Raw genomic sequence first — 144179 nt, 5'->3', positions numbered from 1 at the left:
GACTGTTCATCCTCATCAACACCCGTGCTATTGTTCCTGAGACTGTTCAACTACATCAATACCAGGACTCTTGTTCCTGAGACTGTTCATCCGCATCAACACCAGGACTATTGTTCCTGAGACTGTTCATCCACATCAACACCCGGGCTATTTTCCCTGAGACTGTTCATCCTCATCAACACCAGGGCGATTTTTCCTCAGACTGTTCATCTACATCAATACCAGTGCTATTGTTATTGAGAGTGTTCATCCACATCAACACAAGTGCTATTGTTCCCGAGACTGTTCATCCACATCAACACCAGTGCTATTTTTCCTGAGACCGTTCATTCACATCAGCACCAGCGTTATTGTTACTGAGAGCGTTCATCCACATCAACACCAGTGCTATTTTTCCTGAGGCTGTTTATCCACATCAACACCAGTGCTATTGTTCCTGAGACTGTTCATTCACTTCAAAACCAGGATTATTTTTCTTGACACTGTTCATCTACATCAATACCAGGGCTTTTGTTCCTGAGACTGTTCATCCACATCAACACCAGGACTATTGTTCCTGAGACTGTTAATACACATCAACACCAGGACTATAGTTCCTGAGACTGTTCATCCACATCAACACCCGGGCTATTGTTCCTGAGACTGTTCATCCTCAACAACACCAGGGCGACTGTACCTAAGACTGTTCATCGACATCAATACCTGTGCCATTGTTCCTGATACTGTTCATTCTCATCAACACCAGGGCTGTTGGTCCACAGACTGTTCATCCTCATCAAAACCAGGGCTATTGTTCCTGAGACTGTTCATCCACACCAACACCAGGACTATTGTTCCTGAGAGATCATCTGCTTCAACACCAGGGCTACTGTTCCTGCGACTGTTCTTCCGCATCAACACCAGGACTATTGTTCCTGAGACTTTTCATCCACATCAACACCAGGGCTATTGTTCCTGAGACTGTTCATCCACATCAACACCAGGGCTATTGTTCCTGAGACTGCTCATCGACATCAACAGCAGGGCTATTGTCCCTGTGACTGTTCATCCACATCAACACCAGGGCTATTGTCCCTGTGACTGTTCATCCACATCAACACCAGGGCTATTGTCCCTGTGACTGTTCATCCACATCAACACCAGGGCTATTGTTCCTGAGACTTTTCATCCGCATCAACACCAGGGCTATTGACACTGAGACAGTTCAACCGTATCAACCCGAGGACTATTTTTCCTGATACTGTTCATCCACATCAACACCCGGGCTATTGTCCCTGAGACTGTTCATCCTCATCAACACCAGGGCTATTGTTCCTGAGACTGTTCAACTTCATCAACAACAGGACTCTTGTTCCTGAGACAGTTCATCCACATCAACACAAGGGCTATTGTCCGTGAGACTGTTCATCCGCATCAACACCAGGACTATTGTTCCTGAGACTGCTCATTCACATCAACACCAGGGTTATTGATCCTTAGACTGTTCATCCTCATCAACACCAGGACTATTGTTCCTGAGACTGATCATTCACATCAACATCAGGCTTTTTGTTCCTGAGACTGTTCATCCACAGCAACATCAGGGAATTGTTCCTGAGAGAGATCATCCACATCAACACCAGAACTGTTGTTCCTGCGACTGTTCATCCGCATCAACACCAGGGCTATTGTTCCTGAGACTTTTCATCCGCATCCTCAACAGGGCTTTTGTTCCTGAGACTTTTCATGCGCATCAACACCAGGGCTATTGTTCCTGAGACTGTTCATCCGCATCAACACCAGGGCTATTGTTCCTGAGACTGTTCATCCGCATCCTCAACAGGGCTTTTGTTCCTGAGACTTTTCATGCGCATCAACACCAGGGCTATTGTTCCTGAGACTGTTCATAAACATCAACACTGGTGCTATTTTCCCTGAGACTGTTCATCCACATAAACACCATAACTATTGTTCCTGAGACTGTTCATCCACATCAACACCCGGGCTATTGTCCCTGAGACTGTTCATCCTCATCAACACCCGTGCTATTGTTCCTGAGACTGTTCAACTACATCAATACCAGGACTCTTGTTCCTGAGACTGTTCATCCGCATCAACACCAGGACTATTGTTCCTGAGACTGTTCATCCACATCAACACCCGGGCTATTGTCCCTGAGACTGTTCATCCTCATCAACACCAGGGCGATTTTTCCTCAGACTGTTCATCTACATCAATACCAGTGCTATTGTTCCTGAGACCGTTCATTCACATCAGCACCAGCGTTATTGTTACTGAGAGTGTTCATCCACATCAACACCAGTGCTATTTTTCCTGAGACTGTTTATCCACATCAACACCAGTGCTATTGTTCCTGAGACTGTTCATTCACTTCAAAACCAGGATTATTTTTCTTGACACTGTTCATCTACATCAATACCAGGGCTTTTGTTCCTGAGACTGTTCATCCACATCACCACCAGGGCTATTGTCCCTGAGACTGTTAATAGAACATAGAACATGACAGCGCAGTGCAGGCCCTTCAGCCCTCGATGTTGCGCCGACCTGTGAAACCATCTGACCTACACTATTCCATTTTCATCCATATGTCTATCCAATGACCATTTTAATGCCCTTAAAGTTGACGAGTCTACTACTGTTGCAGGCAGGGCATTCCACGCCCCTACTACTCTCTGTGTCAAGAAACTACCTCTGGCATCTGTCCTATATCTATCACCCCTCAACTTAAAGCTATGTCCCCTCGTGTTTGCCATCACCATCCGAGGAAAAAGGCTCTCACTATCCACCCTGTCCAGCCCTCTGATTACCTTATATGTCTCTATTAAGTCACCTCTTCTCCTCCTTCTCTCTAACGAAAACAACCTCAAGTCCCTCAGACTTTCCTCGTGAGACCTTCCCTCCATACCAGGCACCATCCTAGCAAATCTCCTCTGCACCTTTTCCAAAGCTTCCACATGCTTCCTATAATGCGCTGACCAGAACTGCACACAATACTCCAGGTGCGTCCGCACCAGAGTTCTGTGCAGCTGCAGCATGACCTCGTGGCTCCTAAACTCGATCCCCCTACTAATAAAAGCTAACACACCATATGCCTTCTTAACAGCTCTATTAACCTGGGTGGCAACTTTCAGGGATTTATGTACCTGGACACCAAGATCTCTCTGTTCATCTGCACTACCAAGAATCTTCCCATTCGCCCAGTATTCTGCAATCCTGTTACTCCTTCCGAAGTGAATCACCTCACACTTTTCCGCATTAAACTCCATTTGCCATCTCTCAGCGCAGCTCTGCAGCCTATCTCTGTCCCTCTGTAACCTGCAACATCCTTTGGCACTATCCACAACTCCACCAACCTTCGTGTCATCCGCAAATTTACTAACCCACCCTTCTACACACTCATCCAGGTCATTTATAAAAATGACAAACAGCAGTGGCCCCAAAACAGATCCTTGCGGTACACCACTGGAAACTATACTCCAGGATGAACATTTACCATCAACCACCACCCTCTGTCTTCTTTCAGCTCGACAAGTTCTGATCCAAAGCACTAATTCACCTTCAATCCCATTCTTCTGTATTTTCTGCAATCGCCTACCGTGGGGAACTTTATAAAACGCTTTACTGAAATCCATATAGACCACGTCCACGGCTTTACCCTCATCCACCTGTTTGGTCACATTGTCAAAAAACTCAATAAGGTTTGTGAGGCACGACCTGCCCTTCACAAAACCGTGCTGACTATCTCTAATGAACTTATTCTTTTCAAGATGATTATAAATCCTATCTCTTATAACCTTTTCCAACATTTTACCCACAACCGACGGAAGGCTCACAGGTCTATAATTACCAGGGCTGTCTCTACTCCCCTTCTTGAACCAGGGGACAACATTTGCTATCCTCCAGTCTTCCGGCACTATTCCTGTCGACAATGACGACATAAAAATCAAGGACAAAGGCTCTGTAATCTCCTCCCTGGCTTCCCAGAGAATCCTAGGATAAATCCCATCTGGCCCAGGGGACTTATCTATTTTCACACTTTCCAAAATTGCTAACACCTCCTCCATGTGAACCTCAATCCCATCTAGCCTAGTCGTCTGTATCTCAGTATTCTCCTCGACAACATTTTCTTTCTCCACTGTAAATACTGACGAAAAATATTCATTTAACACTTCCCCTATCTCCTCCGATTCCACACACAACTTCCCAATCCTATCCTTGATTGGCCCTAACCTATCTCTAGTCATTCCTTTATTCCTGATATACCTATAGAAAGCCTTAGGGTTTTCTTTGATCCTATCCGCCAATGACTTTTTTTTTTAGAGATACAGCACTGAAACAGGCCCTCCGGCCCACCGAGTCTGTACCGACAATCAACCACCCACTTATACTAATCCTACCCTAATTCCATATTCCGACCACATCCCCACCTGTTCCTATATTTCCCTACCACCTGCCCACACAAGGGGCAATTTATAATGGCCAATTAACCTGTCACCCTGCAAGTCTTTGGCATGTGGGAGGAAACCAGAGCACCTGGAGGAAACCCACACAGACACAGGGAGAACTTACAAACTCCACACAGGCAGTACCCAGATTTGAACCCGGGTCGCTGGAGCTGTGAGGCTACGGTGCTAACCACTGCGCCACTGTGCCGCCCTTCTCGTGTCCTCTCCTTGCTCTTCTTATCTCTCCCTTTAGATCCTTCCTGGCTAGCTTGTAACTCTCAAGCGCCCGAACTGAGCCTTCACGTCTCATCCGAACATAAGCCTTCTTCTTCCTCTTGACAAGCTCTTCAACTTCTTTTGTAAACCACGGCTCCCTCGCTCGACAACTTCCTCCCTGCCTGACAGGTACATACTTATCAAGGACACGCAGTAGCTGCTCCTTGAATAAGCTCCACATTTCGATTGTGCCCATCCCCTGCAGTTTCCTTCCCCATTCTACGCATCCTAAATCTTGCCTAATCGCATCATAATTTCCTTTCCCCCAGCTATAATTCTTGACCTGCTGTATATGCCTGTCCCTGCCCATCGCTAAGGTAAACCTAACCGAATTGTGATCACTATCACCAAAGTGCTCACCAACATCCAAATCTAACACCTGGCCGGGTTTATTATCCAGTACTAAATCCAATGTGGCATCGCCCCTGGTTGGCCTGTCTACATACTGTGTCAGAAAACCCTCCTGCACACACTGGACGAAAACAGACCCATCTAAAGTAATCGAACTATAGTATTTCCAGTCAATATTTGGAAAGATAAAGTCCCCCATAACCACTACTCTGTTACTCTCGCTCCTGTCGAGAATCATCTTCGCTATCCTTTCCTCTACATCTCTGGAACTATTCGGAGGTCGACAGAAAACTCCCAACAGGGTGACCTCTCCTCTCCTGTTTCTAACCTCGGCCCAGACTACCTCAGTAGACGAGTCCTCAAACGTCCTTTCTGCCGCTGTGATACTTTCCTTGATTAACAATGCTACACCCCACCCACCCCCCTCTTTTACCCTCTTCTCTGTTCTCAGTGAAACACCTAAATCCCGGAACCCGCAACATCCATTCCTGTCCCTGCTCTACCCATGTCTCTGAAATGGCCACAACATCGAGATCCCAGGGACCAATGCATGCTGCAAGCTCACCCACCTTATTCCGGATGTTCCAGGCGTTGGAGTAGACACATTTTAAACCAAGCTCTTGCTTGCCAGTGCCCTCTTGTGTCCTTATAACCTTATCTCTGCCCTCACTACTCTCAACATCCTGCACACTGGAACTACAATTGAGGTTCCCATCCCCCTGCTGAATTAGTTTAAACCCCCCACGAAGAGCACTAGCAAATCTCCCCCCAGGATATTGGTACCCCTCTGGTTCAGGTGAAGACCATCCTGTTTGTAGAGGTCCCATCTACCCCAGAAAGAGCCCCAATTATCCAGGAAACCAAAACCCTCCCTCCTACACCATCCCTGCAGCCACGTGTTCAACTCCTCTCTCTCCCTATTCCTCACTTCGCTAGCACGTGGCACGGGCAACAACCCAGAGATAACAATTCTGATTGTGCTCGCTCTAAGCTTCCACCCTAGCTCCCTGAAGTTCTGCCTTAAGTCCCCATCTGTCTTCCTACCTATGTCGTTGGCGCCTATGTGTACCACGACTTGGGGCTGCACCCCCTCCCCCTTGAGGATCCCAAAAACACGATCCGAGAAATCACGTACCCTGGCACCTGGGAGGCAACACACCAACCGTGAGTCTCTCTCGTTCCCAAAAAACCTCCTATCTGTTCCCCTAAGTATGGAGTCCCCAATGACTAATGCTCTGCTCCTCTTACCCCTTCCCTTCTGAGAAACAGAGACAGACTCTGCGCCAGAGACCTGTATCCCATTGCCTACCCCTGGCAAGTCGTCTCCCACAACAGTATCCAAAACGGTACACCTGTTGTTGAGGGAAACGGCCACAGGGGATCCCTGCACTGCCTGCTGGTTCCCTCTCCTTATCTTCATCCGCATCAACACAAGGACTATTGTTCCTGAGACTCTTCATCCACATCAACACCCGGGCTATTTTTCCTGAGACTGTTCATTCACATCAACACCAGTGCTATTGTTCCTGAGACTGTTCATTCACATCAACACCAGGGTTATTGTTCCTGAGACTGTTCATCTACATCAATACAAGGGCTATTGTTCATGAGACTGTTCATCCACATGAACACCAGTGCTATTGTTCCTGAGACTGTTCATTCACAACAACACCAGGGTTATTGTTCCTGAGACTGTTCATATACATCAATACCAGGGCTGTTGTTCCTGAGACTGTTCATCCACATCAAAACCAGGGCTATTGTTCCTGAGACTGTTCATCCACATCAACACCAGTGCTATTGTTCCTGAGACTGTTCATCCACAACAACACCAGGACTATTGTTCTGCAGACAGTTCATCCACAGCAACACCACAGCTATTGTTCCTGAGAGATCATCCACATCAACACCAGGGCTATTGTTCCTGAGACTGTTCATCCACATCAACATCAGGGCTATTGTTCCACAGACTGTTCATCCTCCTCAACACCAGGGCTATTGTTCCTGTGACTGTTCATCCACAGCAACACCAGGGCTATTGTTCCGCAGACTGTTCATCCACACCTACACCAGGACTATTGTTCCACAGATTGTGCATCCTCATCAACACCAGGGCTATTGTTCCTGTGACTGATCATCCACAGCAACACCACGGCTATTGTTCCTGAGAGATCATCCACATCAACACCACGGCGATTATTCCTGCGACTGTTCATCCGCATCAACACCAGGTCTATTGTTCCTGAGACGTTTCATCCGCATCAACACCAGGGATATTGTTCCAGAGACCGTTCATCCACATCAAAACCAGGGCTATTGACCCTGAGACGTTTCATCCGCATCAACACCAGGACTGTTGTTCCTGATACTGTTCATCCACATCAACACCAGTGCTACTGTTCCTGAGACTGTTGAACGACATCAATCCCTGGGCTATTGTTCCTGAGACAGTTCATCTTCATCAACACCCGGACTCTTGTTCCTGAGACTGTTCATCCACATCAAAACCAGGGCTATTGTCCCTGAGACTGTTCATCCGCATCAACACCAGGACTATTGTTCCTGAGACTGTTCATCCACATCACACACGGGCTTTTGTTCCTGAGACTGTTCATCCACATCAACACCAGTGCTATTGTTCCTGAGACTGTTCATTCACATCAACACCAGGGTTACTGTTCCTGAGACTGTTCATCCTCATCAACACCAGAACTGTTGTTCCTGAGACTCTTCATTTACATCAATACCAGAGCTATTGTTCCTGAGACTGTTCATCCACATCAACACCAGGGCAATTGTTCCTGAGAATTTTCATCCGCATCAACACCAGGTCTATTGTTCCTGAGACGTTTCATCCGCATCAACACCAGGGCTATTGTTCCAGAGACCGTTCATCCACATCAACACCAGGGCTATTGACCCTGAGACGTTTCATCCGCATCAACACCAGGACTGTTGTTCCTGATACTGTTCATCCACATCAACACCAGTGCTACTGTTCCTGAGACTGTTCAACGACATCAATCGCTGGGCTATTGTTCCTGAGACAGTTCATCTTCATCAACACCCGGACACTTGTTCCTGAGACTGTTCATCCACATCAACACCAGGGCTATTGTCCCTGAGACTGTTCATCCGCATCAACACCAGGACTATTGTTCCTGAGACTGTTCATCCGCATCAACACCAGGACTTTTGTTCCTGAGACTGTTCATCCACATCAACACCAGTGCTATTGTTCCTGAGACTGTTCATTCACATCAACACCAGGGTGACTGTTCCTGAGACTGTTCATCCTCATCAACACCAGAACTGTTGTTCCTGAGACTCTTCATTTACATCAATACCAGAGCTATTGTTCCTGAGACAGTTCATCCACATGAACACCAAAGCTATTGTTCCTGAGACTGTTCATTCACATCAACATCAGGCTTTTTGTTTCTGAGACTGTTCATTCACAGCAACGCCAGGCAATTGTTCCTGAGAGAGCTCATCCACATCAACACCTGGGCTATTGTTCCTGCGGCTGTTCATCCGCATCAACACCAGGACTATTTTTCCTGAGACTGCTCATCCACATCAACACCAGGGCTATTGTTCCTGAGACTTTCGTCCGCATCAACACCAGGGCTATTGTTCCTGAGACTGTTCATCCGCATCAACACCAGGGCTATTGTTCCTGAGACTGTTCATCCGCATCATAACCAGAGCTATTGTTCCTGAGACTGTTCATCCACATCAACACCAGGGCTATTGTTCCTGAGACTTTTCATCCGCATCCTCAACAGTGCTTTTGATCCTGAGACTTTCGTCCGCATCAACACCAGGGCTATTGTTCCTGAGACTGTTCATCCGCATCAACACCAGGGCTATTGTTCCTGAGACTTTTCATTCGAATCAACACCAGGGCTATTGTCCCTGAGACTGTTCATCCACATCAACACCCGTTCTATTGTTCCTGAGACTGTTCAACTACATCAATACCAGGGCTATTGTTCCTGAGACTGTTCATCCTCATCAACACCAGGACTCTTCTTCCTGAGACTGTTCATCCACATCAACACCAGGGCTATTTTCCCTGAGACTGTTCATCCACATCAACACCAGGGCTATTTTCCCTGATACTGTTCATCCAAGTCAACACCCGGGCTATTGTCCCCGAGACTGTTCATCCTCATCAGCAACAGGGCTACTGTTCCAGAGACTGTTCATCCGCATCAACACCAGGACTATTGTTCCTGAGACTGTTCATCCCGATCAACACCTGGGCTATTGTCCCTGAGACTGTTCATCCTCATCAACACCAGGGCGATTTTTCCTCAGACTGTTCATCCTCATCAAAACCAGGGCTATTTTTCCAGAGACTGTTGATTCACATCAACACCAGGGCTATTTTTCCACATACAGTTCATCCACATCAACACCAGGACTCTTGTTCCTGTGATTGTTCATCCACATCAACACCAGGGCTATTGTCCCTGAGACTGTTCATTAGCATCAACACCAGGACTATTGTTCCTGAGACTCTTCATCTACGTCAATACCAGGGCTATTGTTCCTGAGACTGTTCATCCACATGAACACCAAAGCTATTGTTCCTGAGACTGTTCATTCACATCAACATCAGGCTTTTTGTTCCTGAGACTGTTCATTCACAGCAACACCAGGGAATTGTTCCTGAGAGAGCTCATCCACATCAACACCTTTGCTATTGTTCCTGTGGCAGTTCATCCGCATCAGCACCAGGACTATTGTTCCTGAGACTGTTCATCCACATCAACACAAGGGCTATTGTTCCTGAGACTTTCATCCGCATCAACACCTGGGCTATTGTCCCTGAGACTGTTCATCCTCATCAACACCAGGGCGATTTTTCCTCAGACTGTTCATCCGCATCAACACCAGGACTATTGTTCCTGAGACTGTTCATCCACAGCAACACCGGGGCTATTTTTCCACATACAGTTCATCCACATCAACACCAGGACTCTTGTTCCTGAGACTGTTCATCCACATCAACACCAGGGCTATTGTCCCGGAGACTGTTCATCCGCATCAACACCAGGACTATTGTTCCTGAGACTTTTTATTAACAGCAACACCCGGGCTTTTGTTCCTGAGACTGTTCATCCACATCAACACCAGGGCTGTTGTTCCTGAGACTGTTCATTCACATCAACACCAGGGTTACTGTTCCTGAGACTGTTCATCCTCATCAACACCAGGACTATTGTTCCTGAGACTCTTCATCTACGTCAATACCAGGACTATTGTTCCAGGGAGAGTTAATCCACATCAACACCAGTGCTATTGTTGCTAAGATCATTCATCAACATCAACACCAGGGCTATTTTTCCACATACAGTTCATCAACATCAACACCAGGGCTATTTTTCCACATACAGTTCATCCACATCAACAATAGGGCTATTGTTCTTGACACTGTTCATCCACATCAACACCGGGGCTATTGTTCCTGACACTGTTCATCTAAATCAACACCCGGGCTTTTGTTCCTGAGACTGTTCATCCACATCGACACCAGGGCTGTTGTTCCTGAGACTGTTCATCCACATCAACACCAATGCTATTGTTGCTAAGATCATTCATCAACATCAACATCAGGACAATTGTTCCAGAGACTGTTCATCCACATCAGCACCAGGGCTATTGTTCCACATACGGTTCATCCACATCAAGACCAGGGCTATTGTTCCAAATACTGTTCATCCACATCAACACCAGGGCAAATGTTCCTGAGATTGTTCATCTGCATCAATACCAGGGCTATCGTTCCTGCGACTGTTCATCCACATCAACACCAGGGCTATTGTTCCTGAGACTGGTCCTCCACATCAACAACAGGGCTATTGTTCCTGACACTGTTCATCTACATCAACACCAGGGCTATTTTTCAACATACAGTTCATCCACATCAACACCAGGGCTATTGTTCCACAGACTGTCATTCACATCAACACCAGGTCTATTGTTCCACATACAGTTCATCCACATCAACAACAGGGCTATTCTTCCTGAGGCAGTTCATCCACAACAACACAAGGACTATTGTTCGTGAGACTGTTCATCCACATGAACACCAAAGCTATTGTTCCTGAGACTGTTCATTCACATCAACATCAGGCTTTTTGTTTCTGAGACTGTTCATTCACAGCAACGCCAGGCAATTGTTCCTGAGAGAGCTCATCCACATCAACACCTGGGCTATTGTTCCTGCGGCTGTTCATCCGCATCAACACCAGGACTATTTTTCCTGAGACTGCTCATCCACATCAACCCCAGGGCTATTGTTCCTGAGACTTTCGTCCGCATCAACACCAGGGCTATTGTTCCTGAGACTGTTCATCCGCAACAACACCAGGGCTATTGTTCCTGAGACTGTTCACCCGCATCATAACCAGAGCTATTGTTCCTGAGACTGTTCATCCACATCAACACCAGGGCTATTGTTCCTGAGACTTTTCATCCGCATCCTCAACAGTGCTTTTGATCCTGAGACTTTCGTCCGCATCAACACCAGGGCTATTGTTCCTGAGACTGTTCATCCGCATCAACACCAGGGCTATTGTTCCTGAGACTTTTCATTCGAATCAACACCAGGGCTATTGTCCCTGAGACTGTTCATCCACATCAACACCCGTTCTATTGTTCCTGAGACTGTTCAACTACATCAATACCAGGGCTATTGTTCCTGAGACTGTTCATCCTCATCAACACCAGGACTCTTCTTCCTGAGACTGTTCATCCACATCAACACCAGGGCTATTTTCCCTGAGACTGTTCATCCACATCAACACCAGGGCTATTTTCCCTGATACTGTTCATCCAAGTCAACACCCGGGCTATTGTCCCCGAGACTGTTCATCCTCATCAGCAACAGGGCTACTGTTCCAGAGACTGTTCATCCGCATCAACACCAGGACTATTGTTCCTGAGACTGTTCATCCCGATCAACACCTGGGCTATTGTCCCTGAGACTGTTCATCCTCATCAACACCAGGGCGATTTTTCCTCAGACTGTTCATCCTCATCAAAACCAGGGCTATTTTTCCAGAGACTGTTGATTCACATCAACACCAGGGCTATTTTTCCACATACAGTTCATCCACATCAACACCAGGACTCTTGTTCCTGTGATTGTTCATCCACATCAACACCAGGGCTATTGTCCCTGAGACTGTTCATTAGCATCAACACCAGGACTATTGTTCCTGAGACTCTTCATCTACGTCAATACCAGGGCTATTGTTCCTGAGACTGTTCATCCACATGAACACCAAAGCTATTGTTCCTGAGACTGTTCATTCACATCAACATCAGGCTTTTTGTTCCTGAGACTGTTCATTCACAGCAACACCAGGGAATTGTTCCTGAGAGAGCTCATCCACATCAACACCTTTGCTATTGTTCCTGTGGCAGTTCATCCGCATCAGCACCAGGACTATTGTTCCTGAGACTGTTCATCCACATCAACACAAGGGCTATTGTTCCTGAGACTTTCATCCGCATCAACACCTGGGCTATTGTCCCTGAGACTGTTCATCCTCATCAACACCAGGGCGATTTTTCCTCAGACTGTTCATCCGCATCAACACCAGGACTATTGTTCCTGAGACTGTTCATCCACAGCAACACCGGGGCTATTTTTCCACATGCAGTTCATCCACATCAACACCAGGACTCTTGTTCCTGAGACTGTTCATCCACATCAACACCAGGGCTATTGTCCCGGAGACTGTTCATCCGCATCAACACCAGGACTATTGTTCCTGAGACTTTTTATTAACAGCAACACCCGGGCTTTTGTTCCTGAGACTGTTCATCCACATCAACACCAGGGCTGTTGTTCCTGAGACTGTTCATTCACATCAACACCAGGGTTACTGTTCCTGAGACTGTTCATCCTCATCAACACCAGGACTATTGTTCCTGAGACTCTTCATCTACGTCAATACCAGGACTATTGTTCCAGGGAGAGTTAATCCACATCAACACCAGTGCTATTGTTGCTAAGATCATTCATCAACATCAACACCAGGGCTATTTTTCCACATACAGTTCATCAACATCAACACCAGGGCTATTTTTCCACATACAGTTCATCCACATCAACAATAGGGCTATTGTTCTTGACACTGTTCATCCACATCAACACCGGGGCTATTGTTCCTGACACTGTTCATCTAAATCAACACCCGGGCTTTTGTTCCTGAGACTGTTCATCCACATCGACACCAGGGCTGTTGTTCCTGAGACTGTTCATCCACATCAACACCAATGCTATTGTTGCTAAGATCATTCATCAACATCAACATCAGGACAATTGTTCCAGAGACTGTTCATCCACATCAGCACCAGGGCTATTGTTCCACATACGGTTCATCCACATCAAGACCAGGGCTATTGTTCCAAATACTGTTCATCCACATCAACACCAGGGCAAATGTTCCTGAGATTGTTCATCTGCATCAATACCAGGGCTATCGTTCCTGCGACTGTTCATCCACATCAACACCAGGGCTATTGTTCCTGAGACTGGTCCTCCACATCAACAACAGGGCTATTGTTCCTGACACTGTTCATCTACATCAACACCAGGGCTATTTTTCAACATACAGTTCATCCACATCAACACCAGGGCTATTGTTCCACAGACTGTCATTCACATCAACACCAGGTCTATTGTTCCACATACAGTTCATCCACATCAACACCAGGGCTATTGTTCCTGAGGCAGTTCATCCACAACAACACAAGGACTATTGTTCGTGAGACTGTTCATCCTCATCAAACACCAGGGCTATTGACCCTGAGACGTTTCATCCGCATCAAAACCAGGACTTTTGTTCCTGATACTGTTCATCCACATCAACACCAGTGCTACTCTTCGTGAGACTGTTCATCCTCATCAAACACCAGGGCTATTGTTCCTGAGACAGTTCATCCTCATCAACACCTGGACTATTGTTCCTGAGTCTGTTCATTCACAGCAACACCCGGGCTTTTGTTCCTGAGTCTGTTCATCCACATCAACATCAGGCTTTTTGTTCCTGAGACTGTTCATTCGCAGCAACACCAGGGAATTGTTCCTGAGAGAGCTCATCCACATCAACACCTGGGCTACTGTTCCTGCGGCAGTTCATCCGCATCAACACCAGGACTATTGTTCCTGAGACTGTTCATCCACATCAACACAAGGGCTATTGTTCCTGAGACTTTCATCCGCATCAACACCAGGGCTATTGTTCCTGAGACTATTCATCCTCAACAACACCAGGGATATTGTTCCTGAGACTGTCCATACACATAAACACCAGGGCATTTGTTCTTGTTACTGTTCATCCACATCAACACCAAGGCTATTGTTCCTGAGACTTTTCATTCGAATCAACACCCGTGCTATTGTTCCTGAGACTGTTCATCCACATCAACACCCGTGCTATTGTCCCTGAGACTGTTCATCCTCATCAGCAACAGGGCTATTGTTCCTGAGACTGTTCATCCGCATCAACACAAGGACTATTGTTCCTGAGACTGTTCATCCACATCAACACCCGGGCTATTGTCCCTGAGACTGTTGATCCTCATCAACACCAGGTCGATTTTTCCTCAGACTGTTCATCCACATCAAAACCAGGATTATTGTTCCTGACACTGTTCATCTACATCAATACCACGGTTATTGTTCCTGAGACTGTTCATTCACATCAAAACCAGGGTTATTTTTCCATAGACTGTGCATCCTCATCACCACAAGGACTATTGTTCCTGAGAATGTTCATCCACGTCATCACCAGCGCTATTGCTCCTGAGACTGTTCACCCACATCAACACCAGGGCTAATGTTCCTGAGACTGTTCATTCAGATCGACACCAGTGCCAATTTTCCAGAGACTGTTCATCCAATTCAACACCGGGGCTATTGTTCCACAGACTGTATATTCTCATCAAAACCAGGGCTATTGTTCCTGAGACTGTTCATTCACATCAACACCAGGACTATTGTTCCAGGGAGAGTTAATCCACATCAACACCAGGGATATTGTTCCTGAGGCTGTTCATCCATAACAACACAAGGGCTATTGTTCCTGAGACTGTTCACCCACATCAACACCAGTGCTATTGTTGCTAAGATCGTTCATCAATATCAACACAAGGGCTATTTTTCCACATACAGTTCATCCACATCAACACCAGGGCTATTGTTCCACGTCCTGTTCATTCACATCAACACCAGGTCTATTGTCCCACATGCAGTTCATCCACATCAACACCAGGGCTATTGTTCCTGAGATTGTTCATCTGCATCAATACCAGGGCTATCGTTCCTGCGACTGTTCACCCACATCATCACCAGGGCTATTGTTCCTGAGACTGTTCCTCCACATCAACAACAGGGCTATTGTTCTTGACACTGTTCATCCACATCAACACCGGGGCTATTGTTCCTGACACTGTTCATCTAAATCAACACCAGTGCTATTGTTCCTGACACTGTTCATCCACATAAACACCAAGGCTAATGTTCCACATACTGTTCATCCACATCAACACCAGGACTAGTATTCCAGGGACAGTTCAACCACATCAACACCTGGGCTATTGTTCCACACACTGTTCATCCTCATCAAAACCAGGGCTATTGTTCCAGAGACTGTTGATTCACATCAACACCAGGGCTATTGTTCCAGAGACTGTTGATTCACATCAACACCAGGGCTATTGTTCCAGAGACTGTTCATTCACATTAACACCAGGGCTATTGTTCCTGAGACTGTTCATCTACATCAACACCAAGGCTAGTATTCCAGAGACTGTTCATCCAGTTCAACACCGGGGCTATTGTTCCACAGACTGTATATCCTCATCAAAACCAGGGCTATTGTTCCTGAGACTGTTCATTCACATCAACACCAGGACTATTGTTACAGGCAGAGTTAATCCACATCAACACCAGGGCTATTTTTCCTGAGGCTGTTCATCCATAACAACACAAGGGCTATTGTTCCTGAGACTGTTCACCCACATCAACACCAGTGCTATTGTTACTAAGATCATACATCAACATCAACACCAGGGCTATTTTTCCACATACAGTTCATCCACATCAACACCAGGGCTATTGTTCCACATACTGTTCATTCACATCAACACCGGGGCTATTGTTCCTGACACTGTTCATCTAAATCAACACCAGTGCTATTGTTCCTGAGACTGTTCATCCACATAAACACCAAGGCTAATGTTCCACATACTGTTCATCCACATCAACACCAGGACTAGTATTCCAGGGACAGTTCAACCAGATCAACACCTGGGCTATTGTTCCACACACTGTTCATCCTCATCAAAACCATGGCTATTGTTCCAGAGACTGTTGATTCACATCAACACCAGGGCTATTGTTCCAGAGACTGTTCATTCACATTAACACCAGGGCTATTGTTCCTGAAACTGTTCATCTACATCAACCCCAAGCCTAGTATTCCAGCGACTGTTTATCCAGTTCAACACCGGGGCTATTGTTCCACAGACTGTATATCCTCATCAAAACCAGGGCTATTGTTCCTGAGACTGTTCATTCACATCAACACCAGGACTATTGTTCCAGGGAGAGTTAATCCACATCAACACCAGTGCTATTGTTGCTAAGATCATTCATCAACATCAACACCAGGGCTATTTTTCCATATACAGTTCATCAACATCAACACCAGGGCTATTTTTCCACATACAGTTCATCCACATCAACAACAGGGCTATTGTTCTTGACACTGTTCATCCACATCAACACCGGGGCTATTGTTCCTGACACTGTTCATCTAAATCAACACCAGTGCTATTGTTCCTGACACTGTTCATCCACATAAACACCAAGGCTAATGTTCCACATACTGTTCATCCACATCAACACCAGGACTAGTATTCCAGGGACAGTTCAACCACATCAACACCTGGGCTATTGTTCCACACAGTGTTCATCCTCATCAAAACCAGGGCTATTCTTCCAGAGACTGTTCATTCACATTAACACCAGGGCTATTGTTCCTGAGACTGTTCATACATCAACACCAAGACTAGTATTCCAGAGACTGTTCATCCAGTTCAACACCGGGGCTATTGTTCCACAGACTGTATATCCTCATCAAAACCAGGGCTATTGTTCCTGAGACTGTTCATTCACATCAACACCAGGACTATTGTTCCAGGGAGAGTTAATCCACATCAACACCAGGGCTATTGTTCCTGAGGCTGTTCATCCATAACAACACAAGGGCTATTGTTCCTGAGACTGTTCACCCACATCAACACCAGTGCTATTGTTGCTAAGATCATTCATCAACATCAACATCAGGGCTATTTTTCCACATACAGCTCATCCACATCAACACCAGGGCTATTGTTCCACATACTGTTCATTCACATCAACACCAGGTCTATTGTCCCACATGCAGTTCATCCACATGAACACCAGGGCCTTTGTTCCTGAGATTGTTCATCTGCATCAATACCAGGGCTATTGTTCCTGAGACTGTTCATCCTCAACAACACCAGGGATATTGTTCCTGAGACTGTCCATCCATATAAACACCAGGGCATTTGTTCTTGTTACTGTTCATCCACATCAACACCAAGGCTATTGTTCCTGAGACTTTTCGTTCGAATCAACACCAGGGCTATTGTTCCCGAGACTGTTCATCCACATCAACACCCGTGCTATTGTTCCTGAGACTGTTCATCCACATCAACACCCGTGCTATTGTCCCTGAGACTGTTCATCCTCATCAGCAACAGGGCTATTGTTCCTGAGACTGTTCATCCGCATCAACACCAGGACTATTGTTCCTGAGACTGTTCATCCACATCAACACCCGGGCTATTGTCCCTGAGACTGTTGATCCTCATCAACACCAGGTCGATTTTTCCTCAGACTGTTCATCCACATCAAAACCAGGATTATTGTTCCTGACACTGTTCATCCACATCAACACCAGTGCTATTGTTCCTGAGACTGTTCACCCACATCAACACCAGTGCTATTGTTGATAATTTCATTCATCAACATCAACACCAGGGCTATTTTTCCACATGCAGTTCATCAACATCAACACCAGGGCTATTTTGCCACATACAGTTCATCCAGATCAACAACAGGGCTATTGTTCCTGACACTGTTCATCCACATCAACACCGGGGCTCTTGTTCCTGACACTGTTCATCCACATCAACAACAGGGCTATTGTTCCTGAAACTGTTCATCCACATCAACACCAGGACTATTGTTCCAGAGACTGTTCATCCACATAAACACCAGGGCTAATGTGCCACAGAATGTTCAACCACATCAACACCAGGACTATTTTTCCTGAGACTGTTCATCCACATCAACACCAGGGCTATTGTTCCTGAGGCTGATCATCCACATCAACACCAGGGCTATTGTTCCTGAGACTGTTCATCTACATCAACACCAAGACTAGTATTCCAGAGACTGTTCATCCAGTTCAACACCGGGGCTATTGTTCCACAGACTGTATATCCTCATCAAAACCAGGACTATTGTTCCTGAGACTGTTCATTCACATCAACACCAGGACTATTGTTCCAGGGAGAGTTAATCCACATCAACACCAGGGCTATTGTTCCTGAGGCTGTTCATCCATAACAACACAAGGGCTGTTGTTCCTGAGACTGTTCACCCACATCAACACCAGTGCTATTGTTGCTAAGATCCTTCATCAACATCAGGGCTATTTTTCCACAGACAGTTCATCCACATCAACACCAGGATTATTGTTCCTGACACTGTTCATCTACATCAATACCAGGGTTATTGTTCCTGAGACTGTTCATTCACATCAAAACCAGGGTTATTTTTCCATAGACTGTGCATCCTCATCACCACCAGGACTATTGTTCCTGAGACTGTTCATCCACGTCATCACCAGCGCTATTGCTCCTGAGACTGTTCACCCACATCAACACCAGGGCTAATGTTCCTGAGACTGTTCATTCAGATCGACACCAGTGCCAATTTTCCAGAGACTGTTCATCCAATTCAACACCGGGGCTATTGTTCCACAGACTGTATATTCTCATCAAAACCAGGGCTATTGTTCCTGAGACTGTTCATTCACATCAACACCAGGACTATTGTTCCAGGGAGAGTTAATCCACATCAACACCAGGGCTATTGTTCCTGAGGCTGTTCATCCATAACAACACAAGGGCTATTGTTCCTGAGACTGTTCACCCACATCAACACCAGTGCTATTGTTGCTAAGATCGTTCATCAACATCAACACAAGGGCTATTTTTCCACATACAGTTCATCCACATCAACACCAGGGCTATTGTTCCACGTCCTGTTCATTCACATCAACACCAGGTCTATTGTCCCACATGCAGTTCATCCACATCAACACCAGGGCTATTGTTCCTGAGATTGTTCATCTGCATCAATACCAGGGCTATCGTTCCTGCGACTGTTCACCCACATCATCACCAGGGCTATTGTTCCTGAGACTGTTCCTCCACATCAACAACAGGGCTATTGTTCTTGACACTGTTCATCCACATCAACACCGGGGCTATTGTTCCTGACACTATTCATCTAAATCAACACCAGTGCTATTGTTCCTGAGACTGTTCATCCACATAAACACCAAGGCCAATGTTCCACATACTGTTCATCCACATCAACACCAGGACTAGTATTCCAGGGACAGTTCAACCACATCAACACCTGGGCTATTGTTCCACACACTGTTCATCCTCATCAAAACCAGGGCTATTGTTCCAGAGATTGTTGATTCACATCAACACCAGGGCTATTGTTCCAGGGAGAGTTAATCCACATCAACACCAGGGCTATTGTTCCTGAGGCTGTTCATCCATAACAACACAAGGGCTGTTGTTCCTGTGACTGTTCACCCACATCAACACCAGTGCTATTGTTGCTAAGATCCTTCATCAACATCAGGGCTATTTTTCCACAGACAGTTCATCCACATCAACACCAGGATTATTGTTCCTGACACTGTTCATCTACATCAATACCAGGGTTATTGTTCCTGAGACTGTTCATTCACATCAAAACCAGGGTTATTTTTCCATAGACTGTGCATCCTCATCACCACCAGGACTATTGTTCCTGAGACTGTTCATCCACGTCATCACCAGCGCTATTGCTCCTGAGACTGTTCACCCACATCAACACCAGGGCTAATGTTCCTGAGACTGTTCATTCAGATCGACACCAGTGCCAATTTTCCAGAGACTGTTCATCCAATTCAACACCGGGGCTATTGTTCCACAGACTGTATATTCTCATCAAAACCAGGGCTATTGTTCCTGAGACTGTTCATTCACATCAACACCAGGACTATTGTTCCAGAGAGAGTTAATCCACATCAACACCAGGGCTATTGTTCCTGAGGCTGTTCATCCATAACAACACAAGGGCTATTGTTCCTGAGACTGTTCACCCACATCAACACCAGTGCTATTGTTGCTAAGATCGTTCATCAACATCAACACAAGGGCTATTTTTCCACATACAGTTCATCCACATCAACACCAGGGCTATTGTTCCACGTCCTGTTCATTCACATCAACACCAGGTCTATTGTCCCACATGCAGTTCACAAACATCATCACCAGGGCTATTGTTCCTGAGACTGTTCCTCCACATCAACAACAGGGCTATTGTTCTTGACACTGTTCATCCACATCAACACCGGGGCTATTGTTCCTGACACTGTTCATCTAAATCAACACCAGTGCTATTGTTCCTGACACTGTTCATCCACATAAACACCAAGGCTAATGTTCCACATACTGTTCATCCACATCAACACCAGGACTAGTATTCCAGGGACAGTTCAACCACATCAACACCTGGGCTATTGTTCCACACACTGTTCATCCTCATCAAAACCAGGGCTATTGTTCCAGAGACTGTTCATTCACATTAACACCAGGGCTATTGTTCCTGAGACTGTTCATCTACATCAACACCAAGACTAGTATTCCAGAGACTGTTCATCCAGTTCAACACCGGGGCTATTGTTCCACAGACTGTATATCCTCATCAAAACCAGGGCTATTGTTCCTGAGACTGTTCATTCACATCAACACCAGGACTATTGTTACAGGCAGAGTTAATCCACATCAACACCAGGGCTATTGTTCCTGAGGCTGTTCATCCATAACAACACAAGGGCTATTGTTCCTGAGACTGTTCACCCACATCAACACCAGTGCTATTGTTACTAAGATCATACATCAACATCAACACCAGGGCTATTTTTCCACATACAGTTCATCCACATCAACACCAGGGCTATTGTTCCACATACTGTTCATTCACATCAACACCGGGGCTATTGTTCCTGACACTGTTCATCTAAATCAACACCAGTGCTATTGTTCCTGACACTGTTCATCCACATAAACACCAAGGCTAATGTTCCACATACTGTTCATCCACATCAACACCAGGACTAGTATTCCAGGGACAGTTCAACCACATCAACACCTGGGCTATTGTTCCACACACTGTTCATCCTCATCAAAACCATGGCTATTGTTCCAGAGACTGTTGATTCACATCAACACCAGGGCTATTGTTCCAGAGACTGTTCATCCACATCAACACCCGGGCTATTGTCCCTGAGACTGTTGATCCTCATCAACACCAGGTCGATTTTTCCTCAGACTGTTCATCCACATCAAAACCAGGATTATTGTTCCTGACACTGTTCATCCACATCAACACCAGTACTATTGTTCCTGAGACTGTTCACCCACATCAACACCAGTGCTATTGTTGATAAGATCATTCATCAACATCAACACCAGGGCTATTTTTCCACATACAGTTCATCAACATCAACACCAGGGCTATTTTGCCACATACAGTTCATCCAGATCAACAACAGGGCTATTGTTCCTGACACTGTTCATCCACATCAACACCGGGGCTCTTGTTCCTGACACTGTTCATCCACATCAACAACAGGGCTATTGTTCCTGAAACTGTTCATCCACATCAACACCAGGACTATTGTTCCAGAGACTGTTCATCCACATAAACACCAGGGCTAATGTGCCACAGAATGTTCAACCACATCAACACCAGGACTATTTTTCCTGAGACTGTTCATCCACATCAACACCAGGGCTATTGTTCCTGAGGCTGATCATCCACATCAACACCAGGGCTATTGTTCCTGAGACTGTTCATCTACATCAACACCAAGACTAGTATTCCAGAGACTGTTCATCCAGTTCAACACCGGGGCTATTGTTCCACAGACTGTATATCCTCATCAAAACCAGGACTATTGTTCCTGAGACTGTTCATTCACATCAACACCAAGACTATTGTTCCAGGGAGAGTTAATCCACATCAACACCAGGGCTATTGTTCCTGAGGCTGTTCATCCATAACAACACAAGGGCTATTGTTCCTGAGACTGTTCACCCACATCAACACCAGTGCTATTGTTGCTAAGATCATTCATCAACATCAACATCAGGGCTATTTTTCCACATACAGTTCATCCACATCAACACCAGGGCTATTGTTCCACATACTGTTCATTCACATCAACACCAGGTCTATTGTCCCACATGCAGTTCATCCACATGAACACCAGGGCCTTTGTTCCTGAGATTGTTCATCTGCATCAATACCAGGGCTATTGTTCCTGAGACTGTTCATCCACATAAACACCAGGGCTAATGTGCCACAGAATGTTCAACCACATCAACACCAGGACTATTTTTCCTGAGACTGTTCATCCACATCAACACCAGGGCTATTGTTCCTGAGGCTGATCATCCACATCAACACCAGGGCTATTGTTCCTGAGACTGTTCATCTACATCAACACCAAGACTAGTATTCCAGAGACTGTTCATCCAGTTCAACACCGGGGCTATTGTTCCACAGACTGTATATCCTCATCAAAACCAGGACTATTGTTCCTGAGACTGTTCATTCACATCAACACCAGGACTATTGTTCCAGGGAGAGTTAATCCACATCAACACCAGGGCTATTGTTCCTGAGGCTGTTCATCCATAACAACACAAGGGCTGTTGTTCCTGAGACTGTTCACCCACATCAACACCAGTGCTATTGTTGCTAAGATCCTTCATCAACATCAGGGCTATTTTTCCACAGACAGTTCATCCACATCAACACCAGGATTATTGTTCCTGACACTGTTCATCTACATCAATACCAGGGTTATTGTTCCTGAGACTGTTCATTCACATCAAAACCAGGGTTATTTTTCCATAGACTGTGCATCCTCATCACCACCAGGACTATTGTTCCTGAGACTGTTCATCCACGTCATCACCAGCGCTATTGCTCCTGAGACTGTTCACCCACATCAACACCAGGGCTAATGTTCCTGAGACTGTTCATTCAGATCGACACCAGTGCCAATTTTCCAGAGACTGTTCATCCAATTCAACACCGGGGCTATTGTTCCACAGACTGTATATTCTCATCAAAACCAGGGCTATTGTTCCTGAGACTGTTCATTCACATCAACACCAGGACTATTGTTCCAGGGAGAGTTAATCCACATCAACACCAGGGCTATTGTTCCTGAGGCTGTTCATCCATAACAACACAAGGGCTATTGTTCCTGAGACTGTTCACCCACATCAACACCAGTGCTATTGTTGCTAAGATCGTTCATCAACATCAACACAAGGGCTATTTTTCCACATACAGTTCATCCACATCAACACCAGGGCTATTGTTCCACGTCCTGTTCATTCACATCAACACCAGGTCTATTGTCCCACATGCAGTTCATCCACATCAACACCAGGGCTATTGTTCCTGAGATTGTTCATCTGCATCAATACCAGGGCTATCGTTCCTGCGACTGTTCACCCACATCATCACCAGGGCTATTGTTCCTGAGACTGTTCCTCCACATCAACACCCGTGCTATTGTTCCTGAGACTGTTCATCCACATCAACACCCGTGCTATTGTCCCTGAGACTGTTCATCCTCATCAGCAACAGGGCTATTGTTCCTGAGACTGTTCATCCGCATCAACACCAGGACTATTGTTCCTGAGACTGTTCATCCACATCAACACCCGGGCTATTGTCCCTCATCAACACCAGGTCGATTTTTCCTCAGACTGTTCATCCTCATCAGCAACAGGGCTATTGTTCCTGAGACTGTTCATCCACATCAACACCAGTGCTATTGTTCCTGAGACTGTTCACCCACATCAACACCAGTGCTATTGTTGATAAGATCATTCATCAACATCAACACCAGTGCTATTGTTCCACATACAGTTCATCAACATCAACACCAGGGCTATTTTGCCACATACAGTTCATCCAGATCAACAACAGGGCTATTGTTCCTGACACTGTTCATCCACATCAACACCGGGGCTCTTGTTCCTGACACTGTTCATCCACATCAACAACAGGGCTATTGTTCCTGAAACTGTTCATCCACATCAACACCAGGACTATTGTTCCAGAGACTGTTCATCCACATAAACACCAGGGCTAATGTGCCACAGAATGTTCAACCACATCAACACCAGGACTATTTTTCCTGAGACTGTTCATCCACATCAACACCAGGGCTATTGTTCCTGAGGCTGATCATCCACATCAACACCAGGGCTATTGTTCCTGAGACTGTTCATCTACATCAACACCAAGACTAGTATTCCAGAGACTGTTCATCCAGTTCAACACCGGGGCTATTGTTCCACAGACTGTATATCCTCATCAAAACCAGGACTATTGTTCCTGAGACTGTTCATTCACATCAACACCAGGACTATTGTTCCAGGGAGAGTTAATCCACATCAACATCAGGGCTATTGTTCCTGAGGCTGTTCATCCATAACAACACAAGGGCTGTTGTTCCTGAGACTGTTCACCCACATCAACACCAGTGCTATTGTTGCTAAGATCCTTCGTCAACATCAGGGCTATTTTTCCACAGACAGTTCATCCACATCAACACCAGGATTATTGTTCCTGACACTGTTCATCTACATCAATACCAGGGTTATTGTTCCTGAGACTGTTCATTCACATCAAAACCAGGGTTATTTTTCCATAGACTGTGCATCCTCATCACCACCAGGACTATTGTTCCTGAGACTGTTCATCCACGTCATCACCAGCGCTATTGCTCCTGAGACTGTTCACCCACATCAACACCAGGGCTAATGTTCCTGAGACTGTTCATTCAGATCGACACCAGTGCCAATTTTCCAGAGACTGTTCATCCAATTCAACACCGGGGCTATTGTTCCACAGACTGTATATTCTCATCAAAACCAGGGCTATTGTTCCTGAGACTGTTCATTCACATCAACACCAGGACTATTGTTCCAGGGAGAGTTAATCCACATCAACACCAGGGCTATTGTTCCTGAGGCTGTTCATCCATAACAACACAAGGGCTATTGTTCCTGAGACTGTTCACCCACATCAACACCAGTGCTATTGTTGCTAAGATCGTTCATCAACATCAACACAAGGGCTATTTTTCCACATACAGTTCATCCACATCAACACCAGGGCTATTGTTCCACGTCCTGTTCATTCACATCAACACCAGGTCTATTGTCCCACATGCAGTTCATCCACATCAACACCAGGGCTATTGTTCCTGAGATTGTTCATCTGCATCAATACCAGGGCTATCGTTCCTGCGACTGTTCACCCACATCATCACCAGGGCTATTGTTCCTGAGACTGTTCCTCCACATCAACAACAGGGCTATTGTTCTTGACACTGTTCATCCACATCAACACCGGGGCTATTGTTCCTGACACTGTTCATCTAAATCAACACCAGTGCTATTGTTCCTGACACTGTTCATCCACATAAACACCAAGGCTAATGTTCCACATACTGTTCATCCACATCAACACCAGGACTAGTATTCCAGGGACAGTTCAACCACATCAACACCTGGGCTATTGTTCCACACACTGTTCATCCTCATCAAAACCAGGGCTATTGTTCCAGAGACTGTTCATTCACATTAACACCAGGGCTATTGTTCCTGAGACTGTTCATCTACATCAACACCAAGACTAGTATTCCAGAGACTGTTCATCCAGTTCAACACCGGGGCTATTGTTCCACAGACTGTATATCCTCATCAAAACCAGGGCTATTGTTCCTGAGACTGTTCATTCACATCAACACCAGGACTATTGTTACAGGCAGAGTTAATCCACATCAACACCAGGGCTATTGTTCCTGAGGCTGTTCATCCATAACAACACAAGGGCTATTGTTCCTGAGACTGTTCACCCACATCAACACCAGTGCTATTGTTACTAAGATCATACATCAACATCAACACCAGGGCTATTTTTCCACATACAGTTCATCCACATCAACACCAGGGCTATTTTTCCACATACAGTTCATCCACATCAACACCAGGGCTATTGTTCCACATACTGTTCATTCACATCAACACCGGGGCTATTGTTCCTGACACTGTTCATCTAAATCAACACCAGTGCTATTGTTCCTGAGACTGTTCATCCACATAAACACCAAGGCTAATGTTCCACATACTGTTCATCCACATCAACACCAGGACTAGTATTCCAGGGACAGTTCAACCACATCAACACCTGGGCTATTGTTCCACACACTGTTCATCCTCATCAAAACCATGGCTATTGTTCCAGAGACTGTTGATTCACATCAACACCAGGGCTATTGTTCCAGAGACTGTTCATTCACATTAACACCAGGGCTATTGTTCCTGAAACTGTTCATCTACATCAACCCCAAGCCTAGTATTCCAGCGACTGTTTATCCAGTTCAACACCGGGGCTATTGTTCCACAGACTGTATATCCTCATCAAAACCAGGGCTATTGTTCCTGAGACTGTTCATTCACATCAACACCAGGACTATTGTTCCAGGGAGAGTTAATCCACATCAACACCAGTGCTATTGTTGCTAAGATCATTCATCAACATCAACACCAGGGCTATTTTTCCATATACAGTTCATCAACATCAACACCAGGGCTATTTTTCCACAGACAGTTCATCCACATCAACAACAGGGCGATTGTTCTTGACACTGTTCATCCACATCAACACCGGGGCTATTGTTCCTGACACTGTTCATCTAAATCAACACCAGTGCTATTGTTCCTGAGACTGTTCATCCACATAAACACCAAGGCTAATGTTCCACATACTGTTCATCCACATCAACACCAGGACTAGTATTCCAGGGACAGTTCAACCACATCAACACCTGGGCTATTGTTCCACACAGTGTTCATCCTCATCAAAACCAGGGCTATTCTTCCAGAGACTGTTGATTCGCATCAACACCAAGGCTATTGTTCCAGAGACTGTTCATTCACATTAACACCAGGGCTATTGTTCCTGAGACTGTTCATACATCAACACCAAGACTAGTATTCCAGAGACTGTTCATCCAGTTCAACACCGGGGCTATTGTTCCACAGACTGTATATCCACATCAACACCAGGGCTATTGTTCCTGAGGCTGTTCATCCATAACAACACAAGGGCTATTGTTCCTGAGACTGTTCACCCACATCAACACCAGTGCTATTGTTACTAAGATCATACATCAACATCAACACCAGGGCTATTTTTCCACATACAGTTCATCCACATCAACACCAGGGCTATTGTTCCACATACTGTTCATTCACATCAACACCGGGGCTATTGTTCCTGACACTGTTCATCTAAATCAACACCAGTGCTATTGTTCCTGAGACTGTTCATCCACATAAACACCAAGGCTAATGTTCCACATACTGTTCATCCACATCAACACCAGGACTAGTATTCCAGGGACAGTTCAACCACATCAACACCTGGGCTATTGTTCCACACACTGTTCATCCTCATCAAAACCATGGCTATTGTTCCAGAGACTGTTGATTCACATCAACACCAGGGCTATTGTTCCAGAGACTGTTCATTCACATTAACACCAGGGCTATTGTTCCTGAAACTGTTCATCTACATCAACCCCAAGCCTAGTATTCCAGCGACTGTTTATCCAGTTCAACACCGGGGCTATTGTTCCACAGACTGTATATCCTCATCAAAACCAGGGCTATTGTTCCTGAGACTGTTCATTCACATCAACACCAGGACTATTGTTCCAGGGAGAGTTAATCCACATCAACACCAGTGCTATTGTTGCTAAGATCATTCATCAACATCAACACCAGGGCTATTTTTCCATATACAGTTCATCAACATCAACACCAGGGCTATTTTTCCACATACAGTTCATCCACATCAACACCGGGGCTATTGTTCCTGACACTGTTCATCTAAATCAACACCAGTGCTATTGTTCCTGAGACTGTTCATCCACATAAACACCAAGGCTAATGTTCCACATACTGTTCATCCACATCAACACCAGGACTAGTATTCCAGGGACAGTTCAACCACATCAACACCTGGGCTATTGTTCCACACAGTGTTCATCCTCATCAAAACCAGGGCTATTCTTCCAGAGACTGTTGATTCGCATCAACACCAAGGCTATTGTTCCAGAGACTGTTCATTCACATTAACACCAGGGCTATTGTTCCTGAGACTGTTCATACATCAACACCAAGACTAGTATTCCAGAGACTGTTCATCCAGTTCAACACCGGGGCTATTGTTCCACAGACTGTATATCCTCATCAAAACCAGGGCTATTGTTCCTGAGACTGTTCATTCACATCAACACCAGGACTATTGTTCCAGGGAGAGTTAATCCACATCAACACCAGGGCTATTGTTCCTGAGGCTGTTCATCCATAACAACACAAGGGCTATTGTTCCTGAGACTGTTCACCCACATCAACACCAGTGCTATTGTTGCTAAGATCATTCATCAACATCAACATCAGGGCTATTTTTCCACATACAGTTCATCCACATCAACACCAGGGCTATTGTTCCACATACTGTTCATTCACATCAACACCAGGTCTATTGTCCCACATGCAGTTCATCCACATGAACACCAGGGCCTTTGTTCCTGAGATTGTTCATCTGCATCAATACCAGGGCTATTGTTCCTGAGACTGTTCATCCTCAACAACACCAGGGATATTGTTCCTGAGACTGTCCATCCACATAAACACCAGGGCATTTGTTCTTGTTACTGTTCATCCACATCAACACCCGTGCTATTGTTCCTGAGACTGTTCATCCACATCAACACCCGTGCTATTGTCCCTGAGACTGTTCATCCTCATCAGCAACAGGGCTATTGTTCCTGAGACTGTTCATCCGCATCAACACCAGGACTATTGTTCCTGAGACTGTTCATCCACATCAACACCCGGGCTATTGTCCCTGAGACTGTTGATCCTCATCAACACCAGGTCGATTTTTCCTCAGACTGTTCATCCACATCAAAACCAGGATTATTGTTCCTGACACTGTTCATCCACATCAACACCAGTGCTATTGTTCCTGAGACTGTTCACCCACATCAACACCAGGGCTATTGTTCCTGAGACTGTTCCTCCACATCAACAACAGGGCTATTGTTCTTGACACTGTTCATCCACATCAACACCGGGGCTATTGTTCCTGACACTGTTCATCTAAATCAACACCAGTGCTATTGTTCCTGAGACTGTTCATCCACATAAACACCAGGGCCAATGTTCCACATACTGTTCATCCACATCAACACCAGGACTAGTATTCCAGGGACAGTTCAACCACATCAACACCTGGGCTATTGTTCCACACACTGTTCATCCTCATCAAAACCAGGGCTATTGTTCCAGAGATTGTTGATTCACATCAACACCAGGGCTATTGTTCCAGGGAGAGTTAATCCACATCAACACCAGGGCTATTGTTCCTGAGGCTGTTCATCCATAACAACACAAGGGCTGTTGTTCCTGAGACTGTTCACCCACATCAACACCAGTGCTATTGTTGCTAAGATCCTTCATCAACATCAGGGCTATTTTTCCACAGACAGTTCATCCACATCAACACCAGGATTATTGTTCCTGACACTGTTCATCTACATCAATACCAGGGTTATTGTTCCTGAGACTGTTCATTCACATCAAAACCAGGGTTATTTTTCCATAGACTGTGCATCCTCATCACCACCAGGACTATTGTTCCTGAGACTGTTCATCCACGTCATCACCAGCGCTATTGCTCCTGAGACTGTTCACCACATCAACACCAGGGCTAATGTTCCTGAGACTGTTCATTCAGATCGACACCAGTGCCAATTTTCCAGAGACTGTTCATCCAATTCAACACCGGGGCTATTGTTCCACAGACTGTATATTCTCATCAAAACCAGGGCTATTGTTCCTGAGACTGTTCATTCACATCAACACCAGGACTATTGTTCCAGGGAGAGTTAATCCACATCAACACCAGGGCTATTGTTCCTGAGGCTGTTCATCCATAACAACACAAGGGCTATTGTTCCTGAGACTGTTCACCCACATCAACACCAGCGCTATTGTTGCTAAGATCGTTCATCAACATCAACACAAGGGCTATTTTTCCACATACAGTTCATCCACATCAACACCAGGGCTATTGTTCCACGTCCTGTTCATTCACATCAACACCAGGTCTATTGTCCCACATGCAGTTCATCCACATCAACACCAGGGCTATTGTTCCTGAGATTGTTCATCTGCATCAATACCAGGGCTATCGTTCCTGCGACTGTTCACCCACATCATCACCAGGGCTATTGTTCCTGAGACTGTTCCTCCACATCAACAACAGGGCTATTGTTCTTGACACTGTTCATCCACATCAACACCGGGGCTATTGTTCCTGACACTGTTCATCTAAATCAACACCAGCGCTATTGCTCCTGAGACTGTTCACCCACATCAACACCAGGGCTAATGTTCCTGAGACTGTTCATTCAGATCGACACCAGTGCCAATTTTCCAGAGACTGTTCATCCAATTCAACACCGGGGCTATTGTTCCACAGACTGTATATTCTCATCAAAACCAGGGCTATTGTTCCTGAGACTGTTCATTCACATCAACACCAGGACTATTGTTCCAGAGAGAGTTAATCCACATCAACACCAGGGCTATTGTTCCTGAGGCTGTTCATCCATAACAACACAAGGGCTATTGTTCCTGAGACTGTTCACCCACATCAACACCAGTGCTATTGTTGCTAAGATCGTTCATCAACATCAACACAAGGGCTATTTGTCCACATACAGTTCATCCACATCAACACCAGGGCTATTGTTCCACGTCCTGTTCATTCACATCAACACCAGGTCTATTGTCCCACATGCAGTTCACCCACATCATCACCAGGGCTATTGTTCCTGAGACTGTTCCTCCACATCAACAACAGGGCTATTGTTCTTGACACTGTTCATCCACATCAACACCGGGGCTATTGTTCCTGACACTGTTCATCTAAATCAACACCAGTGCTATTGTTCCTGACACTGTTCATCCACATAAACACCAAGGCTAATGTTCCACATACTGTTCATCCACATCAACACCAGGACTAGTATTCCAGGGACAGTTCAACCACATCAACACCTGGGCTATTGTTCCACACACTGTTCATCCTCATCAAAACCAGGGCTATTGTTCCAGAGACTGTTCATTCACATTAACACCAGGGCTATTGTTCCTGAGACTGTTCATCTACATCAACACCAAGACTAGTATTCCAGAGACTGTTCATCCAGTTCAACACCGGGGCTATTGTTCCACAGACTGTATATCCTCATCAAAACCAGGGCTATTGTTCCTGAGACTGTTCATTCACATCAACACCAGGACTATTGTTACAGGCAGAGTTAATCCACATCAACACCAGGGCTATTGTTCCTGAGGCTGTTCATCCATAACAACACAAGGGCTATTGTTCCTGAGACTGTTCACCCACATCAACACCAGTGCTATTGTTACTAAGATCATACATCAACATCAACACCAGGGCTATTTTTCCACATACAGTTCATCCACATCAACACCAGGGCTATTTTTCCACATACAGTTCATCCACATCAACACCAGGGCTATTGTTCCACATACTGTTCATTCACATCAACACCGGGGCTATTGTTCCTGACACTGTTCATCTAAATCAACACCAGTGCTATTGTTCCTGAGACTGTTCATCCACATAAACACCAAGGCTAATGTTCCACATACTGTTCATCCACATCAACACCAGGACTAGTATTCCAGGGACAGTTCAACCACATCAACACCTGGGCTATTGTTCCACACACTGTTCATCCTCATCAAAACCATGGCTATTGTTCCAGAGACTGTTGATTCACATCAACACCAGGGCTATTGTTCCAGAGACTGTTCATTCACATTAACACCAGGGCTATTGTTCCTGAAACTGTTCATCTACATCAACCCCAAGCCTAGTATTCCAGCGACTGTTTATCCAGTTCAACACCGGGGCTATTGTTCCACAGACTGTATATCCTCATCAAAACCAGGGCTATTGTTCCTGAGACTGTTCATTCACATCAACACCAGGACTATTGTTCCAGGGAGAGTTAATCCACATCAACACCAGTGCTATTGTTGCTAAGATCATTCATCAACATCAACACCAGGGCTATTTTTCCATATACAGTTCATCAACATCAACACCAGGGCTATTTTTCCACATACAGTTCATCCACATCAACAACAGGGCGATTGTTCTTGACACTGTTCATCCACATCAACACCGGGGCTATTGTTCCTGACACTGTTCATCTAAATCAACACCAGTGCTATTGTTCCTGAGACTGTTCATCCACATAAACACCAAGGCTAATGTTCCACATACTGTTCATCCACATCAACACCAGGACTAGTATTCCAGGGACAGTTCAACCACATCAACACCTGGGCTATTGTTCCACACAGTGTTCATCCTCATCAAAACCAGGGCTATTCTTCCAGAGACTGTTGATTCGCATCAACACCAAGGCTATTGTTCCAGAGACTGTTCATTCACATTAACACCAGGGCTATTGTTCCTGAGACTGTTCATACATCAACACCAAGACTAGTATTCCAGAGACTGTTCATCCAGTTCAACACCGGGGCTATTGTTCCACAGACTGTATATCCACATCAACACCAGGGCTATTGTTCCTGAGGCTGTTCATCCATAACAACACAAGGGCTATTGTTCCTGAGACTGTTCACCCACATCAACACCAGTGCTATTGTTACTAAGATCATACATCAACATCAACACCAGGGCTATTTTTCCACATACAGTTCATCCACATCAACACCAGGGCTATTGTTCCACATACTGTTCATTCACATCAACACCGGGGCTATTGTTCCTGACACTGTTCATCTAAATCAACACCAGTGCTATTGTTCCTGAGACTGTTCATCCACATAAACACCAAGGCTAATGTTCCACATACTGTTCATCCACATCAACACCAGGACTAGTATTCCAGGGACAGTTCAACCACATCAACACCTGGGCTATTGTTCCACACACTGTTCATCCTCATCAAAACCATGGCTATTGTTCCAGAGACTGTTGATTCACATCAACACCAGGGCTATTGTTCCAGAGACTGTTCATTCACATTAACACCAGGGCTATTGTTCCTGAAACTGTTCATCTACATCAACCCCAAGCCTAGTATTCCAGCGACTGTTTATCCAGTTCAACACCGGGGCTATTGTTCCACAGACTGTATATCCTCATCAAAACCAGGGCTATTGTTCCTGAGACTGTTCATTCACATCAACACCAGGACTATTGTTCCAGGGAGAGTTAATCCACATCAACACCAGTGCTATTGTTGCTAAGATCATTCATCAACATCAACACCAGGGCTATTTTTCCATATACAGTTCATCAACATCAACACCAGGGCTATTTTTCCACATACAGTTCATCCACATCAACAACAGGGCGATTGTTCTTGACACTGTTCATCCACATCAACACCGGGGCTATTGTTCCACACAGTGTTCATCCTCATCAAAACCAGGGCTATTCTTCCAGAGACTGTTGATTCGCATCAACACCAAGGCTATTGTTCCAGAGACTGTTCATTCACATTAACACCAGGGCTATTGTTCCTGAGACTGTTCATACATCAACACCAAGACTAGTATTCCAGAGACTGTTCATCCAGTTCAACACCGGGGCTATTGTTCCACAGACTGTATATCCTCATCAAAACCAGGGCTATTGTTCCTGAGACTGTTCATTCACATCAACACCAGGACTATTGTTCCAGGGAGAGTTAATCCACATCAACACCAGGGCTATTGTTCCTGAGGCTGTTCATCCATAACAACACAAGGGCTATTGTTCCTGAGACTGTTCACCCACATCAACACCAGTGCTATTGTTGCTAAGATCATTCATCAACATCAACATCAGGGCTATTTTTCCACATACAGTTCATCCACATCAACACCAGGGCTATTGTTCCACATACTGTTCATTCACATCAACACCAGGTCTATTGTCCCACATGCAGTTCATCCACATGAACACCAGGGCCTTTGTTCCTGAGATTGTTCATCTGCATCAATACCAGGGCTATTGTTCCTGAGACTGTTCATCCTCAACAACACTAGGGATATTGTTCCTGAGACTGTCCATCCACATAAACACCAGGGCATTTGTTCTTGTTACTGTTCATCCACATCAACACCCGTGCTATTGTTCCTGAGACTGTTCATCCACATCAACACCCGTGCTATTGTCCCTGAGACTGTTGATCCTCATCAACACCAGGTCGATTTTTCCTCAGACTGTTCATCCACATCAAAACCAGGATTATTGTTCCTGACACTGTTCATCCACATCAACACCAGTGCTATTGTTCCTGAGACTGTTCACCCACATCAACACCAGTGCTATTGTTGATAAGATCATTCATCAACATCAACACCAGGGCTATTTTTCCACATACAGTTCATCAACATCAACACCAGGGCTATTTTGCCACATACAGTTCATCCAGATCAACAACAGGGCTATTGTTCCTGACACTGTTCATCCACATCAACACCGGGGCTCTTGTTCCTGACACTGTTCATCCACATCAACAACAGGGCTATTGTTCCTGAAACTGTTCATCCACATCAACACCAGGACTATTGTTCCAGAGACTGTTCATCCACATAAACACCAGGGCTAATGTGCCACAGAATGTTCAACCACATCAACACCAGGACTATTTTTCCTGAGACTGTTCATCCACATCAACACCAGGGCTATTGTTCCTGAGGCTGATCATCCACATCAACACCAGGGCTATTGTTCCTGAGACTGTTCATCTACATCAACACCAAGACTAGTATTCCAGAGACTGTTCATCCAGTTCAACACCCGGGCTATTGTTCCACAGACTGTATATCCTCATCAAAACCAGGACTATTGTTCCTGAGACTGTTCATTCACATCAACACCAAGACTATTGTTCCAGGGAGAGTTAATCCACATCAACACCAGGGCTATTGTTCCTGAGGCTGTTCATCCATAACAACACAAGGGCTATTGTTCCTGAGACTGTTCACCCACATCAACACCAGTGCTATTGTTGCTAAGATCATTCATCAACATCAACATCAGGGCTATTTTTCCACATACAGTTCATCCACATCAACACCAGGGCTATTGTTCCACATACTGTTCATTCACATCAACACCAGGTCTATTGTCCCACATGCAGTTCATCCACATGAACACCAGGGCCTTTGTTCCTGAGATTGTTCATCTGCATCAATACCAGGGCTATTGTTCCTGAGACTGTTCATCCACATAAACACCAGGGCTAATGTGCCACAGAATGTTCAACCACATCAACACCAGGACTATTTTTCCTGAGACTGTTCATCCACATCAACACCAGGGCTATTGTTCCTGAGGCTGATCATCCACATCAACACCAGGGCTATTGTTCCTGAGACTGTTCATCTACATCAACACCAAGACTAGTATTCCAGAGACTGTTCATCCAGTTCAACACCGGGGCTATTGTTCCACAGACTGTATATCCTCATCAAAACCAGGACTATTGTTCCTGAGACTGTTCATTCACATCAACACCAGGACTATTGTTCCAGGGAGAGTTAATCCACATCAACACCAGGGCTATTGTTCCTGAGGCTGTTCATCCATAACAACACAAGGGCTGTTGTTCCTGAGACTGTTCACCCACATCAACACCAGTGCTATTGTTGCTAAGATCCTTCATCAACATCAGGGCTATTTTTCCACAGACAGTTCATCCACATCAACACCAGGATTATTGTTCCTGACACTGTTCATCTACATCAATACCAGGGTTATTGTTCCTGAGACTGTTCATTCACATCAAAACCAGGGTTATTTTTCCATAGACTGTGCATCCTCATCACCACCAGGACTATTGTTCCTGAGACTGTTCATCCACGTCATCACCAGCGCTATTGCTCCTGAGACTGTTCACCCACATCAACACCAGGGCTAATGTTCCTGAGACTGTTCATTCAGATCGACACCAGTGCCAATTTTCCAGAGACTGTTCATCCAATTCAACACCGGGGCTATTGTTCCACAGACTGTATATTCTCATCAAAACCAGGGCTATTGTTCCTGAGACTGTTCATTCACATCAACACCAGGACTATTGTTCCAGGGAGAGTTAATCCACATCAACACCAGGGCTATTGTTCCTGAGGCTGTTCATCCATAACAACACAAGGGCTATTGTTCCTGAGACTGTTCACCCACATCAACACCAGTGCTATTGTTGCTAAGATCGTTCATCAACATCAACACAAGGGCTATTTTTCCACATACAGTTCATCCACATCAACACCAGGGCTATTGTTCCACGTCCTGTTCATTCACATCAACACCAGGTCTATTGTCCCACATGCAGTTCATCCACATCAACACCAGGGCTATTGTTCCTGAGATTGTTCATCTGCATCAATACCAGGGCTATCGTTCCTGCGACTGTTCACCCACATCATCACCAGGGCTATTGTTCCTGAGACTGTTCCTCCACATCAACAACAGGGCTATTGTTCTTGACACTGTTCATCCACATCAACACCGGGGCTATTGTTCCTGACACTGTTCATCTAAATCAACACCAGTGCTATTGTTCCTGAGACTGTTCATCCACATAAACACCAGGGCCAATGTTCCACATACTGTTCATCCACATCAACACCAGGACTAGTATTCCAGGGACAGTTCAACCACATCAACACCTGGGCTATTGTTCCACACACTGTTCATCCTCATCAAAACCAGGGCTATTGTTCCAGAGATTGTTGATTCACATCAACACCAGGGCTATTGTTCCAGGGAGAGTTAATCCACATCAACACCAGGGCTATTGTTCCTGAGGCTGTTCATCCATAACAACACAAGGGCTGTTGTTCCTGAGACTGTTCACCCACATCAACACCAGTGCTATTGTTGCTAAGATCCTTCATCAACATCAGGGCTATTTTTCCACAGACAGTTCATCCACATCAACACCAGGATTATTGTTCCTGACACTGTTCATCTACATCAATACCAGGGTTATTGTTCCTGAGACTGTTCATTCACATCAAAACCAGGGTTATTTTTCCATAGACTGTGCATCCTCATCACCACCAGGACTATTGTTCCTGAGACTGTTCATCCACGTCATCACCAGCGCTATTGCTCCTGAGACTGTTCACCCACATCAACACCAGGGCTAATGTTCCTGAGACTGTTCATTCAGATCGACACCAGTGCCAATTTTCCAGAGACTGTTCATCCAATTCAACACCGGGGCTATTGTTCCACAGACTGTATATTCTCATCAAAACCAGGGCTATTGTTCCTGAGACTGTTCATTCACATCAACACCAGGACTATTGTTCCAGAGAGAGTTAATCCACATCAACACCAGGGCTATTGTTCCTGAGGCTGTTCATCCATAACAACACAAGGGCTATTGTTCCTGAGACTGTTCACCCACATCAACACCAGTGCTATTGTTGCTAAGATCGTTCATCAACATCAACACAAGGGCTATTTTTCCACATACAGTTCATCCACATCAACACCAGGGCTATTGTTCCACGTCCTGTTCATTCACATCAACACCAGGTCTATTGTCCCACATGCAGTTCATCCACATCAACACCAGGGCTATTGTTCCTGAGATTGTTCATCTGCATCAATACCAGGGCTATCGTTCCTGCGACTGTTCACCCACATCATCACCAGGGCTATTGTTCCTGAGACTGTTCCTCCACATCAACAACAGGGCTATTGTTCTTGACACTGTTCATCCACATCAACACCTGGGCTATTGTTCCTGACACTGTTCATCTAAATCAACACCAGTGCTATTGTTCCTGACACTGTTCATCCACATAAACACCAAGGCTAATGTTCCACATACTGTTCATCCACATCAACACCAGGACTAGTATTCCAGGGACAGTTCAACCACATCAACACCTGGGCTATTGTTCCACACACTGTTCATCCTCATCAAAACCAGGGCTATTGTTCCAGAGACTGTTGATTCACATCAACACCAGGGCTATTGTTCCAGAGACTGTTGATTCACATCAACACCAGGGCTATTGTTCCAGAGACTGTTCATTCACATTAACACCAGGGCTATTGTTCCTGAGACTGTTCATCTACATCAAAACCAAGACTAGTATTCCAGAGACTGTTCATCCAGTTCAACACCGGGGCTATTGTTCCACAGACTGTATATCCTCATCAAAACCAGGGCTATTGTTCCTGAGACTGTTCATTCACATCAACACCAGGACTATTGTTACAGGCAGAGTTAATCCACATCAACACCAGGGCTATTGTTCCTGAGGCTGTTCATCCATAACAACACAAGGGCTATTGTTCCTGAGACTGTTCACCCACATCAACACCAGTGCTATTGTTACTAAGATCATTCATCAACATCAACACCAGGGCTATTTTTCCACATACAGTTCATCCACATCAACACCAGGGCTTTTGTTCCACATACTGTTCATTCACATCAACACCGGGGCTATTGTTCCTGACACTGTTCATCTAAATCAACACCAGTGCTATTGTTCCTGAGACTGTTCATCCACATAAACACCAAGGCTAATGTTCCACATACTGTTCATCCACATCAACACCAGGACTAGTATTCCAGGGACAGTTCAACCACATCAACACCTGGGCTATTGTTCCACACACTGTTCATCCTCATCAAAACCATGGCTATTGTTCCAGAGACTGTTGATTCACATCAACACCAGGGCTATTGTTCCAGAGACTGTTCATTCACATTAACACCAGGGCTATTGTTCCTGAAACTGTTCATCTACATCAACCCCAAGCCTAGTATTCCATCGACTGTTTATCCAGTTCAACACCGGGGCTATTGTTCCACAGACTGTATATCCTCATCAAAACCAGGGCTATTGTTCCTGAGACTGTTCATTCACATCAACACCAGGACTATTGTTCCAGGGAGAGTTAATCCACATCAACACCAGTGCTATTGTTGCTAAGATCATTCATCAACATCAACACCAGGGCTATTTTTCCATATACAGTTCATCAACATCAACACCAGGGCTATTTTTCCACATACAGTTCATCCACATCAACAACAGGGCTATTGTTCTTGACACTGTTCATCCACATCAACACCAGGGCTATTGTTCCACATACAGTTCATCCACATCAACACCGGGGCTATTGTTCCTGACACTGTTCATCTAAATCAACACCAGTGCTATTGTTCCTGAGACTGTTCATCCACATAAACACCAAGGCTAATGTTCCACATACTGTTCATCCACATCAACACCAGGACTAGTATTCCAGGGACAGTTCAACCACATCAACACCTGGGCTATTGTTCCACACAGTGTTCATCCTCATCAAAACCAGGGCTATTCTTCCAGAGACTGTTGATTCGCATCAACACCAAGGCTATTGTTCCAGAGACTGTTCATTCACATTAACACCAGGGCTATTGTTCCTGAGACTGTTCATACATCAACACCAAGACTAGTATTCCAGAGACTGTTCATCCAGTTCAACACCGGGGCTATTGTTCCACAGACTGTATATCCTCATCAAAACCAGGGCTATTGTTCCTGAGACTGTTCATTCACATCAACACCAGGACTATTGTTCCAGGGAGAGTTAATCCACATCAACACCAGGGCTATTGTTCCTGAGGCTGTTCATCCATAACAACACAAGGGCTATTGTTCCTGAGACTGTTCACCCACATCAACACCAGTGCTATTGTTGCTAAGATCATTCATCAACATCAACATCAGGGCTATTTTTCCACATACAGTTCATCCACATCAACACCAGGGCTATTGTTCCACATACTGTTCATTCACATCAACACCAGGTCTATTGTCCCACATGCAGTTCATCCACATGAACACCAGGGCCTTTGTTCCTGAGATTGTTCATCTGCATCAATACCAGGGCTATTGTTCCTGAGACTGTTCATCCTCAACAACACCAGGGATATTGTTCCTGAGACTGTCCATCCACATAAACACCAGGGCATTTGTTCTTGTTACTGTTCATCCACATCAACTCCCGTGCTATTGTTCCTGAGACTGTTCATCCACATCAACACCCGTGCTATTGTCCCTGAGACTGTTCATCCTCATCAGCAACAGGGCTATTGTTCCTGAGACTGTTCATCCGCATCAACACCAGGACTATTGTTCCTGAGACTGTTCATCCACATCAACACCCGGGCTATTGTCCCTGAGACTGTTGATCCTCATCAACACCAGGTCGATTTTTCCTCAGACTGTTCATCCACATCAAAACCAGGATTATTGTTCCTGACACTGTTCATCCACATCAACACCAGTGCTATTGTTCCTGAGACTGTTCACCCACATCAACACCAGTGCTATTGTTGATAAGATCATTCATCAACATCAACACCAGGGCTATTTTTCCACATACAGTTCATCAACATCAACACCAGGGCTATTTTGCCACATACAGTTCATCCAGATCAACAACAGGGCTATTGTTCCTGACACTGTTCATCCACATCAACACCGGGGCTCTTGTTCCTGACACTGTTCATCTACATCAACAACAGGGCTATTGTTCCTGAAACTGTTCATCCACATCAACACCAGGACTATTGTTCCAGAGACTGTTCATCCACATAAACACCAGGGCTAATGTGCCACAGAATGTTCAACCACATCAACACCAGGACTATTTTTCCTGAGACTGTTCATCCACATCAACACCAGGGCTATTGTTCCTGAGGCTGATCATCCACATCAACACCAGGGCTATTGTTCCTGAGACTGTTCATCTACATCAACACCAAGACTAGTATTCCAGAGACTGTTCATCCAGTTCAACACCGGGGCTATTGTTCCACAGACTGTATATCCTCATCAAAACCAGGACTATTGTTCCTGAGACTGTTCATTCACATCAACACCAGGACTATTGTTCCAGGGAGAGTTAATCCACATCAACACCAGGGCTATTGTTCCTGAGGCTGTTCATCCATAACAACACAAGGGCTGTTGTTCCTGAGACTGTTCACCCACATCAACACCAGTGCTATTGTTGCTAAGATCCTTCATCAACATCAGGGCTATTTTTCCACAGACAGTTCATCCACATCAACACCAGGATTATTGTTCCTGACACTGTTCATCTACATCAATACCAGGGTTATTGTTCCTGAGACTGTTCATTCACATCAAAACCAGGGTTATTTTTCCATAGACTGTGCATCCTCATCACCACCAGGACTATTGTTCCTGAGACTGTTCATCCACGTCATCACCAGCGCTATTGCTCCTGAGACTGTTCACCCACATCAACACCAGGGCTAATGTTCCTGAGACTGTTCATTCAGATCGACACCAGTGCCAATTTTCCAGAGACTGTTCATCCAATTCAACACCGGGGCTATTGTTCCACAGACTGTATATTCTCATCAAAACCAGGGCTATTGTTCCTGAGACTGTTCATTCACATCAACACCAGGACTATTGTTCCAGGGAGAGTTAATCCACATCAACACCAGGGCTATTGTTCCTGAGGCTGTTCATCCATAACAACACAAGGGCTATTGTTCCTGAGACTGTTCACCCACATCAACACCAGTGCTATTGTTGCTAAGATCGTTCATCAACATCAACACAAGGGCTATTTTTCCACATACAGTTCATCCACATCAACACCAGGTCTATTGTCCCACATGCAGTTCATCCACATCAACACCAGGGCTATTGTTCCTGAGATTGTTCATCTGCATCAATACCAGGGCTATCGTTCCTGCGACTGTTCACCCACATCATCACCAGGGCTATTGTTCCTGAGACTGTTCCTCCACATCAACAACAGGGCTATTGTTCTTGACACTGTTCATCCACATCAACACCGGGGCTATTGTTCCTGACACTGTTCATCTAAATCAACACCAGTGCTATTGTTCCTGAGACTGTTCATCCACATAAACACCAAGGCCAATGTTCCACATACTGTTCATCCACATCAACACCAGGACTAGTATTCCAGGGACAGTTCAACCACATCAACACCTGGGCTATTGTTCCACACACTGTTCATCCTCATCAAAACCAGGGCTATTGTTCCAGAGATTGTTGATTCACATCAACACCAGGGCTATTGTTCCACATACAGTTCATCAACATCAACACCAGGGCTATTTTGCCACATACAGTTCATCCAGATCAACAACAGGGCTATTGTTCCTGACACTGTTCATCCACATCAACACCGGGGCTCTTGTTCCTGACACTGTTCATCCACATCAACAACAGGGCTATTGTTCCTGAAACTGTTCATCCACATCAACACCAGGACTATTGTTCCAGAGACTGTTCATCCACATAAACACCAGGGCTAATGTGCCACAGAATGTTCAACCACATCAACACCAGGACTATTTTTCCTGAGACTGTTCATCCACATCAACACCAGGGCTATTGTTCCTGAGGCTGATCATCCACATCAACACCAGGGCTATTGTTCCTGAGACTGTTCATCTACATCAACACCAAGACTAGTATTCCAGAGACTGTTCATCCAGTTCAACACCGGGGCTATTGTTCCACAGACTGTATATCCTCATCAAAACCAGGACTATTGTTCCTGAGACTGTTCATTCACATCAACACCAGGACTATTGTTCCAGGGAGAGTTAATCCACATCAACACCAGGGCTATTGTTCCTGAGGCTGTTCATCCATAACAACACAAGGGCTGTTGTTCCTGAGACTGTTCACCCACATCAACACCAGTGCTATTGTTGCTAAGATCCTTCATCAACATCAGGGCTATTTTTCCACAGACAGTTCATCCACATCAACACCAGGATTATTGTTCCTGACACTGTTCATCTACATCAATACCAGGGTTATTGTTCCTGAGACTGTTCATTCACATCAAAACCAGGGTTATTTTTCCATAGACTGTGCATCCTCATCACCACCAGGACTATTGTTCCTGAGACTGTTCATCCACGTCATCACCAGCGCTATTGCTCCTGAGACTGTTCACCCACATCAACACCAGGGCTAATGTTCCTGAGACTGTTCATTCAGATCGACACCAGTGCCAATTTTCCAGAGACTGTTCATCCAATTCAACACCGGGGCTATTGTTCCACAGACTGTATATTCTCATCAAAACCAGGGCTATTGTTCCTGAGACTGTTCATTCACATCAACATCAGGACTATTGTTCCAGGGAGAGTTAATCCACATCAACACCAGGGCTATTGTTCCTGAGGCTGTTCATCCATAACAACACAAGGGCTATTGTTCCTGAGACTGTTCACCCACATCAACACCAGTGCTATTGTTGCTAAGATCGTTCATCAACATCAACACAAGGGCTATTTTTCCACATACAGTTCATCCACATCAACACCAGGTCTATTGTCCCACATGCAGTTCATCCACATCAACACCAGGGCTATTGTTCCTGAGATTGTTCATCTGCATCAATACCAGGGCTATCGTTCCTGCGACTGTTCACCCACATCATCACCAGGGCTATTGTTCCTGAGACTGTTCCTCCACATCAACAACAGGGCTATTGTTCTTGACACTGTTCATCCACATCAACACCGGGGCTATTGTTCCTGACACTGTTCATCTAAATCAACACCAGTGCTATTGTTCCTGAGACTGTTCATCCACATAAACACCAAGGCCAATGTTCCACATACTGTTCATCCACATCAACACCAGGACTAGTATTCCAGGGACAGTTCAACCACATCAACACCTGGGCTATTGTTCCACACACTGTTCATCCTCATCAAAACCAGGGCTATTGTTCCAGAGATTGTTGATTCACATCAACACCAGGGCTATTGTTCCAGGGAGAGTTTATCCACATCAACACCAGGGCTATTGTTCCTGAGGCTGTTCATCCATAACAACACAAGGGCTGTTGTTCCTGAGACTGTTCACCCACATCAACACCAGTGCTATTGTTGCTAAGATCCTTCATCAACATCAGGGCTATTTTTCCACAGACAGTTCATCCACATCAACACCAGGATTATTGTTCCTGACACTGTTCATCTACATCAATGCCAGGGTTATTGTTCCTGAGACTGTTCATTCACATCAAAACCAGGGTTATTTTTCCATAGACTGTGCATCCTCATCACCACCAGGACTATTGTTCCTGAGACTGTTCATCCACGTCATCACCAGCGCTATTGCTCCTGAGACTGTTCACCCACATCAACACCAGGGCTAATGTTCCTGAGACTGTTCATTCAGATCGACACCAGTGCCAATTTTCCAGAGACTGTTCATCCAATTCAACACCGGGGCTATTGTTCCACAGACTGTATATTCTCATCAAAACCAGGGCTATTGTTCCTGAGACTGTTCATTCACATCAACACCAGGACTATTGTTCCAGAGAGAGTTAATCCACATCAACACCAGGGCTATTGTTCCTGAGGCTGTTCATCCATAACAACACAATGGCTATTGTTCCTGAGACTGTTCACCCACATCAACACCAGTGCTATTGTTGCTAAGATCGTTCATCAACATCAACACAAGGGCTATTTTTCCACATACAGTTCATCCACATCAACACCAGGGCTATTGTTCCACGTCCTGTTCATTCACATCAACACCAGGTCTATTGTCCCACATGCAGTTCATCCACATCAACACCAGGGCTATTGTTCCTGAGATTGTTCATCTGCATCAATACCAGGGCTATCGTTCCTGCGACTGTTCACCCACATCATCACCAGGGCTATTGTTCCTGAGACTGTTCCTCCACATCAACAACAGGGCTATTGTTCTTGACACTGTTCATCCACATCAACACCGGGGCTATTGTTCCTGACACTGTTCATCTAAATCAACACCAGTGCTATTGTTCCTGAGACTGTTCATCCACATAAACACCAAGGCCAATGTTCCACATACTGTTCATCCACATCAACACCAGGACTAGTATTCCAGGGACAGTTCAACCACATCAACACCTGGGCTATTGTTCCACACACTGTTCATCCTCATCAAAACCAGGGCTATTGTTCCAGAGATTGTTGATTCACATCAACACCAGGGCTATTGTTCCAGAGACTGTTGATTCACATCAACACCAGGGCTATTGTTCCAGAGACTGTTCATTCACATTAACACCAGGGCTATTGTTTCTGAGACTGTTCATCTACATCAACACCAAGACTAGTATTCCAGAGACTGTTCATCCAGTTCAACACCGGGGCTATTGTTCCACAGACTGTATATCCTCATCTAAACCAAGGCTATTGTTCCTGAGACTGTTCATTCACATCAACACCAGGACTATTGTTACAGTCAGAGTTAATCCACATCAAGACCAGGGCTATTGTTCCTGAGGCTGTTCATCCATAACAACACAAGGGCTATTGTTCCTGAGACTGTTCACACACATCAACACCAGTGCTATTGTTACTAAGATCATACAACAACATCAACACCAGGGCTATTTTTCCACATACAGTTCATCCACATCAACACCAGGGCTATTGTTCCACATACTGTTCATTCACATCAACACCGGGGCTATTGTTCCTGACACTGTTCATCTAAATCAACACCAGTGCTATTGTTCCTGAGACTGTTCATCCACATAAACACCAAGGCTAATGTTCCACACACTGTTCATCCACATCAACACCAGGACCAGTATTCCAGGGACAGTTCAACCACATCAACAACTGGGCTATTGTTCCACACACTGTTCATCCTCATCAAAACCAGGGCTATTGTTCCAGAGACTGTTGATTCACATCAACACCAGGGCTATTGTTCCAGAGACTGTTCATTCACATTAACACCAGGGCTATTGTTCCTGAGACTGTTCATGTACATCAACACCAAGACTATTATTCCAGCGACTGTTCATCCAGTTCAACACCGGGGCTATTGTTCCACAGACTGTATATCCTCATCAAAACCAGGGCTATTGTTCCTGAGACTGTTCATTCACATCAACACCAGGACTATTGTTCCAGGGAGAGTTAATCCACATCAACACAAGGGCTATTGTTCCTGAGGCTGTTCATCCATAACAACACAAGGGCTATTGTTCCTGAGACTGTTCACCCACATCAACACCAGTGCTATTGTTGCTAAGATCATTCATCAACTTCAACACCAGGGCTATTTTTCCACATACAGTTCATCCACATCAACAACAGGGCTATTGTTCCTGACACTGTTCATCCACATCAACACCGTGGCTCTTGTTCCTGACACTGTTCATCCACATCAACAACAGGGCTATTGTTCCTGAAACTGTTCATCCACATCAACACCAGGACTATTGTTCCAGAGACTGTTCATCCACATAAACACCAGGGCTAATGTGCCACAGAATGTTCAACCACATCAACACCAGGACTATTTTTCCTGAGACTGTTCATCCACATCAACACCTGGGCTATTGTTCCTGAGGCTGATCATCCACATCAACACCAGGGCTATTGTTCCTGAGACTGTTCATCTACATCAACACCAAGACTAGTATTACAGAGACTGTTCATCCAGTTCAACTCCGGGGCTATTGTTCCACAGACTGTATATCCTCATCAAAACCAGGGCTATTGTTCCTGAGACTGTTCATTCACATCAACACCAGGACTATATTTCCAGGGAGAGTTAATCCACATCAACACCAGGGCTATTGTTCCTGAGGCTGTTCATCCATAACAACACAAGGGCTATTGTTCCTGAGACTGTTCACCCACATCAACACCAGTGCTATTGTTGCTAAGATCATTCATCAACATCAACATCAGGGCTATTTTTCCACATACAATTCATCCAATTCAACACCAGGGCTATTGTTCCACATACTGTTCATTCACATCAACACCAGGTCAATTGTCCCACATGCAGTTCATCCACATGAACACCAGGGCTTTTGTTCCTGAGATTGTTCATCTGCATCAATACCAGGGCTATCGTTCCTGCGACTTTTCACCCACATCAACACCAGGGCTATTGTTCCTGAGACTGTTCCTCCACATCAACAACAGGGCTATTGTTCTTGACACTGTTCATCCACATCAACACCGGGGCTATTGTTCCTCACACTGTTCATCTAAATCAACACCAGTGCTATTGTTCCTGAGACTGTTCATCCAAATAAACACCAAGGCTAATGTTCCACATACTGTTCATCCACATCAACAACAGTGAAATTGTTCCAGAAACTGTTCATCCACATCAACACCAGGACTATTGTTCCTGAGACTGTTCATCCACATAAACACTGGGGCTAATGTTCCACATACTGTTCATCCACATCAAAACCTGTGCTATTGTTGCTGAGACTGTTCATCTACATCAACACCAGGGCTATTGTTCCTGAGGTTGATCATCCACATCAACACCAGTGCCGTTGTTCCTGAGACTGTTCATCCAAATAAACAAGAGATCTATTTAACCTGATACTTTTCATCCGCATCAACACAAGGGCTATTGATCTGCACACTGTTCTTCCTCATCAAAACCAGGGCAATTTTTCCAGAGACTGTTGATTCACATCAACACCAGGGCTATTGTTCCTGAGGTTGATCATCCACATCAACACCAGTGCCGTTGTTCCTGAGACTGTTCATCCAAATAAACAAGAGATCTATTTAACCTGATACGTTTCATCCGCATCAACACAAGGGCTATTGATCTACACACTGTTCATCCTCATTAAAACCAGGGCAATTTTTCCTGAGACTGTTGATTCACATCAACACCAGGTCTATTGTTCCTGAGACTGTTCATCTACTTCAACAACAAGACTAGTATTCCAGATACTGTTCGTCCAGATCAACAACAGTGCTATTGTTCCACAGACCGTTCATCCTCATCAAAACCAGGGCTATTGTTCCTGAGACTGTTCATTCACAACAACTCCAGGACGATTATTCAAGAGAGAGTTCATCCACATCAACACCAGTGCTATTGTTCCTGAGGCTGTTCATCCACAACAACACCAGGGCTATTGACCCTGAGACGTTTCATCCGCATCAACACCACGACTTTTGTTCCTGATACTGCTCATCCACATCAACACCAGTACTACTGTTCCTGAGACTGTTCAACGACATCAATACCTGGGCTATTGTTCCTGAGACAGTTCATCCTCATCAACACCAGGACTCTTGTTCCTGAGACTGTTCATCCGCATCAACACCAGGACTATTATTCCTGAGACTGTTCATTCACAGCAACACCCGGGCTTTTGTTCCTGAGACTGTTCATCCACATCAACACCAATGCTGTTGTTCCTGAGACTGCTCATTCACATCAACACCAGGGTTACTGTTCCTTAGACTTTTCATCCTCATCAACAGCAGGACTATTGTTCCTGAGACTCTTCATCTACATCAATACAAGGGCTATTGTTCCTGAGACTGTTCATCCACACGAACACCAAAGCAATTGTTCCTGAGACAGTTCATTCACATCAACATCAGGCTATTTGTTCCTGAGACTGTTCATTCACAGCAAGACCAGGGAATTGTACCTGAGAGAGCTCATCCACATCAACACCTAGGCTATTGTTCCTGCGGCTGTTCATCCGCATCAACACCAGGACTATTGTTCCTGAGACTGTTCATCCACATCAACACCAGGGCTATTGTTCCTGAGACTTTTCATCCGCATCCTCAACAGTGCTTTTATTCCTGAGACTTTCATCCGCATCAACACCAGGGCGATTGTTCCTGAGATTGTTCATCCGCATCAACACCAGGGCTATTGTTCCTGAGACTGTTCATCCACATCAACACCAGGGCTATTGTTCCTGAGTCTGTTCATCCACATCAACACCAGGGCTTTTGTTCCTGAGTCTGTTCATCCACATCAACACCAGGACTATTGTTCCTGAGACTGTTCATCCACATCAACACCAGGGCTATTGTTCCTGAGACTGTTCATCCACATCAACACCAAGGCTATTGTTCCTGTGACTTTTCATTCGAATCAACACCAGGGCTAATGTTCCCGAGACTGTTCATCCACATCAACACCAGGGCTATTGTCCCTGATACTGTTCATCCACATCAACACCCGGGCTATTGTCCCTGAGACTGTTCATCCTCATCAGCAACAGGGCTATTGTTCCACATACTGTTCATCCGCATCAACACCAGGACTATTGTTCCTGAGACTGTTCATCCACATCAACACCCGGGCTATTGTCCCTGAGACTGTTCATCCTCATCAACACCAGGGCGATTTTTCCTTAGACTGTTCATCTATATCAATACCAGTGCTATTGTTCCTGAGACTGTTGATTCACATCAAAACCAGTATTATTGTTCCTGACACTGTTCATCTACATCAATACCACGGTTATTGTTCCTGAGACTGTTCATTCACATCAAAACCAGGGTTATTTTTCCATAGACTGTGCATCCTCATCACCACCAGGAATATTGTTCCTGAGACTGTTCATCCACCTCATCACCAGCGCTATTGCTCCTGAGACTGTTCACCCATATCAACACCAGGGCTAATGTTCCTGAGACTGTTCATTCAGATCGACACCAGTCCCAATTTTCCAGAGACTGTTCAGCCACATCAACACCAGGGCGATTGTTCCTGACACAGTTCATCCACATCAACACCAGGACTAGTATTCCAGGGGCAGATCATCCACATCAACACCTGGGCTATTGTTCCACACACTGTTCAACCTCATCAAAACCAGGGCTATTGTTCCAGAGACTGCTGATTCACATCAACACCAGGGCTATTGTTCCTGAGTCTGTTCATTCACATTAACACCAGGGCTATTGTTCCTGAGACTGTTCATACATCAAAACCAAGACTAGTATTCCAGAGACTGTTCATCCAGTTCAACACCGGGGCTATTGTTCCACAGACTGTACATCCTCATCAAAACCAGGGCTTTTGTTCCTGAGACTGTTCATTCACATCAACACAAGGACTATTGTTCCAGGGAGAGTTAATCCACATCAACACCAGGGCTATTGTTCCTGAGACTGTTCCTCCACATCAACAACAGGGCTATTGTTCCTGACAATTTTCATCCACATCAACACCGGGGCTATTGTTCCTGAGACTGTTCATCCAAATAAACAAGAGATCTAATGCACCTGAGACTTTTCATCAGCATCAACACAAGGGCTATTGTTCCACACAGTGTTCATCCTCATCAAAACCAGGGCTATTTTTCCAGAGACTGTTGATTCACATCAACACCAGGGCTATTGATCCTGAGACTGTTCATCTAATTCAACACCAAGACTAGTATTCCAGAGACTGTTCATCCAGATCAACACCAGAGCGATTGTTCCACAGACTGTTCATCCTCATCAAAACCAGGGCTATTGTTCCTGAGACTGTTCATTCACTGCAACTCCAGGACGATTATTCAAGAAAGAGTTCATTCACATCAACACCAGTGCTATTGTTACTGAGATCATTCATCGACATCAACACCAGGACAATTGTTCCAGAGACTTTTCATCCACATCAACAGCAGGGCTATTTTTTCACAAACTTTTCATCCACAACTACACCAAGGCTATTGTTCCACATACTGTTCATTCACATCAACACCAGGCCTATTGTTCCTGAGACTGTTCATCCACATCAACACCAGGGCTATTTTTCCACATGCAGTTCATCCACATCAACACCAGGGCTATTGTTCCTGAGATTGTTCATCTGCATCAATACCAGGGTTCTTGTTCCTGAGACTGTTCATCCACATCAACAACAGGGCTATTGTTCCTGAGACTATTCATCCGCATCAACAACAGGGCTATTGTTCCTGAAACTGTTCATCCACATCAACACCAGGACTATTGTTCCAGAGACTGTTCACCACATAAACACCAGGGCTAATGTGCCACAGACTGTTCAACCACATCAACACCAGGACTATTTTTCCTGAGACTGTTCATCCACGTCAACACCTGGGCTATTGTTCCTGAGGCTGATCATCCACATCAACACCAGTGCCATTGTTCCTGAGACTGTTCATCCACATCAACACCAGTTCTATTGTTCCTGTGACTGTTCATCCAAATAAACAAGAGATCTATTGTTCCTGAGACTTTTCATCCACACCAACACCAGGGCTATTGTTCCTGAGACTGTTCATCCACATCAACACCAGGACTATTGTTCCAGAGACTGTTCATCCAAAGCATCACCAGGGCTATTGTTCCAGAGACTGTTCATCCACATCATCACCAGGGCTATTGTTCCACTGACTGCTCATCATCATCAAAACAAGGGCTATTTTTGCACAGACGTTTCATCATCAACACCAGGTTTATTGTTCTTGAGACTGTTCATTCACGTCAGCACCAGGGCCGTTGTTCCTGAGACACTTCATCTACATCAATACCAGGGCTATTGTTCGTGAGCCTGTTCATCCACATGAAAACCAGTGCTATTGTTCCTGAGACTGTTCATTCACATCAACATCAGGCTTTTTGTTCCTGACACTGTTCATCCACAGCAACACCAGGACTATTGTTCCTGAGACTGTTCATCCACATCAACACCAGGGCTATTGTTCCTGAGACTTTTCATCCGCATCCTCAACAGTGCTTTTGTTCCTGAGACATTCATCCGCATCAACACCAGGGATATTGTTCCTGAGACTGTTCAGCCGCATCAACACCAGGGCTTTGTTCCTGAGACTGTTCATCCACATCAACACCAGGGCTATTGTCCCTGAGACTGTTCATCCACATCAACACCAAGGCTATTGTTCCTGAGACTTTTCATCCGAATCAACACCAAGGCTATTGTTCCTGTGACTTTTGAGCCGCATCAACACCAGGACTATTGTTCCTGAGACTGTTCATCCACATCAACACCCGGACTATTGTCCGTGAGACTGTTCATCCTCATCAGCAACAGGGCTATTGTTCCTGAGACAGTTTATCCGCATCAGTACCAGGACTATTGTTCCTGAGACAGTTCATCCACATCAATACCCGGGCTATTGTCCCTGAGACTGTTCATCCTCATCAGCAACAGGGCTATTGTTCCTGAGACAGTTTATCCGCATCAGTACCAGGACTATTGTTCCTGAGACTGTTCATCCATATCAATACCCGGGCTATTGTCCCTGAGACTGTTCATCCTCATCAACACCAGGGCGATTTTTCCTCAGACTGTTCATCCACATTAACACCAGCGCTATTGTTCCTGAGACTGTTCATCCACATCAACACCAGCGCTATTGTTCCTGAGACTGTTCATCCTCATCAACACCAGGGCGATTTTTCCTCAGACTGTTCATCCACATCAACACCAGGTCTATTGTTCCTCAGACTGTTCATCCACATCAACACCAGGGCTATTGTTCCTGAGAGTTTTCATCCACATCAACACCAGTGCTATTGTTCCTGAGACTGTTCATTCACATCAACACCAGGGTTATTTTTCCAGTGACTGTGCATCCTCATCAACACCAGGACTATTGTTCCTGAGACTGTTCATTCACAGCAACACCCGGGCTTTTGTTCCTGAGACTGTTCATCCACATCAACACCAGTGCTGTTGTTCCTGAGACTGTTCATTCACATCAACACCAGGGTTACTTTTCCTGAGACTTTTCATCCTCATCAACACCAGGACTATTGTTCCTGAGACTCTTCATCTACATCAATACCAGGGCTATTGTTCCTGAGACTGTTCATCCACATGAACACCAAAGCAATTTTTCCTGAGACAGTTCATTCACATCAACATCAGGCTTTTTGTTCCTGAGACTGTTCATTCACAGCAACACCAGGTAATTGTCCCTGAGAGAGCTCATCCACATCAACACCTGGGCTATTGTTCCTGCGGCTGTTCATCCACATCAACACCAGGGCTATTGTTCCTGCGGCTGTTCATCCACATCAACACCAAGGCTATTGTTCCTGTGACTTTTAATTCGAATCAACACCAGGGCTAATGTTCCCGAGACTGTTCATCAACATCAACACCAGGGCTATTGTCCCTGATACTGTTCATCCACATCAACACCCGGGCTATTGTCCCTGAGACTGTTCATCCTCATCAGCAACAGGGCTATTGTTCCTAAGACTGTTCATCCGAATCAACACCAGGACTATTGTTCCTGAGACTGTTCATCCACATCAACACCCGGGCTATTGTCCCTGAGACTGTTCATCCTCATCAACACGAGGGCGATTTATCCTCAGACTGTTCATCTATATCAATACCAGTGCTATTGTTCCTGAGACTGTTCATTCAAATCAGCACCTGGGTTATTGTTTCTGAGAGTGTTCATCCACATCAACACCAGCGCTATTGTTCCTGAGACTGTTCATTCACATCAACACCAGTGCTATTGTTCCTGAGACTGTTGATTCACATCAAAACCAGTATTATTGTTCCTGACACTGTTCATCTACATCAATACCAGGGTTATTGTTCCTGAGACTGTTCTTTCACATCAAAACCAGGGTTATTTTTCCATAGACTGTGCATCCTCATCACCACAAGGACTATTGTTCCTGAGACTGTTCATTCACGTTATCACCAGCGCTATTGCTCCTGAGACTGTTCACCCATATCAACACCAGGGCTAATGTTCCTGAGACTGTTCATTCAGATCGACACCAGTCCCAATTTTCCAGAGACTGTTCAGCCACATCAACACCAGGGCTATTGTTCCTGACACTGTTCATCCACATCAACACCAGGACTAGTATTCCAGGGGCAGATCATCCACATCAACACCTGGGCTATTGTTCCACACACTGTTCAACCTCATCAAAACCAGGGCTATTGTTCCAGAGACTGTTGATTCACATCAACACCAGGGCTATTGTTCCTGAGTCTGTTCATTCACATTAACACCAGGGCTATTGTTCCTGAGACTGTTCATCTACAGCAACACCAAGACTAGTATTCCAGAGACTGTTCATCCAGTTCAACACCGGGGATATTGTTCCACAGACTGTACATCCTCATCAAAACCAGGGCTTTTGTTCCTGAGACTATTCATTCACATCAACACCAGGACTATTGTTCCAGGGAGAGTTAATCCACATCAACACCAGGGCTATTGTTCCTGAGGATGTTCATCCACAACAACACAAGGGCTATTGTTCCTGACACTGTTCATCAACATCAACACCAGTGCTATTGTTGCTAAGAGCATTCATCAACATCAACATCAGGACAATTGTTCCAGAGACTGTTCATCCACAACAACACCGGGGCTATTGTTCCACATACTGTTCATCCACTTCAAAACCAGGGCTATTGTTCCAAATACTGTTCATCCACATCATCACCAGGGCTAATGTTCCTGAGACTGTTCATCCACATCAACACCAGGGCTATTTTTCCACATACATTTAATCCACATCAACACCAGGGCTATCGTTCCTGAGACTGTTCATCCACATCAACACCAGGGCTATTGTTCCTGAGACTGTTCCTCCACATCAACAACAGGGCTATTGTTCCTGACAATTTTCATCCACATCAACACCGGGGCTATTGTTCCTGACACTGTTCATCTACATCAACACCAGGGCTATTGTTCCTGAGACTGTTCATCCACATAAACATCAGGGCTAATGTTCCACATACTGTTCATCCACATCAACAACAGGGCTATTGTTCCAGAAACTGTTCATCCGCATCAACACCAGGACTATTGTTCCAGAGACTGTTCATCCACATAAACACTCGGGCTAATGTTCCACATACTGTTCATCCACATCAACACCTGTGCTATTGTTGCTGAGACTGTTCATCCACATCAACACCAGTGCCGTTGTTCCTGAGATTGTTCATCCAAATAAACAAGAGATCTAATGCACCTGAGACTTTTCATCCGCATCAACACAAGGGCTATTGTTCCACACAGTGTTCATCCTCATCAAAACCAGGGCTATTTTTCCAGAGACTGTTGATTCACATCAACACCAGGGCTATTGATCCTGAGACTGTTCATCTAATTCAACACCAAGACTAGTATTCCAGAGACTGTTCATCCAGATCAACACCAGTGCGATTGTTCCACAGACTGTTCATCCTCATCAAAACCAGGGCTATTGTTCCTGAGACTGTTCATTCACTGCAACTCCAGGACGATTATTCAAGAAAGAGTTCATTCACATCAACACCAGTGCTATTGTTACTGAGATCATTCATCGACATCAACACCAGGACAATTGTTCCAGAGACTTTTCATCCACATCAACACCAGGGCTATTTTTTCACAAACTTTTCATCCACAACTACACCAAGGCTATTGTTCCACATACTGTTCATTCACATCAACATCAGGCCTATTGTTCCTGAGACTGTTCATCCACAACTACACCAAGGCTATTGTTCCACATACTGTTCATTCACATCAACATCAGGCCTATTGTTCCTGAGACTGTTCATCCTCATCAGCAACAGGGCTATTGTTCCTGAGACGGTTTATCCGCATCAGTACCAGGACTATTGTTCCTGAGACTGTTCATCCACATCAATACCCGGGCTATTGTCCCTGAGACTGTTCATCCTCATCAACACCAGGGCGATTTTTCCTCAGACTGTTCATCCACATCAACACCAGCGCTATTGTTCCTGAGACTGTTCATCCACATCAACACCAGGATTATTGTTCCTGAGACTGTTCATCCACATCAACACCAGTGCTATTGTTCCTGAGAATGTTCATTCACATCAAAACCAGGATTATTGTTCCTGACACTGTTCATCTACATCCATACCAGGGCTATTGTTCCTGAGAGTTTTCATCCACATTAGCACCAGTGCTATTGTTCCTGAGACTGTTCATCCACATCAACACCAGTGCTATTGTTCCTGAGACTGTTCATTCACATCAACAACAGGGTTATTTTTCCAGTGACTGTGCATCCTCATCAACACCAGGACTATTGTTCCTGAGACTGTTCATTCACAGCAACACCCGGGCTTTTGGTCCTGAGACTGTTCATCCACATCAACACCAGTGCTGTTGTTCCTGAGACTGTTCATTCACATCAACACCAGGGTTACTGTTCCTGAGACTTTTCATCCTCATCAACACCAGGACTATTGTTCCTGAGACTCTTCATCTACATCAATACCAGGGCTATTGTTCCTGAGACTGTTCATCCACATGAACACCAAAGCAATTTTTCCTGAGACAGTTCATTCACATCAACATCAGGCTTTTTGTTCCTGAGACTGTTCATTCACAGCAACACCAGGTAATTGTCCTTGAGAGAGCTCATCCACATCAACACCTGGGCTATTGTTCCTGCGGCTGTTCATCCACATCAACACCAGGGCTATTGTTCCTGAGACTGTTCATCCACATCAGCACCAAGGCTATTGTTCCTGTGACTTTTAATTCGAATCAACACCAGGGCTAATGTTCCCGAGACTGTTCATCCACATCAACACCAGGGCTATTGTCCCTGAGACTGTTCATCCTCATCAGCAACAGGGCTATTGTTCCTAAGGCTGTTCATCCGCATCAACACCAGGACTATTGTTCCTGAGACTGTTCATCCACATCAACACCCGGGCTATTGTCCCTGAGACTGTTCATCCTCATCAACACGAGGGCGATTTTTCCTCAGACTGTTCATCTATATCAATACCAGTGCTATTGTTCCTGAGACTGTTCATTCAAACCAACACCAGGGTTATTGTTTCTGAGAGTGTTCATCCACATCAACACCAGCGCTATTGTTCCTGAGACTGTTGATTCACATCAAAACCAGTATTATTGTTCCTGACACTGTTCATCTACATCAATACCAGGGTTATTGTTCCTGAGACTGTTCATTCACATCAAAACCAGGGTTATTTTTCCATAGACTGTGCATCCTCATCACCACAAGGACTATTGTTCCTGAGACTGTTCATTCACGTTATCACCAGCGCTATTGCTCCTGAGACTGTTCACCCATATCAACACCAGGGCTAATGTTCCTGAGACTGTTCATTCAGATCGACCCCAGTCCCAATTTTCCAGAGACTGTTCAGCCACATCAACACCAGGGCTATTGTTCCTGACACTGTTCATCCACATCAACACCAGGACTAGTATTCCAGGGGCAGATCATCCACATCAACACCTGGGCTATTGTTCCACACACTGTTCAACCTCATCAAAACCAGGGCTATTGTTCCAGAGACTGTTGATTCACATCAACACCAGGGCTATTGTTCCTGAGTCTGTTCATTCACATCAACACCAGGGCTATTGTTCCTGAGACTGTTCATCTACAGCAACACCAAGACTAGTATTCCAGAGACTGTTCATCCAGTTCAACACCGGGGCTATTGTTCCACAGACTGTACATCCTCATCAAAACCAGGGCTTTTGTTCCTGAGACTGTTCATTCACATCAACACCAGGACTATTGTTCCAGGGAGAGTTAATCCACATCAACACCAGGGCAATTGTTCCTGAGGATGTTCATCCACAACAACACAAGGGCTAGTGTTCCTGACACTGTTCATTAACATCAACACCAGTGCTATTGTTGCTAAGAGCATTCATCAACATCAACATCAGGACAATTGTTCCAGAGACTGTTCATCCACAACAACACCGGGGCTATTGTTCCACATAATGTTCATCCACTTCAAGACCAGGGCTATTGTTCCAAATACTGTTCATCCACATCATCACCAGGGCTAATGTTCCTGAGACTGTTCATCCACATAAACATCTGGGCTAATGTTCCACATACTGTTCATCCACATCAACAACAGGGCTATTGTTCCAGAAACTGTTCATCCGCATCAACACCAGGACTATTGTTCCAGAGACTGTTCATCCACATAAACACTAGGGCTAATGTTCCACATACTGTTCATCCACATCAACACCTGTGCTATTGTTGCTGAGACTGTTCATCCACATCAACACCAGTGCCGTTGTTCCTGAGATTGTTCATCCAAATAAACAAGAGATCTAATGCACCTGAGACTTTTCATCCGCATCAACACAAGGGCTATTGTTCCACACACTGTTCATCCTCATCAAAACCAGGGCTATTTTTCCAGAGACTGTTGATTCACATCAACACCAGGGCTATTGATCCTGAGACTGTTCATCTAATTCAACACCAAGACTAGTATTCCAGAGACTGTTCATCCAGATCAACACCAGTGCGATTGTTCCACAGACTATTCATCCTCATCAAAACCAGGGCTATTGTTCCTGAGACTGTTCATTCACGACAACTCCAGGACGATTATTCAAGAAAGAGTTCATTCACATCAACACCAGTACTATTGTTACTGAGATCATTCATCGACATCAACACCAGGACAATTGTTCCAGAGACTTTTCATCCACAACAACACCAAGGCTATTGTTCCACATACTGATCATTCACATCAACACCAGGCCTATTGTTCCTGAGACTGTTCATCCACATCAACACCAGGGCTATTTTTCCACATGCAGTTCATCCACATCAACACCAGGGCTATTGTTCCTGAGATTGTTCATCTGCATCAATACCAGGGTTCTTGTTCCTGAGACTGTTCATCCACATCAACAACAGGGCTATTGTTCCTGACACTGTTCATCCACATCAACACCGGGGCTATTGTTCCTGACACTGTTCATCCACATAAACACCAGGGCTAATGTGCCACAGAATGTTCAACCACATCAACACCAGGACTATTTTTCCTGAGACTGTTCATCCACGTCAACACCTGGGCTATTGTTCCTGAGGTTGATCATCCACATCAACACCAGTGCCATTGTTCCTGAGACTGTTCATCCACATCAACACCAGTTCTATTGTTCCTGTGACTGTTCATCCAAATAAACAAGAGATCTATTGTTCCTGAGACTTTTCATCCACATCAACACCAGGGCTATTGTTCCTGAGACTGTTCATCCACATCAACACCAGGACTATTGTTCCAGAGACTGTTCATCCAAAGCATCACCAGGGCTATTGTTCCAGAGATTGTTCATCCACATCATCACCAGGGCTATTGTTCCACTGACTGCTCATCATCATCAAAACAAGGGCTATTTTTCCACAGACGTTTCATCATCAACACCAGGTTTATTGTTCTTGAGACTGTTCATTCACGTCAGCACCAGGGCCGTTGTTCCTGAGACACTTCATCTACATCAATACCAGGGCTATTGTTCGTGAGCCTGTTCATCCACATGAAAACCAGTGCTATTGTTCCTGAGACTGTTCATTCACATCAACACCAGGCTTTTTGTTCCTGAGACTGTTCATCCACATCAACACCAGGGCTATTGTTCCTGAGACTGTTCATCCACATCAACACCAGGGCTATTGTCCCTGAGACTGTTCATCCACATCAACACCAAGGCTCTTGTTCCTGAGACTTTTCATCCGAATCAACACCAAGGCTATTGTTCCTGTGACTTTTGAGCCGCATCAACACCAGGACTATTGTTCCTGAGACTGTTCATCCACATCAACACCCGGACTATTGTCCCTGAGACTGTTCATCCTCATCAACACCCATGCTATTGTTCCAGAGACTGTTCAACTACATCAATACCAGAGCTATTTTTCCTGAAACTGTTCATCCTCATCAACACCAGGACTGTTGTTCCTGTGACTGTTCATCCACATCAACACCCGGTCTATTGTCCCTGAGACTGTTCATCCTCATCAGCAACAGGGCTATTGTTCCTGAGACAGTTCATTCGCATCAGTACCAGAACTATTGTTCCTGAGACTGTTCATCCACATCAATACCCGGGCTATTGTCCCTGAGACTGTTCATCCTCATCAACACCAGGGCGATTTTTCCTCAGACTATTCATCCACATCAACACCAGTGCTATTGTTCCTGAGAATGTTCATTCACATCAAAACCAGGATTATTGTTCCTGACACTGTTCATCTACATCCATACCAGGGCTATTGTTCCTGAGAGTTTTCATCCACATTAGCACCAGTGCTATTGTTCCTGAGACTGTTCATCCACATCAACACCAGCGCTATTGTTCCTGAGACTGTTCATCCACATCAACACCAGTGCTATTGTTCCTGAGACTGTTCATTCACATCAACACCAGGGTTATTTTTCGAGTGACTGTGCATCCTCATCACCACCAGGACTACTGTTCCTGAGACTGTTCATCCACGTCATCACCAGTGCTATTGCTCCTGAGACTGTTCATTCAGATCGACGCCAATGCCAATTTTCCTGAGAATTTTCATCCACATCAACACCAGGGCTATTGTTCCTGACACTGTTCATCCACATCAACACCAGGACTAGTATTCCAGGGACTGTTCATCCAGATCAACACCGGGGCTTTTGTTCCACACGCTGTTCATCCTCATCAAAACCAGGGCTATTGTTCCAGAGACTGTTGATTCACATCAACACCAGGGCTATTGTTCCTGACACTGTTCATTCACAGTAACACCAGGGCTATTGTTCCTGAGACTGTTCATCTACATCAACACCAAGACTAGTATTCCAGAGACGGTTCATCCAGATCAACACCGGGGCTATTGTTCCACAGACTGTTCATCCTCATCAAAACCAGGGCTATTGTTCCTGAGACTGTTCATTCACATCAACACCAGGACTATTTTTCCAGGGAGAGTTAATCCACATCAACACCAGTGTTATTGGTCCTGAGACTGTTCACCCACATCAACACCAGGGCTATTGTTCCTGACACTGTTCATCCACATCAACACCAGGGCTATTGTTCCTGAAACTGTTCATCTACATCAGCACCAGTGCTATTGTAGCTGAGATCAATCATCAACATCAACATCAGGACAATTGTTCCAGAGACCGTTCATCCACATCAACACAAGGGCTATTGTTCCAAATACTGTTCATCCACATCAACACCAGGGCTATTGAACCTGAGACTGTTCATCCACATCACCACCAGGGCGATTTTGCCACATACAGTTCATCCACATCAACACCAGTGCTATTGTTCCTGAGATGGTTCATCTGCATCAAGACCAGGGCTATTGCACCTGAGACTGTTCACACACATCAACACCAGGGCTATTGTTCCTGAGACTGTTCATCTCCATCAACACCAGGGCTATTGTTCCTGAGACTGTTAATCCACATCAACAACAGGGCTTTTGTTCCTGAAACTGTTCATCCACAACAACACCAGGACAATTGTTCCAGAGACTTTTCATCCACATTAACACCAGGGCTAATGTTCCACATACTGTTCATCCACATCAACACCAGGGCTATTGTTCCTGAGACTGTTCATATCACATCAACACCAGGGCTATTGTTCCAGGGAGAGTTCATCCACATCGACACCAGGGCTATTGCTCCTGAGGCTGTTCATCCACAACAAACCAAGGGCTATTGTTCCTGAGACTGTTCACCCACATCAACACCAGGGCTATTGTTCCTTATAATGTTCATCCACATCAACACCAGGGCTATTGTTCCTGAAACTGTTCATCTACATCAACACCAGTGCTATTGTTGCTGAGAACATTCAACGACATCAACACCAGGATAATTGTTCCTGAGGCTGTACATCCACGTCAACACCTGGGCTATTGTTCCACATACTGTTCATCCACATCAACATCAGGGCTATTGTTCCACATGCAGTTCATCCACAACAACAACAGGGATATTGTTCCTGAGATTATTCATCTGCATCAATACCAGGGCTATTGTTCCTGCGACTGTTCACCCACATCAACACCGGGGCTATTGTTCCTGACACTGTTCATCCACATCAACACCGGGGCTATTGTTCCTGACACTGTTCATCTACATCAACATCAGGGCTATTGTTCCTGAGACTGTTCATCCACATCAACAACAGGGCTATTGTTCCAGAGACTCTTCATCCACATCAACACCAGGACTATTGTTCCAGAGACTGTTCATCCACACTATACAGTAAATGGAAATGTCCTGGGGAAAATTGATGTCCAGAGAGATTTGGGTGTTCAGGTCCACTGTTCCCTGAAGGTGGCAACGCAGGTAAATAGAGTGGTCAAGAAGGCATACGGCATGCATTCCTTCATCGGACGGGGCATTGAGTACAAGAGTTGGCAGGTCATGTTACAGTTGTATAGGACTTTGGTTCGGCCACATTTGGAATACTGCGTACAGTTCTGGTCGCCACATTATCAAAAGGATGTGGATGCTTTGGAGAGGGTGCAGAGGAGGTTCACCAGGATGTTGCCTGGTATGGAGGGCGCTAGCTATGAAGAGAGGTTGAGCAGATTAGGATTATTTTCATTAGAAAGACGGAGGTTGAGGGGGGACCTGATTGAGGTGTACAAAATCATGAGAGGTATAGACAGGGTGGATAGCAAGAGGCTTTTTCCCAGAGTGGGGTTTCAATTACTAGAGGACACGAGTTCAAAGTGAAAGGGGAAAAGTTTAGGGGGGATATGCGTGGAACGTTCTTTCCGCAGAGGGTGGTGGGCACCTGGAACGCATTGCCAGCGGAGTTGGTAGATGCGGGCACGATGGAGTCTTTTAAGATGTATCTAGACAGATACATGAATGGGCAGGAAGAAAAGAGATACAGAACCTTAGAAAATAGGCGACATGTTTAGAGAGAGGATCTGGATCGGCGCAGGCTTGGAGGGCCGAAGGGCCTGTTCCTGTGCTGTAATTATCTTTGTTCTTTGTTCTTTGTTCTTTGTTTTATAAACACCAGGTCTAATGTACCACATACTGTTCATCCACATCAACACCTGCGCTATTGTTGCTGAGACTGTTCATCCACATCAACACCAGGGCTATTGTTCCTGAGGTTGATCATCCACATCAACACCAGTGCCGTTGTTCCTGAGGCTGTTCATCCAAGTAAACAAGAGATCTATTGAACCTGAGGCTTTTCATCCACATCAACACCAGTGCTATTGTTCCACACACTGTTCATCCTCATCAAAACCAGGGCTATTTTTCCAGAGACTGTTGATTCACATCAACACCAGGGCTATTGTTCCTGAGACTCTTCATTCACATTAACACTAGGGCTATTGTTCCTGAGACTGTTCATCTACTTCATCACCAAAACTAGTATTCCAGAGACTGTTCATCCAGATCAACACCAGTGCTATTGTTCCACAGACTGTTCATCCTCATCAAAACCAGGACTATTTTTCCTGAGACTGTTCATCCACATCAACACCTGGGCTATTGTTCCTGAGGCTGATCATCCACATCAACACCAGTGCCATTGTTCCTGAGACTGTTCATCCACATCAACACCAGTTCTATTGTTCCTGTGACTGTTCATCCAAATAAACAAGAGATCTATTGTTCCTGAGACTTTTCATCCACATCAACCCCGTCGCTATTGTTCCTGAGACTGTTCATCCACATCAACACCAGGACTATTTTTCCTGAGACTGTTCATCCAAAGCATCACCAGGGCTATTGTTCCAGAGACTGTTCATCCACATCAACACCAGGGCTATTGTTCCACAGACTGTTCATCATCATCAACACCAGGGCTATTTTTCCACAGACTGTTCATCATCAACACCAGGTTTATTGTTCTTGAGACTGTTCATTCACATCAACACCAGGACTAGTTTTCCTGAGACTGTTCATCCAAAGCATCACCAGGGCTATTGTTCCAGAGACTGTTCATCCACATCAACACCAGGACTATTTTTCCTGAGACTGTTCATCCAAAGCAACACCAGTGCTATTATATCTGCGTCTGTTCTTCCACATCAACAGCAGGGCTACTGTTCCTGAGTCTTTTCATCCACATAAACACTTGAGATCCTAACAAAAGGAGTTCCAAATCATGTTACGAAGAAGTTTCTGAGGAATATAACATTATTTTGTTTTCCATATCCTCCAATGACTCTATTGTATTATGTAAAATGAAAGAAAATATGTTCATTGAATCAGTTTATTCTTTGGACTGTAACTAATATCCCTGCTCACATTTCCCAGATGACTGACCCCGTGGAGGTTGGTCTTTGCTATTAATAAGGGATCCTCTGAAGAAGTCTCTACATTGGTGTTTCACCTCAGAAATGGGATCCCCAGTAATTTCCCAGATCGAACTCATTTACTACCCGATTCTTGCAGCCATCAGTATTCCTGGTAAGACAGCCAAATAGCAGAGTAAAAGTTAAATATCAATGTGTGATTCTTCATGTTAAATTTTCCTTGTTTAATGGCATCTGTTAAGTGGCAAGTAACTCTCCTGTTACCTTGATATGATTTCTGAATTACAGTTATATTGTTTCTTGAATTTTCAACATAGAAAATGGTAAAATATCAATTCTGTTTATTGTTTACACGAGAAACTTTTCTGGAGTCTATATGAACATCAGATCAGAAATAAATAAGCAATTTTAAATCTGCTGATGTCAGTGGGTTGAATGTGTAGCCAAGGATTCTCAGAGTTACTGTATTGTAATTTTATTTCGTGTTGACATATCATGTAACTGCAGAATTTCTCATGTTTGCATGGATTTGAATTCAGCTTTGATTTTGTTTCTCAATGGAAGTGGAAGGGAACTCCTGATAATGCCTGTTGTAGACTCGGTGGACCGAAGGGCCTGTATCAGTGCTGTATCGCTAAATCTAAAAAATCAATCCATGAGAAATTTCCATTCTGCACTTTCACTGGCCAAAGTTTAAAAAGAAGAGAGTGTACTGTCAGTGATGTACAAACAATAACGTAACAGAGTGCGATTGTGCACTCCATGTGGGACAGACCGTTACCCAACAGGACGAGAGCGTGCTCTCCATGTTGTACAGACCGTAATACAACAGGTCGAGAGTGTGCTCTCCATGTTGCACAGACCGTAACCCAACAGAATGAGAGTGTGCTCTCCATGTTGTACAGACCATAACCCAACAGGAAGAGAGTGTGCTCTCCATGACGTACAGACCAGAACCCAACAGGACGAGAGTGTGCTCTCCATGTTGTCCAGAAAATAACCCCACAGGGTAAGATTGCACTCTCCATGTTGTGCAGACTATAACCAACACGACGAGAGTGTGCTCTCCATGTTGTACACACCGTAACACAACAGGTCGAGAGTGTGCTCTCCATGTTGCACAGACCGTAACCCAACAAAATGAGAGGGTGCTCTCAATGTTGTACAGACCGTAACCCAACAGTGTGAGAGTGCTCTCGCCATGTTGTACAGACTGCAACCAAACAGGGGGAGAGTGCAGTCTCCATGCTGTACAGCCTATAACACAACAGGGTGAGAGTGCACTCTCCATGTTGTACAGATTATAACCAAACAGGAGGAGAGTGTGCTCTCCATGTTGTACAGACCATAACCCAACAGGACGAAAGTGTGCTCTGCATGTTGCACAGACCAGAAGCCAACAGGACGAGAGTGTGTTCTCCATGTAGTACAGAGCATAACTCAACAGGAAGAGAGTGTGCTCTCAATGTTGGACAGAAAATAACAACACAGGGTAATATTGCACTCTCCATGTTGTGCAGAATATAACCAACAGGACGAGAGTGAGCTCTCCATGTTGTACAGACCGTAACACAACAGGTCGAGAGTGTGCACTCCATGTAGCACAGACCGTAACCCAACAGAATGAGAGTGCGCTCTCCATGTTGTACAGACCATAAGCCAACAGGGTGAGAGCGCTCTCTCCATGTTGCACAGACAGCAACCAAACAGGGGGAGAGTGCACTCCCCATGTTGTACAGACCAAAAACCAACAGGACGAGAGTGTGCTCTCCATGTTGTACAGACAAGAAACCAACAGGACGAGAGTGCGCTCTCCATGTTCTACAGAGCATCACCCAACAGGACGAGAGTATGCTCTCCATGTTGTAGAGACCGGAACCCAACACGACGAGAGTGTGCTCTCCATGTTGTGCAGACCATAACCCAACAGGAAGAGATTGTGTTCTCCATGTTGTGCAGACCGCAGCACAGCATGATGAGAGTGTGCTCTTCATGTTGTACAGACCATCACCCAACAGGATGAGAGTGTGCTCTCCATGTTGTACAGACCATAACCTAACAGGACGAGATTGTGCTCTCCATGTTGTACAAACCATAACTCAACAGGATGAGAGAGTGCTCTCCATGTTGTACAGACCATCAACCAACAGGAGGAGAGTGTGCTCTCCAGGTTGTACAGACCATAACCCAGCAGGTCGAGAGTGTGCTCTCCATGTTGTACAGACCATGACACAACAGGACGAGAGTGTGCTCTCCATGTTGCTCAGACCATAACCCAACAGGGGGAGAGTGCACTCTCCATGTTGTACAGACTCTAACCCAACAGGGGGAAAGTGCACTCTCCATGCTTTGCAGACTTTAACCCAACAGGGTGAGAGTGCACCCTCCATGTTGTGCAGACTATAACCCAGCATGGGGAGAGTGTGCTCTCCATGTTGTGCAGACCATTACCCAAATGGATGAGAGAGCACTCTCTATGTTGTACAGAGCGTAACGCAACAGGATGAGAGTGCCCTCTCCATGTTGTACGGAACAGACTATACCCTAACAGGACGACAGTGTGCTCTCCATGTTGCACAGACTACAACCCAACAAGACGAGAGTGTGCTCTCCATGTTGTACAGACAATACCCTAATAGGACGACATTGTGCTCTCCATGTTGTACAGACTATACAATAACAGGACGAGAGTGTGCTCTCCATGTTGTACAGACAATAACCCAATTGGACGAGAGTGTGCTCTCCATGTTGCACAGACCAAAATCCAACAGAATGAGAGTGTGATCTCCATGTTGTACAGACTATACCCTGACAGGACGAGAGTGCGCTCTCCATGTTGTACTGACTATAACCGAACAGGACGAGAGAGTGCTCTCCATGTTGTACAGACTATAACCCAATTGGACGAGACTGTGCTCTCCATGTTGTGCAGACCATCACCCAACTGGATGATAGTGTGCTCTGCATGTTGTCCAGCCCATAACCCAGCAGGACGAGAGTGTGCTCTCCACGTTGTACAGACCATAACCCAACAGGACGAGAGTGCGCTCTCCATGTTCTGCAGACCATAACCAAAAAGGACAAGATTGTGCTCTCCATGTTGCACATAGCACAACCCAACAGGACGAGAGTGTGCTCTCCATGTTGTACAGACCATAACCTAACAGGACGAGAGTGTGCTCTCCATGTTGTGCAGAACATAACCCAACAGGATGAGAGAGTGCTCTCCATGTTGTACAGACCATCACCCAACAGGAGGAGAGTGTGCTCTCCAGGTTGTACAGACCATAACCCAGCAGGTCGAGAGTGTGCTCTCCATGTTGTACAGTCCATAACCCAACAGGGGGAGAGTGCTCTCGCCATGTTGTACAGACTCTAACCCAACAGGGGGAAAGTGCACTCTCCATGCTTTACAGACTATAACCCAACAGGGGGAGAGTGCACTCTCCATGTTGTACAGACTATAACCTAACAGGGGGAGAGTGTGCTCTCCATGTTGTACAGACCATTACCCAACAGGATGAGATTGCCCTCTCCATGTTGTACGGAACATAACAAAACAGAATGAGAGTGTGATCTCCACGTTGTCCAGACTACAACCCAACAGGACGAGAGTGCGCTCTCCATGTTGTACAGACTATACCACAACAGGACGAGAGTGTGCTCTCCATGTTGTGCAGACTATAACCGAACAGGACGACAGTGTGCTCTCCATGTTGTACTGACTACAACCGAACAGGACGAGAGTGTGCTCTCCATGTTGTGCAGACGAACACCCAATTGGACGAGAGTGTGCTCTCCATGTTGTACAGACCATAACCCAACAGGACGCGAGTGTGCTCTCCTTGTTGCACAGACCATAACCCAACAGAATGAGAGTGTGCTCTCCATGTTGTACAGACTATACCCTAACAGGACGACAGTGTGCTCTCCATGTTGTACAGACTAGAACCCAACAGGACGAGAGTGTGCTCTCCATGTTGTACAGACTATACCCTAACAGGACGACGAGACTGTGCTCTCCATGTTGTACAGACTATAACCTAAAAGGACTAGAGTGTGCTCTCCATGTTGTACTGACTGTAACCTTGCTGAACGTGAATGTGCTCTCCATGTTGTACAGACTATAACCCACAGGGGGAGAGTGTACTCTCCATGTTCTACTGACTGTACCATAACAGGACGAGAGTGTGCTCTCCATGTTGTACAGACTATACCCTAACAGGACGACATTGTGCTCTCCATGGTGTACACACTGCAACCCAACAGGACGAGATTGTGCTCTCCATGTTGTACAGACTATACCCTAATAGGACGAGAGTGTGCTCTCCATGTTGTACAGACTATACCCTAATAGGACGACATTGTGCTCTCCATGTTGTACAGACTATACCATAACAGGAGGAGAGTGTGCTCTCCATGTTGCACAGACTATAACCCAATAGGACGAGAGTGTGCTCTCCATGTTGCACAGACTATAACCCAATAGGACGAGAGTGTGCTCTCCATGTTGTACTGACCATAACCGAACAGGACGAGAGTGTGCTCTCCATGTTGTACAGACTATAACCCAATAGGACGCGAGTGAGCTCTCCATGTTGTACAGACAGTAACACAACAGGTCGAGAGTTTCCTCTCCATGTTGTACAGACCATAACCCAACAGGAAGAGAATGTGCTCTCCATGTTGGACAGACCGTAATCCAACAGGACGAGAGTGTGCTCTCCATGTTGTGCAGACCATAACCCAACAGGAAGAGAGTGTGCTCTCCATGTTGTACAGACCATAACCCAACAGGACAAGAGTGTGCTCTCCATGTTGTACATACCGTAACCCAACCGTACGAGAGTGTGCTCTCCATGTTGTCCAGAAGATAACCCAATAGGCAGAGAGTGCACTCTCCACGTTGAACAGACTATAACCCAATGGGACGAGAGTGTGCTCTCCATGTTGTACAGACTATAACCGAACTGGACGAGAGTGCGCTCTCCATGTTGCACAGACCGTAACCAAACAGGACGCGAGTGAGCTCTCCATGTTGTACAGACAGTAACACAACAGGTCGAGAGTTCGCTCTCCATGTTGTACAGACCATAACCCAACAGGAAGAGAGTGTGCTCTCCATGTTGGACAGACCATTACCCAAATGGATGAGAGAGCACTCTCTATGTTGTACAGAGCGTAACGCAACAGGATGAGAGTGCCCTCTCCATGTTGTACGGAACAGACTATACCCTAACAGGACGACATTGTGCTCTCCATGTTGTACAGACTATACAATAACAGGACGAGAGTGTGCTCTCCATGTTGCACAGACCATAATCCAACAGAATGAGAGTGTGATCTCCATGTTGTACAGACTATACCCTGACAGGACGAGAGTGCGCTCTCCATCAACAACAAAAACAAGAAATGCTGGATTCACTCAGCAGGTCTGGCAGCATCTGTGGAAAGAGAAGCAGAGTTAACGTTTCGGGTCAGTGACCCTTCTTCGGAACTGAGTGCGCTCTCCATGTTGTACTGACTATAACCGAACAGGACGAGAGTGTGCTCTCCATGTTGTACAGACTATAACCCAACAGGACAAGAGTGTGCTCTCCATGTTGTACAGACCGGAACCCAACACGACGAGAGTGTGCTCTCCATGTTGTGCAGACCGCAGCAGAGCAGGATGAGAGTGTGCTCTCCATGTTGTACAGACCATCACCCAACTGGATGATAGTGTGCTCTGCATGTTGTCCAGCCCATAACCCAGCAGGACGAGAGTGTGCTCTCCACGTTGTACAGACCATAAACCAACAGGACGAGAGTGCGCTCTCCATGTTCTGCAGACCATAACCAAAAAGGACAAGATTGTGCTCTCCATGTTGCACATAGCACAACCCAACAGGACGAGAGTGTGCTCTCCATGTTGTGCAGACCATAACCTAACAGGACGAGAGTGTGCTCTCCATGTTGTGCAGAACATAACCCAACAGGATGAGAGAGTGATCTCCATGTTGTACAGAACATAACCTAACAGGACGAGATTGTGCTCTCCATGTTGTACAAACCATAACTCAACAGGATGAGAGAGTGCTCTCCATGTTGTACAGACCATCAACCAACAGGAGGAGAGTGTGCTCTCCAGGTTGTACAGACCATAACCCAGCAGGTCGAGAGTGTGCTCTCCATGTTGTACAGACCATAACACAACAGGACGAGAGTGTGCTCTCCATGTTGCTCAGACCATAACCCAACAGGGGGAGAGTGCACTCTCCATGTTGTACAGACTCTAACCCAACAGGGGGAAAGTGCACTCTCCATGCTTTGCAGACTTTAACCCAACAGGGTGAGAGTGCACCCTCCATGTTGTGCAGACTATAACCCAGCATGGGGAGAGTGTGCTCTCCATGTTGTGCAGACCATTACCCAAATGGATGAGAGAGCACTCTCTATGTTGTACAGAGCGTAACGCAACAGGATGAGAGTGCCCTCTCCATGTTGTACGGAACAGACTATACCCTAACAGGACGACAGTGTGCTCTCCATGTTGCACAGACTACAACCCAACAGGACGAGAGTGTGCTCTCCATGTTGTACAGACAATACCCTAATAGGACGACATTGTGCTCTCCATGTTGTACAGACTATACAATAACAGGACGAGAGTGTGCTCTCCATGTTGTACAGACAATAACCCAATTGGACGAGAGTGTGCTCTCCATGTTGCACAGACCAAAATCCAACAGAATGAGAGTGTGATCTCCATGTTGTACAGACTATACCCTGACAGGACGAGAGTGCGCTCTCCATGTTGTACTGACTATAACCCAACAGGACGAGAGTGTGCTCTCCATGTTGTACAGACTATAACCCAATTGGACGAGACTGTGCTCTCCATGTTGTGCAGACCGCAGCAGAGCAATATGAGAGTGTGCTCTCCATGTTGTACAGACCATCACCCAACTGGATGATAGTGTGCTCTGCATGTTGTCCAGCCCATAACCCAGCAGGACGAGAGTGTGCTCTCCACGTTGTACAGACCATAACCCAACAGGACGAGAGTGCGCTCTCCATGTTCTGCAGACCATAACCAAAAAGGACAAGATTGTGCTCTCCATGTTGCACATAGCACAACCCAACAGGACGAGAGTGTGCTCTCCATGTTGTACAGACCATAACCTAACAGGACGAGAGTGTGCTCTCCATGTTGTGCAGAACATAACCCAACAGGATGAGAGAGTGCTCTCCATGTTGTACAGACCATCACCCAACAGGAGGAGAGTGTGCTCTCCAGGTTGTACAGACCATAACCCAGCAGGTCGAGAGTGTGCTCTCCATGTTGTACAGTCCATAACCCAACAGGGGGAGAGTGCTCTCGCCATGTTGTACAGACTCTAACCCAACAGGGGGAAAGTGCACTCTCCATGCTTTACAGACTATAACCCAACAGGGGGAGAGTGCACTCTCCATGTTGTACAGACTATAACCTAACAGGGGGAGAGTGTGCTCTCCATGTTGTACAGACCATTACCCAACAGGATGAGATTGCCCTCTCCATGTTGTACGGAACATAACAAAACAGAATGAGAGTGTGATCTCCACGTTGTCCAGACTACAACCCAACAGGTCGAGAGTGCGCTCCCCATGTTGTACAGACTATACCACAACAGGACGAGAGTGTGCTCTCCATGTTGTGCAGACTATAACCGAACAGGACGACAGTGTGCTCTCCATGTTGTGCAGACGAACACCCAATTGGACGAGAGTGTGCTCTCCATGTTGTACAGACCATAACCCAACAGGACGCGAGTGTGCTCTCCTTGTTGCACAGACCATAACCCAACAGAATGAGAGTGTGCTCTCCATGTTGTACAGACTATACCCTAACAGGACGACAGTGTGCTCTCCATGTTGTACAGACTAGAACCCAACAGGACGAGAGTGTGCTCTCCATGTTGTACAGACTATACCCTAACAGGACGACGAGACTGTGCTCTCCATGTTGTACAGACTATAACCTAAAAGGACTAGAGTGTGCTCTCCATGTTGTACTGACTGTAACCTTGCTGAACGTGAATGTGCTCTCCATGTTGTACAGACTATAACCCACAGGGGGAGAGTGTACTCTCCATGTTCTACTGACTGTACCATAACAGGACGAGAGTGTGCTCTCCATGTTGTACAGACTATACCCTAACAGGACGACATTGTGCTCTCCATGGTGTACACACTGCAACCCAACAGGACGAGATTGTGCTCTCCATGTTGTACAGACTATACCCTAATAGGACGAGAGTGTGCTCTCCATGTTGTACAGACTATACCCTAATGGGACGACATTGTGCTCTCCATGTTGTACAGACTATACCATAACAGGAGGAGAGTGTGCTCTCCATGTTGCACAGACTATAACCCAATAGGACGAGAGTGTGCTCTCCATGTTGCACAGACTATAACCCAATAGGACGAGAGTGTGCTCTCCATGTTGTACAGACTATAACCCAATAGGACGCGAGTGAGCTCTCCATGTTGTACAGACAGTAACACAACAGGTCGAGAGTTTCCTCTCCATGTTGTACAGACCATAACCCAAAAGGAAGAGAATGTGCTCTCCATGTTGGACAGACCGTAATCCAACAGGACGAGAGTGTGCTCTCCATGTTGTGCAGACCATAACCCAACAGGAAGAGAGTGTGCTCTCCATGTTGTACAGACCATACCCAACAGGACAAGAGTGTGCTCTCCATGTTGTACATACCGTAACCCAACCGTACGAGAGTGTGCTCTCCATGTTGTCCAGAAGATAACCCAATAGGCAGAGAGTGCACTCTCCACGTTGAACAGACTATAACCCAATGGGACGAGAGTGTGCTCTCCATGTTGTACAGACTATAACCGAACTGGACGAGAGTGCGCTCTCCATGTTGCACAGACCGTAACCAAACAGGACGCGAGTGAGCTCTCCATGTTGTCCAGACAGTAACACAACAGGTCGAGAGTTTGCTCTCCATGTTGTACAGACCATAACCCAACAGGAAGAGAGTGTGCTCTCCATGTTGGACAGACCATTACCCAAATGGATGAGAGAGCACTCTCTATGTTGTACAGAGCGTAACGCAACAGGATGAGAGTCCCCTCTCCATGTTGTACGGAACAGACTATACCCTAACAGGACGACATTGTGCTCTCCATGTTGTACAGACTATACAATAACAGGACGAGAGTGTGCTCTCCATGTTGCACAGACCATAATCCAACAGAATGAGAGTGTGATCTCCATGTTGTACAGACTATACCCTGACAGGACGAGAGTGCGCTCTCCATCAACAACAAAAACAAGAAATGCTGGATTCACTCAGCAGGTCTGGCAGCATCTGTGGAAAGAGAAGCAGAGTTAACGTTTCGGGTCAGTGACCCTTCTTCGGAACTGAGTGCGCTCTCCATGTTGTACTGACTATAACCGAACAGGACGAGAGTGTGCTCTCCATGTTGTACAGACTATAACCCAATTGGACGAGACTGTGCTCTCCATGTTGTACAGACTATAACCCAACAGGACAAGAGTGTGCTCTCCATGTTGTACAGACCGGAACCCAACACGACGAGAGTGTGCTCTCCATGTTGTGCAGACCGCAGCAGAGCAGGATGAGAGTGTGCTCTCCATGTTGTACAGACCATCACCCAACTGGATGATAGTGTGCTCTGCATGTTGTCCAGCCCATAACCCAGCAGGACGAGAGTGTGCTCTCCACGTTGTACCGACCATAACCCAACAGGACGAGAGTGCGCTCTCCATGTTCTGCAGACCATAACCAAAAAGGACAAGATTGTGCTCTCCATGTTGCACATAGCACAACCCAACAGGACGAGAGTGTGCTCTCCATGTTGTGCAGACCATAACCTAACAGGACGAGAGTGTGCTCTCCATGTTGTGCAGAACATAACCCAACAGGATGAGAGAGTGATCTCCATGTTGTACAGACCATCACCCAACAGGAGGAGAGTGTGCTCTCCAGGTTGTACAGACCATAACCCAGCAGGTCGAGAGTGTGCTCTCCATGTTGTACAGACCATAACCCAACAGGACGAGAGTGTGCTCTCCATGTTGTACAGTCCATAATCCAACAGGGGGAGAGTGCTCTCGCCATGTTGCACAGACTCTTACCCAACAGGGGGAAAGTGCACTCTCCATGCTTTACAGACTATAACCCAACAGGGGGAGAGTGCACTCTCCATGTTGTACAGACTATAACCTAACAGGGGGAGAGTGTGCTCTCCATGTTGTACAGACCATAACCCAACAGGATGAGATTGCCCTCTCCATGTTGTACAGAACATAACAAAACAGAATGAGAGTGTGATCTCCACGTTGTACAGACTATACCCTAACAGGACGACAGTGTGCTCTCCATGTTGTACAGACTACAACCCAACAGGACGAGAGTGCGCTCTCCATGTTGTACAGACTATACCCTAATAGGACGACATTGTGCCCTCCATGTTGTACAGACTATACCACAACAGGACGAGAGTGTGCTCTCCATGTTGTACAGACGAACACCCAATTGGACGAGAGTGTGCTCTCCATGTTGTACAGACCATAACCCAACAGGACGCGAGTGTGCTCTCCATGTTGTACAGACAGTAACACAACAGGTCGAGAGTTTGCTCTCCATGTTGTACAGACCATAACCCAACAGGAAGAGAATGTGCTCTCCATGTTGGACAGACCGTAATCCAACAGGACGAGAGTGTGCTCTCCATGTTGTACAGACCATAACCCAACAGGACAAGAGTGTGCTCTCCATGTTGTACATACCGTAACCCAACAGTACGAGAGTGTGCTCTCCATGTTGTCCAGACGATAACCCAATAGGCAGAGAGTGCACTCTCCACGTTGAACAGACTATAACCCAATGGGACGAGAGCGTGCTCTCCATGTTGTACTGACTATAACCGAACTGGACGAGAGTGTGCTCTCCATGTTGTACAGACTATAACCCAATAGGACGAGAGTGCGCTCTCCATGTTGCACAGACCGTAACCAAACAGGACGCGAGTGAGCTCTCCATGTTGTACAGACAGTAACACAACAGGTCGAGAGTTTGCTCTCCATGTTGTACAGACCATAACCCAACAGGAAGAGAGTGTGCTCTCCATGTTGTACAGACCATAACCCAACAGGACGAGAATGTGCTCTCCATGTTGTACAGTCCATAATCCAACAGGGGGAGAGTGCTCTCGCCATGTTGCACAGACTCTTACCCAACAGGGGGAAAGTGCACTCTCCATGCTTTACAGACTATAACCCAACAGGGGGAGAGTGCACTCTCCATGTTGTACAGACTATAACCTAACAGGGGGAGAGTGTGCTCTCCATGTTGTACAGACCATAACCCAACAGGATGAGATTGCCCTCTCCATGTTGTACGGAACATAACAAAACAGAATGAGAGTGTGATCTCCACGTTGTACAGACTATACCCTAACAGGACGACAGTGTGCTCTCCATGTTGTACAGACTACAACCCAACAGGACGAGAGTGCGCTCTCCATGTTGTACAGACTATACCCTAATAGGACGACATTGTGCCCTCCATGTTGTACAGACGAACACCCAATTGGACGGGAGTGTGCTCTCCATGTTGTACAGACCATAACCCAACAGGACGCGAGTGTGCTCTCCATGTTGTACAGACAGTAACACAACATGTCGAGAGTTTGCTCTCCATGTTGTACAGACCATAACCCAACAGGAAGAGAATGTGCTCTCCATGTTGGACAGACCGTAATCCAACAGGACGAGAGTGTGCTCTGCATGTTGTACAGACCATAACCCAACAGGACAAGAGTGTGCTCTCCATGTTGTACATACCGTAACCCAACAGTACGAGAGTGTGCTCTCCATGTTGTCCAGACGATAACCCAATAGGCAGAGAGTGCACTCTCCACGTTGAACAGACTATAACCCAATGGGACGAGAGCGTGCTCTCCATGTTGTACTGACTATAACCGAACTGGACGAGAGTGTGCTCTCCATGTTGTACAGACTATAACCCAATAGGACGAGAGTGCGCTCTCCATGTTGCACAGACCGTAACCAAACAGGACGCGAGTGAGCTCTCCATGTTGTACAGACAGTAACACAACAGGTCGAGAGTTTGCTCTCCATGTTGTACAGACCATAACCCAACAGGAAGAGAGTGTGCTCTCCATGTTGTACAGACCATAACCCAACAGGACGAGAATGTGCTCTCCATGTTGTACAGTCCATAATCCAACAGGGGGAGAGTGCTCTCGCCATGTTGCACAGACTCTTACCCAACAGGGGGAAAGTACACTCTCCATGCTTTACAGACTATAACCCAACAGGGGGAGAGTGCACTCTCCATGTTGTACAGACTATAACCTAACAGGGGGAGAGTGTGCTCTCCATGTTGTACAGACCATAACCCAACAGGATGAGATTGCCCTCTCCATGTTGTACGGAACATAACAAAACAGAATGAGAGTGTGATCTCCACGTTGTACAGACTATACCCTAACAGGACGACAGTGTGCTCTCCATGTTGTACAGACTACAACCCAACAGGACGAGAGTGCGCTCTCCATGTTGTACAGACTATACCCTAATAGGACGACATTGTGCCCTCCATGTTGTACAGACTATACCACAACAGGACGAGAGTGTGCTCTCCATGTTGTACAGACCATAACCCAACAGGACGCGAGTGTGCTCTCCATGTTGTACAGACAGTAACACAACAGGTCGAGAGTTTGCTCTCCATGTTGTACTGACTATAACCGAACTGGACGAGAGTGTGCTCTCCATGTTGTACAGACTATAACCCAATAGGACGAGAGTGCGCTCTCCATGTTGCACAGACCGTAACCAAACAGGACGCGAGTGAGCTCTCCATGTTGTACAGACAGTAACACAACAGGTCGAGAGTTTGCTCTCCATGTTTTACAGACCATAACCCAACAGGAAGAGAGTGTGCTCTCCATGTTGGACAGACCGTAATCCAACAGGACAAGAGTGTGCTTTCCATGTTGTGCAGACCATAACCCAACAGGAAGAGAGTGTGCTCTCCATGTTGGACAGACCATTACCCAACAGGACCAGAGTGTGCTCTCCATGTTGTACAGCCGATAACCCAATAGGCAGAGAGTGTACTCTCCACGTTGAACAGACTATAACCTAACAGGACGACAGTGTGCTCTTCATGTTGCACAGACTGTAACCTAACAGGACGAGAGTGTGCTTTCCATGTTGCTCTGACTATAACCAACAGGACAAGAGCGTGCTCTCCATGTTGCACAGACCGTAATCGAAGACGGGGAGAGTGTGCTCTCCATGTTGTACAGCCCATAACCCAACAGGGTGAGAGTGCACTTTCTATGTTGGACAGACTATAACCCAACAGGACGAGAGTGTGCTCTCCATATTGTAAAGAACATAACACAACAGGATGAGAGCTGGCTCTCCATGTTGTCCAGACAGTAATCAAACAGGTCGAGATTGTGCTCTCCATGTTGCACAGATCAAAACCCAACAGGGGGAGAGTGCACTCTCCATGTTGTGCAGACAAAAACCCAACAGGATGAGAGTGTGCTCTCCATTTTTACAGCCGATAACCCAACAGGGTGAGAGTGCACTCTCTATGTTGCACAGACTATAACACAACAGGATGCGAGTGTGCTCTCGATGTTGTGCAGACCGTAATCTAACAGGTCGAGAGCGTGCTCTCCATGTTGTATTGACTATCCCCCAACAGGGGAGAGTACTCTCTCCATCTTGGACAGACTGTAACCCAACAGGACGAGCGTGCACTCTCCATGTTGTGCAGACTGTAGCCAACAGGGTGAGAGTGTACTCTCCATGTTGACCAAACTATAACCGAACAGGGGGAGAGTTCACTCTCCACGTTGGACAGACTAGAACCCAATCGAGGTAAAGTGCACTCTCCATGTTGTACAGACTATAACCCAGCAGGACGAGAGTGTTCTCTCTATGTTGTACAGATCATGACCCAACAGGACGAAAGTGTGCTCTCCAAGTTGTCCAGACAATAACACAACAGGACCAGATTGGTATCGCCATGCTGTACAGACCATAACACAACAGGGCGGAAGTGTGCTCTCCATGTTGTACAGACAGCAACCCAACAGGAAGAGAGTGTGCTCTCCATGTTGGACAGGCCATTACCCAACAGGACGAGAGTGTGCTCTCCATGTTGTACAGACCATAACCCAACAGGACAAGAGTGTGCTCTCCATGTTGTACATACCGTAAACCAACAGTACGAGAGTGTGCTCTCCATGTTGTCCAGACGATAACCCAATAGGCAGAGAGTGCACTCTCCACGTTGAACAGACTATAACCTAACAGGACGAGAGTGTGCTTTCCATGTTGCACTGACTAGAACCAACAAGACAAGAGCGTGCTCTCCATGTTGCACAGACCATAACCCAGCAGGACGAGAGTGTTCTCTCTATGTTGTACAGATCATAACCCAACAGGACGAAAGTGTGCTCTCCAAGTTGTACAGACCATAACACAACATGACGAGATTGGTATCTCCATGCTGTACAGACCATAACACCATAGGGCGGAAGTGTGCTCTCCATGTTGTACAGACAGCAACCCAACAGGACGTGACTGTGCTCTCCATGTTGTACAGACCATAACCCAACAGGACGAAAGTGTTATCTCCAATTTGTACAGACCATAACCCAACAGGACGATAGAGTGCTCTCCATGTTGTACAGACTTTAACCCAACAGGACGAGAGTCTGCTCTCCATGTTGTACGGACCATAACCCAACAGAACGAGAGTGTGCTCTCCATCTTGGACAGACCATTACCCAACAGGACAAGAGTGTGCTCTCCATGTTTTACAGACCATAACCGAACAGGACGAACGTGTGCTCTCCATGTTGTACGTACCGTAACCCAACAGTACGAGAGTGTGCTCTCCATGTTGTGCAGGCCATAACACAACAGGGTGAGACTGTGCTCTCCAAGTTGCACAGACCATTACCCAACAGGATGAGAGTGTGCTCTCCAGGTTGTACAGACCATAACCCAACAGAGGGAAAGTGCACTCTCCATGTTGTACAGACTATAACCCAACAGGACGAGAGTGTGCTCTCCTTGGTGTACAGACTATAACCCAACAGGATGCGAGTGCGCTCTCCATTTTGTACAGAATAAAACCCAACAGGGGGAGAGAGCACTTCCCAATTTGTACAGACTACAACCTAACAGGACGAGAGTGCCCTCTCCATGTTGTACAGACCGTAATCCAACAGAATGAGAGTGCGCTCTCCATGTTGTCCGGACCGTAACCCAACAGGTTGAGAGTGCACTCCCCATGTTGTCCAGACCGTAACCCAACTGGGCGAGAGTTCACTCTCCATGTTGTACAGACTATAACCTAACAGGACCACAGTGTGCTCTCCATGTTGTACAGAACTTAACCCAACAGAATGACTGTGTGCTCTCCATGTTGTGCAGACTATAACCTAACAGGGAGAGACTTTTCTCTCCATGTAGTACAGACCGTAGCCCAACAGGATGAGAGTGTGCTCAACCATGTTGAACAGACAGTAACCCAAAAGGGGGAGAGTGTGCTCTCCATGTTGTGCAGACCGCAACCCAACAGGACGAGAGTTTGCTCTCAATGTTGTTCAGAACGTAACCCAACAGGTTGAGAATGCAATCTCCATGTTGCACAGACGAAAGCCCAACAGGGGGAGATTGCAATCTCCATGTTTTGCAGCGTATCACCCAACAGGGTGCTCTCCATGTTGCACAGACCGTAACACAACAGGGGGAGAGCATGCTCCCAATGTTGCACAGAACGGAACCCAACAGCTCGAGAGTGTGCTGTCCATGTTGTACAGAATATAACCCAACAGGGGGAAAGTGCACTCTCCATGTTGTGCAGACGAAAGCCCAACAGGGGGAGAGTGCAATCTGCATGTTTTACAGCCGATAACCCAACAGGGTGAGAGTGTGCTCTCCATGTTGTGCAGACCATCACCCAACAGGATGAGAGTGCACTCTCCATGTTGTCCAGACCATAACCCAACAGCGGGAGAGTGCATTCTCCATGTTGCCCAGACTAAAACCTAAGAGGACGAGAGTGTGCTCTCCATGCTGTACCAACTATAACCTAACAGGACGAGAGTGTGCTCTCCATGTTGTGCAGACCGTAACCTTACAGGGAGAGAGTGCACTCTCCATTTTCTACAGAATACAAGCCAACAGGGGGAGAGTACTCTCTCCATTTTGTACAGACAACAACCTGACAGTGCGAGAGTGTGCTCTCCATGTTGTACAGACCGTAATCCAACAGGATGAGAGTGCGCTCTCCATGTTGTACGGACCATAACCAAACAGGATGAGAGTGCACTCTCCATGTTGCACAGACCGCAACACAACAGGGAGCCAGTGTACTCTCCATGTTGTACAGACGAAAGCCCAACAGGGAGAGCGTGCAATCTCCATGTTGCACAGACTATAACCAAACAGGACGAGAGTGTGCTCTCCATGCTGTGCAAACTATAACCTAACAGGACGGGTGTATGTTCTCCATGTTGTACAGACTATAACCTATCAGGGCGAGGGAGTGCTCTCCATGTTGTACAGACCGTAACCCAACATGATGAGACCGTGCTGTCCATGTTGTACAGCCTGTAACGTAACAGGGCGAGAGATTGCTTTCCATGTTGCATAGACCGTAACACAACAGTGTGAGAGTGCACTCTCCATGTTGTACAGACCGTTAACAAACAGGGGGTGAGAGTGTTCTCCATGTTGGACAGACCATAACCTAACAGGACGAGATTGTGCTCTCCATGTTGTACAGGCTATAACCCAACAGGACGAGAGTGTGCTCTGCCTGTTGTACAGACCATAACCTAACAGGAAGAGATTGTGCTCTCCATGTTGTGCAGTCTTTGACCCAACAGGATGTGAGTGTGTTCTCCATGTTGCACAGACCGCAACCCAACAGGACTAGAGTTTTCTCTCAATTTTGTTCAGACCGTAAACCAACAGGGGGAGAGTGCGCTCTCCATGTTGTACAGACGAATGCCCAACATGGGGAGAGTGCAATCTCCATGTTGTCCACCCTGGAACCCCACAGGGTGAGAGTGCGCTCTCCATGTTGTGCAGCCGATAACCCAACTGGATGAGAGTGCACTCTCCATGTTGTACAGACTATAAGCTAACAGGACGAGAGTGTGCTCTCCATGTTGTACAGACTATAACCCAACATGATGAGAGTGTGCTCTCCATGTTGCACAGACCGTAACGTCACAGGGGGAGAGTGCACACTCCAATTTGGACAGAATATAACACAACAGGGGGAGAGACCTCTCTCCAATTTGTACAAACTACAATCTAACAGGACGAGAGTGTGATCTCCATGTTGTACAGAACGTAATCCAACAGGTTGAGAGTGCACTGTCCATGTTGCACAGACCGTAACCCAACAGGACGAGAGTGCACTCACCATGTTGTACAGACAGTAACCCAACTGGGCGAGAGTGCTCCCTCCATGTTGTACAGAACATAACCTTAAAGGACGACAGTGTGCTCTCCATGTTGTACAGACCGTAACCCAACAGGATGAGAGTGCGCTCCCCATGTTGTACAGAGTACAACCTAAAAGGGAGAGACTTTGCTCTCCATGTTGTACAGACCGTAACCCAAGAGAGCGAGAGTGCACTCACCATGTTGCACAGACCGTAGCCCAACTGGGCGAGAGTGCTCCCTCCATGTTGTACAGACCATAACCTAAAAGGACGACAGTGTGCTCTCCATGTTGTACAGACCGTAACCCAACAGGATGAGAGTGTGCTCCCCATGTTGTACAGACTACAACCTAAAAGGGAGAGACTTTGCTCTCCATGTTGTACAGACCATAACCCAACAATATGAGAGTGTGCTCTCCATGTTGTACAGACCGTAACCCAGCATGGGGAGAGTGTGCTCTCCATGCTGTGCAGATCGCAACCCAACAGGACGAGAGTTTGCTCTCAATGTTGTTCAGACCGTAACCCAACAGGGGGAGAGTGCGCTCTCCATGTTGTGCAGACGAAAGCCCAACAGGGGGAGAGTGCAATCTCCATGTTGTACAGCCAATAACCCAACAGGGTGAGAGTGTGCTCTCCATGTTGTGCAGACGATAACCCAGCAAGATGAGAATGCACTCACCATGTTGTACAGACCATCACCCAACAGGGGGAAAGTGCACTCTCCATAATGTACAGACTATAACCGAACAGGACGAGAATGTGCTCTCCATGTTGTCCAGACTATAACCTAACAGGACGAGAGTGCGCTCTCCATGTTGCACAGACAATAACCCAACTGGATGAGAGTGTGCTCTCCATGTTGTACAGACCGTAACCTAACAGGACGAGAGTGTGCTCTCCATGTTGTACAGACCGTAACCTAACAGGGGGAGGGCGCAATCTTCATTTTGTACAGAATAGAACCCAACAGGGGGAAGAGTGCACTCTTCATTGTGTACAGACTGCAATCTAACAGGACTAGAGTGTGCTCTCCATGTTGTACAGACCGTAAGTCAACAGGATGAGAGTGCGCTCTTATTGTTGTACGTACCGTAACCCAACAGGTTGAGAGTGCTCTCTCCATGTTGTGCAGACCGTAACCCAAGAGAATGAGAGAGCACTCGCCATGTTGTACAGACCTTAACCCAACTGGGCGAGTGTGCACTCTCCATGTTGGACATGCCGTAACTCAACAGGACGAGAGTGTGCTCTCCATGTTGTACAGATGGTAACCCAACAAGGGGAGAGTGTGCTCTCCATTTTGTACAGACCGCAACCCAACAGGACGAGAGTGTGCTCTCCATCCTGTACAGACTATAACCAACAGGACGAGAGTGTGCTCTGCTTGTTGTACAGACCGTAACCCAACAGGGGGAGAGTGTGCTCTCCATGTTGTACAGACCGCAACCCAACAGGACGAGAGTGTGCTCTCCATCCTGTACAGACTATAACCCAACAGGACGAGAGTGTGCTCTGCTTGTTGTACGGACCACAACCTAACAGGAAGAGAGTGTGCTCTCCATGTTGTACAGACGATAACCCAACAGGATGTGAGTGTGCTCTCCATGTTGTACAGACCGTATCCCAACATGGGAGAGGGCACTCTCCATGTTGTGCAGACTAAATCCCAACAGGGGGAGAGTGCACTCTGCATGTTGTCCAGACGAATTCCCAATTGGAGGAGAGTGCAATCTCCATGTTGCACAGCCAATAACAAAACAGAATGAGAGTGCATTCTCCATGTTGAACAGACCATAACCCAACAAGGGGAGAGTGCACTCTCCATGTTGTACAGACCATAAACTAACAGGACGCGAGTGTGCTCTCCATGCTGTCCAGACCGTAAGTCAACAGGATGAGAGTGCGCTCTCCACGTTGTGTTCCGCAACCCAACAGTTCGAGAGTGCATTCTCCATGTTGTACACATCGTAAACCAAGAGGATGTGAGTGCAAACTCAATTTTGTCCAGACCGTAACCCTACAGGACGAGAGTAGAATCACCATGTTGTACAGAACACAACACAACTGGGCGAGAATGCACTCTCCACGTTGTACAGACCGTAATCCAACAGAATGAGAGTGCGCTCTCCATGTTGTCCGGACCGTAACCCAACAGGTTGAGAGTGCACTCCCCATGTTGTCCAGACCGTAACCCAACTGGGCGAGAGTTCACTCTCCATGTTGTACAGACTATAACCTAACAGGACCACAGTGTGCTCTCCATGTTGTACAGAACTTAACCCAACAGGATGACAGTGTGCTCTCCATGTTGTGCAGACTATAACCTAACAGGGAGAGACTTTTCTCTCCATGTTGCACAGACAGTAACCCAACAGGATGAGAGTGTGCTCAACCATGTTGAACAGACAGTAACCCAAAAGGGGGAGAGTGTGCTCTCCATGTTGTGCAGACCGCAACCCAACAGGACGAGAGTTTGCTCTCAATGTTGTTCAGAACGTAACCCAACAGGTTGAGAATGCAATCTCCATGTTGCACAGACGAAAGCCCAACAGGGGGAGATTGCAATCTCCATGTTTTGCAGCGTATCACCCAACAGGGTGCTCTCCATGTTGCACAGACCGTAACACAACAGGGGGAGAGCATGCTCCCAATGTTGCACAGAAAGGAACCCAACAGCTCGAGAGTGTGCTGTCCATGTTGTACAGAATATAACCCAACAGGGGGAAAGTGCACTCTCCATGTTGTGCAGACGAAAACCCAACAGGGGGAGAGTGCACTCTCCATGTTGTGAAGACGAAAGCCCAACAGGGGGAGAGTGCAATCTGCATGTTGTACAGCCGATAACCCAACAGGATGAGAGTGCGCTCTCCACGTTGTGTTCCGCAACCCAACAGTTCGAGAGTGCATTCTCCATGTTGTACAGATCGTAAACCAAGAGGATGTGAGTGCAAACTCAATTTTGTACAGACCGTAACCCTACAGGACGAGAGTAGAATCACCATGTTGTACAGAACACAACACAACTGGGCGAGAATGCACTCTCCACGTTGTACAGACCGTAATCCAACAGAATGAGAGTGCGCTCTCCATGTTGTCCGGACCGTAACCCAACAGGTTGAGAGTGCACTCCCCATGTTGTCCAGACCGTAACCCAACTGGGCGAGGGTTCACTCTCCATGTTGTACAGACTATAACCGAACAGGACCACAGTGTGCTCTCCATGTTGTACAGAACTTAACCCAACAGGATGACAGTGTGCTCTCCATGTTGTGAAGACTATAACCTAACAGGGAGAGACTTTTCTCTCCATGTTGCACAGACCGTAACCCAACAGGATGAGAGTGTGCTCAACCATGTTGAACAGACAGTAACCCAAAAGGGGGAGAGTGTGCTCTCCATGTTGTGCAGACCGCAACCCAACAGGACGAGAGTTTGCTCTCAATGTTGTTCAGAACGTAACCCAACAGGTTGAGAATGCAATCTCCATGTTGCACAGACGAAAGCCCAACAGGGAGAGATTGCAATCTCCATGTTTTGCAGCGTATCACCCAACAGGGTGCTCTCCATGTTGCACAGACCGTAACACAACAGGGGGAGAGCATGCTCCCAATGTTGCACAGAACGGAACCCAACAGCTCGAGAGTGTGCTGTCCATGTTGTACAGAATATAACCCAACAGGGGGAAAGTGCACTCTCCATGTTGTGCAGACGAAAACCCAACAGGGGGAGAGTGCACTCTCCATGTTGTGCAGACGAAAGCCCAACAGGGGGAGAGTGCAATCTGCATGTTGTACAGCCGATAACCCAACAGGGTGAGAGTGTGCTCTCCATGTTGTGCAGACCATCACCCAACAGGATGAGAGTGCACTCTCCATGTTGTCCAGACCATAACCCAACAGCGGGAGAGTGCATTCTCCATGTTGCCCAGACTAAAACCTAAGAGGACGAGAGTGTGCTCTCCATGCTGTACAAACTATAACCTAACAGGACGAGAGTGTGCTCTCCATGTTGTGCAGACCGTAACCTTACAGGGAGAGAGTGCACTCTCCATTTTCTACAGAATACAAGCCAACAGGGGGAGAGTACTCTCTCCATTTTGTACAGACAACAACCTGACAGTGCGAGAGTGTGCTCTCCATGTTGTACAGACCGTAATCCAACAGGATGAGAGTGCGCTCTCCATGTTGTACGGACCGTAACCCAACAGGATGAGAGTGCACTCTCCATGTTGCACAGACCGCAACACAACAGGGAGCCAGTGTACTCTCCATGTTGTACAGACGAAAGCCCAACAGGGGGAGCGTGCAATCTCCATGTTGCACAGACTATAACCAAACAGGACGAGAGTGTGCTCTCCATGCTGTGCAAACTATAACCTAACAGGACGGGTGTATGTTCTCCATGTTGTACAGACTATAACCTATCAGGGCGAGGGAGTGCTCTCCATGTTGTACAGACCGTAACCCAACATGATGAGACCGTGCTGTCCATGTTGTACAGCCTGTAACGTAACAGGGCGAGAGATTGCTTTCCATGTTGCATAGACCGTAACACAACAGTGTGAGAGTGCACTCTCCATGTTGTACAGACTATAACCAAACAGGACGAGAGTGTGCTCTCCATGCTGTGCAAACTATAACCTAACAGGACGGGTGTATGTTCTCCATGTTGTACAGACTATAACCTATCAGGGCGAGGGAGTGCTCTCCATGTTGTACAGACCGTAACCCAACATGATGAGACCGTGCTGTCCATGTTGGACAGCCTGTAACGTAACAGGGCGAGAGATTGCTTTCCATGTTGCATAGACCGTAATACAACAGTGTGAGAGTGCACTCTCCATGTTGTACAGACCGTTAACAAACAGGGGGTGAGAGTGTTCTCCATGTTGGACAGACCATAACCTAACAGGACGAGATTGTGCTCTCCATGTTGTACAGGCTATAACCCAACAGGACGAGAGTGTGCTCTGCCTGTTGTACAGCCATAACCTAACAGGAAGAGATTGTGCTCTCCATGTTGTGCAGTCTTTGACCCAACAGGATGTGAGTGTGTTCTCCATGTTGCACAGACCGCAACCCAACAGGACTAGAGTTTTCTCTCAATTTTGTTCAGACCGTAAACCAACAGGGGGAGAGTGCGCTCTCCATGTTGTACAGACGAATGCCCAACATGGGGAGAGTGCAATCTCCATGTTGTCCACCCTGGAACCCCACAGGGTGAGAGTGCGCTCTCCATGTTGTGCAGCCTATAACCCAACTGGATGATAGTGCACTCTCCATGTTGGACAGACTATAAGCTAACAGGACGAGAGTGTGCTCGCCATGTTGTACAGACTGTAACCTAACAGGACGAGAGTGTGCTCTCCATGTTGTACAGACTATAACCCAACATGATGAGAGTGTGCTCTCCATGTTGCACAGACCGTAACGTCACAGGGGGAGAGTGCACACTCCAGGTTGGACAGAATATAACACAACAGGGGGAGAGACCCCGCTCCAATTTGTACAAACTACAATCTAACAGGACGAGAGTGTGATCTCCATGTTGTACAGAACGTAATCCAACAGGATGAGAGTGCGGTATCCATGTTGTGCGGGCTATAAACCAACAGGTTGAGAGTGCACTGTCCATGTTGCACAGACCGCAACCCAACAGGACGAGAGTGCACTCACCATGTTGTACAGACCGTAACCCAACTGGGCGAGAGTGCTCCCTCCGTGTTGTACAGAACATAACCTTAAAGGACGACAGTGTGCTCTCCATGTTGTACAGACCGTAACCCAACAGGATGAGAGTGCGCTCCCCATGTTGTACAGACTACAACCTAAAAGGGAGAGACTTTGCTCTCCATGTTGTACAGACCGTAACCCAAGAGGGCGAGAGTGCACTCACCATGTTGTGCAGACCGTAACCCAACTCGGCGAGAGTGCTCCCTCCATGTTGTACAGAACATAACCTTAAAGGACGACAGTGTGCTCTCCATGTTGTACAGACCGTAACCCAACAGGATGAGAGTGCGCTCCCCATGTTGTACAGACAACCTAAAAGGGAGAGACTTTGCTCTCCATGTTGTACAGACCGTAACCCAAGAGGGCGAGAGTGCACTCACCATGTTGCACAGACCGTAACCCAACTGGGCGAGAGTGCTCCCTCCATGTTGTACAGAACATAACCTTAAAGGACGACAGTGTGCTCTCCATGTTGTACAGACCGTAACCCAACAGGATGAGAGTGCGCTCCCCATGTTGTACAGACTACAACCTAAAAGGGAGAGACTTTGCTCTCCATGTTGTACAGACCGTAACCCAAGAGCGCGAGAGTGCACTCTCAATGTTGTGCAGACCGTTACCCAACAGGACGAGAGTGCACACACCATGTTGCACAGACCGTAGCCCAACTGGGCGAGAGTGCTCCCTCCATGTTGTACAGACCATAACCTAAAAGGACGACAGTGTGCTCTCCATGTTGTACAGACCGTAACCCAACAGGATGAGAGTGTGCTCCCCATGTTGTACAGACTACAACCTAAAAGGGAGAGACTTTGCTCTCCATGTTGTACAGACCATAACCCAACAATATGAGAGTGTGCTCTCCATGTTGTGCAGACCGTAACCCAGCATGGGGAGAGTGTGCTCTCCATGCTGTGCAGATCGCAACCCAACAGGACGAGAGTTTGCTCTCAATGTTGTTCAGACCGTAACCCAACAGGGGGAGAGTGCGCTCTCCATGTTGTGCAGACGAAAACCCAACATGGGGAGACTGCACTCTCCATGTTGCACAGACGAAAGCCCAAGAGGGGGAGAGTGCAATCTCCATGTTGTACAGCCAATAACCCAACAGGGTGAGAGTGTGCTCTCCATGTTGTGCAGACGATAACCCAGCAGATGAGAATGCACTCACCATGTTGTACAGACCATCACCCAACAGGGGGAAAGTGCACTCTCCATATTGTACAGACTATAACCGAACAGGACGAGAATGTGCTCTCCATGTTGTCCAGACTATAACCTAACAGGACGAGAGTGCGCTCTCCATGTTGTACAGACAATAACCCAACTGGATGAGAGTGTGCTCTCCATGTTGTCCAGACTATAACCTAAAAGGACGAGAGTGCGCTCTCCATGTTGCACAGACAATAACCCAACTGGATGAGAGTGTGCTCTCCATGTTGTACAGACCGTAACCTAACAGGGGGAGGGCGCAATCTTCATTTTGTACAGAATAGAACCCAACAGGGGGAAGAGTGCACTCTTCATTGTGTACAGACTGCAATCTAACAGGACTAGAGTGTGCTCTCCATGTTGTACAGACCGTAAGTCAACAGGATGAGAGTGCGCTCTTATTGTTGTACGTACCGTAACCCAACAGGTTGAGAGTGCTCTCTCCATGTTGTGCAGAACGTAACCCAAGAGAATGAGAGAGCACTCGCCATGTTGTACAGACCTTAACCCAACTGGGCGAGTGTGCACTCTCCATGTTGGACATGCCGTAACTCAACAGGACGAGAGTGTGCTCTCCATGTTGTACAGATGGTAACCCAACAGGGGGAGAGTGTGCTCTCCATTTTGTACAGACCGCAACCCAACAGGACGAGAGTGTGCTCTCCATCCTGTACAGACTATAATCAACAGGACGAGAGTGTGCTCTGCTTGTTGTACAGACCGTAACCCAACAGGGGGAGAGTGTGCTCTCCATGTTGTACAGACCGCAACCCAACAGGACGAGAGTGTGCTCTCCATCCTGTACAGACTATAACCCAACAGGACGAGAGTGTGCTCTGCTTGTTGTACGGACCACAACCTAACAGGAAGAGAGTGTGCTCTCCATGTTGTACAGACGATAACCCAACAGGATGTGAGTGTGCTCTCCATGTTGTACAGACCGTATCCCAACATGGGAGAGGGCACTCTCCATGTTGTGCAGACGAAATCCCAACAGGGGGAGAGTGCACTCTGCATGTTGTCCAGACGAATTCCCAATCGGAGGAGAGTGCAATCTCCATGTTGCACAGCCAATAACAAAACAGAATGAGAGTGCATTCTCCATGTTGAACAGACCATAACCCAACAAGGGGAGAGTGCACTCTCCATGTTGTACAGACCATAAACTAACAGGACGCGAGTGTGCTCTCCATGCTGTCCAGACCGTAAGTCAACAGGATGAGAGTGCGCTCTCCACGTTGTGTTCCGCAACCCAACAGTTTGAGAGTGCATTCTCCATGTTGTACAGATCGTAAACCAAGAGGATGTGAGTGCAAACTCAATTTTGTACAGACCGTAACCCTACAGGACGAGAGTAGAATCACCATGTTGTACAGAACACAACACAACTGGGCGAGAATGCACTCTCCACGTTGTACAGACCGTAATCCAACAGAATGAGAGTGCGCTCTCCATGTTGTCCGGACCGTAACCCAACAGGTTGAGAGTGCACTCCCCATGTTGTCCAGACCGTAACCCAACTGGGCGAGAGTTCACTCTCCATGTTGTACAGACTATAACCTAACAGGACCACAGTGTGCTCTCCATGTTGTACAGAACTTAACCCAACAGGATGACAGTGTGCTCTCCATGTTGTGCAGACTATAACCTAACAGGGAGAGACTTTTCTCTCCATGTTGCACAGACCGTAACCCAACAGGATGAGAGTGTGCTCAACCATGTTGAACAGACAGTAACCCAAAAGGGGGAGAGTGTGCTCTCCATGTTGTGCAGACCGCAACCCAACAGGACGAGAGTTTGCTCTCAATGTTGTTCAGAACGTAACCCAACAGGTTGAGAATGCAATCTCCATGTTGCACAGACGAAAGCCCAACAGGGGGAGATTGCAATCTCCATGTTTTGCAGCGTATCACCCAACAGGGTGCTCTCCATGTTGCACAGACCGTAACACAACAGGGGGAGAGCATGCTCCCAATGTTGCACAGAACGGAACCCAACAGCTCGAGAGTGTGCTGTCCATGTTGTACAGAATATAACCCAACAGGGGGAAAGTGCACTCTCCATGTTGTGCAGACGAAAACCCAACAGGGGGAGAGTGCACTCTCCATGTTGTGCAGACGAAAGCCCAACAGGGGGAGAGTGCAATCTGCATGTTGTACAGCCGATAACCCAACAGGGTGAGAGTGTGCTCTCCATGTTGTGCAGACCATCACCCAACAGGATGAGAGTGCACTCTCCACGTTGTCCAGACCGTAACCCAACAGCGGGAGAGTGCATTCTCCATGTTGCCCAGACTAAAACCTAAGAGGACGAGAGTGTGCTCTCCATGCTGTACAAACTATAACCTAACAGGACGATAGTGTGCTCTCCATGTTGTGCAGACCGTAACCTTACAGGGGGAGAGTGCACTCTCCGTTTTCTACAGAATACAAGCCAACAGGGGGAGAGTACTCTCTCCATTTTGTACAGACAACAACCTGACAGTGCGAGAGTGTGCTCTCCATGTTGTACAGACCGTAATCCAACAGGATGAGAGTGCGCTCTCCATGTTGTACGGACCGTAACCCAACAGGATGAGAGTGCACTCTCCATGTTGCACAGACCGCAACACAACAGGGAGCCAGTGTACTCTCCATGTTGTACAGACGAAAGCCCAACAGGGGGAGCGTGCAATCTCCATGTTGCACAGACTATAACCAAACAGGACGAGAGTGTGCTCTCCATGCTGTGCAAACTATAACCTAACAGGACGGGTGTATGTTCTCCATGTTGTACAGACTATAACCTATCAGGGCGAGGGAGTGCTCTCCATGTTGTACAGACCGTAACCCAACATGATGAGACCGTGCTGTCCATGTTGTACAGCCTGTAACGTAACAGGGCGAGAGATTGCTTTCCATGTTGCATAGACCGTAACACAACAGTGTGAGAGTGCACTCTCCATGTTGTACAGACTATAACCAAACAGGACGAGAGTGTGCTCTCCATGCTGTGCAAACTATAACCTAACAGGACGGGTGTATGTTCTCCATGTTGTACAGACTATAACCTATCAGGGCGAGGGAGTGCTCTCCATGTTGTACAGACCGTAACCCAACATGATGAGACCGTGCTGTCCATGTTGTACAGCCTGTAACGTAACAGGGCGAGAGATTGCTTTCCATGTTGCATAGACCGTAATACAACAGTGTGAGAGTGCACTCTCCATGTTGTACAGACCGTTAACAAACAGGGGGTGAGAGTGTTCTCCATGTTGGACAGACCATAACCTAACAGGACGAGATTGTGCTCTCCATGTTGTACAGGCTATAACCCAACAGGACGAGAGTGTGCTCTGCCTGTTGTACAGACCATAACCTAACAGGAAGAGATTGTGCTCTCCATGTTGTGCAGTCTTTGACCCAACAGGATGTGAGTGTGTTCTCCATGTTGCACAGACCGCAACCCAACAGGACTAGAGTTTTCTCTCAATTTTGTTCAGACCGTAAACCAACAGGGGGAGAGTGCGCTCTCCATGTTGTACAGACGAATGCCCAACATGGGGAGAGTGCAATCTCCATGTTGTCCACCCTGGAACCCCACAGGGTGAGAGTGCGCTCTCCATGTTGTGCAGCCTATAACCCAACTGGATGATAGTGCACTCTCCATGTTGGACAGACTATAAGCTAACAGGACGAGAGTGTGCTCGCCATGTTGTACAGACTGTAACCTAACAGGACGAGACTGTGCTCTCCATGTTGTACAGACTATAACCCAACATGATGAGAGTGTGCTCTCCATGTTGCACAGACCGTAACGTCACAGGGGGAGAGTGCACACTCCAATTTGGACAGAATATAACACAACAGGGGGAGAGACCCCTCTCCAATTTGTACAAACTACAATCTAACAGGACGAGAGTGTGATCTCCATGTTGTACAGAACGTAATCCAACAGGATGAGAGTGCGGTATCCATGTTGTGCGGGCTATAAACCAACAGGTTGAGAGTGCACTGTCCATGTTGCACAGACCGTAACCCAACAGGACGAGAGTGCACTCACCATGTTGTACAGACCGTAACCCAACTGGGCGAGAGTGCTCCCTCCATGTTGTACAGAACATAACCTTAAAGGACGACAGTGTGCTCTCCATGTTGTACAGTCCGTAAGCCAACAGGATGAGAGTGCGCTCCCCATGTTGTACAGACTACAACCTAAAAGGGAGAGACTTTGCTCTCCATGTTGTACAGACCGTAACCCAAGAGGGCGAGAGTGCACTCACCATGTTGTACAGACCGTAACCCAACTGGGCGAGAGTGCTCCCTCCATGTTCTACAGACCGTAACCCAAGAGGGCGAGAGTGCACTCTCAATGTTGTGCAGACCGTTACCCAACAGGACGAGAGTGCACTCACCATGTTGCACAGACCGTAGCCCAACTGGGCGAGAGTGCTCCCTCCATGTTGTACAGACCATAACCTAAAAGGACGACAGTGTGCTCTCCATGTTGTACAGACCGTTACCCAACAGGATGAGAGTGTGCTCCCCATGTTGTACAGACAACAACCTAAAAGGGAGAGACTTTGCTCTCCATGTTGTACAGACCATAACCCAACAATATGAGAGTGTGCTCTCCATGTTGTACAGACCGTAACCCAGCATGGGGAGAGTGTGCTCTCCATGCTGTGCAGATCGCAACCCAACAGGACGAGAGTTTGCTCTCAATGTTGTTCAGACCGTAAACCAACAGGGGGAGAGTGCGCTCTCCATGTTGTGCAGACGAAAACCCAACATGGGGAGACTGCACTCTCCATGTTGCACAGACGAAAGCCCAACAGGGGGAGAGTGCAATCTCCTTGTTGTACAGCCAATAACCCAACAGGGTGAGAGTGTGCTCTCCATGTTGCGCAAACGATAACCCAGCAGGATGAGAATGCACTCACCATGTTGGACAGACCATCACCCAACAGGGGGAAAGTGCACTCTCCATAATGTACAGAATATAACCGAACAGGACGAGAATGTGCTCTCCATGTTGTCCAGACTATAACCTAACAGGACGAGAGTGCGCTCTCCATGTTGTACAGACAATAACCCAACTGGATGAGAGTGTGCTCTCCATGTTGTACAGACCGTAACCTAACAGGGGGAGGGCGCAATCTTCATTTTGTACAGAATAGAACCCAACAGGGGGAAGAGTGCACTCTTCATTGTGTACAGACTGCAATCTAACAGGACTAGAGTGTGCTCTCCATGTTGTACAGACCGTATGTCAACAGGATGAGAGTGCGCTCTTATTGTTGTACGTACTGTAACCCAACAGGTTGAGAGTGCTCTCTCCATGTTGTGCAGACCGTAACCCAAGAGAATGAGAGAGCACTCGCCATGTTGTACAGACCTTAACCCAACTGGGCGAGTGTGCACTCTCCATGTTGGACATGCCGTAACTCAACAGGACGAGAGTGTGCTCTCCATGTTGTACAGATGGTAACCCAACAGGGGGAGAGTGTGCTCTCCATGTTGTACAGACCGCAACCCAACAGGACGAGAGTGTGCTCTCCATCCTGTACAGACTATAACCAACAGGACGAGAGTGTGCTCTGCTTGTTGTACAGACCGTAACCCAACAGGGGGAGAGTGTGCTCTCCATGTTGTACAGACCGCAACCCAACAGGACGAGAGTGTGCTCTCCATCCTGTACAGACTATAACCCAACAGGACGAGAGTGTGCTCTCCATCCTGTACAGACTATAACCCAACAGGACGAGAGTGTGCTCTGCTTGGTGTACGGACCACAACCTAACAGGAAGAGAGTGTGCTCTCCATGTTGTACAGACGATAACCCAACAGGATGTGAGTGTGCTCTCCATGTTGTACAGACCGTATCCCAACATGGGAGAGGGCACTCTCCATGTTGTACAGACCGTATCCCAACATGGGAGAGGGCACTCTCCATGTTGTGCAGACGAAATCCCAACAGGGGGAGAGTGCACTCTGCATGTTGTCCAGACGAATTCCCAATCGGAGGAGAGTGCAATCTCCATGTTGCACAGCCAATAACAAAACAGAATGAGAGTGCATTCTCCATGTTGAACAGACCATAACCCAACAAGGGGAGAGTGCACTCTCCATGTTGTACAGACCATAAACTAACAGGACGCGAGTGTGCTCTCCATGCTGTCCAGACCGTAAGTCAACAGGATGAGAGTGCGCTCTCCACGTTGTGTTCCGCAACCCAACAGTCTGAGAGTGCATTCTCCATGTTGTACAGATCGTAAACCAAGAGGATGTGAGTGCAAACTCAATTTTGTACAGACCGTAACCCTACAGGACGAGAGTAGAATCACCATGTTGTGCAGACCATAACCCAACTGGGCGAGAGTGCACTCTCCATGTTGTACTGACCATAACCTAACAGGACGAGAGTGTGCTCCCCATGTTGTACAGACAGTAACCCAACAGCATGAGAGTGTGCTCTCCCTGTTGTACAGACTATAACCTAAGAGAGAGAGACTTTGCTCACCATGTCGTGCAGACCGTAACTCGACAGGTTGAGAGTGTGCTCTCCATGTTGTACAGACCGTAACCCAACAGGGGGAGAGTGTGCTCTCCATGTTGTGCCGACCGCAACCCAACAGGACGAGACTTTGCTCTCAATGTTGTTCAGACTGTAACCCAACAGGGTGAGTGTGTGCTCTCCATGTTGGACAGACGATAACCCAACAGGATGAGAATGCGCTCTCCATTTTGTACAGACCATCACCCAACAGGTGGAGAGTGCGCTCTCCATGTTGGACAGAACGTAATTAAACAGGATGAGAGTGCACTCTCCATGTTGGACGGACCGTAACCCAACAGGTTGAGAGTGCACTCTCCATGTTGTACAGACGAAAGCCCAACAGGGGGAGAGTGCAATCTCCATGTTGTACAGCCGATAACCCAACAGGGAGAGAATTTGCTCTCCATGTTGTCCAGACCGTAACCCAACAGGATGAGAGTGTGCTCTCCATGTTGTACAAACTATAACCTATCAGGGAGAGACTTTGCTCTACATGTTGTACAGACCGGAAGTCAACAGGATGAGAGTGTGCTCTCCATGTTGTACAGACCGTAATCCAACAGGGGGAGAGGGCACTCTCCATTTTGGACAGACAAGAACCTAACAGGAAGAGAGTGTGCTCTCCATGTTGTGCAGACGATAACCCAAAAGGATGAGAGTCTGCTCTCCATCTTGAACAGACCGGAACCCAACAGGGGGAGCGTGCACTCTCCATGCTCAACAAACTATAACCTAACAGGACGAGAGTGTGCTCTCCATGTTGCACAGACTATAACATAACAGGACGAGAGTGTGCTCTCCATGTTGTGCAGACTATAACCCAACAGGATGAGAGTGCGCTCTCCATGTTGTACAGACTGTAACCTAACAGGGGGAGAGTGCACTCTCCATTTTGTACAGAATATAACCCAACAGGGGGAAGAGTGCACTCTCCATTTTGCACAGACGACAACCAAACAGGACGAGAGTGTGCTCTCCATGTTGTACAGACTGTAAGTCAACAGGATGAGAGTGCGCTCTCCATGTTGTACGGACCGTAACCCAACAGGTTAAGAGTGCATTCTCCATGTTGTACAGATCGTAAACCAAGAGGATGTGAGTGCACTCTTAATTTTGCACAGACCGTACCCAACAGCACGAGAGTAGACTCGCCATGTTGTGCAGACCGTAACCCAAGAGGATGAGAGTGCACTCTCCATATTGTACAGACTATAACCTAACAGGACGAGAGTGAGCACTCCATGCCGGACAAACAATCACCTAACAGGACGAGAGTGTGCTCTCCATGTTGTACAGACTATAACCTAACAGGACGAGAGTGTGCTCTCAATGTTGTACAGAATATAACCCAACAGGATGAGAGTGTGCTCTCCATGTTGTACACACCATAACCTCACAGAGGGAGAGTGCACTCTCCATTTTGTACAGAATATAACCCAACAAGGGGAAGAGTGCACTCTCCATTTTGTACAGACCGTAACCCAACAGGTTGAGAGTGCACTCTCCATGTTATACAGACCGTAACCCAAGAGGACGAGAGTGCAGTCTCAATGTTGTACAGACCGTAACCCAACAGGACGAGAGTGCACTCAACATGTTGTACAGGCGAAAGCCCAACAGGGGGAGAGTGCAATCTCCATGTTGTACAGCCGATAACCCAACAGGGAGAGACTTTGCTCTCCATGTTGTCCAGACCGTAACCCAACTGGGGGAGAGTGCGCTCTCCATTTTGTGCAGACGAAAACCCAACATGGGGAGAGTGCAATCTCCATGTTGCACAGACTATAACCCAACAGGGTGAGAGTGTGCTCTCCATGTTGTCCAGACGATAACCAACAGGATGAGAATGAACTCTCCATGTTGTACAGGACATCACCCAACAGGGGAAGAGTGCGCTCTCCATGTTGGACAGAACGTAATCCAACAGGATCAGAGTGCGCACTCCATGTTGTACGGACCGTAACCCAACAGGTTGAGAGTGCACTCTCCATGTTGTACACACCGTAATCCAAGAGGAGGAGAGTGCAGTCTCAATGTTGTACAGACCGCAACCCAACAGGACGACAGTGCACTCACCATGTTGTACAGACAAAAGCCCAACAGGGGGAGAGTGCAATCTCCATGTTGTACATCCGATAACCTAAAAGGGAGAGACTTTGCTCTCCATGTTGTACAGACCAGAACCCAACAGGATGAGAGTGTGCTCTCCATGTTGTCCAGACCGTAACCCAACAGGGAGAGAGTGCGCTCTCCATGTTGTGCAGACGAAAACCCAACATGGGGAGAGTGCACTCTCCATGTTGCACAGACGAAAGCCCAAAAGGGGGGAGAGTGCAATCTCCATGTTGTACAAACCATAATCTAACAGGACGAGAGTGTGCTCTCCATGCTGGACAAACAATAACCTAACAGGACGAGAGTGTGCTCTCCATGTTGTACAGTCTATAGCATAACAGGACGAGAGTGTGCTCTCCATGTTGTACAGAACGTAATCCAACAGGATGAGAGTGCGCTCTCCATGTTGTACAGACCGTAACCCAACAGGTTGAGAGTGCACTCTCCATGTTGTACAGACTGTAACCCAACAGGACGAGATTGCACGCACCATGTTGTACAGACCGTAACCCAACTGGGCGAGAGTGCACTCTCCATGTTGTCCTGACCATAACCTAACAGGACGAGAGTGTGCTCTCCATGTTGTAAGGACCATAACCCAACAGGTTGTGATTGCACTCTCCATGTTGTACAGACCGTAACCCAAGAGGACGAGAGTGCAGTCTCAATGTTGTGCAGACCGTAACCCAACAGGACGAGAGTGCACTCACCATGTTGTACAGACCGTAACCAAACTGGGCGAGAGTGCACTCTCCATGTTGTGCAGACTATAACCTAACAGGACGACAGTGTGCTCTCCATGTTGTGCGGACCGTAACCCAACAGGACGAGAGTTTGCTCTCAATGTTGTTCAGACCTTAACCCAACTGGGGGAGAGTGCGCTCTCCATGTTGTGCAGACTATAACCTAACAGGGAGAGACGTTGCTCTCCATATTGTACAGACCATAACCCAACAGGATGAGAGTGTGCTCTCCATGTTGTGCAGACTTTAACCCAACAGAGGGAGAGTGTGCTCTGCAAGTTGTGCAGACCGCAACCCAACAGGACGAGTGTTTGCTCTCAATGTTGTTCAGACCGTAACCCAACCGGGGGAGAGTGCGCTCTCCTTGTTGCAAAGATGAAAACCCAAAATGGGTAGATTGCACTCTCCATGTTGCACAGACGAAAGCCCAACAGGGGGAGAGTGCAATATCCATGTTGTACAGCCTATAACCCATCAGGGTGAGAGTGTGCTCTCCATCTTGTCCAGACGATAACCCAACAGGATGAGAATGCACTCTCCATGTTGTACAGACCATCACCCAACAGGGGGAGAGTGCACTCTCCATATTGGACAGACGATAACCTAACAGGACTAGAGTGTGCTCTCCATGTTGTACAGAGTATAACCCAACAGGATGAGCGTGTGCTCTCCATCTTGTAAAGATCGTAACCTAAAAGGGGGTGAGTGCACTCTCCATTTTGTCCAGAATATAACCCGACAGGGGGAAGTGTATACTCTCCATGTTGTACAGACTACAACCTAACAGGACGAGAGATTGTTCTCCATGTTGTGCATACCGTAAGTCAACAGGATGAAAGTGCGCTCTCCATGTTGTACGGACTGTAACCCAACAGGTTGAGAGTGCACTCTCCATGTTGTGCAGACCGTAACCCAAGAGGACGAGAGTGCACGCACGATGTTGTACAGACCGTAACCCAACTGGGCGAGGGTGCACTCTCCATGTTGTACTGACCATAACCTAACAGGACGAGAGTGTGCTCTCCATCTGGTACAGACCGTAACCCAACAGGATGAGAGTGTGCTCTCCATGTTGTACAGAACGTAATCCAACAGGATGAGAGTGCGCTCTCCATGTTGTACGGACCGTAACCCAACAGATTGAGAGTGCACTCTCCATGTTGTGCAGACCGTAACCCAAGAGGACGAGAGTGCAGTCACCATGTTGTGCAGACCGTAACCCAACAGGACGAGAGTGCACTCACCATGTTGTGCAGACCGTAACCCAACAGGATGAGAGTGCGCTCTCCATGTTTTACAGACTATAACCCAACAGGCTGAGAGTGTGCTCTCCATGTTGCACAGACCGTAACCCAAGAGAGGGAGAGTGTGCTCTCCATGTTGTGCAGACCGCAACCCAACAGGCCGAGAGTTTGCTCTCAATGTTGTTCAGACCATAACCCAACAGGGGGAGGTTGCGCTCTCCATGTTGGACAGATGAAAACCCAAAATGGGTAGATTGCATTCTCCATGTTGCACAGACGAAGGCCCAACAGGGGGAGAGTGCAATCTCCATGTTGTACAGTCTACAACCCAACAGGGTGAGAGTGTGCTCTCCATGTTGTGCAGACGATAACCCAACAGGATGAGAATGCACTCTCCATGTTGTACAGGCCATCACCCAACAGGGGGAGAGTGCACTCTCCAAATTGCACAGACGATAACCTAACAGGACGAGAGTGTGCTCTCCATGCTGGACAAACAATAACCTAACAGGACGAGATTGTGCTCTCCATGTTGTGCAGACTATAACCTAACAGGACGAGAGTGTGCTCTCCATGTTGTACAGACTATAACCCAACAGGATGAGAGTGTGCTCTCCATGTTGCACAGAACGGAAGCGAACAGGGATGAGTGCACTCTCCATTTTTTCAGAATATAAAAAAACAGGGGGAAGAGTATACTCTCCATTTTGTACAGACTACAACCTAACAGGATGAGAGTGTGCTCTCCATGTTGAACAGACCGCAAGTCAACAGGATGAGAGTGCACTCTCCATATTGTCCAGACTATAACCTAACAGGACGAGAGTGTGCTCTCCGTGCTGGCCAAACAATAACCAAACAGGACGAGTGTGTGCTCCCCATGCTGGAAAAACAATAACCTAACAGGACGAGAGTGTGCTCTCCATGTTGTACAGACTATAACCTAACAGGACGAGAGTGTGCTCTCCATGTTGGACAGACTATAACCTAACAGGACGAGAGTGTGCTCTCCATGCTGGCCAAACAATAACCAAACAGGACGAGAGTGTGCTCCCCATGCTGGAAAAACAATAACCTAACAGGACGAGAGTGTGCTCTCCATGTTGTACAGACTATAACCTAACAGGACGAGAGTGTGCTCTCCATGCTGGCCAAACAATAACCAAACAGGACGAGAGTGTGCTCCCCATGCTGGAAAAACAATAACCTAACAGGACTAGAGTGTGCTCTCCATGTTGGACAGACTATAACCCAACAGGATGAGAGTGTGCTCTCCATGTTGTACAGACCGTAACCTAACAGGGGGAAGAGTTTGCTCTCCATTTTGTACTAACGACAACCTAACAGGACGAGAGTGTGCTCTCCATGTTGTACAGACCGTAAGTCAAAAGGATGAGAGTGCGCTCTCCATGTTGTACGGACCGGAACCCAACAGGTTGAGAGTGCATTCTCCATGTTGTACAGATCGTAAACCAAGCGGATGTGAGTGCACTCTCAATTTTGTACAGACCATAACCCAACAGGACGAGAGTAGACTCACCATGTTGGACAGACCGTAACCCAACAGGACGAGAGTGAGCTCTCCATGCCGGACAAACAATAACCTAACAGGACGAGAGAGTGCTCTCCATGTTGTCCAGACTATAACCAAATAGGACGAGAGTGTGCTCTCCATGTTGTCCAGACTATAACCTAACAGGAAGAGAGTGTTCTCTCCATGTTGTACAGACCATAACCCAACAGGTGGACAGTGTGCTGTTCTTTTTGGACAGACTGCAACCCAACAGGATGAAAGTGCGCTCTCCATGTTGTTCAGACCAAATCCCAGCAGGGTGAGTGTGCACTCTCCATGTTGTACCGACCGTTACCCAACAGGGGGAAAGAGTGCTCACCATGTTGTACAGACCATAACCTGACAGGACGAGAGTGTGCTCTCCATATTGTGCAGACCGTAACAAAACAGGGGGAGAGTGTGCTCTCCATCTTGTCCAGACGATAACCCAACAGGATGAGAATGCACTGTCCATGGTGTACAGACCATCACCCAACAGGGGGAGAGTGCACTCTCCATATTGTACAGACTATAACCCCACAGAGGGAAGGGTATTCTCTCCATGTTGTACAGACTACAACCTAACAGGACGAGAGTGTGCTCACCATGCTGGACAAACAATAACCTAACAGGACGAGAGTGTGCTCTCCATGTTGGACAGAGTATAACCCAACAGGATGAGAGTGTGCTCTCCATGTTGTACAGACCGTAACCTAACAGGGGGTGAGTGCACTCTCCATTTTGTACAGAATATAACCCTACAGGGGGAAGGGTATACTCTCCATGTTGTACAGACTACAACCTAACAGGACGAGAGAGTGCTCTCCATGTTGTGCAGACCGTAAGTCAACAGGATGAGAATGCGCTCTCCATGTTGTCCAGACCGTAACCCAACAGGGTGAGAGAGCGCTCTCCATGTTGTACAGACCATAACCTGACAGGACGAGAGTGTGCTCTCCATATTGTGCAGACCGTAACAAAACAGGGGGAGAGTGTGCTCTCCATGTTGTACAGACCGCAACCCAACAGGACGAGAGTGTGCTCTCCATGTTGCACAGACTATAACACAACAGGCCGAGAGTGTGCTCTGCATGTTGTACAGACCATAACCTAACAGGAAGAGAGTGTGCTCTCCATGTTGTGCAGACTAAAACCCAACAGGATGAGAGTCTGCTCTCCATGTTCTACAGACCGTAACCCAACAGGGGGAGAGTGTGCTCTCCATGTTGTGCAGACCGTAACCCAACAGGTGGAGAGTGCGCACTCCATGTTGTGCAGACGAATGCCCAACAGGGGGAGAGTGCATTCTCCATGTTGAACAGACCGTAACCCTATAGGGGGAGCGTGCACTCTCCATGCTGTACAAACGATAACCAAACAGGACGAGAATGTGCTCTCCATGTTGTACAGACTATAACATAACAGGGGGAGAGTGCAATCTCCATTTTGTACAGAAAATAACCCAACAGGGGGACAGATCACTCTCCAATTTGTACAGACCACAACCTAACAGGACGGGAGTGTGCTCTCCATGTTGCACAGACCGTAACCCAACAGGTTGAGAGTGCACTCACCAGGTTTTGCAGATCGTTAACCAAGAGGATGTGAGTGCACTCTCAATTTAGTACAGACCGGAACCCAACAGGTCGTAGAGTAGACTCACCATGTTGTACAGACCGTAACCCAACGGGGCGAGAGTGCACACTCCATGTTGTACAGACCAGAAACTAGCAGGACGACAGTGTGCTCGCCACGTTGTGCAGACCGTAACCCAACAGGATGACAGTGCTCTCCATGTTGTACAGACTATAACCTAACAGGAAGATAGTGTGCTCTCCATGTTGCACAGACTATAACCCAACAGGATGAGAGTCTGCTCTCCATGTTGTACGGACCGTAACCCAGCAGGTTGAGAGTGCATTCTTTATGTTGTACAGATCATAAACCAAGTGGATGTGAGTGCACTCTTAATTTTGTACAGACCGTAACCCAACAGGACGATAGTAGACTCGCCATGTTGTGCAGACCAAAACCCAAGAGGATGAGAGTGCACTCTCTACGTTGTGCAGACCGTAACCCAACAGGGGGAGAGCGCACTCTCCATATTGTACAGACTATAACCTAACAGGACGAGAGAGCGCTCTCCATGTTGTACAGACCATAGCCTAACAGGACGAGAGTGTGCTCTCCATGTTGTCCAGCCGAAAGCCCAACAGGGGGAGAGTGCAATCTCCATGTTGCACAGCCGATAACCCAGCAGGGAGAGAATTTGCTCTCCATGTTGTACAGACCACAACCCAACAGGATGAGAGTGTGCTCTCCATGTTGTACAGACTATAACCTATCAGGGAGAGACTTCGCTCTCCATGTTGTGCAGACCGTAATCCAACAGGATGAGAGTGTGCTCTCCATGTTGTACAGACCGTAACCCAACAGGGGGAGAGAGGGCTCTCGATGTTGGACAGACGAAAACCCAACATGGGGAGAGTGAACTCTCCATGTTGCACAGACGAAAGCCCAACATGGGGAGAGAGCAATTTCCATGTTGCACAGACTACAACATAACAGGACGAGAGTGTGATCTCCATGTTGTACAGAACGTAATCCAACAGCAAGAGAGTGCGCTCTCCATGTTGTACGGACCGTAACCCAACAGGTTGAGAGTGCACTCTCCATGTTGTGCAGACCGTAACCCAACAGGACGAGATTGCACGCACCATGTTGTCCAGACCGGAACCCAACAGGTTGAGAGTGCACTCTCCATGTTGCACAGACCGTAACCCAAGAGGACGAGAGTGCAGTCTCAATGTTGCACAGACCGTAACCCAACAGGACGAGAGTGCCCTCACCATGTTGTACAGACGAAAGCCCAACAGGGGGAGAGTGCAATCTCCATGTTGCACAGCCGATAACCCAACAGGGAGAGAATTTGCTCTCCATGTTGTACAGATCGCAACCCAACAGGATGAGAGTGTGCTCTCCATGTTGTGCAGACTATAACCTATCAGGGAGAGACTTCGCTCTCCATGCTGTGCACACAGGAACCCAACAGGATGAGAGTGTGCACTCCATGTTGTACAGACCGTAACCCAACAGGGGGAGATAGCGCTCTCGATGTTGGGCAGACGAAAACCCAACATGGGGAGAGTGAACTCTCCATGTTGCACAGACGAAAGCCCAACATGAGGAGAGAGCAATCTCCATGTTGCACAGACTATAACATAACAGGACGAGAGTGTGCTCTCCATGTTGTACAGAACGTAATCCAACAGCATGAGAGTGCGCTCTCCATGTTGTACGGACCGTAACCCAACAGGTTGAGAGTGCACTCTCCATGCTGTGCAGACCGTAACCCAACAGGACGAGATTGCACGCACCATGTTGTACAGACCGTAACCCAACTGGGCGAGAGTGCACTCTCCATGTTGTACTGACCATAACCTAACAGGACGAGAGTGTGCTCTCCATCTTGTACAGACCGTAACCCAACAGGATGAGAGTGCGCTCTCCATGTTGTACGGACCGTAAACCAACAGGTTGAGAGTGCACTCTCCATGTTGTGCAGACCGTAACCCAAGAGGACGAGAGTGCACGCACAATGTTGTACAGACCGTAACCCAACTGGGCGAGAGTGCACTCTCCATGTTGTACTGACCATAACCTAACAGGACGAGAGTGTGCTCTCCATCTGGTACAGACCGTAACCCAACAGGATGAGAGTGTGCTCTCCATGTTGTACAGAACGTAATCCAACAGGATGAGAGTGCGCCCTCCATGTTGTCCGGACCGTAACCCAACAGGTTGAGAGTGCACTCTCCATGTTGTGCAGACCGTAACCCAAGAGGACGAGAGTGCAGTCACCATGTTGTGCAGACCGTAACCCAACAGGACGAGAGTGCACTCACCATGTTGTGCAGACCGTAACCCAACAGGATGAGAGTGCGCTCTCCATGTTTTACAGACTATAACCCAACAGGCTGAGAGTGTGCTCTCCATGTTGCACAGACCGTAACCCAAGAGAGGGAGAGTGTGCTCTCCATGTTGTGCAGACCGCAACCCAACAGGCCGAGAGTTTGCTCTCAATGTTGTTCAGACCATAACCCAACAGGGGGAGGTTGCGCTCTCCATGTTGGACAGATGAAAACCCAAAATGGGTAGATTGCATTCTCCATGTTGCACAGACGAAGACCCAACAGGGGGAGAGTGCAATCTCCGTGTTGTACAGTCTACAACCCAACAGGGTGAGAGTGTGCTCTCCATGTTGTGCAGACGATAACCCAACAGGATGAGAATGCACTCTCCATGTTGTACAGACCATCACACAAGAGGGGGAGAGTGCACTCTCCAAATTGCACAGACGATAACCTAACAGGACGAGAGTGTGCTCTCCATGCTGGACAAACAATAACCTAACAGGACGAGATTGTGCTCTCCATGTTGTGCAGACTATAACCTAACAGGACGAGAGAGTGCTCTCCATGTTGTACAGACCGTAAGTCAACAGGATGAGAATGCGCTCTCCATGTTGTCCAGACCGTAACCCAACAGGGTGAGAGAGCGCTCTCCATGTTGTACAGACCATAACCTGACAGGACGAGAGTGTGCTCTCCATATTGTGCAGACCGTAACAAAACAGGGGGAGAGTGTGCTCTCCATGTTGTACAGACCGCAACCCAACAGGACGAGAGTGTGCTCTCCATGTTGCACAGACTATAACACAACAGGCCGAGAGTGTGCTCTGCATGTTGTACAGACCATAACCTAACAGGAAGAGAGTGTGCTCTCCATGTTGTGCAGACTAAAACCCAACAGGATGAGAGTCTGCTCTCCATGTTCTACAGACCGTAACCCAACAGGGGGAGAGTGTGCTCTCCATGTTGTGCAGACCGTAACCCAACAGGTGGAGAGTGCGCACTCCATGTTGTGCAGACGAATGCCCAACAGGGGGAGAGTGCATTCTCCATGTTGAACAGACCGTAACCCTATAGGGGGAGCGTGCACTCTCCATGCTGGACAAACAATAACCTAACAGGACGAGATTGTGCTCTCCATGTTGTGCAGACTATAACCTAACAGGACGAGAGAGTGCTCTCCATGTTGTACAGACCGTAAGTCAACAGGATGAGAATGCGCTCTCCATGTTGTCCAGACCGTAACCCAACAGGGTGAGAGAGCGCTCTCCATGTTGTACAGACCATAACCTGACAGGACGAGAGTGTGCTCTCCATATTGTGCAGACCGTAACAAAACAGGGGGAGAGTGTGCTCTCCATGTTGTACAGACCGCAACCCAACAGGACGAGAGTGTGCTCTCCATGTTGCACAGACTATAACACAACAGGCCGAGAGTGTGCTCTGCATGTTGTACAGACCATAACCTAACAGGAAGAGAGTGTGCTCTCCATGTTGTGCAGACTAAAACCCAACAGGATGAGAGTCTGCTCTCCATGTTCTACAGACCGTAACCCAACAGGGGGAGAGTGTGCTCTCCATGTTGTGCAGACCGTAACCCAACAGGTGGAGAGTGCGCACTCCATGTTGTGCAGACGAATGCCCAACAGGGGGAGAGTGCATTCTCCATGTTGAACAGACCGTAACCCTATAGGGGGAGCGTGCACTCTCCATGCTGTACAAACGATAACCAAACAGGACGAGAATGTGCTCTCCATGTTGTACAGACTATAACATAACAGGGGGAGAGTGCAATCTCCATTTTGTACAGAAAATAACCCAACAGGGGGACAGATCACTCTCCAATTTGTACAGACCACAACCTAACAGGACGGGAGTGTGCTCTCCATGTTGCACAGACCGTAACCCAACAGGTTGAGAGTGCACTCACCAGGTTGTGCAGATCGTTAACCAAGAGGATGTGAGTGCACTCTCAATTTAGTACAGACCGGAACCCAACAGGTCGTAGAGTAGACTCACCATGTTGTACAGACCGTAACCCAACGGGGCGAGAGTGCACACTCCATGTTGTACAGACCAGAAACTAGCAGGACGACAGTGTGCTCGCCACGTTGTGCAGACCGTAACCCAACAGGATGACAGTGCTCTCCATGTTGTACAGACTATAACCTAACAGGAAGATAGTGTGCTCTCCATGTTGCACAGACTATAACCCAACAGGATGAGAGTCTGCTCTCCATGTTGTACGGACCGTAACCCAGCAGGTTGAGAGTGCATTCTTTATGTTGTACAGATCATAAACCAAGTGGATGTGAGTGCACTCTTAATTTTGTACAGACCGTAACCCAACAGGACGATAGTAGACTCGCCATGTTGTGCAGACCAAAACCCAAGAGGATGAGAGTGCACTCTCTACGTTGTGCAGACCGTAACCCAACAGGGGGAGAGCGCACTCTCCATATTGTACAGACTATAACCTAACAGGACGAGAGAGCGCTCTCCATGTTGTACAGACCATAGCCGAACAGGACGAGAGTGTGCTCTCCATGTTGTCCAGCCGAAAGCCCAACAGGGGGAGAGTGCAATCTCCATGTTGCACAGCCGATAACCCAGCAGGGAGAGAATTTGCTCTCCATGTTGTACAGACCACAACCCAACAGGATGAGAGTGTGCTCTCCATGTTGTACAGACTATAACCTATCAGGGAGAGACTTCGCTCTCCATGTTGTGCAGACCGTAATCCAACAGGATGAGAGTGTGCTCTCCATGTTGTACAGACCGTAACCCAACAGGGGGAGAGAGGGCTCTCGATGTTGGACAGACGAAAACCCAACATGGGGAGAGTGAACTCTCCATGTTGCACAGACGAAAGCCCAACATGGGGAGAGAGCAATTTCCATGTTGCACAGACTACAACATAACAGGACGAGAGTGTGATCTCCATGTTGTACAGAACGTAATCCAACAGCAAGAGAGTGCGCTCTCCATGTTGTACGGACCGTAACCCAACAGGTTGAGAGTGCACTCTCCATGTTGTGCAGACCGTAACCCAACAGGACGAGATTGCACGCACCATGTTGTCCAGACCGGAACCCAACAGGTTGAGAGTGCACTCTCCATGTTGCACAGACCGTAACCCAAGAGGACGAGAGTGCAGTCTCAATGTTGCACAGACCGTAACCCAACAGGACGAGAGTGCCCTCACCATGTTGTACAGACGAAAGCCCAACAGGGGGAGAGTGCAATCTCCATGGTGCACAGCCGATAACCCAACAGGGAGAGAATTTGCTCTCCATGTTGTACAGATCGCAACCCAACAGGATGAGAGTGTGCTCTCCATGTTGTGCAGACTATAACCTATCAGGGAGAGACTTCGCTCTCCATGTTGTGCACACAGGAACCCAACAGGATGAGAGTGTGCACTCCATGTTGTACAGACCATAACCCAACAGGGGGAGATAGCGCTCTCGATGTTGGGCAGACGAAAACCCAACATGGGGAGAGTGAACTCTCCATGTTGCACAGACGAAAGCCCAACATGAGGAGAGAGCAATCTCCATGTTGCACAGACTATAACATAACAGGACGAGAGTGTGCTCTCCATGTTGTACAGAACGTAATCCAACAGCATGAGAGTGCGCTCTCCATGTTGTACGGACCGTAACCCAACAGGTTGAGAGTGCACTCTCCATGCTGTGCAGACCGTAACCCAACAGGACGAGATTGCACGCACCATGTTTTACAGACCGTAACCCAACTGGGCGAGAGTGCACTCTCCATGTTGTACTGACCATAACCTAACAGGACGAGAGTGTGCTCTCCATCTTGTACAGACCGTAACCCAACAGGATGAGAGTGCGCTCTCCATGTTGTACGGACCGTAAACCAACAGGTTGAGAGTGCACTCTCCATGTTGTGCAGACCGTAACCCAAGAGGACGAGAGTGCACGCACAATGTTGTACAGACCGTAACCCAACTGGGCGAGAGTGCACTCTCCATGTTGTACTGACCATAACCTAACAGGACGAGAGTGTGCTCTCCATCTGGTACAGACCGTAACCCAACAGGATGAGAGTGTGCTCTCCATGTTGTACAGAACGTAATCCAACAGGATGAGAGTGCGCCCTCCATGTTGTCCGGACCGTAACCCAACAGGTTGAGAGTGCACTCTCCATGTTGTGCAGACCGTAACCCAAGAGGACGAGAGTGCAGTCACCATGTTGTGCAGACCGTAACCCAACAGGACGAGAGTGCACTCACCATGTTGTGCAGACCGTAACCCAACAGGATGAGAGTGCGCTCTCCATGTTTTACAGACTATAACCCAACAGGCTGAGAGTGTGCTCTCCATGTTGCACAGACCGTAACCCAAGAGAGGGAGAGTGTGCTCTCCATGTTGTGCAGACCGCAACCCAACAGGCCGAGAGTTTGCTCTCAATGTTGTTCAGACCATAACCCAACAGGGGGAGGTTGCGCTCTCCATGTTGGACAGATGAAAACCCAAAATGGGTAGATTGCATTCTCCATGTTGCACAGACGAAGACCCAACAGGGGGAGAGTGCAATCTCCGTGTTGTACAGTCTACAACCCAACAGGGTGAGAGTGTGCTCTCCATGTTGTGCAGACGATAACCCAACAGGATGAGAATGCACTCTCCATGTTGTACAGACCATCACCCAAGAGGGGGAGAGTGCACTCTCCAAATTGCACAGACGATAACCTAACAGGACGAGAGTGTGCTCTCCATGCTGGACAAACAATAACCTAACAGGACGAGATTGTGCTCTCCATGTTGTGCAGACTATAACCTAACAGGACGAGAGAGTGCTCTCCATGTTGTACAGACTATAACCCAACAGGATGAGAGTGTGCTCTCCATGTTGCACAGACCAGAAGCGAACAGGGATGAGTGCACTCTCCATTTTTTCAGAATATAAAAAAACAGGGGGAAGAGTATACTCTCCATTTTGTACAGACTACAATCTAACAGGACGAGAGTGTGCTCTCCATGTTGAACAGACCGCAAGTCAACAGGATGAGAGTGTGCTCTCCATGTTGTACAGACCATCACCCAATAGGGGGAGAGTGCACTCTCCATATTGTCCAGACTATAACCTAACAGGACGAGAGTGTGCTCTCCATGCTGGCCAAACAATAACCAAACAGGACGAGTGTGTGCTCTCCATGCTGGAAAAACAATAACCTAACAGGACGAGAGTGTGCTCTCCATGTTGTACAGACTATAACCTAACAGGACGAGAGTGTGCTCTCCATGTTGGACAGACTATAACCCAACAGGATGAGAGTGTGCTCTCCATGTTGTACAGACCGTAACCTAACAGGGGGAAGAGTTTGCTCTCCATTTTGTACTAACGACAACCTAACAGGACGAGAGTGTGCTCTCCATGTTGTACAGACTATAACCTAACAGGACGAGAGTGTGCTCTCCATGTTGTACAGACTATCACCTAACAGGACGAGAGTGTGCTCTCCATGTTGGACAGACTATAACCCAACAGGACGAGAGTGTGCTCTCCATGTTGTACAGGCCGTAAGTCAAAAGGATGAGAGTGCGCTCTCCATGTTGTACGGACCGGAACCCAACAGGTTGAGAGTGCATTCTCCATGTTGTACAGATCGTAAACCAAGCGGATGTGAGTGCACTCTCAATTTTGTACAGACCATAACCCAACAGGACGAGAGTAGACTCACCATGTTGGACAGACCGTAACCCAACAGGACGAGAGTGAGCTCTCCATGCCGGACAAACAATAACCTAACAGGACGAGAGAGTGCTCTCCATGTTGTCCAGACTATAACCTAACAGGAAGAGAGTGTTCTCTCCATGTTGTGCAGACCATAACCCAACAGGTGGAGAGTGTGCTGTTCATGTTGGACAGACTGCAACCCAACAGGATGAAAGTGCGCTCTCCATGTTGTTCAGACCAAATCCCAGCAGGGTGAGTGTGCACTCTCCATGTTGTACCGACCGTTACCCAACAGGGGGAAAGAGTGCTCACCATGTTGTACAGACCATAACCTAACAGGGCGAGAGTGTGCTCTCCATGTTGTACAGACCGGAAGTCAACAGGATGAGAGTGTGCACTCCATGTTGTACAGACCATAACCCAACAGGGGGAGATAGCGCTCTCGATGTTGGGCAGACGAAAACCCAACATGGGGAGAGTGAACTCTCCATGTTGCACAGACGAAAGCCCAACATGAGGAGAGAGCAATCTCCATGTTGCACAGACTATAACATAACAGGACGAGAGTGTGCTCTCCATGTTGTACAGAACGTAATCCAACAGCATGAGAGTGCGCTCTCCATGTTGTACGGACCGTAACCCAACAGGTTGAGAGTGCACTCTCCATGCTGTGCAGACCGTAACCCAACAGGACGAGATTGCACGCACCATGTTTTACAGACCGTAACCCAACTGGGCGAGAGTGCACTCTCCATGTTGTACTGACCATAACCTAACAGGACGAGAGTGTGCTCTCCATCTTGTACAGACCGTAACCCAACAGGATGAGAGTGCGCTCTCCATGTTGTACGGACCGTAAACCAACAGGTTGAGAGTGCACTCTCCATGTTGTGCAGACCGTAACCCAAGAGGACGAGAGTGCACGCACAATGTTGTACAGACCGTAACCCAACTGGGCGAGAGTGCACTCTCCATGTTGTACTGACCATAACCTAACAGGACGAGAGTGTGCTCTCCATCTGGTACAGACCGTAACCCAACAGGATGAGAGTGTGCTCTCCATGTTGTACAGAACGTAATCCAACAGGATGAGAGTGCGCCCTCCATGTTGTCCGGACCGTAACCCAACAGGTTGAGAGTGCACTCTCCATGTTGTGCAGACCGTAACCCAAGAGGACGAGAGTGCAGTCACCATGTTGTGCAGACCGTAACCCAACAGGACGAGAGTGCACTCACCATGTTGTGCAGACCGTAACCCAACAGGATGAGAGTGCGCTCTCCATGTTTTACAGACTATAACCCAACAGGCTGAGAGTGTGCTCTCCATGTTGCACAGACCGTAACCCAAGAGAGGGAGAGTGTGCTCTCCATGTTGTGCAGACCGCAACCCAACAGGCCGAGAGTTTGCTCTCAATGTTGTTCAGACCATAACCCAACAGGGGGAGGTTGCGCTCTCCATGTTGGACAGATGAAAACCCAAAATGGGTAGATTGCATTCTCCATGTTGCACAGACGAAGACCCAACAGGGGGAGAGTGCAATCTCCGTGTTGTACAGTCTACAACCCAACAGGGTGAGAGTGTGCTCTCCATGTTGTGCAGACGATAACCCAACAGGATGAGAATGCACTCTCCATGTTGTACAGACCATCACCCAAGAGGGGGAGAGTGCACTCTCCAAATTGCACAGACGATAACCTAACAGGACGAGAGTGTGCTCTCCATGCTGGACAAACAATAACCTAACAGGACGAGATTGTGCTCTCCATGTTGTGCAGACTATAACCTAACAGGACGAGAGAGTGCTCTCCATGTTGTACAGACTATAACCCAACAGGATGAGAGTGTGCTCTCCATGTTGCACAGACCAGAAGCGAACAGGGATGAGTGCACTCTCCATTTTTTCAGAATATAAAAAAACAGGGGGAAGAGTATACTCTCCATTTTGTACAGACTACAATCTAACAGGACGAGAGTGTGCTCTCCATGTTGAACAGACCGCAAGTCAACAGGATGAGAGTGTGCTCTCCATGTTGTACAGACCATCACCCAATAGGGGGAGAGTGCACTCTCCATATTGTCCAGACTATAACCTAACAGGACGAGAGTGTGCTCTCCATGCTGGCCAAACAATAACCAAACAGGACGAGTGTGTGCTCTCCATGCTGGAAAAACAATAACCTAACAGGACGAGAGTGTGCTCTCCATGTTGTACAGACTATAACCTAACAGGACGAGAGTGTGCTCTCCATGTTGGACAGACTATAACCCAACAGGATGAGAGTGTGCTCTCCATGTTGTACAGACCGTAACCTAACAGGGGGAAGAGTTTGCTCTCCATTTTGTACTAACGACAACCTAACAGGACGAGAGTGTGCTCTCCATGTTGTACAGACTATAACCTAACAGGACGAGAGTGTGCTCTCCATGTTGTACAGACTATCACCTAACAGGACGAGAGTGTGCTCTCCATGTTGGACAGACTATAACCCAACAGGACGAGAGTGTGCTCTCCATGTTGTACAGGCCGTAAGTCAAAAGGATGAGAGTGCGCTCTCCATGTTGTACGGACCGGAACCCAACAGGTTGAGAGTGCATTCTCCATGTTGTACAGATCGTAAACCAAGCGGATGTGAGTGCACTCTCAATTTTGTACAGACCATAACCCAACAGGACGAGAGTAGACTCACCATGTTGGACAGACCGTAACCCAACAGGACGAGAGTGAGCTCTCCATGCCGGACAAACAATAACCTAACAGGACGAGAGAGTGCTCTCCATGTTGTCCAGACTATAACCTAACAGGAAGAGAGTGTTCTCTCCATGTTGTGCAGACCATAACCCAACAGGTGGAGAGTGTGCTGTTCATGTTGGACAGACTGCAACCCAACAGGATGAAAGTGCGCTCTCCATGTTGTTCAGACCAAATCCCAGCAGGGTGAGTGTGCACTCTCCATGTTGTACCGACCGTTACCCAACAGGGGGAAAGAGTGCTCACCATGTTGTACAGACCATAACCTAACAGGGCGAGAGTGTGCTCTCCATGTTGTACAGACCGGAAGTCAACAGGATGAGAGTGCGCTCTCCATGTTGTGCAGACCGTAAGTCAACAGGGTGAGAGAGCGCTCTCCATGTTGCACAGACCATAACATAACAGGACGAGAATGTGCTCTCCATGTTCCACAGACCGTAACCTAACAGGACGAGAGTGTGCTCTCCATGTTGTACAGACCGTAAACCAGCAGGGGGAGAGTGTGCTCTTCATGTTGGACAGACTGCAACGCAACAGGACGAGAGTTTGCTCTCCATGTTGTACAGACTATAACACAACAGGACGAGAGTGTGCTCTGCATGTTGTACAGACCATAGCCTAACAGGAAGAGAGTGTGCTCTCCATGTTGTACAGACGATGACCCAACAGGATGACAGTCTGCTCTCCATGTTCCACAGATCATAACCTGACAGGGGGAGAGTGTGCTCTCCATGTTGTACAGACCGCAACCCAACAGGGGGACAGTGCACACTCCGTGTTGTGCAGACGAAAACCCAACAGGGGGAGAGTGCAATCACCATGTTGTGCAGCCTGAAACCCAACATGATGAGAGTGCATTCTCCATGTTGAACAGACCGTAACCCAACAGGGGGAGCGTGCACTCTCCATGTTGCACAGACTAAAACCTAATCGGACGAGAGAGTGCTCTCCATGCGATACAAACTATAACCTAACAGGACGAGAGTGTGCTCTCCATGTTGTACAGACCGTAATCCAACAGGATGAGAGGGCGCTCTCTATGTTGTTCGGACCGTAACCCAACAGGTTGAGAGTGCACTCTCCATGTTGCACAGATCGTAAACCAAGAGGACATGAGTGCACTCTTAAATTTGTACAGACCGTAACAGAACAGGATGAGAGTAGACTCACCATGTTGTACAGATCGTAACCCAACTGGGCGAGAGTGCACTCTCCATGTTTTACAGACCATAACCTAACAGGACGACAGTGTGCTCTCCACGTTGGACAGACCGTAACCCAACAGGATGAGAGTGTTCTCTCCATGTTGTACAGACCGTAACCCAACAGGGGGAGAGTGTGCTCTCCATGGTGTGCAGACCGCAACCCAACAGGACGAGAGTGTGCTCTCCATGTTGTACAGACTATAACCTAACAGGGAGAGACTTTGCTCTCCATGTTGTACAGAACGTAACCCAACAGGTTGAGAGTGTGCTCTCCATGTTGTACAGACCGCAACCCAACAGTATGAGAATGCACTCTCCATGTTGTAAAGACCACCACCCAACAGGGGGAGAGTGCGCTCTCCATGTTGTACGGACCGTAACCCAACAGGTTGAGAGTGCACTCTCCATGTTCTACAGACCGTAACCCAAGAGGACGAGAGTGCAGTCTCAATGTTGTACAGACCGTAACCCAACAGGATGAGAGTGTACTCTCCATGTTGTCCAGACGATAACCCAACAGTATGAGAATGCACTCTCCATGTTGTAAAGACCACCACCCAACAGGGGGAGAGTGCGCTCTCCATGTTGGACAGAACGTAATCCAACAGGATGAGAGTGCGCTCTCCATGTTGTACGGACCGTAACCCAACAGGTTGAGAGTGCACTCTCCATGTTCTACAGACCGTAACCCAAGAGGACGAGAGTGCAGTCTCAATGTTGTACAGACCGTAACCGAACAGGACGAGAGTGCACTCACCATGTTGTACAGACGAAAGCCCAACAGGGGGAGAGTGCAATCTCCATGTTGCACAGCCGATAACGCAACAGGTACAGACTTTGCTCTCCATGTTGTCCAGACCGTAACCCAACAGGGGAAGAGTGCGCTCTCCATGTTGTACAGACGAAAACGCAACATGGGGAGAGTGCACTCTCCATGTTGCACAGACGAAAGCCCAACAGGGGGAGAGTGCAATCTCCATGTTGTACAGACCATAACCCAACAGGGTGAGAGTGTGCTCTCCATGTTGTCCAGACGATAACCCAACAGGACGAGAATGCACTCTCCATGTTGTTCAGACCATCACCCAACAGGGGGAGAGTGCGCTCTCCATGTTGGACAGAACGTAATCGAACAGGATGAGAGTGCGCTCTCCATGTTGTACGGACCGTAACCCAACAGGTTGAGAGTGCACTCTCCATGTTGTACAGACCATAACCCAAGAGGACGAGAGTGCACTCATCACGTTGGACAGACGAAAGCCCAACAGGGGGAGATTGCAATCTCCATGTTGTACAGCCGATAACCCAACAGAGAGATGCTTTGCTCTCCATGTTGTCCAGACCGTAACCCAACAGGATGAGAGTGTGTTCTACATGTTGTACAGACTATAACCAAACAGGGAGAGACTTTGCTCTCCATGTTGTACAGACCGTAACCCAACAGGATGAGAGTGTGCTCTCCATGTTGTACAGACCATAACCCAACAGGGGGAGAGGGCAATCTCCATGTTGTACAGACCATAATCTAACAGGATGAGAGTGTGCTCTCCATGCTGGACAAACAATAACCTAACAGGACGAGAGTGTGCTCTCCATGTTGTACAGTCTATAACATAACAGGACGAGAGTGTGCTCTCCATGTTGTACAGAACGTAATCCAACAGGATGAGAGTGCTTTCTCCATGTTGTACGGACCGTAACCCAACAGGTTGAGAGTGCACTCTCCATGTTGTGCAGACCATAACCCAGCAGGACGAGATTGCACGCACCATGTTGTACAGACCGGAACCCAACTGGGCGAGAGTGCACTCTCCATGTTGTACTGACCATAACCTAACAGGACGAGAGTGTGCTCTCCATGTTGGACAGACCATAACCCAACAGGTTGAGAGTGTGCTCTCCATGTTGTACAGAACGTAATCCAACAGGATGAGAGTGCGCTCTCCATGTTGTACAGACCGTAACCCAAGAGGACGAGAGTGCAGTCTCAATGTTGTACAGACCGTAACCCAACAGGACGAGATTGCACTCACCATGTTGTACAGACCGTAACCAAACTGGGAGAGAGTGCACTGTCCATGTTGTACAGACCATAACCTAACAGGACGACAGTGTGCTCTCCATGTTGTACAGACCGTAACCCAACAGGACGAGAGTGTGTTCTCCATGTTGCACAGACCGCAACCCAACAGGACGAGAGTGTGCTCTCCATGTTGCACAGACTATAACACAACAGGCCGAGAGTGTGCTCTGCATGTTGTGCAGACCATAACCTAACAGGAAGAGAGTGTGCTCTCCATGTTGTACAGACGAGAACCCAACAGGATGTGAGTCTGCTCTCCATGTTTTATAGACCGTAACCCAACAGGGGGAGAGTGTGCTCTCATGTTGTGCAGACGACAACCTAACAGGACGAGAGTGTGGTCTCCATGTTGCACAGACCGTAATCCAACAGGATGAGAGTGCGCTCTCCATGTTGTACTTACCGTAACCCAACAGTTTGAGAGTGCACTCACCATGTTGTGCAGATCGTAAACCAAGAGGATGTGAGTGCACTCTCAATTTTGTACAGACCGGAACCCAACAGGTCGAGAGTAGACTGACCATGTTGTGCAGACCGTGACCCAACTGGGCGAGAGTGCACACTCCATGCTGTCCAGACCATAACCTAACAGGACGACAGTGTGCGCACCAAATAGTGCAGACCGTAACCCAACAGGAAGAGGGTTTTCTTTCTGTTTTGTGCAGACCGCAACCCAACAGGATGAGAGTCTGCTCTCCATGTTCTACAGACCGTAACCCAACAGGGGGAGAGTGTGCTCTCCATGTTGTACAGACCGTAACCCAACAGAGGGAGAGTGCACACTCCATGTTGTGCAGACGAAAATCCAACAGGGGGCGAGTGCTGTCTCCATGTTGGACAGACGAAAGCCCAACAGGGGGAGAGTGCAATCACCATGTTGCACAGCCGATAACCAAACAGGATGAGAGTGCATTCTCCATGTTGAACAGACCGTAACACAACAGGGGGAGCCTGCACTCTCCATGCTGTGCAAACTATAACCTAACAGGACGAGAGTGTGCTCTCCATGTTGCACAGGCTATAACATAACAGGACGAGAGTGTGCTCTCCATTGTGTACAGACGACAACCTTCCAGGAAGAGAGTCTGCTCTCCATGTTCTACAGACCGTAACCCAACAGGGGGAGAGTGTGCTCTCCATGTTGTGCAGACCGTAACCCAACAGGGGAGAGTGCGCACTTCATGTTGTGCAGACGAAAACCCAACAGGGGGTAAGTGCACTGTCCATGTTGTACAGACGAATGCCCAACAGGGGGAGAGTGCAATCACCATGTTGGACAGCCGACAACCCAACAGTATGAGAGTGCATTCTCCATGTTGAACAGACCGTAACCCAACAGGGGGAGCATGCACTCTCCATGTTGCACAGACTCTCAGCTGACAGGACGAGAGTGTTCTCTCCATGTTGGACAGACTATAACCCAACAGGATGAGAGTGCGCTCTCCATGTTGTCCTGACCGTAACCGAACAGGGGGAGAGTGCACTCTCCATTTTGTACAGATTATAACCCAACAGGGGGAGAGAGCACTCTGAAATTTGTACAGACTACAACCAAACAGCACGAGAGTGTGCTCTCCATGTTATACAGACCGTAATCCAACAGGATGAGAGTGCGTCTCCATGTTGTACGGACCGTAACCCAACAGGTAGAGATTGCTCTCTCCATGTTGTACAGATCGTAAACCAAGAGGATGTGAGTGCACTCAAAATTTTGTACAGACCGTAACCCAACAGGACGAGAGGAGTCTCACTATGTTGTACAGACCGTAACCCAACTGGGCGAGAGTGCACTCTCCATGTTGTCCAAACGGTAACCTCACGGGGGGAGAGCGATCTCTCCATTTTGTACTGAATATCACCCAACAGGGGGAAGAGTGCACTCTCCATTTCGTACAGACAACAACCTAACAGGACGAGAGTGTGCTCTCCATGTTGTACAGACCGGAATTCAACAGGATGAGAGTGCGCTCTCCATGTTGTATGGACCGTAACCCAAGAGGATGAGAGTGCACTCGCCATGTTGTACAGACCATAACCCAACTGGGCGAGAGTGCACTCTCCATGCTGTGCAGACCATAACCGAACACGACGACAATGTGCTCTCCATGTTGTGCGGACTGTAACCCAACAGGATGATAGTGTGCTCTCCATGTTGCACAAACTATAACCTAACAGGGCGAGTGTGAGCACTCCATGCTGTACAGACCGCAAACCAACAGGCTGAAAGTGCGCTCTCCATGTTGTTCAGAACAAAACCCAGCAGGGTGCGATTGCACTCTCCATGTTGTACCGACCGTTACCCAACAGGGGGAAAGAGTGCTCACCATGTTGTACAGACCATAACCTAACAGGACGAGAGTGTGCTGTCCATGTTGGACAGACCGTTACCCAACTGGACGAGAGTGTGCTCTCCATATTGTCCAGACCGTTACCCAACTGGGGGAGAAAGCGCTCTCCATTTTGTACAGACCGTAAACTAACAGGAAGAGAGTGTGCTCTCCATGTTCTACAGACCGTAACCCAACAGGGTGAGAGAGCGCTCTCCATGTTGTGCAGACCATAAACGAACAGGACGAGAGTGTGCTCTCCATGTTCTACAGACCGTAATCCAACAGGACGAGAGTGTGCTCTCCATGCTGTACAGACCGTAAACCAACAGTGGGAGAGTGCGCTCTCCATGTTGAACAGACTGCAACCCAACAGGACGAGAGTGTGCTCTCCATGTTGTACAGATTCAGTCCCAACAGGACGAGAGTGTGCTCTCCATGTTGTGCAGTCCATCACCCAACAGGATGAGAGTGTGATCTCCATGTTGTACAGATCGTAACCCAACAGGGGGAGAGTGTGCTCTCCATGTTGTACAGACCGTAAACCAACAGGGGGAGAGACTGCTCTCCATGTAGTACAGACCGTAACCCAACAGGGGGAGAGTATGCTCCCAATGTTGCACAGACCGTGACCCAACAGGACGAGAGTTTGCTCTCAATGGTGTTCAGACCGTAACACAACAGGGGGAGAGTGCACTCTCCATGTTGTGCGCAATATAACCTAACAAGACGAGGGTGTTTCCGTCCATGTTGGACAGACTGTAACCTAACAGCTCGAGAGTGTGCTCTCCATGTTGTACAGAAAATAACCCAACAGGGGGAGAATGCACTCTCAATGTTGTACAGGCGAAAGCCCAACAGGGGGAGAGTGCACTCTCCATGTTGCACAGACGAAAGCCCGACAGGGCAGAGTGTGCTCTCCATGTTGTACAGTCCATCACCCGCCAGGATGAGAGTGCACTCTCCATGTTGTCCAGACTATAATCTAACAGGACGAGAGTGTGCTCTCCATGCTGTACAAAATATAACCTAACAGGACGAGAGTGTGCTCTCCATGTTGTACAGACTATAATGTAACAGGACGAGAGTGTGCTCTCCATGTTGTACAGACAGTTACCCAAGAGGATGAGAGTGCACTCGCCATGTTGGAAAGACCGAAACCAAACTGGGCGAGAGTGCACTCTCCATGTTGTACAGACCATAACCTAACAGGACGACAGCGTACTCTCCATGTTGTACAGACTGTAACACAACAGGGCGAGTGTGTGCTCTCTATGCTGTACAGACCGGAACCCAACAGGATGAGAGTGCGGTCTCCATGTTGTTCTGACCAAAACCCAACAGGGTGTGAGTGCACTCTCCATGTTGTACAGACCGGAACCCAACAGGGGGGGAGTATGCTCCCAATGTTGCACAGACCGGAATCCAACAGGACGAGGGATTGCTCTCAATATTGTTCAGATCGTAACCCAACAGGGGGAGAGTGCACTCTCCTTGTTGTGCACAATATCACCTAACAGGACGAGAGTGTTTCCGTCCATGTTGCAAAGACCGTAACCGAACAGCTCGAGAGTGTGCTCTCCATGTTGCACAGAAAATAACCCAACAGGGGGAGAGTGCACTCTCCATGTTGTACAGACGAAAGCCCAACAGGGGGAGAGTGCACTCTCCATGTTGTACAGAAGAAAACCCAACAGGGGGAGAGTGCACTCTCCATGTTGCACAGACGAATGCCCAACAGGGGGAGAGTGCAATCAACATGTTGTGCAGCCTGCAACCCAACAGGATGAGAGTGCCTTCTCCATGTTGAACAGACCGTAACCCAAAAGGGGGAGTGTGCCCGCGCCATGTTGTACAGACTATAACCTAACAGGACGAGCGTGTGCTCTCCATGCTATACAAACTATAACCTAACAGGACGAGAGTGTGCTCTCCATGTTGTACAGACGATAACATAACAGGACGACAGCGTACTCTCCATGTTGTACAGACTGTAACCCAACAGAGCGAGTGTGTGCTCTCCATGCTGTACAGACCGCAACCCAACAGGATGAGAGTGCGCTCTCCATGTTGTTCAGAACAAAACCCGACGGGGTGAGAGTGCACTCTCCATGTTGTACAGACCGTAACCCAACAGGGGGAGAGTATGCTACCAATGTTGCGCAGACCGTAACCCAACAGGACGAGGGTTTGCTCTCAATGTTGTTCAGACCGTAACCCAACAGGGGGAGAGTGCACTCTCCTTGTTGTGCACAATATCACCGAACAGGACGAGAGTGCTTCCGTCCAAGTTGCAAAGATCGTAAACCAACAGCTCGAGAGTGTGCTCTCCCTGATGTACAGAAAATAACCCAACAGGGGGTGAGTGCACGCTCCATGTTGGACAGACGAAAGTCCAAGAGGGGGAGAGTGCAATCTCAATGTCGTACAGCCGATAAAACAACAGGGCAGAGTGTGCTTTCCATGTTGTACAGACCGTAACCCAACAGGGGGAGAGTATGCTCTCCATGATGCACAGACCGCAACCCAACAGGACGAGAGTGTGCTCTCCATGTTGTACAGACGAAAACACAACAGGACGAGAGTGTGCTCTGCATGTTGCACAGACCATAACCTTGCAGCAAGAGAGTCTGCTCTCCATGTTCTACAGACCGTAACCCAACAGGGGGAGAGTGTGCTCTCCATGTTGTGCAGACCGTAACCCAACAGGGGGAGAGTGCGCACTCCATGTTGTGCAGACGAAAACCCAACAGGGGGTAAGTGCACTCTCCATGTTGTACAGACGAATGCCCAACAGGGGGAGAGTGCAATCACCATGTTGGACAGTCGAAAACCCAACAGGATGAGAGTGCATTCTCCATGTTGAACAGACCGTAACCCAACAGGGGGAGCATGCACTCTCCATGTTGCACAGACTCTCACCTAACAGGACGAGAGTGTGCTCTCCATGCTATACAAACTATAACCTAACAGGACGAGAGTGTTCTCTCCATGTTGTGCAGACTATAACCCAACAGGATGAGAGTGCGCTCTCCATGTTGCACAGACCGTAACCGAACAGGGGGAGAGTGCACTCTCCATTTTGTACAGAATATAACCCAACAGGGGGAGAGAGCACTCTGAAATTTGTACAGACTACAACCAAACAGCACGAGAGTGTGCTCTCCATGTTATACAGACCGTAATCCAACAGGATGAGAGTGCGTCTCCATGTTGTACAGATCGTAAACCAAGAGGATGTGAGTGCACTCTAAATTTTGTACAGACCGTACCCAACAGGACGAGAGGAGTCTCACCATGTTGTACAGACCGTAACCCAACTGGGCGAGAGTGCACTCTCCATGTTGTCCAGACGGTAACCTCACGGGGGGAGAGTGATCTCTCCATTTTGTACAGAATATCACCCAACAGGGGGAAGAGTGCACTCTCCATTTCGTACAGACAACAACCTAACAGGACGAGAGTGTGCTCTCCATGTTGTACAGACCGGAATTCAACAGGATGAGAATGCGCTCTCCATGTTGTACGGACCGTAACCCAAGAGGATGAGAGTGCACTCGCCATGTTGTACAGACCGTAACCCAACTGGGCGAGAGTGCACTCCCCATGTTGTGCAGACCATAACCGAACACAACGACAGCGTGCTCTCCATGTTGTGCGGACTGTAACCCAACAGGATGATAGTGTGCTCTCCATGTTGCTCAAACTATAACCTAACAGGGCGAGAGTGAGCACTCCATGCTGTACAGACCGCAAACCAACACGATGAAAGAGCGCTCTCCATGTTGTTCAGAACCAAAACCCAGCAGTGTGCGATTGCACTCTCCATGTTGTACCGACCGTTACCCAACAGGGGGAAAGAGTGCTCACCATGTTGTACAGACCGTTACCCAACTGGACGAGAGTGTGCTCTCCATATTGTCCAGACCGTTACCCAACTGGGGGAGAGAGCGCTCTCCATTTTGTACAGACCGTAACCTAACAGGCCGAGAGTGTGCTCTCCATGTTCTACAGACCGTAACCCAACAGGGTGAGAGAGCGCTCTCCCTGTTGTACAGACCATAAACGAACAGGACGAGAGTGTGCTCTCCATGTTTCACAGACCGTAATCCAACAGGACGAGAGTGTGCTCTCCATGCTGTCCAGACCGTAAACCAACAGTGGGAGAGTGCGCTCTCCATGTTGAACAGACTGCAACCCAACAGGACGAGAGTGTGCTCTCCATTTTGTACAGATTAAGTCCCAACAGGACGAGAGTGTGCTCTCCATGTTGTGCAGTCCATCACCCAACAGGATGAGAGTGTGATCTCCATGTTGTACAGATCGTAACCCAACAGGGGGAGAGTGTGCTCTCCATGTTGTACAGACCGTAAACCATCAGGGGGAGAGACTGCTCTCCATGTTGTACAGACCGTAACCCAAAAGGGGGAGCGTGCACTCGCCATGTTGCACAGACGATAACCTAACAGGACGAGCGTGTGCTCTCCATGCTATACAAACTATAACCTAACAGGACGAGAGTGTGCTCTCCATGTTGTACAGACGATAACATAACAGGACGAGAGAGTGCTCTCCATGTTGCACAGACTATAACCTTGCAGGGCGAGTGTGTGCTCTACATGCTGTACAGACCGCAACCCAACAGGATGAGAGTGCGCTCTCCATGTTGTTCAGAACAAAACCCGACAGGGTGAGAGTGCACTCTCCATGTTGTACAGACTGTAACCCAACAGGGGGAGAGTATGCTACCAATGTTGCGCAGACCGTAACCCAACAGGACGAGGGTTTGCTCTCAATGTTGTTCAGACCGTAACCCAACAGGGGGAGAGTGCACTCTCCTTGTTGTGCACAATATCACCGAACAGGACGAGAGTGCTTCCGTCCAAGTTGCAAAGATCGTAAACCAACAGCTCGGGAGTGTGCTCTCCCTGATGTACAGAAAATAACCCAACAGGGGGTGAGTGCACGCTCCATGTTGAACAGACGAAAGCCCAAGAGGGGGAGAGTGCAATCTCAATGTCGTACAGCCGATAAAACAACAGGGCAGAGTGTGCTTTCCATGTTGTACAGACCGTAACCCAACAGGGGGAGAGTATGCTCTCCATGATGCACAGACCGCAACCCAACAGGACGAGAGTGTGCTCTGCATGTTGCACAGACCATAACCTGACAGCAAGAGAGTCTGCTCTCCATGTTCCACAGACCGTAACCCAACAGGGGGAGAGTGTGCTCTCCATGTTGTGCAGACCGTAACCCAACAGGGGGAGAGTGCGCACTCCATGTTGTGCAGACGAAAACCCAACAGGGGGTAAGTGCACTCTCCATGTTGTACAGACGAATGCCCAACAGGGGGAGAGTGCAATCACCATGTTGGACAGTCGAAAACCCAACAGGATGAGAGTGCATTCTCCATGTTGAACAGATCGTAACCCAACAGGGGGAGCATGCACTCTCCATGTTGCACAGACTCTCACCGAACAGGACGAGAGTGTGCTCTCCATGCCATACAAACTATAACCTAACAGGACGAGAGTGTTCTCTCCATGTTGTGCAGACTATAACCCAACAGGATGAGAGTGCACTCTCCATGTTGTACAGACCGTAACCGAACAGGGGGAGAGTGCACTCTCCATTTTGTACAGAATATAACCCAACAGGGGGAGAGTGCACTCTGAAATTTGTACAGACTACAACCAAACAGCACGAGAGTGTGCTCTCCATGTTATACAGACCATAATCCAACAGGATGAGAGTGCGTCTCCATGTTGTATGGACCGGAACCCAACAGATAGAGATTGCTCTCTCCATGTTGTACAGATCGTAAACCAAGAGGATGTGAGTGCACTCTAAATTTTGTACAGACCGTAACCCAACAGGACGAGAGGAGTCTCACCATGTTGTACAGACCGGAACCCAACTGGGCGAGAGTGCACTCTCCATGTTGTCCAGACGGTAACCTCACGGGGGGAGAGTGATCTCTCCATTTTGTACAGAATATCACCCAACAGGGGGAAGAGTGCACTCTCCATTTCGTACAGACAACAACCTAACAGGACGAGAGTGTGCTCTCCATGTTGTACAGACCGGAATTCAACAGGATGAGAGTGCGCTCTCCATGTTGTACGGACCGTAACCCAAGAGGATCAGAGTGCACTCGCAATGTTGTACAGACCGTAACCCAACTGGGCGAGAGTGCACTTTCCATGTTGGGCAGACCATAACCGAACACGACGACAGCGTGCTCTCCATGTTGTGCGGACTGTAACCCAACAGGATGATAGTGTGCTCTCCATGTTGCACAAACTATAACCTAACAGGGCGAGAGTGAGCACTCCATGCTGTACAGACCGCAAACCAACACGATGAAAGTGCGCTCTCCATGTTGTTCAGAACAAAACCCAGCTGTGTGCGATTGCACTCTCCATGTTGTACCGACCGTTACCCAACAGGGGGAAAGAGTGCTCACCATGTTGTACAGACCATAACCTAACAGGACGAGAGGGTGCTCTCCATGTTGTACAGACCGTTACCCAACTGGACGAGAGTGTGCTCTCCATATTGTCCAGACCGTTACCCAACTGGAGGAGAGAGCGCTCTCCATTTTGTACTGACCGTAACCTAACAGGACGAGAGTGTGCTCTCCATGTTCTACAGATCGTAACCCAACAGGGTGAGAGAGCGCTCTCCCTGTTGTACAGACCATAAACGAACAGGACGAGAGTGTGCTCTCCATGTTCTACAGACCGTAATCCAACAGGACGAGAGTGTGCTCTCCATGCTGTACAGACCGTAAACCAACAGTGGGAGAGTGCGCTCTCCATGTTGAACAGACTGCAACCCAACAGGACGAGAGTGTGCTCTCCATGTTGTACAGATTAAGTCCCAACAGGACGAGAGTGTGCTCTCCATGTTGTGCAGTCCATCACCCAACAGGATGAGAGTGTGATCTCCATGTTGTACAGATCGTAACCCAACAGGGGGAGAGTGTGCTCTCCATGTTGTACAGACCGTAAACCAACAGGGGGAGAGACTGCTCTCCATGTTGTACAGACCGTAACCCAACAGGGGGAGAGTATGCTCCCAATGTTGCACAGACCGTGACCCAACAGGACGAGAGTTTGCTCTCAATGTTGTTCAGACCGTAACACAACAGAGGGAGAGTGCACTCTCCATGTTGTGCGCAATATAACCTAACAAGACGAGAGTGTTTCCGTCCATGTTGTACAGACCGTAACCTAACAGCTCGAGAGTGTGCTCTCCATGTTGTACAGGCGAAAGCCCAACAGGGGGAGAGTGCACTCTCCATGTTGCACAGACGAAAGCCCGACAGGGCAGAGTGTGCTCTCCATGTTGTACAGTCCATCACCCGCCAGGATGAGAGTGCACTCTCCATGTTGTCCAGACTATAATCTAACAGGACGAGAGTGTTCTCTCCATGCTGTACAAACGATAACCTAACAGGACGAGAGTGTGCTCTCCATGTTGTACAGACAGTTACCCAAGAGAATGAGAGTGCACTCTCCATGTTTTACAGACTGTAACCCAACAGGATGAGAGTGTGCTCTCCATGTTGCACAGACCATCACCTAACAGGGGGATAGTGCACTCTCGATGTTGTGCAGACAATAATCTAACAGGACGAGAGTTTGCTCTCCATGGTCTACAAACAATACACGAACAGGACGAGAGTGTGCTCTCCATGTTGTACAGACTATAACGTAACAGGACGAGAGTGTGCTCTCCATGTTGGACGGACCGTAACCCAACAGGTTGAGATTGCACTCTCCATGTTGTACAGATCGTAACCCAACAGGACAAGAGTAGTCTCACCATGTTGTACAGACCGTGACCCAACTGGGCGAGAGTGCACTCTCCATGTTATACGGACCGTAACCTCACGGGGGGAGAGTGATCTCTCCATTTTGTACAGAATATCACACAACGGGGGGAAGCGTGCACTCTCCATTTTGTACAGACAACAACCTAACAGGACGAGAGTGAGCTCTCCATGTTGTACAGAACGGAATTCAACAGGATGAGAGTGCGCTCTCCATGTTGTACGGACCGTAACCCAAGAGAATGAGAGTGCACTCGCCATGTTGTACAGACCGTAACCCAACTGGGCGAGAGTGCACTCTCCATGTTGTGCAGACCATAACCGAACAGGACGACAGCGTGCTCTCCATGTTGTACAGACTGAAACCCAACAGGATAATAGTGTGCTCTCCATGTTGTACAAACTATAACCTAACAGGGCGAGAGTGTGCTCTCCATGCTGGACAGGCCGCAACCCAACATGATGACAGTGCGCTCTACATGTTGTCCAGACCAAAACCCAACTGGGGGAGATTGTGCCCTCCATGTTGTACCGACCGTTACCCAACAGGGGGAAAGAGTTCTCACCATGTTGTACAGACCATAACCTAACAGGACGAGAGTGTGCTCTCCATGTTGTACAGACCGTAACCCAACAGGGTGAGAGAGCGCTCTCCATGTTGCACAGACCATAACCTAACAGGACGAGAGTGTGCTCTCCATGTTGTACAGACTAAATCCCAACAGGACGAGAGTGTCCTCTGCATGTTGTACAGACCATAACCTAACAGGAAGAGCGTGTGCTCTCCATGTTGTGCAGACTATAACCCAACAGGATGAGAGTCTGCTCTCCATGATGGACAGACCGGAACCCAACAGGGCGAGAGTGTGATCTCAATGTTGAACAGACCGTAACCCAACAGGGGTAGTGTATGCTCTCCCTGTTGCACAGACCGGAACCCAACAGGAAGAGAGTTTGCTCTCAATGAAGTTCAGACCCTAACCCAACAGGGGGTTATTGCATTCTCCATGTTGTTCAGAATATAACCTAACAGGACGAATTTGTGCTCTCCATGTTGTACAGACTATAACCCAACAGGATGAGAGTGTACTCTCCATGTTGTGCAGACCGTAACCTGACAGGGAGAGAGTGCACTATCCATTTTCTACAGAATATAAGCCAACAGGGGGAGAGTGCACACTCCATTTTGTACAGACTACAACCTGACAGAATGAGAGTGTGCTCTCCGTGTTGTACAGACCGTAATCCAGCAGGATGAGAGTGCGCTCTCCATGTTTAACGGATCGTAACCCAAAAGGATGAGAATGCATTCTCCATGTTGTACAGACCGTAACCCAAGCGGATGAGAGTGCACTCTCCTTGTTGTGCAGACTGGAATCCAACTGTCTGAGAGTGCACTCTCCATGTTGCACAGACCGTTACACAACAGGGGGAGAGAGTGCTCACCAGGTTGCACAGACCAACACCTAACAGGACGAGAGTGTGCTCTCCATGTTGAACAGACCATCACCAACAGGAGAGAGTGCACTCTCCATGTTGTACAGACCATAACCCAACAGGGGGAGAGTGCATTCTCCATGCTGTGCAAACTATAACCTAACAGGACCAGAGTGTGCTCTCCATGTTGTACAGACTACAACCTAACAGAATGACAGTGCACTCTCCATGTTGTCCAGACCGTAACCGAACAAGGAAAGAGTGCACTTTTCATTTTCCACAGAATATAAGCTTACACGGGGAGAGAGCACTCTCCATTTTGTACAGACTACAACCTGACAGGACGAGAGTGTGCTCTTCATGTTGTACAGACTGGAACACAAAAGGACGAGAGTGTGATCTCCATGTTGTGCAGACCGTAAACCAACAGGGTGAGAGTGTGCTCTCCATGTTGTACAGACCGTAATCCAATAGGGGGAGAGTGTGCACTCCATGTTGTACAGACCATAACCCAACAGGGGGAGAGTGTGCTCTCTCTGTTGCACAGACCGTAACCCAACAGGACTGGAGTTTGCTCTCAATGTTGTTCAGACCGTAACCCAACACGGGGAGATTGCACTCTCCTTCTTGTGCAGAATACAACCTAACAGGACGAGAGTGTGCTCTCCATGTTGTACAGACCGTAACCTAACAGCTCGAGAGTTTGCTCTCCATGTTGTACAGAATATAACCCAACAGGGGTAGAGTGCACTCTCCATTTTGGTAAGACAAAAACGCAAAAGTGGTAGAGTGTCCTCTCCATGTTGTGCGGGCGAAAGCCCAACAGTGGGAGCGTGCAATCTCCATGCTGGACAGCCTATAACCCAACAGAGTTAGAGTGTGCTCTCCATGTTGTACTGACCATAACCCAACATGGGGAGAGTGTGCTCTCCATGTTGCACAGACCGTAACCCAACAGGACGAGAGTTTGCTCTCAATGTTGTTCAGACTGCAACCCAACAATGGGAGAGTGCGCTCTCCTTCTTGTGCAGAATATAACCTAACAGAACGAGAGTGTACTCTCCATGTTCTGCAGACCATAACCCAACGGGACGAGAGTGTGCTCTCCATTTTGTACAGACTACAACCGAACAGGACGAGAGTGTGCTCTCCATGTTGGACAGACGAGAACCCAACAGGATGCGAGTGTGCTCACGATGTTGTACAAACAGATACCCAACAGGGGGAGAGAGTGCTCACCATGTTGGACAGACCATCACCTAACAGGACGAGAGAGTGCTTTTCATGTTGTGCAGACCGTAACCCAACTGGACGAGAGTCTGCTCTCCATGTTGTACAGACCATAACCTAACAGGAAGAGACAGCGCTCTCCATGTCGTACAGACTATAACCCAACAGGATGAGATTCTGCTCTGCATGTTGCACAGACCGGAACCCAAAAGGAAGAGAGTGTGCTCTCCATGTTGTGCAGACCGTAATCCAACAGGGGGAGAGTGTGCTCTCCATGTTGTCCAGACCGGAACCCAACAGGGAGATGAGTGTGCTCTCCATGTTGTCCAGACCGTAACCAAGCAGGGGGAGAGTGTGCTCTCCATGTTGTACAGACCGTAACCCAACAGGGGGAGTGTATGCTCTCCCTGTTGCACAGACCGGAACCGAACAGGAAGAGAGTTTGCTCTCAATGAAGTTCAGACCGTAATCCAACAGGGGGAGATTGCACTCTCCATGTTGTTCAGAATATAAACTAACAGGACGAGAGTGTTTCCTTCCCTGTTGTACAGACCGTAAACTAACAGCTGGAGAGGGTGCTCTCCATGTTGTGCAGTCGAAAACCCAACAGGGGGAGAGAGCACTCTCCATGTTGTGCAGTCGAAAACCCAACAGGGGGAGAGTGCACTCTCCATCTTGTGCAGACGAAAGCATAACAGAGGGAGATTGCAATCTCCATGTTGTACAGCCGATCACCCAACAGGGTGAGAGTGTGCTCTCCATGTTGCACAGACCATCACCCAACAGGATGAGAGTGCACACTCCATTTTGTGCAGACCGTAACCTAAAAGCTCGAGAGTGTGCTCTCCATGTTGTACAGATTATAACCCAGAAGGGGGACAGTGCACTCTCCATGTTGGACAGACGAAAACCCAACAGTGGTAGAGTGCCCTCTCCATGTTGTACAGACGAAAGCCCAACAGTGGGAGCGTGCAATCTCCAAGCTGGACAGCCGATAATCCAACAGCGTGAGAGTGTGCTCTCCATGTTGTGCAGACCATCACCCAACAGGATGATGGTGCACTCTCCATGTGGTACAGATGATAACCAACAGGGGGAGAGTGCATTCTCCATGTTGTACAGACGATAACCGAACAGGTCGAGAGTGTGCTATCAATGCTGTGCAAACTATAACCTAACAGGACGAGAGTGTGCTCTCCATGTTGTACAGAATATAAAATGTCAGGACGAGAGTGTGCTCTCCATGTTGTACAGACTGTAACCCAACAGGATGAGAGTGTGCTCACCATGTTGTACAGACCGTTACCCAACAGGGGAAGCGAGTGCTCACCATGTTGGACAGACCATAACCTAACAGGACGAGAATGTGCTCTCCATGTTGTACAGACCGTAACCCAACAGGACGAGAGTGTGCTCTCTATGTTGCACAGACCGTAACCCATAAGGACGAGAGTGTGCTCTCCATGTTGTACAGACCATAACCCAACAGGAGGAGAGTGTGCCCTGCATGTAGTGCAGACCAAAACCTAACAGGAAGAGAGTGTGCTCTCCATGTTGTACAGACAATAACCCAACAGGATGCGTGTGTACTCTCCATGTTGTACAGACGGTAACCTAACAGGGAGAGAGTGCACTCTCCATTTTCCACAGAATATAAGCCAACAGGGGGAGAGTGCACACTACATTTTGTACAGACGACAACCTAACAGGACGAGAGTGTGCTCTCCATGATGTACAGACCGTAATCCAGCAGGATGAGAGTGCGCTCTACATGTTATACGGATCGTAACCCAACAGGATGAGAGTGAACTCTCCATGTTGTACAGACCGGAACCCAACCGGATGAGAGTGTACTCTCCTTGTTGTGCAGACTGTGAATCAACTGGCCGAGAGTGCACTCTCCATGTTGTACAGACCGTTACCCAACAGGGGGAGAGACTGCTCATCAGGTTGGACAGACAACCACCTAACAGGACGAGAGTGTGCTCTCCATGTTGTCCAGACCATCACCAACAGGATGAAAGTGCACTCTCCATGTTGTACAGACCATAACACAACAGGGGGAGAGTGCATTCTCCATGTTGTGCAGACTTAAACCCAACAGGGGGAGAGTGCATTCTCCATGCTGTACAAACTATAACCTAACAGGACTAGAGTGTGCTCTCCATGTTGTACAGACTATAGCATAACAGGATGAGAGTGTGCTCTCCATGTTGCACAGACAGGAACCTAACAGCTCGAGAGAGTGCTCTCCATGTTGTACAGAATATAATCCAACAGGGGGAGAGTGCACTCTCCATGTTGGACAGACGAAAATCCAACAGTCGTAGAGTGCGCTCTCCATGTTGTGCAGACGAAAGGCCAACAGTGGGAGCGTGCAATCTCCATGCTGGACTGCCTTTAACCCAACAGGGTGAGAGTGTGCTCTCCATGTTGTACAGACCATCACCCAACAGGATGATGGTGAGCTCTCCATGTTGCACAGACCATAACCCAAAAGGGGGTGAGTGCATTCTCCATGTTGTACAGACTATAACCTAACAGGTCGAGAGTGTGCTATCCATGCTGTACAAACTATAAACTAACAGGAAGAGAGTGTGCTCTCCATGTTGGACAGACTATAAACTAACAGGACGAGAGTGTGCTCTCCATGTTGTACAGACTGTAACCCAACAGGATGAGAGTGTGCTCAACATGTTGTGCAGACCGTTACCCAACAGGGGAAGAGAGTGCTCACCATTTTGTACAGACCATAACCTAACAGGACGAGAGTCTGCTCTTCATGTTGTACAGGCCGTAACCCAACAGGACGAGCGTGTGCATTCCATGTTGTCCAGACCGTTCCCCAACAGGACGAGAGTGTGCTCTCCATGTTGTACAGACCGTCACCCAACAGGGGGAGAGTGTGCTCTCCATGTTGCACAGACTATAACCCAACAGGACGAGAGTGTGCTCTGCATGTTGGACAGACCATAACCTAACAGGAAGAGAGTGCACTCTCCATTTTCTACAGAATATAAGCCAACAGGGGGAGAGAGCACTCTCCATTTTGTCCAGACTACAACCTGACAGGACGAGAGTGTGCTCTCCATGTTGTACAGACCGTAATCCAACGGCATGAGGGTGTGCTCTCCATGCTGTACAAACTAAAACCTAACAGGACGAGAGTGTGCTCTTCATGTTGGACAGACGATAATCCAACAGGATGTGAGTGTCCTCACCGTGTTGTACAGACCATCACCCAACAGGGGGAGAGTGCATTCTCCATGTTGTCCAGACCAAAACCTAACAGGACGAGAGTGTGCTCTCCATGCTGTACAAACTATAACCTAACTGGACAAGAGTGTGCACTCCATGTTGTACAGACTATAACCTAACAGGACGAATTTGTGCTCTCCATGTTGTACAGACTATAACCCAACAGGATGAGAGTGTACTCTCCATGTTGTACAGACCGTAAACTGACAGGGAGAGAGTGCACTATCCATTTTCTACAGAAAATAAGCCAACAGGGGGAGAGTGCACACTCCATTTTGTGCAGACCACAACCTAACAGGACGAGAGTGTGCTCTCCATGTTGTACAGACCGTAATCCAGCAGGATGAGAGTGCGCTCTACATTTTGTACGGATCGTAACCCAACAGGATGAGAGTGCACTCTCCATGTTGTACAGACCGGAACCCAAGCGGATAAGAGTGCACTCTCCATGTTGTACAGACCGTAACAAACAGGATGAGAGCGCACTCTCCTTGTTGTGCAGACTGCAAACCAACTGGCCGAGAGTGCACTCTCCATCTTGTACAGACCTTTACCCAACAGAGGGAGAGTGTCATCACCAGGTTGCACAGACCAAAACAGAACAGGACGAGAGTGCACTCTCCATGTTGTACAGACCATAACCCAACAGGGGGAGAGAGCATTCTCCATGTTGTGCAGACTAAAACCTAACAGGGCCAGAGAGTGCACTCCATGTTGGACAGACTATAACATATCAGGATGAGAGTGTGCTCTCCATGTTGGACAGTCAGGAACCTAACAGCTCGAGAGAGTGCTCTCCATTTTGTACAGAATATAACCCAACAGGGGGAGAGTGCACTCTCCATATTGGACAGACGAAAACCCAACAGGGGTAGAGTGCCCTCTCCATGTTGTGCAGACGAAAGCCCAACAGTGGGAGCGTGCAATCTCCATGCTGGACAGCCTTTAACCCAATAGGCTGAGAGTGTGTTCTCCGTGTTGTACAGACCATCATCCAACAGGATGATGGTGCGCTTTCCATGTTGTTCAGACCATAACCCAAAAGGGGGAGAGTGCATTCCCCATGTTGTACAGACTATAACCTAACAGGTCGAGAGTGTGCTATCCATGCTGTACAAACTATAACCTAACAGGACGAGAGTGTGCTCTCCATGTGGGACAGACTATAAAGTAACAGGACGAGAGTGTGCTCTCCATGTTGTACAGACTATCACCCAGCAGGATGAGAGTGTGCTCACTATGTTGTGCAGACCGCTACCCAACAGGGGAAGAGAGTGCTCACCATGTTGTACAGACCATAACCTAACAGGACGAGAGTGTGCTCTCCATGTTGTACAGACTACAACCCAACAGGATGCGAGTGTGCTCACCGTGTTGTACAGACCGTTACCCAACAGGGGGAGAGAGTGCTCACCATGTTGTGCAGACCATAACCCAACAGGACGAGAGTGTGCTCTCCTTGTTGTGCAGACTGGAACCCAACTGGACGAGAGTGTGCTCTCCATGTGGTCCAGACCATAACCTAACAGGGAGAGAGAGCGCTCTCCATGTCGTACAGACTATAACCCAAAAGGATGAGAGTCTGCTCTCCATGTTGTGCAGACCGGAGCCCAAAAGGAAGAGAGTGTGCTCTCCATGTTGTGTAGACCGTAATCCAGCAGGGGGAGAGTGTGCTCTCCATGTTGTCCAGACTGCAACCCAACATGGGGAGAGTGTGCTCTCCATGTTGTACAGACCGCAACCCAACAGGGGGATAGTATGCTCTCCATGTTGCACAGACAGTAACCCAACAGGACGAGTGTTTGCTCTCAATGATGTTCAGACCGGAACCCAACAGATGGATCTTGCACTCTCCATGTTGTTCAGAATATAAGCTGACAGCTCGAGAGTGTGCTCTCCATGTTGTACAGAATATAATCCAACAGGGGGAGAGTGCACTCTCCATGTTGTGCTGACGAAAACCCAACAGGGGGAGAGAACACTCTCCATGTTGTACAGACGAAAGCCCAACAGGGGGAGTGTGCAATCTCCATGTTGTACAGCCTCTAACCCAACAGGGGAAGAGTGTGCTCTCCATGTTGGAAAGACCATCACCCAACAGGATGAGAGTGCACTCTCCATGTTGGACAGACTATAACCTAATAGGAGGAGAGTGTGATCTCCATGTTGTACAGACTATAACCTAACAGGACGAGAGTGTGCGCTCCATGTTGTACAGACAGTAACTCAACAGGACGAGTGTTTGCTCTCAATGATGTTCAGACCGGAACCCAACAGATGGATCTTGCACTCTCCATGTTGTTCAGAATATAGGCTGACAGCTCGAGAGTGTGCTCTCCATGTTGTACAGAATATAATCCAACAGGGGGAGAGTGCACTCTCCATGTTGTGCTGACGAAAACCCAACAGGGGGAGAGAACACTCTCCATGTTGTACAGACGAAAGCCCAACAGGGGGAGTGTGCAATCTCCATGTTGTACAGCCTCTAACCCAACAGGGGAAGAGTGTGCTCTCCATGTTGGAAAGACCATCACCCAACAGGATGAGAGTGCACTCTACATGTTGGACAGACTATAACCTAATAGGAGGAGAGTGTGATCTCCATGTTGTACAGACTATAACCTAACAGGACGAGAGTGTGCGCTCCATGTTGTACAGACTACAACCCAACAGGATGCGAGTGTGCTCACCGTGTTGTACAGACCGTTACCCAACAGGGGGAGAGAGTGCTCACCATGTTGTGCAGACCATAACCTAACAGGACGAGACTGTGCTCTCCTTGTTGTGCAGACCGGAACCCAACTGGACGAGAGTGTGCTCTCCATGTGGTCCAGACCATAACCTAACAGGAAGAGAGAGCGCTCTCCATGTCGTACAGACTATAACCCAAAAGGATGAGAGTCTGCTCTCCATGTTGTGCAGACCGGAACCCAAAAGGAAGAGAGTGTGCTCTCCATGTTGTGCAGACCGTAATCCAACAGGGGGCGAGTGTGCTCTCCATGTTGAACTGACTGTAACCCAACATGGGGAGAGTGTGCTCTCCATGTTGTACAGACAGTCACCCAACAGGACGAGCGTGTGCTCTCCATGTTGTACAGACCGCAAACCAACAGGACGAGAGTGTGCTCTCCATGTTGTACAGACTATAACCCAACAGGACGAGAGTGTGCTCTGCATGTTGTACAGACCATAACCTAACAGGAAGAGAGTGTGCTCTCCATGTTCTACAGACGAGAACCCAAATGGATGAGAGTATGCTCTCCATGTTGTCCAGACCGGAACACAGCAGGAAGAGAATGTGATCTCCATGTTGTACAGACCGTAGCCCAACAGGGGGAGAGTGTGCTCTCCATGTTGCGCAGACCATAACCCAACATGGGGAGATTGTGCTCTCCATGTTGCACAGACCGTAAACCAACAGGACGAGAGTGTGCTCTCCATGTTGTGCAGACCGTAACCTAAAAGCTCGAGAGTGTGCTCTCCATGTTGTACAGATTATAACCCAGAAGGGGGACAGTGCACTCTCCATGTTGGACAGACGAAAACCCAACAGTGGTAGAGTGCCCTCTCCATGTTGTACAGACGAAAGCCCAACAGTGGGAGCGTGCAATCTCCAAGCTGGACAGCCGATAATCCAACAGCGTGAGAGTGTGCTCTCCATGTTGTGCAGACCATCACCCAACAGGATGATGGTGCACTCTCCATGTGGTACAGATGATAACCAACAGGGGGAGAGTGCATTCTCCATGTTGTACAGACGATAACCGAACAGGTCGAGAGTGTGCTATCAATGCTGTGCAAACTATAACCTAACAGGACGAGAGTGTGCTCTCCATGTTGTACAGAATATAAAATGTCAGGACGAGAGTGTGCTCTCCATGTTGTACAGACTGTAACCCAACAGGATGAGAGTGTGCTCACCATGTTGTACAGACCGTTACCCAACAGGGGAAGCGAGTGCTCACCATGTTGGACAGACCATAACCTAACAGGACGAGAATGTGCTCTCCATGTTGTACAGACCGTAACCCAACAGGACGAGAGTGTGCTCTCTATGTTGCACAGACCGTAACCCATAAGGACGAGAGTGTGCTCTCCATGTTGTACAGACCATAACCCAACAGGAGGAGAGTGTGCCCTGCATGTAGTGCAGACCAAAACCTAACAGGAAGAGAGTGTGCTCTCCATGTTGTACAGACAATAACCCAACAGGACGAGAGTGTGCTCTCTATGTTGCACAGACCGTAACCCATAAGGACGAGAGTGTGCTCTCCATGATGTGCAGACCGTAATCCAGCAGGATGAGAGTGCGCTCTACATGTTATACGGATCGTAACCCAACAGGATGAGAGTGAACTCTCCATGTTGTACAGACCGGAACCCAACCGGATGAGAGTGTACTCTCCTTGTTGTGCAGACTGTGAATCAACTGGCCGAGAGTGCACTCTCCATCTTGTACAGACCGTTACCCAACAGGGGGAGAGACTGCTCATCAGGTTGGACAGACAACAACCTAACAGGACGAGAGTGTGCTCTCCATGTTGTCCAGACCATCACCAACAGGATGAAAGTGCACTCTCCATGTTGTACAGACCATAACACAACAGGGGGAGAGTGCATTCTCCATGTTGTGCAGACTAAAACCCAACAGGGGGAGAGTGCATTCTCCATGCTGTACAAACTATAACCTAACAGGACTAGAGTGTGCTCTCCATGTTGTACAGACTATAGCATAACAGGATGAGAGTGTGCTCTCCATGTTGCACAGACAGGAACCTAACAGCTGGAGAGAGTGCTCTCCATGTTGTACAGAATATAATCCAACAGGGGGAGAGTGCACTCTCCATGTTGGACAGACGAAAATCCAACAGTCGTAGAGTGCGCTCTCCATGTTGTGCAGACGAAAGGCCAACAGTGGGAGCGTGCAATCTCTATGCTGGACTGCCTTTAACCCAACAGGGTGAGAGTGTGCTCTCCATGTTGTACAGACCATCACCCAACAGGATGATGGTGAGCTCTCCATGTTGCACAGACCATAACCCAAAAGGGGGTGAGTGCATTCTCCATGTTGTACAGACTATAACCTAACAGGTCGAGAGTGTGCTATCCATGCTGTACAAACTATAAACTAACAGGAAGAGAGTGTGCTCTCCATGTTGGACAGACTATAAACTAACAGGACGAGAGTGTGCTCTCCATGTTGTACAGACTGTAACCCAACAGGATGAGAGTGTGCTCAACATGTTGTGCAGACCGTTACCCAACAGGGGAAGAGAGTGCTCACCATTTTGTACAGACCATAACCTAACAGGACGAGAGTCTGCTCTTCATGTTGTACAGCCGTAACCCAACAGGACGAGCGTGTGCATTCCATGTTGTCCAGACCGTTCCCCAACAGGACGAGAGTGTGCTCTCCATGTTGTACAGACCGTCACCCAACAGGGGGAGAGTGTGCTCTCCATGTTGCACAGACTATAACCCAACAGGACGAGAGTGTGCTCTGCATGTTGGACAGACCATAACCTAACAGGAAGAGAGTGCACTCTCCATTTTCTACAGAATATAAGCCAACAGGGGGAGAGAGCACTCTCCATTTTGTCCAGACTACAACCTGACAGGACGAGAGTGTGCTCTCCATGTTGTACAGACCGTAATCCAACGGCATGAGAGTGTGCTCTACATGCTGTACAAACTAAAACCTAACAGGACGAGAGTGTGCTCTTCATGTTGGACAGACGATAATCCAACAGGATGTGAGTGTCCTCACCGTGTTGTACAGACCGTTACCCAACAGGGGGAGAGAGTGCATTCTGCATGTTGTCCAGACTAAAACCTAACAGGACGAGAGTGTGCTCTCCATGCTGTACAAACTATAACCTAACTGGACAAGAGTGTGCACTCCATGTTGTACAGACTATAACCTAACAGGACGAATTTGTGCTCTCCATGTTGTACAGACTATAACCCAACAGGATGAGAGTGTACTCTCCATGTTGTACAGACCGTAACCTGACAGGGAGAGAGTGCACTATCCATTTTCTACAGAAAATAAGCCAACAGGGGGAGAGTGCACACTCCATTTTGTGCAGACCACAAGCTAACAGGACGAGAGTGTGCTCTCCGTGTTGTACAGACCGTAATCCAGCAGGATGAGAGTGCGCTCTACATTTTGTACGGTTCGTAACCCAACAGGATGAGAGTGCACTCTCCATGTTGTACAGACCGGAACCCAAGCGGATAAGAGTGCACTCTCCATGTTGTACAGACCGTAACAAACAGGATGAGAGCGCACTCTCCTTGTTGTGCAGACTGCAAACCAACTGGCCGAGAGTGCACTCTCCATCTTGTACAGACCTTTACCCAACAGAGGGAGAGTGTCATCACCAGGTTGCACAGACCAAAACAGAACAGGACGAGAGTGCACTCTCCATGTTGTACAGACCATAACCCAACAGGGGGAGAGAGCATTCTCCATGTTGTGCAGACTAAAACCTAACAGGGCCAGAGAGTGCACTCCATGTTGGACAGACTATAACATATCAGGATGAGAGTGTGCTCTCCATGTTGGACAGTCAGGAACCTAACAGCTCGAGAGAGTGCTCTCCATTTTGTACAGAATATAACCCAACAGGGGGAGAGTGCACTCTCCATATTGGACAGACGAAAACCCAACAGGGGTAGTGTGCCCTCTCCATGTTGTGCAGACGAAAGCCCAACAGTGGGAGCGTGCAATCTCCATGCTGGACAGCCTTTAACCCAATAGGCTGAGAGTGTGTTCTCCGTGTTGTACAGACCATCATCCAACAGGATGATGGTGCGCTTTCCATGTTGTTCAGACCATAACCCAAAAGGGGGAGAGTGCATTCCCCATGTTGTACAGACTATAACCTAACAGGTCGAGAGTGTGCTATCCATGCTGTACAAACTATAACCTAACAGGACGAGAGTGTGCTCTCCATGTGGGACAGACTATAAAGTAACAGGACGAGAGTGTGCTCTCCATGTTGTACAGACTATCACCCAGCAGGATGAGAGTGTGCTCACTATGTTGTGCAGACCGCTACCCAACAGGGGAAGAGAGTGCTCACCATGTTGTACAGACCATAACCTAACAGGACGAGAGTGTGCTCTCCATGTTGTACAGACTACAACCCAACAGGATGCGAATGTGCTCACCGTGTTCTACAGACCGTTACCCAACAGGGGGAGAGAGTGCTCACCATGTTGTGCAGACCATAACCCAACAGGACGAGAGTGTGCTCTCCTTGTTGTGCAGACCGGAACCCAACTGGACGAGAGTGTGCTCTCCATGTGGTCCAGACCATAACCTAACAGGGAGAGAGAGCGCTCTCCATGTCGTACAGACTATAACCCAAAAGGATGAGAGTCTGCTCTCCATGTTGTGCAGACCGGAGCCCAAAAGGAAGAGAGTGTGCTCTCCATGTTGTGTAGACCGTAATCCAGCAGGGGGAGAGTGTGCTCTCCATGTTGTCCAGACTGCAACCCAACATGGGGAGAGTGTGCTCTCCATGTTGTACAGACCGCAACCCAACAGGGGGATAGTATGCTCTCCATGTTGCACAGACAGTAACCCAACAGGACGAGTGTTTGCTCTCAATGATGTTCAGACCGGAACCCAACAGATGGATCTTGCACTCTCCATGTTGTTCAGAATATAAGCTGACAGCTCGAGAGTGTGCTCTCCATGTTGTACAGAATATAATCCAACAGGGGGAGAGTGCACTCTCCATGTTGTGCTGACGAAAACCCAACAGGGGGAGAGAACACTCTCCATGTTGTACAGACGAAAGCCCAACAGGGGGAGTGTGCAATCTCCATGTTGTACAGCCTCTAACCCAACAGGGGAAGAGTGTGCTCTCCATGTTGGAAAGACCATAACCCAACAGGATGAGAGTGCACTCTCCATGTTGGACAGACTATAACCTCATAGGAGGAGAGTGTGATCTCCATGTTGTACAGACTATAACCTAACAGGACGAGAGTGTGCGCTCCATGTTGTACAGACAGTAACTCAACAGGACGAGTGTTTGCTCTCAATGATGTTCAGACCGGAACCCAACAGATGGATCTTGCACTCTCCATGTTGTTCAGAATATAAGCTGACAGCTCGAGAGTGTGCTCTCCATGTTGTACAGAATATAATCCAACAGGGGGAGAGTGCACTCTCCATGTTGTGCTGACGAAAACCCAACAGGGGGAGAGAACACTCTCCATGTTGTACAGACGAAAGCCCAACAGGGGGAGTGTGCAATCTCCATGTTGTACAGCCTCTAACCCAACAGGGGAAGAGTGTGCTCTCCATGTTGGAAAGACCATCACCCAACAGGATGAGAGTGCACTCTACATGTTGGACAGACTATAACCTAATAGGAGGAGAGTGTGATCTCCATGTTGTACAGACTATAACCTAACAGGACGAGAGTGTGCGCTCCATGTTGTACAGACTACAACCCAACAGGATGCGAGTGTGCTCACCGTGTTGTACAGACCGTTACCCAACAGGGGGAGAGAGTGCTCACCATGTTGTGCAGACCATAACCTAACAGGACGAGACTGTGCTCTCCTTGTTGTGCAGACCGGAACCCAACTGGACGAGAGTGTGCTCTCCATGTGGTCCAGACCATAACCTAACAGGAAGAGAGAGCGCTCTCCATGTCGTACAGACTATAACCCAAAAGGATGAGAGTCTGCTCTCCATGTTGTGCAGACCGGAACCCAAAAGGAAGAGAGTGTGCTCTCCATGTTGTGCAGACCGTAATCCAACAGGGGGCGAGTGTGCACTCCATGTTGAACTGACTGTAACCCAACATGGGGAGAGTGTGCTCTCCATGTTGTACAGACAGTCACCCAACAGGACGAGCGTGTGCTCTCCATGTTGTACAGACCGCAAACCAACAGGACGAGAGTGTGCTCTCCATGTTGTACAGACTATAACCCAACAGGACGAGAGTGTGCTCTGCATGTTGTACAGACCATAACCTAACAGGAAGAGAGTGTGCTCTCCATGTTCTACAGACGAGAACCCAAATGGATGAGAGTATGCTCTCCATGTTGTCCAGACCGGAACACAGCAGGAAGAGAATGTGATCTCCATGTTGTACAGACCGTAGCCCAACAGGGGGAGAGTGTGCTCTCCATGTTGCGCAGACCATAACCCAACATGGGGAGATTGTGCTCTCCATGTTGCACAGACCGTAAACCAACAGGACGAGAGTGTGCTCTCCATGTTGTGCAGACCGTAACCTAAAAGCTCGAGAGTGTGCTCTCCATGTTGTACAGATTATAACCCAGAAGGGGGACAGTGCACTCTCCATGTTGGACAGACGAAAACCCAACAGTGGTAGAGTGCCCTCTCCATGTTGTACAGACGAAAGCCCAACAGTGGGAGCGTGCAATCTCCAAGCTGGACAGCCGATAATCCAACAGCGTGAGAGTGTGCTCTCCATGTTGTGCAGACCATCACCCAACAGGATGATGGTGCACTCTCCATGTGGTACAGATGATAACCAACAGGGGGAGAGTGCATTCTCCATGTTGTACAGACGATAACCGAACAGGTCGAGAGTGTGCTATCAATGCTGTGCAAACTATAACCTAACAGGACGAGAGTGTGCTCTCCATGTTGTACAGAATATAAAATGTCAGGACGAGAGTGTGCTCTCCATGTTGTACAGACTGTAACCCAACAGGATGAGAGTGTGCTCACCATGTTGTACAGACCGTTACCCAACAGGGGAAGCGAGTGCTCACCATGTTGGACAGACCATAACCTAACAGGACGAGAATGTGCTCTCCATGTTGTACAGACCGTAACCCAACAGGACGAGAGTGTGCTCTCTATGTTGCACAGACCGTAACCCATAAGGACGAGAGTGTGCTCTCCATGTTGAACAGACCATAACCCAACAGGAGGAGAGTGTGCCCTGCATGTAGTGCAGACCAAAACCTAACAGGAAGAGAGTGTGCTCTCCATGTTGTACAGACAATAACCCAACAGGACGAGAGTGTGCTCTCTATGTTGCACAGACCGTAACCCATAAGGACGAGAGTGTGCTCTCCATGATGTACAGGTCGTAATCCAGCAGGATGAGAGTGCGCTCTACATGTTATACGGATCGTAACCCAACAGGATGAGAGTGAACTCTCCATGTTGTACAGACCGGAACCCAACCGGATGAGAGTGTACTCTCCTTGTTGTGCAGACTGTGAATCAACTGGCCGAGAGTGCACTCTCCATCTTGTACAGACCGTTACCCAACAGGGGGAGAGACTGCTCATCAGGTTGGACAGACAACAACCTAACAGGACGAGAGTGTGCTCTCCATGTTGTCCAGACCATCACCAACAGGATGAAAGTGCACTCTCCATGTTGTACAGACCATAACACAACAGGGGGAGAGTGCATTCTCCATGTTGTGCAGACTAAAACCCAACAGGGGGAGAGTGCATTCTCCATGCTGTACAAACTATAACCTAACAGGACTAGAGTGTGCTCTCCATGTTGTACAGACTATAGCATAACAGGATGAGAGTGTGCTCTCCATGTTGCACAGACAGGAACCTAACAGCTCGAGAGAGTGCTCTCCATGTTGTACAGAATATAATCCAACAGGGGGAGAGTGCACTCTCCATGTTGGACAGACGAAAATCCAACAGTCGTAGAGTGCGCTCTCCATGTTGTGAAGACGAAAGGCCAACAGTGGGAGCGTGCAATCTCTATGCTGGACTGCCTTTAACCCAACAGGGTGAGAGTGTGCTCTCCATGTTGTACAGACCATCACCCAACAGGATGATGGTGAGCTCTCCATGTTGCACAGACCATAACCCAAAAGGGGGTGAGTGCATTCTCCATGTTGTACAGACTATAACCTAACAGGTCGAGAGTGTGCTATCCATGCTGTACAAACTATAAACTAACAGGAAGAGAGTGTGCTCTCCATGTTGGACAGACTATAAACTAACAGGACGAGAGTGTGCTCTCCATGTTGTACAGACTGTAACCCAACAGGATGAGAGTGTGCTCACCATGTTGTGCAGACCGTTACCCAACAGGGGAAGAGAGTGCTCACCATGTTGTACAGACCATAACCTAACAGGACGAGAGTCTGCTCTTCATGTTGTACAGGCCG

Source organism: Heterodontus francisci, unplaced genomic scaffold, assembly GCF_036365525.1.
Source record: "Heterodontus francisci isolate sHetFra1 unplaced genomic scaffold, sHetFra1.hap1 HAP1_SCAFFOLD_136, whole genome shotgun sequence".
Lineage (NCBI taxonomy): Eukaryota > Metazoa > Chordata > Chondrichthyes > Heterodontiformes > Heterodontidae > Heterodontus > Heterodontus francisci.
Note: the sequence above shows the minus strand (reverse complement) of the source record.